The sequence below is a fragment of the Oncorhynchus masou genome, unplaced genomic scaffold (assembly GCF_036934945.1).
Source record: "Oncorhynchus masou masou isolate Uvic2021 unplaced genomic scaffold, UVic_Omas_1.1 unplaced_scaffold_843, whole genome shotgun sequence".
Taxonomy (NCBI): domain Eukaryota; kingdom Metazoa; phylum Chordata; class Actinopteri; order Salmoniformes; family Salmonidae; genus Oncorhynchus; species Oncorhynchus masou.
In genome coordinates this window covers 173,440-317,618 of record NW_027014896.1, presented here as the reverse complement: position 1 = coordinate 317,618, position 144,179 = coordinate 173,440, and the positions used below count along the sequence as shown (strand labels likewise).

General features: G+C 45.8%; 4 protein-coding genes, 4 non-coding genes and 1 pseudogene across 9 annotated transcripts; 1 reads left to right on the top strand and 8 right to left on the bottom strand.

Moving 5' to 3' along the window:
- Positions 1–23,354: 23,354 nt before the first annotated feature.
- LOC135537783 (somatomedin-B and thrombospondin type-1 domain-containing protein-like) lies at positions 23,355–31,952 on the bottom strand. Its single transcript, XM_064963796.1, has 6 exons — positions 31,685–31,952; positions 27,982–28,057; positions 27,688–27,806; positions 26,682–26,760; positions 25,448–25,624; positions 23,355–23,581 (listed from the first exon to the last, which is right to left on the bottom strand). The coding sequence occupies exons 1-6, from the start codon at positions 31,905–31,907 to the stop codon at positions 23,464–23,466; spliced, it is 792 nt and encodes a 263-aa protein (XP_064819868.1). The 5' UTR covers positions 31,908–31,952; the 3' UTR covers positions 23,355–23,463.
- An 18,738-nt stretch (positions 31,953–50,690) lies between these two features.
- Positions 50,691–76,656, bottom strand: LOC135537786 (uncharacterized). 2 transcript variants are annotated; one of them, XM_064963800.1, is made up of 7 exons: positions 75,774–76,656; positions 73,383–73,422; positions 67,159–67,316; positions 66,019–66,154; positions 64,077–64,181; positions 61,529–61,584; positions 50,691–51,134 (listed from the first exon to the last, which is right to left on the bottom strand). In XM_064963800.1, the coding sequence occupies exons 1-7, from the start codon at positions 75,970–75,972 to the stop codon at positions 50,992–50,994; spliced, it is 837 nt and encodes a 278-aa protein (XP_064819872.1). In that variant the 5' UTR covers positions 75,973–76,656; the 3' UTR covers positions 50,691–50,991. The 2 variants fall into 2 exon arrangements, with proteins under 2 accessions (XP_064819872.1, XP_064819873.1); XM_064963801.1 differs by lacking the exon at positions 61,529–61,584.
- Positions 76,657–76,808: 152 nt separating this feature from the next.
- Positions 76,809–82,942, bottom strand: LOC135537788 (large ribosomal subunit protein uL30). The gene is made up of 7 exons (XM_064963804.1): positions 82,863–82,942; positions 82,281–82,380; positions 81,375–81,541; positions 80,842–80,979; positions 80,247–80,356; positions 77,754–77,964; positions 76,809–76,857 (listed from the first exon to the last, which is right to left on the bottom strand). Exons 1-6 carry the CDS (start codon positions 82,874–82,876, stop codon positions 77,756–77,758), a joined length of 738 nt encoding a protein of 245 aa, XP_064819876.1. The 5' UTR covers positions 82,877–82,942; the 3' UTR covers positions 76,809–76,857; positions 77,754–77,755.
- Positions 77,057–77,149, bottom strand: LOC135537798 (small nucleolar SNORD12/SNORD106). The gene has a single exon (XR_010455279.1). It is a non-coding gene; the product is annotated as a small nucleolar SNORD12/SNORD106 (small nucleolar RNA).
- LOC135537796 (small nucleolar SNORD12/SNORD106) lies at positions 79,751–79,845 on the bottom strand (annotated as a pseudogene).
- Positions 80,482–80,571, bottom strand: LOC135537795 (small nucleolar SNORD12/SNORD106). Its single transcript, XR_010455277.1, has one exon. It is a non-coding gene; the product is annotated as a small nucleolar SNORD12/SNORD106 (small nucleolar RNA).
- LOC135537794 (small nucleolar SNORD12/SNORD106) lies at positions 81,080–81,172 on the bottom strand. The gene has a single exon (XR_010455276.1). It is a non-coding gene; the product is annotated as a small nucleolar SNORD12/SNORD106 (small nucleolar RNA).
- LOC135537791 (small nucleolar SNORD12/SNORD106) lies at positions 82,028–82,120 on the bottom strand. Its single transcript, XR_010455273.1, has one exon. It is a non-coding gene; the product is annotated as a small nucleolar SNORD12/SNORD106 (small nucleolar RNA).
- Positions 82,943–107,858: 24,916 nt separating the features above from the next.
- LOC135537784 (retinol dehydrogenase 10-A) lies at positions 107,859–134,028 on the top strand. Its single transcript, XM_064963798.1, has 6 exons — positions 107,859–108,624; positions 109,293–109,528; positions 126,238–126,336; positions 130,033–130,178; positions 132,803–132,934; positions 133,476–134,028. The coding sequence occupies exons 1-6, from the start codon at positions 108,324–108,326 to the stop codon at positions 133,597–133,599; spliced, it is 1,038 nt and encodes a 345-aa protein (XP_064819870.1). The 5' UTR covers positions 107,859–108,323; the 3' UTR covers positions 133,600–134,028.
- Positions 134,029–144,179: the final 10,151 nt, after the last annotated feature.

Genomic DNA, 144,179 nt, shown 5'->3' with positions numbered 1-144,179 from the left:
TGTCAAAATGATATCAAATTGACTGATGGACGGTGACTTGCAGGTGACTCTTGTCCATTAGCAATATGTTTAAGCGGTGAGGTACCATCACCAAAAGCGACATTCTGAAATCAACCATAACGAGCAATGGAGAGGTACCAGTATCACTGCCCAGCCATCCGGAGGTCATCGGGCCAGTCAATTTGGCATTCCTGCATGATTTTTATGGCATGACAAATTGGTGATGGTGAATGCCCAGTTAACCATATGGCAAATGCACAGTGACTTTGAAAGAGTGAGAAAACATTACCAAATGGACATTCTGAAATCAACCCTAATGAGCGATGGAGAGGTACCAGAATCACTGCCGAGCCATCCCGAGTTCATCGGGGCAGTCATTTTGGCATTCCTGCACGAATTTTCAGTGACTTTGCAAAAGTGAGAAAACATTTGCAATATGTTTTAACAGTGAGGTACCATCACCAAAAGCGACATTCTGAAATCAACCATAACGAGCAATGGAGAGGTACCAGTATCACTGCCCAGCCATCCGGAGGTCATCGGGCCAGTCAATTTGGCATTCCTGCATGATTTTTATGGCATGACAAATTGGTGATGGTGAATGCCCAGTTAACCATATGGCAAATGCACAGTGACTTTGAAAGAGTGAGAAAACATTACCAAATGGACATTCTGAAATCAACCCTAATGAGCGATGGAGAGGTACCAGAATCACTGCCGAGCCATCCCGAGTTCATCGGGGCAGTCATTTTGGCATTCCTGCACGAATTTTCAGTGACTTTGCAAAAGTGAGAAAACATTTGCAATATGTTTTAACAGTGAGGTACCATCACCAAAAGCGACATTCTGAAATCAACCCAAACGAGCGATGGAGAGGTACCAGAATCACTGCCCAGACATCCCGAGGTCATCGGGCCAGTCAATTTGGCATTCCTGCATGATTTTTATGGCATGACAAATTGGTGATGGTGAATGCCCAGTTAACCATATGGCAAATGCACAGTGACTTTGAAAGAGTGAGAAAACATTACCAAATGGACATTCTGAAATCAACACAATAAATGGCATCACCATAGTGTCCAGACTGTGCCGAGTCCAACGAGGCGCCCCGCTTGACCGTAGCTCGCTCGGTCTGAGCGCAGCGACCATGAGAAAAATAGGCCCAATATGAAGCCTGCACCAGTACGTCATTTGATTTTGGGTGACAACGGCGGAACCGTTAGGTTTAGAAGGACAATTCAAACACAGGACTGTTCCTAAGGTCATCCCGATCTGAGCAAGCCTATCCTTGACCGTGTGACATTAACCCTTCACAGTCAAAAGAAGGTGTTTACATAAAAACAGTGTGCATTGACTTCTCTCACCATAGGAATACATTGGCTGCTCCACTAAATACAACCTGGAGTCTATATGGGTTATGAATGCTGTATGAACCTGTCTTTGGTACCAGTCCATCAGGCCACTATAAGGTCTACCTGTGTCGATTCTAAGCTTCCTGGACCAACCGGAAGTGGTTCAAATCGCCTTAAAAGTGTATACCCATAACCTGCCTGCAGTTTGATAGACATAGTACATTCAACCCTGTGTAAATCAGTCAGTTTTCATGGTAAATACTTAAAACTCAGGATTCTCTAATGGAATACCCCAATGAGGATGTATGTTGAGTTACAGCTTTCTGTGCCAACCGGAAGTGCCATAATTGGTGTCTCATGGGCTGTTTGGAGGGGTTAAAAAAATCAGATCTTTCCAAAACTTCATATATATGATTAGGCAACCCCCATGAACTGTTAATCAGTCATTTTTCCCATAAAAATTCAAAGGAAAACTAAATCACACAGATACACAACTTGGATGGAGGGACGTATTATTGGGGTGCGTAGAGACTGACAGTGCCTCCAATAGTTAGCTTTGAATGATATCAAATTGACTGATGGACAGTGACTTGCAGGTGACTCTTGTCCATTTGCAATATGTTTAAGCGGTGAGGTACCATCACCAAAAGCGACATTCTGAAATCAACCATAACGAGCAATGGAGAGGTACCAGTATCACTGCCCAGCCATCCTGAGTTCATCGGGCCAGTCAATTTGGCATCCCTGCACGATTTTTATAGCATGACAAATTGGTGATGGTGACTGCCCAGTTAACCATATGGCAAATGCACAGTGACTTTGCAAGAGTGAGAAACATCACCAAATGGACATTCTGGAATCAACCCTAACGAGTGATTGAGAGGTACCAGAATCACTGCCCAGCCATCCCGAGTTCATCGGTTCAGTCAATTTGGCATTCCTGCATGATTTTTATAGCATGACAAATTGGTGATGGTGACTGCCCAGTTAACCATATGGCAAATGCACAGTGACTTTGCAAAAGTGAGACAACATTTGCAATATGTTTTAACAGTGAGGTACCATCACCAAAAGTGACATTCTGAAATCAACCCAAACGAGCGATGGAGAGGTACCAGAATCACTGCCCAGCCATCCCGAGGTCATTGGGCCAGTCAATTTGGCATCCCTGCACAATTTTTATAGCATGACAAATTGGTGATGGTGAATGCCCAGTTAACCATATGGCAAATGCACAGTGACTTTGAAAGAGTGAGAAAACATTACCAAATGGACATTCTGGAATCAACCCTAACGAGCGATGGAGATGTACCAGAATCACTGCCAAGCCATCCCGACTTCATCGGGCCAGTCAATTTGGCATTCCTGCACAAATTTTCAGTGACTTTGCAAAAGTGAGAAAACATTTGCAATATGTTTTAACAGTGAGGTACCATCACCAAAAGTGACATTCTGAAATCAACCCAAACGAGCGATGGAGAGGTACCAGAATCACTGCCCAGCCATCCCGAGTTCATCGGGCCAGTCAATTTGGCATTCCTGCATGATTTTTATAGCATGACAAATTGGTGATGGTGAATGCCCAGTTAACCATATGGCAAATGCACAGTGACTTTGCAAAAGTGAGACAACATTTGCAATATGTTTTAACAGTGAGGTACCATCACCAAAAGTGACATTCTGAAATCAACCCAAACGAGCGATGGAGAGGTACCAGAATCACTGCCCAGCCATCCCGAGTTCATCGGTTCAGTCAATTTGGCATTCCTGCATGATTTTTATAGCATGACAAATTGGTGATGGTGAATGCCCAGTTAACCATATGGCAAATGCACAGTGACTTTGCAAAAGTGAGACAACATTTGCAATATGTTTTAACAGTGAGGTACCATCACCAAAAGTGACATTCTGAAATCAACCCAAACGAGCGATGGGGAGGTACCAGAATCACTGCCCAGCCATCCCGAGTTCATCGGGCCCGTCAATTTGGCATTCCTGCACGATTTTTATAGCATGACAAATTGGTGATGGTGAATGCCCAGTTAACCATATTGCAAATGCACAGTGACTTTGCAAAAGTGAGAAAACATAAACAAATGAACATGATGAAATCAACACCACGAGTGATTGAAAGGAACAACAATCACTGCCCGGCCATCCCGAGTTCATCAGGCCAGTCAATTTTGCATTTCTGAAGGATTTTTGAGCATGTCAAATTTCTTATGACATTTGGCCCCCACAAAACATATGCCTTATGCACAAGTAAAAAAAAAAAAAAAAACATTATGATAATAAAATATGACTAAAGTATGTTGATACAGTTCTTATACGTGTGTAACTGACACAAAATTCGAAATTTTTTCGAAAAACGGTCCAGAAAGCACTTTTTTAGGGGTGTGTGATGTTTTTTATGAAATTTTGCAATTATTGACTTTTGACTTCTGACTTCCTATGAAATCATATTGCAGATGGACAAAACACATGCAATAATGCGCAAGTAAAAAAAATAAAAAAAATAATGATAATAAAATTGGACAAAAGTATATTCATACAGTTCTTACACATGTGTAATTGACAAAAAAAAGCGAAAGAATTTCGAAAACGGTCCAGAAAGCACTTTTTTAAGGGGTGATAAGTTTTTGACAAAAAATCAATTTTTTCAAAATTTGGCTTTTGGATGTTGACTTGGAGTCCAATATCAATATGAAACACCACGGTGGAGCGCACACGCCACCTGTTGGATTTTTGAAGTGTTACAACTGGCAATAGCCATATGGCATTTGAAGTAAACTTTGCATGAATCAACGCCGATTTGGATGGTATTGACCAATGTGTACATGGTTTGTACTATGCCAATAATTTGCCATTCATTTTTGTCCACTACGAAGGTGAATTCCCTTACAGTTGGCCTGGGCAGCTCTAGCTGGGCAGAAATGTGACCAACTGACTTGTTGGAACAGTGGCACACTGTCACGGTGCCACGTTGAAAGTCACTGAGCTCTTTATGCTCCCGTCAGCAACAACGGGTGTGGCCGAAATAGCCAAATCCACTCATTTGAAAGGGTGTCCACATACTTTTGGATATATAGTGTATCTGTCATCGTATTGAGTTTAACTGTAGCCAACTTTGATTCGCCAGAGCAGGAAAAATTAACACATTACAAGGTCATTATTTACAAGTATGGCGAGCTGCTAACTTACTGTTGTGAATGTGAAGAAATTAAAGCATTTGCATACATTTACATTTAAGTCATTTAGCAGACGCTCTTATCCAGAGCGACTTACAAATTGGTGAATTCACCTTCTGACATCCAGTGGAACAGCCACTTTACAATAGTGCATCTAAATCATTAAGGGGGGGTGGTGAGAAGGATTACTTATCCTATCCTAGGTATTCCTTGAAGAGGTGGGGTTTCAGGTGTCTCCGGAAGGTGGTGATTGACTCCGCTGTCCTGGCGTCGTGAGGGAGTTTGTTCCACCATTGGGGGGCCAGAGCAGCGAACAGTTTTGACTGGGCTGAGCGGGAACTGTACTTCCTCAATGGTAGGGAGGCGAGCAGGCCAGAGGTGGATGAACGCAGTGCCCTTGCTTGGGTGTAGGGCCTGATCAGAGCCTGGAGGTACTGCGGTGCCGTTCCCCTCACAGCTCCGTAGGCAAGCACCATGGTCTTGTAGCGGATGCGAGCTTCAACTGAGCGGAGAGCGGAGGAGCGGGGTGACGTGAGAGAACTTGGGAAGGTTGAACACCAGACGGGCTGCGGCGTTCTGGATGAGTTGTAGGGGTTTAATGGCACAGGCAGGGAGCCCAGCCAACAGCGAGTTGCAGTAATCCAGACGGGAGATGACAAGTGCCTGGATTAGGACCTGCGCCGCTTCCTGTGTGAGGCAGGGTCGTACTCTGCGGATGTTGTAGAGCATGAACCTACAGGAACGGGCCACCGCCATGATGTTGGTTGAGAACGACAGGGTGTTGTCCAGGATCACGCCAAGGTTCTTAGCGCTCTGGGAGGAGGACACAATGGAGTTGTCAACCGTGATGGCGAGATCATGGAACGGGCAGTCCTTCCCCGGGAGGAAGAGCAGCTCCGTCTTGCCGAGGTTCAGCTTGAGGTGGTGATCCGTCATCCACACTGATATGTCTGCCAGACATGCAGAGATGCGATTCGCCACCTGGTCATCAGAAGGGGAAAGGAGAAGATTAATTGTGTGTCGTCTGCATAGCAATGATAGGAGAGACCATGTGAGGTTATGACAGAGCCAAGTGACTTGGTGTATAGCGAGAATAGGAGAGGGCCTAGAACAGAGCCCTGGGGGACACCAGTGGTGAGAGCGCGTGGCGAGGAGACAGAGTCTCGCCACGCCACCTGGTAGGAGCGACCTGTCAGGTAGGACGCAATCCAAGCGTGGGCCGCGCCGGGAGATGCCCAACTCGGAGAGGGTGGAGAGGAGGATCTGATGGTTCACAGTATCGAAGGCAGCCGATAGGTCTAGAAGGATGAGAGCAGAGGAGAGAGAGTTAGCTTTAGCAGTGCGGAGCGCCTCCGTGATACAGAGAAGAGCAGTCTCAGTTGAATGACTAGTCTTGAAACCTGACTGATTTGGATCAAGAAGGTCATTCTGAGAGAGATAGCGGGAGAGCTGGCCAAGGACGGCACGTTCAAGAGTTTTGGAGAGAAAAGAAAGAAGGGATACTGGTCTGTAGTTGTTGACATCGGAGGGATCGAGTGTAGGTTTTTCAGAAGGGGTGCAACTCTCGCTCTCTTGAAGACGGAAGGGACGTAGCCAGCGGTCAGGGATGAGTTGATGAGCGAGGTGAGGTAAGGGAGAAGGTCCCCGGAAATGGTCTGGAGAAGAGAGGAGGGGATAGGGTCAAGCGGGCAGGTTGTTGGGCGGCCGGCCGTCACAAGAAGCGAGATTTCATCTGGAGAGAGAGGGGAGAAAGAGGTCAGAGCACAGGGTAGGGCAGTGTGAGCAGAACCAGCGGTGTCGTTTGACTTAGCAAACGAGGATCGGATGTCGTCGACCTTCTTTTCAAAATGGTTGACGAAGTCATCTGCAGAGAGGGAGGAGGGGGGGGAGGGGGAGGAGGATTCAGGAGGGAGGAGAAGGTGGCAAAGAGCTTCCTAGGGTTAGAGGCAGATGCTTGGAATTTAGAGTGGTAGAAAGTGGCTTTAGCAGCAGAGACAGAGGAGGAAAATGTAGAGAGGAGGGAGTGAAAGGATGCCAGGTCCGCAGGGAGGCGAGTTTTCCTCCATTTCCGCTCGGCTGCCCGGAGCTCTGTTCTGTGAGCTCGCAATGAGTCATCGAGCCACGGAGCGGGAGGGAGGACCGAGCCGGCCTGGAGGATAGGGGACATAGAGAGTCAAAGGATGCAGAAAGGGAAGAGAGGAGGGTTGAGGAGGCAGAATCAGGAGAAAGGTTGGAGAAGGTATGAGCAGAGGGAAGAGATGATAGGATGGAAGAGGAGAGAGTAGCGGGGGAGAGAGAGCGAAGGTTGGGACGGCGCGATACCATCCGAGTAGGGGCAGTGTGGGAAGTGTTGGATGAGAGCGAGAGGGAAAAGGATACAAGGTAGTGGTCGGAGACTTGGAGGGGAGTTGCAATGAGGTTAGTGGAAGAACAGCATCTAGTAAAGATGAGGTCGAGCGTATTGCCTGCCTTGTGAGTAGGGGGAAGGTGAGAGGGTGAGGTCAAAAGAGGAGAGGAGTGGAAAGAAGGAGGCAGAGAGGAATGAGTCAAAGGTAGACGTGGGGAGGTTAAAGTCGCCCAGGACTGTGAGAGGTGAGCCGTCCTCAGGAAAGGAGCTTATCAAGGCATCAAGCTCATTGATGAACTCTCCGAGGGAACCTGGAGGGCGATAAATGATAAGGATGTTAAGCTTGAAAGGGCTGGTAACTGTGACAGCATGGAATTCAAAGGAGGCGATAGATAGATGGGTAAGGGAGAGAGAGAGAATGACCACTTGGGAGAGATTAGGATCCCGGTGCCACCACCCCGCTGACCAGAAGCTCTCGGGGTGTGCGAGAACACGTGGGCGGACGAAGAGAGAGCAGTAGGAGTAGCAGTGTTATCTGTGGTGATCCATGTTTCCGTCAGTGCCAGGAAGTCGAGGGACTGGAGGGAGGCATAGGCTGAGATGAACTCTGCCTTGTTGGCCGCAGATCGGCAGTTCCAGAGGCTACCGGAGACCAGGAACTCCACGTGGGTCGTGCGCGCTGGGACCACCAGATTAGGGTGGCCGCGGCCACGCGGTGTGGAGCGTTTGTATGGTCTGTGCAGAGAGGAGAGAACAGGGATAGATAGACACATAGTTGACAGGGTACAGAAGAGGCTACGCTAATGCAAAGGAGATTGGAATGGCAAGTGGACTACACGTCTCGAATGTTCAGAAAGTTAAGCTTACGTAGCAAGAATCTTATTGACTAAAATGATTGAAATGATACAGTACTGCTGGAGTAGGCTAGCTGGTAGTGGCTGCGATGTTGACACTACACTAATCAAGTCGTTCCGTCGAGTGTAATAGTTTCTACAGTGCTGCTATTCGGGGCTAGCTGGCTAGCTAGCAGGTTGATTGCGTTACGTTACCTTAAAAGAACGACAATAGCTGGCTAGCTAACCTAGAAAATTGGTCTAGGCTACACAATTGTCTTAGATACAAAGACGGCTATGTAGCTAGCTAGCTACGATCAAACAAAACAAACCGTTGTACTGTAATAGTTACTACAGTGCTGCTATTCGGGGGCTAGCTGGCTAGCTACGTTAAAAGAACGACAATAGCTGGCCAGCTAACCTAGAAAATCGCTCTAGGCTACACAATTGTCTTAGATACAAAGACGGCTATGTAGCTAGCTAGCTACGATCAAACAAATCAAACCGTTGTACTGTAATGAAGTGAAATGAAAATGTGATACTACCTGTGGAGCGACGCGGAATGTTGACCGGGTAGTTGGAGTTCAATTCGGTAGAGGTTGGCTAGCTGTTGGCTAGCTAGCTAGCAGCATTTCCTACGTTAGGACGACAAATAGCTGGCTAGCTAACCTCGGTAAATTAAGATAATCACTCTAAGTCTACACACTCTAAACTGCACAATTATCTTGGATACGAAGACAGCGAAGACAACTATGTAGCTAGCTGACACTACGCTAATCGAGTCGTTCAGTTGAGTATAATAGTTTCTACAGTGCTAGTGGACAGTGGATGTTAGCTAGCTGCTTAGCTAGCTGCTGGGCAGATACGTTAGGACGACGAAATACGATAATTATGCAATTGTCGTTGATACAAAGACGGCTATGTAGCTAGCTAAGAAGAAATTGCTAAGATTAGATGCATAGATGCGGTAGATGCGGTAAAGACAAAGATTTGTATAGCTAACACAATATAGACCATTGCCTGGCGTTTCCAATGCGAGCAAATGAATTGTAGTGGGCAGAACCAGCAAGGAGGTGGGCAGAGCCAAGCACGAGCTACCAAGATCCTATTGGCCATGTTCTAGTATGTATTTGCATATATACATGAATCTCCCTTCTGGGGGTGTCAATACATCAAGCTGCCTACAGTAGGTGTCAATACATCAAGCTGCCTGCAGTAGGTGTCAATACATCAAGCTGAATCACACAACTGAAACAAATCAAATCAAATTGAAATGATCACATACACATGGTTAGCAGATGTTAATGCGAGTGTAACGAAATGCTTGTGCTTCTAGTTCCGACCGTGCAGTAATATCTAACAAGTAATCTCACCTAACAATTTCACAACAACTACCTTATGCACACAAGTGTAAAGGAATTAATAAGAATTTATACATAAAAATATATGAATGAGTGATGGCCGAACGGCATAGGCAAGATGCAGTAGATGGTATAGAGTAGAGTATATACATATGAGATGGGTAATGTAGGGTATGTAAACATTATATAAAGTGGCATTGTTTAAAGTGGCTAGTGATGCATTTATTACATCAATTTTCCATTATTAAAGTGGCTGGAGTTGAGTCAGTGTCAGTATGTTGGCAGCAGCCACTCATGTTAGTGATGGCTGTTTAAAACCTCTTGAAACTCTGGGGCGCTATATCATTTTTGGATAAAAAGACGTGCCCGTTTTAAGCGCAATATTTTGTCACAAAAAGATGCTCGACTATGCATATAATTGATAGCTTTGGAAAGAAAACACTCTGACGTTTCCAGAACTGCAAAGATATTCTCTGTGCGTGCCCTAGAACGTGAGCTACAGGCAAAACCAAGATGAAACGGCATCCAGGAAATCAGCAGGATTTTTGAGGCTCCGTTTTCCATTGTCTCCTTATATGGCTGTGAATGCGAGAGGAATGAGCCTGCCCTTTCTGTCGTTTCCCCAAGGTGTCTGCAGCATTGTGACGTATTTGTAGGCATATCATTGGAAGATTGACCATAAGAGACCACATTTACCAGGTGTCCGCCCGGTGTCCTGCGCCGAAATTGGTGCGCAAACCTCAGCTGCAAGTATTTTTCCATGGAATTCAGAGAAGAAAGCAGGCTTCCACGAACGATATATCAATGAAGAGATACGTGAAAAAACACCTTGAGGATTGATTCCAAACAACGTTTGCCATGTTTCGGTCGATATTATGGAGTTAATTCGGAAAAAGTTTGACGTTGTTGGTGACTGAATTTTCGGTTCGTTCCGGTAGCCAAATGTGATGTACAAAACGGAGCGATTTCTCCTACACAAAGCTCTTCAAAGGTAAATGATTTTATTTATTTGGTTATCTGGTTTTTGTGTAAATGTTGCGTGCTAAATGCTACTCAAAATGCTAAGCTAGTTTAGCATACTCTTACACAAATTAGTGAATTGCTATGGTTCAAAAGCATATTTTGAAAATCTGAGATGACAGTGTTGTTAAGAAAAGGCTAAGCTTGAGAGCAGGCGCATTATTTTCATTTTATTTGCGATTTTCAGAAATCGTTAACGTTGCGTTATGCTAATGAGCCTGAGGCTGTATTCACGATCCGGGATGGGGAGTATCAAGAGGACAGTCTGATGGCCTTGAGATAGAAGCTGTTTTTCAGTCTCTCGGCCCCAGCTTTGATGCACCTGTACTGACCTCGCCTTCTGGATGATAGCGGGGTGAACAGGCAGTGGCTCGGGTGGTTGTTGTCCTTGATGATCTTTATGGCCTTCCTGTAACATCGGGTGGTGTAGGTGTCTTGGAGGGCAGGTAGTTTGCCCCCGGTGATGCGTTGTGCAGACCTCACTACCCTCTGGAGAGCCTTACAAAGGTGGGCGGAGCAGTTGCCGTACCAGGCGGTGATACAGCCCGACAGGATGCTCTCGATTGTGCATCTGTAAAGGTTTGTGAGTGTTTTTGGTGACAAGCCGAATTTCTTCAGCCTCCTGAGGTTGAAGAGGCGCTGCTGCGCCTTCTTCACGATGCTGTCTGTGTGGGTGGACCAATTCAGTTTGTCTGTGATGTGTACACCGAGGAACTTAAAACTTACTACCCTCTCCACTACTGTCCCGTTGATGTGGATAGGGGGCTGCTCCCTCTGCTGTTTTCTGAAGTCCACGATCATCTCCTTAGTTTTGTTGACATTGAGTGAGAGGTTATTTTCCTGACACCACACTCCGAGGGCCCTCACCTCCTTCCTGTAGGCAGTCTCGTCGTTGTTGATAGCCTACCACTGTTGTGTCGTCTGCAAACTTGCTGATTGAGTTGGAGGCGTGCATGGCCATGTAGTCGGGGGTGAACAGGGAGTACAGGAGAGGACTGAGAACGCACCCTTGTGGGGCCCCAGTGTTGAGGATCAGCGGGGTGGAGATGTTGTTACCTACCCTCACCACCTGGGGGCGGCCCGTCAGGAAGTCCAGTACCCAAGTTGATGACGGAAGTGAGTGAGGAAGTCTAGGACCCAGTTGCACAGGGCGGGGTCGAGACCCAGGGTCCTATTGGGGCGGTAAGCAAATTGGAGTGGATCTAGGCTGTCAGGTAGGGTGGAGGTGAAAAGGTCCTTGACTAGTCTCTCAAAGCACTTCATGATGATGGAAGTGAGTGCTACAGGGCGGTAGTCATTTAGTTCAGTTACCTTAGCTTTCTTGGGAACAGGAACAATGGTGGCCCTCTTGAAGCATGTGGGAACAGCAGACTGGGATAAGGATTGATTGAATATGTCCGTAACACACCAGCCAGCTGGTCTGCGCATGCTCTGAGGACGCGGCTAGAGGTGCCGTCTGGGCCAGCATCCCTGCGAGGGTTAACACATTAAAATGTTTTACTCACGTCGGCCACGGAGAAGTTGTGTGATTCAGCTTGATGTATTGACACCTACTGCAGGCAGCTTACATTTACATTTACATTTAAGTCATTTAGCAGACGCTCTTATCCAGAGCGACTTACAAGTTAATTTTTACATTTAGTCATTAAGCCTGTACATTTAGTCATTAAGCCTGTACATGTAGTCATTAAGCCTGTCGTCATTAAGACTGTACATGTAGTCATTAAGCCTGTACATTTAGTCATTAAGCCTGTACATGTAGTCGTTAAGCCTGTTGTCATTAAGCCTGTACATGTAATTATTAAGCCTGTACATGTAGTCATTAAGCCTGTACATGTAGTCATTAAGCCTGTACATGTAGTCATTAAGCCTGGACATGCAGTCATTAAGACTGTACATGTAGTCATTAAGCCTGTACATTTAGTCATTAAGCCTGTACATGTAGTCATTAAGCCTGTCGTCATTAAGCCTGTACATGTAGTCATTAAGCCTGTACATGTAGTCATTAAGCCTGTACATGTAGTCGATAAGCTAGCTGCTAAGGGTAAGTCCAAAAGGCACCCTGTTCCCCATAGGGTTTTGTCAAAAGACCTGCGCTACTTAAAGAACATAGGTTGCTATCTGGGACGCAGCATTGTCTGATGATATATTGAGTTTCTCCTCAGACCCAAGAAGAAGCTGCTATCAACAAGGAATATTCAGTCCTGGAAACTAGAGTCTGAAAAGAAGCCTGTGCCCATGTTTTGGAGACAAAGGGATATGATGTACCACTCTGTCTCTCTTTCACTGCCAGTACGAACAAGATCTATTTAAGATCTTGGGGGATTTTAATTATCTTTGTTCCAATGAACACAGATCTCTATTGCTCTTGAGAAAGAACATAGTTGTGTTACCAAGAGGAAGAACTAGACGCAGGACACCATGACTCCTATCCAACACAACTCTGAACACCACTGACAGCCCCACAACCAGGAAGACCCACAGGGGTATATGGCACACTGACAGTTTCACTAATGGGAGTCCAACTTAGTCATTATCCAATGAAATGTTGACAAACAATGGAGTAAAACAAGTTTATATTTATGGTTCTGATGGCGTCAGATATTTTTATGTTGAATTCTTCAAGTATCAATGGCTACAGTTAATTTTTAAACAGATCAGCAATTCACAAGGCCGCAGGGCCAGACGGACTACCAGGACGTGTACTCCGAGCACGCGATGACCAACTGGCAAGTGTCTTCACTGCCATGTTCAACCTCTCCCTGTCTGAGTCTGTAATACCAACATGTTTCAAGCAGACCACCATGGTCCCTGTGTCCAAGAACACTAAGGTAACCTGCCTATATGACTCCCGACCCGAAGCACTCACGTCTGTAGCCATGAAATGCTTTGAAAGGCTGGTCGTGGCTCACATCAACACCATCATCCCAGAAACTCTAGACCCACTCCAATTTGCATACCACACCACAGATCCACAGATGATGCAATCTCTATTGCACCCCACATTGCCCTTTCCCACCTGGACAAAAGGAACACCTATGTGAGAATTTTGTTCATTGACTACAGCTCAGCGTTCAACACCATAGTGCCCTCAAAGCTCATCACTAAGTTAAGGACCCTAGGACTAAACACCTCCCTCTACAAATGGATCCTGGACTTACTGACGGGCCGCCCCCAGGTGGTAAGGGTAGGTAACAACAAATCCGCCATGCTGATCCTCAACACGGGGGACCCTCAGGGGTGCGTGCTCAGTCCCCTCATGTACTCCCTGTTCACTCGTGACTGCATGGCTAAGCACGACTCCAACACCATCATCTAATTTGCTGATTACCAACAATGATGAGACAGCCTATAGCCTACAGAGACCTGACCGTGTGGTGCCAGGACAACAACCTTTCCCTTAATGTGATCAAGACAAAGGAGATGATTGTGGACTAGAGTAAAAAGCGGACTGAGTACGCCCCCATTCTCATCGATGGGGCTGTAGTGGAGCAGGTTGAGAGCTTCAAGTTCCTGGTGTCCACATCTCCAACAAACTAACATGGTCCAAACACACCAAGACAGTCATGAAGACGTCACGACAACACTTCTTCCCCATCAGGAGGCTGAAAAGATATGGCACGGTACCTCAGATCCTCAAAACGTTATCCAGCTGCACCATCGAGAGCATCCTGACGGGTTGCATCACTGCCTGGTAAGGCAACTGCTCGGCCTCCGACAGCAAGCCACTACAGAGGGTAGAGCGAACGGCCCAGTACATCACTGGAGCCAAGCTTCCTGCAATCCAGGACCGGTACCCCCCTGTATATAGCCTCCACATTGACTCTGTACCGGTACCCCCTGTATATAGCCTCCACATTGACTAGGTACCGGTACCCCTGTATATAGTCTCCACATTGACTCTGTACCGGTACCCCCTGTATATAGCCTCCACATTGACTCTGTACCGGTACCCCCTGTATATAGCCTCCACATTGACTAGGTACCGATACCCCTGTATAGAGTCTCCACATTGACTCTGTACTGTAACACCCTGTATATAAGTCTCCACATTGACTCTGTACCGGTACCCCCTGTATATAGCCTCCACACTGACTCTGTACCGTAATACCCTGTATATAGCCTCCACACTGACTCTGTACCGTAATACCCTGTATATAGCCTCCACATTGACTCGGTACCGGTACCCCCTGTATATAGCCTCCACACTGACTCGGTACCGGTACCCCCTGTATATAGCCTCCACACTGACTCGGTACCGGTACCCCCTGTATATAGCCTCCACCTTGACTCTGTACCGGTACCCCCTGTATATAGCCTCCACATTGACTCTGTACCGGTGCCCCCTGTATATAGCCTCCACACTGACTCTGTACCGGTACCCCCTGTATATAGCCTCCACACTGACTCGGTACCTGTACCCCCTGTATATAGCCTCCACATTGACTTGGTACCGGTACCCCCTGTATATAGCCTCCACATTGACTTGGTACCGGTACCCCCTGTATATAGCCTCCACCTTGACTCTGTACCGGTACCCCCTGTATATAGCCTCCACATTGACTCTGTACCGGTGCCCCCTGTATATAGCCTCCACACTGACTCGGTACCGGTACCCCCTGTATATAGCCTCCACACTGACTCGGTACCTGTACCCCCTGTATATAGCCTCCACATTGACTTGGTACCGGTACCCCCTGTATATAGCCTCCACATTGACTTGGTACCGGTACCCCCTGTATATAGCCTCCACATTGACTCTGTACCGGTACCCCCTGTATATAGCCTCCACCTTGACTCTGTACCGGTACCCCCTGTATATAGCCTCCACATTGACTCTGTACCGGTGCCCCCTGTATATAGCCTCCACACTGACTCGGTACCGGTACCCCCTGTATATAGCCTCCACACTGACTCGGTACCTGTACCCCCTGTATATAGCCTCCACATTGACTTGGTACCGGTACCCCCTGTATATAGCCTCCACATTGACTTGGTACCGGTACCCCCTGTATATAGCCTCCACATTGACTCTGTACCGGTACCCCTGTATATAGCCTCCACATTGACTCTGTACCGGTACCCCCTGTATATAGCCTCCACATTGACTAGGTACCGGTACCCCCTGTATATAGCCTCCACATTGACTCTGTACCGGTACCCCCTGTATATAGCCTCCACATTGACTAGGTACCGGTACCCCCTGTATATAGCCTCCACATTGACTCTGTACCGGTACCCCCTGTATATAGTCTCCACATTGACTCTGTACTGTAACACCCTGTATATAAGTCTCCACATTGACTCGGTACCGGTACCCCCTGTATATAACCTCCACACTGACTCTGTACCGTAATACCCTGTATATAGCCTCCACATTGACTCTGTACCGTAATACCCTGTATATAGCCTCCACATTGACTCTGTACCGTAATACCCCGTATATAGCCTCCACACTGACTCGGTACCGGTGCCCCCTGTATATAGCCTCCACACTGACTCGGTACCGGTACCCCCTGTATATAGCCTCCACACTGACTCGGTACCTGTACCCCCTGTATATAGCCTCCACATTGACTTGGTACCGGTACCCCCTGTATATAGCCTCCACATTGACTTGGTACCGGTACCCCCTGTATATAGCCTCCACATTGACTCTGTACCGGTACCCCCTGTATATAGCCTCCACCTTGACTCTGTACCGGTACCCCTGTATATAGCCTCCACATTGACTCTGTACCGGTGCCCCCTGTATATAGCCTCCACACTGACTCGGTACCGGTACCCCTGTATATAGCCTCCACACTGACTCGGTACCTGTACCCCCTGTATATAGCCTCCACATTGACTTGGTACCGGTACCCCTGTATATAGCCTCCACATTGACTTGGTACCGGTACCCCCTGTATATAGCCTCCACATTGACTCTGTACCGGTACCCCCTGTATATAGCCTCCACATTGACTCTGTACCGGTACCCCCTGTATATAGCCTCCACATTGACTAGGTACCGGTACCCCCTGTATATAGCCTCCACATTGACTCTGTACCGGTACCCCCTGTATATAGCCTCCACATTGACTAGGTACCGTTACCCCCTGTATATAGTCTCCACATTGACTCGGTACCGGTACCCCCTGTATATAGCCTCCACATTGACTCTGTACTGTAACACCCTGTATATAAGTCTCCACATTGACTCTGTACCGGTACCCCCTGTATATAGCCTCCACATTGACTCTGTACCGGTACCCCCTGTATATAGCCTCCACATTGACTAGGTACCGTTACCCCCTGTATATAGTCTCCACATTGACTCGGTACCGGTACCCCCTGTATATAGCCTCCACATTGACTCTGTACTGTAACACCCTGTATATAAGTCTCCACATTGACTCGGTACCGGTACCCCCTGTATATAGCCTCCACATTGACTCTGTACCGGTACCCCCTGTATATAGCCTCCACATTGACTCTGTACTGTAACACCCTGTATATAAGTCTCCACATTGACTCTGTACCGGTACCCCCTGTATATAACCTCCACACTGACTCTGTACCGTAATACCCTGTATATAGCCTCCACATTGACTCTGTACCGTAATACCCTGTATATAGCCTCCACACTGACTCTGTACCGTAATACCCTGTATATAGCCTCCACATTGACTCTGTACCGTAATACCCTGTATATAGCCTCCACATTGACTCTGTACCGTAATACCCTGTATATAGCCTCCACATTGACTCTGTACCGTAATACCCTGTATATAGCCTCCACATTGACTCTGTACCGTAATACCCTGTATATAGCCTCCACATTGACTCTGTACCGTAATACCCTGTATATAGCCTCCACATTGACTCAGTACCGTAATACCCTGTATATAGCCTAGTTGTTTTTATTCTATTGTGTTACTTTTTTTTATTACTTTAATTTTTTTGTTAAATATTTTCTTAACAGCTCTTGAACTGCACTGTTGTTTAAAGGCTTGTAAGGAAGCATTTCACGGAAAGGTCTAAACTTGTTGTATTCGGAGCATGTGACGAATAAAGTTTGATTTGATTTGTACAAGGTACCATTTGGGACTCGGTCTTTTGGTCTGTTCTGGACTCAGGTGTTTACATAATCTACTGTTAGTGGTGTTGACTGGGTCTTTTGGTCTGTTCTGGACTCAGGTGTTTACATAACCTACTGTTAGTGGTGTTGACTGGGTCTTTTGGTCTGTTCTGGACTCAGGTGTTTACATAACCTACTGTTAGTGGTGTTGACTAGGTCTTTTGGTCTGTTCTGGACTCAGGTGTTTACATAATCTACTGTTAGTGGTGTTGACTGGGTCTTCTGGTCTGTTCTGGACTCAGGTGTTTACATAACCTACTGTTAGTGGTGTTGACTGGGTCTTTTGGTCTGTTCTGGACTCAGGTGTTTACATAACCTACTGTTAGTGGTGTTGACTGGGTCTTCTGGTCTGTTCTGGACTCAGGTGTTTACATAACCTACTGTTAGTGGTATTGTTCTATCCTCTGGATTCTTCTTCAAGGTAGACTCAGCGATATGACGTACATGCAGGAAGTAAACCGCATAGGGGGGTCAATTTCCGCAACAACTAAGAGCGTTGAAGCGCTAGGCTCAACTTCTCCGCTGTTTTGGTGTCCTGGCCTTCCACCCGTGAAGAGAACCCATGCACCTGTACAGATTTGTGGCTGTGTTAAGAGCGGACGGTTGCACATCGCTCATCTTAATATCTGCGGTGCTGCTCTTCACTGAGCTGAGTCTACCTTTAAAGCTCTGTTTAAGCCAGACCATTAGTCACTCACGGTTACAGAAGGAATTTTACTTTACGCTTCTGGGTCTTTGTATTTCCAGAGTTGCCACTTTGACAAAGGCTGGGTTTCAATCCGATTGAAAGTCATTTCCAATTTAGCTGACATATGCACAGTTTACCATGAATTCGATCTCCACAAACGCGAGAATCTTGCCTTTAAAAGCTGCATTGTCTACAACCAGCGATCGGATTGAATCCCGGGCTTTTGTTTAACATGCCGCTTCATTGCAAATGTGTTTTGTTGAGGAAATTGCTGTTGTGATTATGTTATTACTACCAGTAACCAGCAGAGGGAGCTGTTTATCCTGCTGTGGACAAGCACAGCTTGAAAACTTGTACAGTAGATTACCATTTTTGCAAAACCATTTATAACCTCTCGTTAACTAATCAATATCTTCTAACTGTCAATAACTAAAACATACAAAGCTTGAAACCATCAAACTAAATGTTTGATGAAAATGAGAAGAAAAAAAAAACATTGTTAAATGTCTTGCATCATTTTTTTCTTCTTATATAGTGTGTTTTATTTCTGCAATATTAAGAGTGACAATAGAAAAGCAGCATTGTGTATAGTAAATTAGTTCAATCTATCATTGTGAAATGTCATGCAGTTGTCTGTACATAGAAAAGTTACTCAAATGTTCTTACAACAATAGTTTTAACAAACTGATTTCCTTAAATAAAGATGCATAACTTTGATTGTGTGTTGTTTTTGGTGTGGATATATGACTTACTGTGTCCAAAATGCCACCCTATTCCCTACTGTTGACCAGTCACCCTATTCCCTACTGTTGACCAGAGACCTGTGGAGTACCAGTCACCCTATTCCCTACTATTGACCAGTCACCCTATTCCCTACTGTTGACCAGAGCCCTATGGAGTCCCAGTCACCCTATTCCCTACTGTTGACCAGTCACCCTATTCCCTACTGTTGACCAGTCACCCTATTCCCTACTATTGACCAGAGCCCTATGGAGTACCAGTCACCCTATTCCCTACTGTTGACCAGTCACCCTATTCCCTACTATTGACCAGAGCCCTATGGAGTACTAGTCACCCTATTCCCTACTGTTGACCAGTCACCCTATTCCCTACTGTTGACCAGTCACCCTATTCCCTACTGTTGACCAGTCACCCTATTCCCTACTGTTGACCAGTCACCCTATTCCCTACTGTTGACCAGTCACCCTATTCCCTACTGTTGACCAGTCACCCTATTCCCTACTGTTGACCAGTCACCCTATTCCCTACTGTTGACCAGAGCCCTATGGAGTACCAGTCACCCTATTCCCTACTGTTGACCAGAGCCCTATGGAGTACCAGTCACCCTATTCCCTACTGTTGACCAGAGCCCTATGGAGTACCAGTCACCCTATTCCCTACTGTTGACCAGGGCCCTATGGAGTACCAGTCACCCTATTCCCTACTGTTGACCAGTCACCCTATTCCTTACTGTTGACCAGTCACCCTATTCCCTACTGTTGACCAGTCACCCTATTCCCTACTGTTGACCAGTCACCCTATTCCCTACTGTTGACCAGTCACCCTATTCCCTACTGTTGACCAGTCACCCTATTCCCTACTGTTGACCAGTCACCCTATTCCTTACTGTTGACCAGGGCCCTGTGGAGTCCCAGTCACCCTATTCCCTACTGTTGACCAGTCACCCTATTCCCTACTGTTGACCAGAGCCCTATGGAGTACCAGTCACCCTATTCCCTACTGTTGACCAGTCACCCTATTCCCTACTGTTGACCAGAGCCCTATGGAGTACCAGTCACCCTATTCCCTACTGTTGACCAGCCACCCTATTCCCTACTGTTGACCAGTCACCCTACTGTTGACCAGAGCCCTATGGAGTACCAGTCACCCTATTCCCTACTGTTGACCAGGGCCCTATGGAGTACCAGTCACCCTATTCCCTACTGTTGACCAGGGCCCTATGGAGTACCAGTCACCCTATTCCCTACTGTTGACCAGTCACCCTATTCCCTACTGTTGACCAGAGCCCTATGGAGTACCAGTCACCCTATTCCCTACTGTTGACCAGAGCCCTATGGAGTACCAGTCACCCTATTCCCTACTGTTGACCAGTCACCCTATTCCCTACTGTTGACCAGGGCCCTATGGAGTACCAGTCACCCTATTCCCTACTGTTGACCAGTCACCCTATTCCCTACTGTTGACCAGAGCCCTATGGAGTCCCAGTCACCCTATTCCCTACTGTTGACCAGTCACCCTATTCCCTACTGTTGACCAGTCACCCTATTCCTTACTGTTGACCAGGGCCCTGTGGAGTCCCAGTCACCCTATTCCCTACTGTTGACCAGTCACCCTATTCCCTACTGTTGACCAGTCACCCTATTCCCTACTGTTGACCAGAGTCCTATGGAGTACCAGTCACCCTATTCCCTACTGTTGACCAGCCACCCTATTCCCTACTGTTGACCAGTCACCCTATTCCCTACTGTTGACCAGAGCCCTATGGAGTACCAGTCACCCTATTCCCTACTGTTGACCAGGGCCCTATGGAGTACCAGTCACCCTATTCCCTACTGTTGACCAGGGCCCTATGGAGTACCAGTCACCCTATTCCCTACTGTTGACCAGTCACCCTATTCCCTACTGTTGACCAGAGCCCTATGGAGTACTAGTCACCCTATTCCCTACTGTTGACCAGAGCCCTATGGAGTACCAGTCACCCTATTCCCTACTGTTGACCAGTCACCCTATTCCCTACTGTTGACCAGGGCCCTATGGAGTACCAGTCACCCTATTCCCTACTGTTGACCAGTCACCCTATTCCCTACTGTTGACCAGTCACCCTATTCCCTACTGTTGACCAGAGCCCTATGGAGTACCAGTCACCCTATTCCCTACTGTTGACCAGAGCCCTATGGAGTACCAGTCACCCTATTCCCTACTGTTGACCAGTCACCCTATTCCTTACTGTTGACCAGAGCCCTATGGAGTCCCAGTCACCCTATTCCCTACTGTTGACCAGTCACCCTATTCCCTACTGTTGACCAGAGCCCTATGGAGTCCCAGTCACCCTATTCCCTACTGTTGACCAGTCACCCTATTCCCTACTGTTGACCAGTCACCCTATTCCCTACTGTTGACCAGAGCCCTATGGAGTACCAGTCACCCTATTCCCTACTGTTGACCAGCCACCCTATTCCCTACTGTTGACCAGTCACCCTATTCCCTACTGTTGACCAGGGCCCTATTCCCTACTATTGACCAGAGCCCTATGGAGTACCAGTCACCCTATTCCCTACTGTTGACCAGCCACCCTATTCCCTACTATTGACCAGAGCCCTATGGAGTACCAGTCACCCTATTCCCTACTGTTGACCAGTCACCCTATTCCCTACTGTTGACCAGTCACCCTATTCCCTACTGTTGACCAGTCACCCTATTCCCTACTGTTGACCAGTCACCCTATTCCCTACTGTTGACCAGTCACCCTATTCCCTACTGTTGACCAGAGCCCTATGGAGTACCAGTCACCCTATTCCCTACTGTTGACCAGTCACCCTATTCCCTACTGTTGACCAGTCACCCTATTCCCTACTGTTGACCAGTCACCCTATTCCCTACTGTTGACCAGTCACCCTATTCCCTACTGTTGACCAGAGCCCTATGGAGTACCAGTCACCCTATTCCCTACTGTTGACCAGTCACCCTATTCCCTACTGTTGACCAGTCACCCTATTCCCTACTGTTGACCAGAGCCCTATGGAGTACCAGTCACCCTATTCCCTACTGTTGACCAGAGCCCTATGGAGTACCAGTCACCCTATTCCCTACTGTTGACCAGTCACCCTATTCCCTACTGTTGACCAGGGCCCTATGGAGTACCAGTCACCCTATTTCCTACTGTTGACCAGAGCCCTATGGAGTACCAGTCACCCTATTCCCTACTGTTGACCAGAGCCCTATGGAGTACCAGTCACCCTATTCCCTACTGTTGACCAGTCACCCTATTCCCTACTGTTGACCAGTCACCCTATTCCCTACTGTTGACCAGAGCCCTATGGAGTACCAGTCACCCTATTCCCTACTGTTGACCAGTCACCCTATTCCCTACTGTTGACCAGTCACCCTATTCCCTACTGTTGACCAGAGCCCTATGGAGTACCAGTCACCCTATTCCCTACTGTTGACCAGAGCCCTATGGAGTACCAGTCACCCTATTCCCTACTGTTGACCAGTCACCCTATTCCCTACTGTTGACCAGTCACCCTATTCCCTACTGTTGACCAGAGCCCTATGGAGTACCAGTCACCCTATTCCCTACTGTTGACCAGTCACCCTATTCCCTACTGTTGACCAGAGCACTGTGGAGTACCAGTCACCCTATTCCCTACTGTTGACCAGAGCCCTATTCCCTACTGTTGACCAGTCACCCTATTCCCTACTGTTGACCAGTCACCCTATTCCCTACTGTTGACCAGAGCCCTATGGAGTACCAGTCACCCTATTCCCTACTGTTGACCAGAGCCCTATGGAGTACCAGTCACCCTATTCCCTACTGTTGACCAGTCACCCTATTCCCTACTGTTGACCAGAGCCCTATGGAGTCCCAGTCACCCTATTCCCTACTGTTGACCAGGGCCCTATTCCCTACTGTTGACCAGTCACCCTATTCCCTACTGTTGACCAGTCACCCTATTCCCTACTGTTGACCAGAGCCCTATGGAGTACCAGTCACCCTATTCCCTACTGTTGACCAGAGCCCTATGGAGTACCAGTCACCCTATTCCCTACTGTTGACCAGAGCCCTATTCCCTACTGTTGACCAGAGCCCTATAATTATCATAAAAACCTAGCGTCAAAAATGGATCCAATCATTTTTTCCCCCCCCATGAATTTTTCCCCGTAGGGGATTTTAGAAGCCCGTAACAGAAGGGCTGTGTTTGGTGTTGGCCTTACCCTGGGGTGACGCCTTGTCAACCATGTACGTCTCTCTAGGACAAGGATACTGTTTGACTGGTCTAAAGTAGTGCACTATATAGGGAATAGGGTGCCATAGGGCTCTGGTCTAAAGTAGTGCACTATATAGGGAATAGAGTTCCATAGGGCTCTGGTCTAAAGTAGTGCACTATATAGGGAATAGGGTGCCATAGGGCTCTGGTCTAAAGTAGTGCACTATATAGGGAATAGGGTGCCATAGGGCTCTGGTCTAAAGTAGTGCACTATATAGGGAATAGGGTGCCATAGGGCTCTGGTCTAAAGTAGTACACTATATAGGTAATAGGGTGCCATAGGGCTCTGGTCTAAAGTAGTGCACTATATAGGGAATAGGGTGCCATAGGGCTCTGGTCTAAAGTAGTGCACTATATAGGGAATAGGGTGCCATAGGGCTCTGGTCTAAAGTAGTACACTATATAGGGAATAGTGTGCCATAGGGCTCTGGTCTAAAGTAGTGCACTATATAAGGAATAGGGTGCCATAGGGCTCTGGTCTAAAGTAGTGCACTATATAGGGAATCGGGTTGCAAGTAGGAACGCAAGTAAGACTTCCTGTGTGTTTATATGAAGAGGAAGCTGTGGACGTGAGGACAGGAGCAGTATGCTGTTCTCTGGACCTTCTTCCACGTTCCACGACAGCCAGAGTTCCCCACAGCCTGCCAATGGAGCAGCTCCTCACTGCAAAACACACAGGATGCAGGTTAGTATGGCTCACAGCCTGCCAATGGAGCAGCTCCTCACAGGTTAGTATGGCTCACAGCCAGCCAATGGAGCAGCTCCTCACAGGTTAGTATGGCCCACAGCCTGCCAATGGAGCAGCTCCTCACAGGTTAGTATGGCTCACAGCCAGCCAATGGAGCAGCTCCTCACAGGTTAGTATGGCTCACAGCCAGCCAATGGAGAAGCTCCTCACAGGTTAGTATGGCTCACAGCCAGCCAATGGAGCAGCTCCTCACAGGTTAGTATGGCTCACAGCCAGCCAATGGAGCAGCTCCTCACAGGTTAGTATGGCTCACAGCCAGCCAATGGAGCAGCTCCTCACAGGTTAGTATGGCTCACAGCCAGCCAATGGAGAAGCTCCTCACAGGTTAGTATGGCTCACAGCCAGCCAATGGAGCAGCTCCTCACAGGTTAGTATGGCTCACAGCCAGCCAATGGAGCAGCTCCTCACAGGTTAGTATGGCTCACAGCCTGCCAATGGAGCAGCTCCTCACAGGTTAGTATGGCTCACAGCCAGCCAATGGAGCAGCTCCTCACAGGTTAGTATGGCTCACAGCCAGCCAATGGAGCAGCTCCTCACAGGTTAGTATGGCTCACAGCCTGCCAATGGAGCAGCTCCTCACAGGTTAGTATGGCTCACAGCCAGCCAATGGAGCAGCTCCTCACAGGTTAGTATGGCTCACAGCCAGCCAATGGAGAAGCTCCTCACAGGTTAGTATGGCTCACAGCCAGCCAATGGAGAAGCTCCTCACAGGTTAGTATGGCTCACAGCCAGCCAATGGAGCAGCTCCTCACAGGTTAGTATGGCTCACAGCCAGCCAATGGAGCAGCTCCTCACAGGTTAGTATGGCTCACAGCCTGCCAATGGAGAAGCTCCTCACAGGTTAGTATGGCTCACAGCCAGCCAATGGAGAAGCTCCTCACAGGTTAGTATGGCTCACAGCCAGCCAATGGAGCAGCTCCTCACAGGTTAGTATGGCTCACAGCCAGCCAATGGAGAAGCTCCTCACAGGTTAGTATGGCTCACAGCCAGCCAATGGAGCAGCTCCTCACAGGTTAGTATGGCTCACAGCCAGCCAATGGAGCAGCTCCTCACAGGTTAGTATGGCTCACAGCCAGCCAATGGAGAAGCTCCTCACAGGTTAGTATGGCTCACAGCCAGCCAATGGAGAAGCTCCTCACAGGTTAGTATGGCTCACAGCCTGCCAATGGAGCAGCTCCTCACAGGTTAGTATGGCTCACAGCCTGCCAATGGAGAAGCTCCTCACAGGTTAGTATGGCTCACAGCCAGCCAATGGAGCAGCTCCTCACAGGTTAGTATGGCTCACAGCCTGCCAATGGAGCAGCTCCTCACAGGTTAGTATGGCTCACAGCCAGCCAATGGAGCAGCTCCTCACAGGTTAGTATGGCTCACAGCCTGCCAATGGAGCAGCTCCTCACAGGTTAGTATGGCTCACAGCCAGCCAATTGAGAAGCTCCTCACAGGACAATAGACACTTTTCCACGAAGAACAAAAATAAAATAAAAACTTAAATAAAAACATAAATGTATCCTATCCTGACTAGACTAGTCTTCATCTATGCAACTGTTTTGATAAACTCGTACACCAGTGAAATGTTACCACAAACTAAGAATACGGCACTATCTCATATAGTCTACACATTGACTAATGTAATAAAGTATGATCAATCAACTAGTGCCATTTCCAGGAGATTGGATATCAAAGCCTCACTACATCGCTGCACTGACTCGAACAAGGCTTACATTACTTTCTGTATAATACCAAACGTCTTTAAAAAAAATGATCCGTCCGTGACTCCGTACCCGTTGGATTCTTGGCCGTCTCCCTGGCAGCTGCCGCTATGGTTACGCATGGCGGGGGGTTGGCACGCCACACAAACCGTGTAGCCCTCACGTAGGTACTGCATCCAGTGGGTGTGTGGTCTGTTCTCCACCGTACAGTGGGTAGTCAGAGACTCCATCTTATACTCCATACAGAACCTGACGGAGGAGGGCTTTGAAATATCATACGTACCATTCCACACAGTGTACATCCTATCTGGCACCCTATTCCCTATGTAGTGCACTACTTTAGACCAGAGCCCTATGGCACCCTATTCCCTATATATAGTGCACTACTTTAGACCAGAGCCCTATTACTTTGGTTTCTTGTTGCAAACCGGATGCATGTTTGGGAATATTTTATTCTGTACAGGCTTCCTTCTTTTCACTCTGTCAATTATATTAGTATTGTGGAGTAACTACAATGTTGTTGATCCTTCCTCAGTGTTCTCCTATCACAGCCGATAAACTCCAACCTGTTTTACAGTCACCAGTGGCTTCTGGTTAAATCCTGAGCGGTTTCATTCCTCTCCGGCAACTGAGTTAGGAAGGACGCCTGTATCTTTGTAGTGACTGGGTGTATTGATACACCATCCAAAGTGCAATTAATAACTTCACTGTGCTCAAAGGGATATTTAAGGTCTGTTTTTAGTTTTTACCCTATCTACCAATAGGTGCCCTTCTTTGCGAGGCATTGGAAAACCTCCATGGTCTTTGTGGTTGAATTTCACTGCTCGATTGAGGGACCTTACAGATAATTATATGTGTGGGGTACAGATATGAGGGAGTCATTCAAAAATCATGTTAAACAGTTTTATTGCACACAGAGTGAGTTGTTACACCTGAACTTATTTAGGTTTGCCACAACAAAGGAGTTGAATACTTATCGAGTCTAAACATTTTAAGCTTTTCATTTTTAAATTAATTTGTAAAAATGTCAAATGTTATAGAGTATTGTGTGTAGGCCAGTGGACAACAAAAAATCTAAAATTTGATCAATTTTAAATTCAGGCTGTAACAACAAAATGTGGAAAAAGGTCAAGGGGTGTGAAACATTTCTGATGGCAGTGTGTACCACAGGATCCTTGAATCTGATTCGTCCCCTTCCCTATGTGAGTAGACGGGTGTAATAGAGCATTGAACAACTTGCTATAAGCCTTCATAACTGTTCATTTCTCCTTAAGAACAGTCATAAAACATGCATAACGCAGCATACCCAGGGTACAGAGGTGCTCCGTAGATGTAAGGCTTTGTTCTTCCTTCACCAAACTCCCTGGTGGTGATGAAAGCTGGACCTGGAGAGAGACCAACACAGTCCCCTGGTTATAACCAGGACCTGGAGAGAGACCAACACAGTCCCCTGGTTATAACCAGGACCTGGAGAGAGACCAACACAGTCCCCTGGTTATAACCAGGACCTGGAGAGAGACCAACACAGTCCCCAGGTTATAACCATGCAGCAGTGTGACTCAGTTGGTTTAGTTGAATGTGTGTGTACCAACCCAGTCCCCTGGTTAAAACCAGGACCTGGAGAGAGACCAACACAGTCCCCTGGTTATAACCAGGACCTGGAGAGAGACCAACACAGTCCCCTGGTTATAACCAGGACCTGGAGAGAGACCAACCCAGTCCCCTGGTTAAAACCAGGACCTGGAGAGAGACCAACCCAGTCCCCTGGTTATAACCAGGACCTGGAGAGAGACCAACACAGTCCCCAGGTTATAACCAGGACCTGGAGAGAGACCAACACAGTCCCCTGTTTAAAACCATGACCTGGAGAGAGACCAACACAGTCCCCTGGTTATAACCATGACCTGGAGAGAGACCAACCCAGTCCCCAGGTTATAACCAGGACCTGGAGAGAGACCAACCCAGTCCCCTGGTTATAACCATGACCTGGAGAGAGACCAACCCAGTCCCCAGGTTATAACCAGGACCTGGAGAGAGACCAACCCAGTCCCCTGGTTATAACCATGACCTGGAGAGAGACCAACCCAGTCCCCAGGTTATAACCAGGACCTGGAGAGAGACCAACACAGTCCCCAGGTTAAAACCAGGACCCGGAGAGAGACCAACCCAGTCCCCTGGTTAAAACCAGGACTTGGAGAGAGACCAACCCAGTCCCCTGGTTATAACCAGGACCTGGAGAGAGACCAACACAGTCACCAGGTTATAACCATGCAACAGTGTGACTCAGTTGGTTTAGTTGAATGTGTGTGTACCTGTGTTCTGAGTGCAGATCTCTCCATTGTTTGACTGGTAGTCCATGCAGCCAGCCTGCTCCTCCAGACTGGGACATGGATCTGCAATGTTTCTGGGCTCCTGCTCAATGTGGCGCTGCCTACAATCCATTGATGATTCATAGATTATTGGATTTTAAAGCATTTTAAAAGTACAAATAAATCAATCCCGGAAGATAACATGAGTGTTCGCCACCAATTGGTCTTTTGACGAATCAGATTTATTCCCACGAATTGGGCCGTCAACAGGACTAATAAATAACACACAGGGCTCACCGGACCATCCTGGACCGCTGGCAGGGCTGGGCACAACCGCTCCAGTGACTCCAGACAGTCACCACACATGACTGGGCTGGACGAGAGACAACCGTGTAATTATTAGCATTGAGTATCTTCATAAACACCTAAACATACAGTATCTTTAACGGTACATTCGTAGCAGTGAGTATCTTCATAAACAACTAAAAATAGAGTATCATTAACGCTTTATTGACGGTACATTCGTAGCATTTTTAATTTTATTTTTAATTTAACCTTTATTTTACTAGGCAAGTCAGTTAAGAACAAATTCTTATTTTCAATGACGGCCTAGGAACAGTGGGTTAACTGCCTGTTCAGGGGCAGAATGACAGATTTTGTACCTTGTCAGCTCGGGGATTCGAACTTGCAACCTTTCGGTTACTAATCCAACACTCTAACCACTAGGCTACCCTGCCGCCCCATTGCTACATAACACTGTCTTTGACACACATTCATCTTTTATAGAACATTCAGGAAATCGTTACCTAATATTCATACACTTGCCATGTCCTTCACACCTGATTGGTGGATGTACTTGCTTTTGTTCCAGCCTAGGATAAACGCACCAACCAAATCATCAAGGCTTTGATTAGCTGAATGAAATTAGTTAGCGCTGGGTTGGAACTAAAGCCTGCACGCCCTGTGAATCCTCCGTGCCAGGAGTGAAAACCCCTGAGGTGACGTTAGTTTGACGACTGAAGTTCTGTGACATTTCCCTGTAAGACTGAAGACGGAACAAGTCAAGGGTGTGTACAGTTGGCTCAGCTGACTGCTCAATATTCACCCTATTCCCTATAAAGTGCACTAATTTTGACCAGAGCCCTATGGCACCCTATTCCCTATATAGTGCACTTCTTTTGACCAGAGCCCTATGGCACCCTATTCCCAATATAGTGCACTTATTTTAACCAGAGCCCTACAAGAATAGGGTGCCATTTGGGAAACACACTTGGATTTGAAGGATGAGTGTTTCTGTACAGCGTTGAGCGATCTGAATGTAACTGTAAAGCTGAATGAATTGGATCCAGTCACTGACCCATGTAATCCTGTTGTTCTCTTTTCAATGCTCTCCACATGCTCTCTGAGTACCTGGTCTTTGATGTGTCAGGTATGAGGTACACACTGCTTGGCTAACTCCTACAGTAATTATCACAGAGATCCTATTCCATTCCGGATGTAGTACACTACATTGTAAATAAGGTGCTATCCGGGACACAGATAATGATTAATAGAAGTGCATTCCTGACATATTTGTCCATAATTCCATCCTGTCCACACATTCATACAAAGTAAATGAGTTACGATTGAAACTAGACAGCATAGTTTTGTATCAGATCAGTCAGAGTCCCCAGGGTAGCCTAGTGGTTAGAGCGTTGGGCTAGTAACCGGAAGGTTACGAGTTCAAACCCCCGAGCTGACAAGGTACAAATCTGTCGTTCTGCCCCAGTGGGCAGTTAACCCACTGTTCCCAGGCCGTCATTGAAAATAAGAATTTGTTCTTAACTGACTTGCCTGGTTAAATAAAGGTAAAATAAAAAAAACCATAGAGATCAGATTCAATTACTAGAGGGGCTATGATGTCATAAACCCTTAAAGTTCCAGAGAGGTTTGAAAACGGCAGCCATCTTGGTCAGGGAGAAGTCCAAACCAGTCTAATTGGAATGAATGGCAGAAGAGGCTCAATTCTGATTGTACTTATGCAGGAAATTCAAAATAAGAAATGTCAGAAATTGATGAATAGAAGTTTTGTCAACTTAAAATGTCATATAATTATAACTGCAGTTTATATGGGTTTTATACACATTTTCTGTATATATATATACACTTTAAAATATACAGCTGAATACGGAAGCTTACATACACTTAGGACAGTGTCATTAAAACCTGTTTTTCAACCACTCCACAAATGTCTTGTCTACAAACTATAGTTTTGGCAAGTTGGTTAGGACATCTACTTTCTGCATGACAAGTCATTTTTTCAAAAATTGTTTACAGACAGATTATGTCACTTATAATTCACTGTAACACAATTCCAGTGGGTCAGAAGTTTACATGCACTAAGTTGACTGTGCCTTTAAACAGCTTGGAAAAGTCCAGAAAATGATGTCATGGCTTTAGAGGCTTCTGATTGGCTAATCAACATCATTGGAGTCAATTGGAGGTGTACCTGTGGATGTATGTCAAAGCCTACCTTCAAACTCAGGGCCTCTTTGCTTGACATCATGGGAAAATCAAAAGACAACAGCCAAGGCCTCAAAAATAATATTGTAGACCTAAGTCTGGTTCATCCTCGGGAGCAATTTCCAAATGCCTGAAGGAACCACGTTCACCTGTACAAACAATAGTACGCAAGTATAAACACCATGGGACCACGAAACCGTCATACCGCTCAGGAAGGAGACGCGTTCTGTCTCCTAGAGATGAACGTACTTTGGTGCGAAAAGTGCAACTCAATCCCAGAACAGCAGCAAAGGACCTTGTGAAGATGCTGGAGGAAACAGGTACAAAAGTATCTATATCCACAGAAAAACGAGTCCTATATCGACATAACCTGAAAGGCCGCTCAGCAAGGAAGAAGCCACAGCTCCAAAATATGTAGATTTGCTGGAAATTTGCTTCAAAACTGCCACAACTTCCCCTTCCTGTGGGGACTGAAAGATACCGTTCTAGCTAATAGACTGTTAGAGTTTACACTTCCTCTTCCTGTGGGGACTGAAAGACACCGTTCTAGCTAATAGACTGTTAGAGTTTACACTTCCTCTTCCTGTGGGGACTGAAAGATACCGTTCTAGCTAATAGACTGTTAGAGTTTACACTTCCTCTTCCTGTGGGGACTGAAAGATACCGTTCTAGCTAATAGACTGTTAGAGTTTACACTTCCTCTTCCTGTGGGGACTGAAAGATACCGTTCTAGCTAATAGACTGTTAGAGTTTACACTTCCTCTTCCTGTGGGGACTGAAAGACACCGTTCTAGCTAATAGACTGTTAGAGTTTACACTTCCTCTTCCTGTGGGGACTGAAAGACACCGTTCTAGCTAATAGACTGTTAGAGTTTACACTTCCTCTTCCTGTGGGGACTGAAAGATACCGTTCTAGCTAATAGACTGTTAGAGTTTACACTTCCTCTTCCTGTGGGGTTAGAGGACAGAGGTAAAGCGTAAAAACGTTGAGTAGTAAAATTAGATAAGGGTTTAAATCCTACTGTTAAGAAAACACTATGCACCCATTGTTTCTCTGGCCAGATACTGTAGAATGCATCCATTGTTTCTCTGGCCAGATACTGTAGAATGCACCCATTGTTTCTCTGGTCAGATACTGTAGAATGCACCCATTGTTTCTCTGGTCAGATACTGTAGAATGCACCCATTGTTTCTCTGGTCAGATACTGTAGAATGCACCCATTGTTTCTCTGGCCAGATACTGTAGAATGCACCCATTGTTTCTCTGGCCAGATACTGTAGAATGCACCTAGTAGCCCCTGAACAAGGTAGTTAACCCACTGTTCTCTGGTAGGCCATCATTGTAAATAAATATTTGTTCTTAACTGACTTGCTAAACAAACGTCAAATATAGTGCTATAGACCCTGGTCAAAAGTAGTGCACTACATAAGGAATAGGGTAACATTTCGGGCAATTCATGACAGCCGTTACTGTAGAGACTCCACCCATCCTCCTTACCTGGGCACTCGGTGGGGTAGTCATAGCAACAGTCTTTGGTCCTGAGGCAGCCCTCGTCGCAGTAGCAGGTGCCGAACACACGGTCCATCCGCCAGTCTGCCGTTGCACAGGTGATGTCTGAACCCCGGCAGCACTTCCCAGCGCACCCGCCTTCCACCCCAACGTGGTACGGTCCCAGCACGGCAGCTACCAGCAGCAACACATAATCCACGACTAACGCCATCGTCAGGGACAAAAATACAAGGGAGGGGGGCCAAGTTGGGACGTCCAAGGATTCCACAAGAGGCTGAAATAGTCTCTCCAAAATTACAATGTGTGTGTGTGTCGTCTCCGCGTCTAGTCTCTCTGTGTGAGTGTGTGTGTTTGTCTTCTACTCAGTGTGTTTTCAAATCTCCCATACTGTCAGAGTAAGAAGGACAGGGACAATCTTCAATCAAGCTGGACACAGTAGACATACTCCCTACCCCAGCTCAGATTAACTACAACACTTCTCCAACCACTGCTCTGCTGCTGGAGCCCTCGTGACCTGAAATTCCTGCGTCCACACAGCCCTTCTGTTTACCAGCAGGTTGAGCTGAAGAAAAGCGTCATTCCACAAACACAGCTCAGCTCCACTGTTCACACACAGATCAGTCAGTGTGTCTAGTGTTTCCGCCCCGACTACTTGTAGACTAACCACACACCAAACCCGAGTTCCTCCCTCTCTCCCACCGAGTTCCTCTCTCCCTCTCTCCCTCTCCCCCCCCAATGGGCTTTATTGACATAACACTCACAGAAGTTCCAAAGGAATAAACACATTTCAAATGTAATATTACATCTATATACAGTGTTGTAATGATGTGCACATACAGTGCCCTGCGAAAGTATTCGGCCCCCTTGAACTTTGCGACCTTTTGCCACATTTCAGGCTTCAAACATAAAGATATAAAACTGTATTTTTGTGTGAAGAATCAACAACAAGTGGGACACAATCATGAAGTGGAACAAGATTTATTGGAGGCTGTTAGAATGGCGGCGGAGGAGGCTGTTAGAATGGCGGAGGAGGAGGCTGTTAGAATGGCGGCGGAGGAGGCTGTTAGAATGGCGGCGGAGGAGGCTGTTAGAATGGCGGAGGAGGAGGCTGTTAGAATGGCGGCGGAGGAGGAGGCTGTTAGAATGGCGGCGGAGGAGGAGGCTGTTAGAATGGCGGCGGAGGAGGCTGTTAGAATGGCGGAGGAGGAGGCTGTTAGAATGGCGGAGGAGGAGGCTGTTAGAATGGCGGCGGAGGAGGCTGTTAGAATGGCGGAGGAGGCTGTTAGAATGGCGGCGGAGGAGGCTGTTAGAATGGCGGAGGAGGAGGCTGTTAGAATGGCGGAGGAGGAGGATGTTAGAATGGCGGCGGAGGAGGCTGTTAGAATGGCGGCGGAGGAGGCTGTTAGAATGGCGGAGGAGGCTGTTAGAATGGCGGCGGAGGCTGTTAGAATGGCGGCGGAGGCGATATCTGTCATTTTACGGGCTCTTAACCAGCTTGTGTTTTTTTGTGTTTTGTGTTATTTGTAACTTATTTTGTACATAATGTTTCTGCCACCATCTCTTATGACTGAAAATAACTTCTGGACATCAGAACAGGGACTCACCTCGTACTGGACAAAGAGCTTCTGGATATCAGGACAGGGACTCACCTCGTACTGGACAAAGAGCTTCTGGATATCAGGACAGCGATTACTCACCTCGTACTGGACAAAGAGCTTCTGGATATCAGGACAGGGACTCACCTCGTACTGGACAAAGAGCTTCTGGACATCAGGACAGGGACTCACCTCGTACTGGACAAAGAGCTTCTAGATATCAGGACAGGGACTCACCTCGTACTGGACATAGAGCTTCTAGATATCAGGACAGGGACTCACCTCGTACTGGACAAAGAGCTTCTAGATATCAGGACAGGGACTCACCTTGTACTGGACAAAGAGCTTCTAGATATCAGAACAGCGATTATTCACCTCATACTGGACAATGAGCTTCTGGATATCAGAACAGCGATTATTCACCTCGTACTGGACAAAGAGATTCTGGATATCAGAACAGCGATTTCACCTCATACTGGACAATGAGCTTCTAGATATCAGGACAGGGACTCACCTCGTACTGGACAAAGAGCTTCTAGACATCAGAACAGCGATTTCACCTCATACTGGACAATGAGCTTCTAGATATCAGAACAGGGACTCACCTCGTACTGGACAAAGAGCTTCTGAATATCAGAACAGGGACTCACCTCGTACTGGACAAAGAGCTTCTAGATATCAGGACAGCGATTATTCACCTCGTACTGGACAAAGAGCTTCTGGATATCAGGACAGGGACTCACCTCGTACTGGACAAAGAGCTTCTGGATATCAGAACAGCGATTTCACCTCATACTGGACAATGAGCTTCTGGATATCAGAACAGCGATTATTCACCTCGTACTGGACAATGAGATTCTGGATATCAGAACAGCGATTATTCACCTCGTACTGGACAAAGAGCTTCTGGATATCAGAACAGCGATTACTCACCTCGTACTGGACAATGAGCTTCTGGATATCAGAACAGCGATTATTCACCTCATACTGGACAATGAGCTTCTGGATATCAGAACAGCGATTATTCACCTCGTACTGGACAAAGAGCTTCTGGATATCAGAACAGCGATTATTCACCTCATACTGGACAATGAGCTTCTGGATATCAGAACAGCGATTATTCACCTCGTACTGGACAAAGAGCTTCTGGATATGAGAACAGCGATTTCACCTCATACTGGACAATGAGCTTCTGGATATCAGAACAGCGATTACTCACCTCGTACTGGACAATGAGCTTCTGGATATCAGAACAGCGATTATTCACCTCGTACTGGACAAAGAGCTTCTGGATATCAGAACAGCGATTATTCACCTCGTACTGGACAAAGAGCTTCTGGATATCAGGACAGGGACTCACCTCGTACTGGACAAAGAGCTTCTGGACATCAGGACAGGGACTCACCTCGTACTGGACAAAGAGCTTCTAGATATCAGAACAGGGACTCACCTCGTACTGGACAAAGAGCTTCTGGACATCAGGACAGGGACTCACCTCGTACTGGACAAAGAGCTTCTGGATATCAGGACAGGGACTCACCTCGTACTGGACAAAGAGCTTCTAGATATCAGGACAGGGACTCACCTCGTACTGGACAAAGAGCTTCTAGATATCAGGACAGGGACTCACCTCGTACTGGACAAAGAGCTTCTAGATATCAGGACAGGGACTCACCTCGTACTGGACAAAGAGCTTCTAGATATCAGGACAGGGACTCACCTCGTACTGGACAAAGAGCTTCTAGATATCAGGACAGGGACTCACCTCGTACTGGACAAAGAGCTTCTGGATATCAGGACAGCGACTCACCTCGTACTGGACAAAGAGCTTCTGGATATCAGAACAGCGATGATTCACCTCATACTGGACAAAGAGCTTCTGGATATCAGCACAGCGATGATTCACCTCGTACTGGACAAAGAGCTTCTGGATATCAGAACAGCGATTATTCACCTCGTACTGGACAAAGAGCTTCTGGATATCAGAACAGCGATTATTCACCTCGTACTGGACAAAGAGCTTCTAGATATCAGGACAGGGACTCACCTCGTACTGGACAAAGAGCTTCTGGATATCAGGACAGCGACTCACCTCGTACTGGACAAAGAGCTTCTGGATATCAGAACAGCGATGATTCACCTCATACTGGACAAAGAGCTTCTGGATATCAGAACAGCGATGATTCACCTCGTACTGGACAAAGAGCTTCTGGATATCAGAACAGCGATTATTCACCTCGTACTGGACAAAGAGCTTCTGGATATCAGAACAGCGATTATTCACCTCGTACTGACAAAGAGCTTCTGGATATCAGGACAGGGATTATTCACCTCGTACTGGACAAAGAGCTTCTGGATATCAGGACAGGGACTCACCTCGTACTGGACAAAGAGCTTCTGGATATCAGGACAGGGACTCACCTCGTACTGGACAAAGAGCTTCTGGATATCAGGACAGGGACTCACCTCGTACTGGACAAAGAGCTTCTGGATATCAGAACAGTGATTACTCACCTCGTACTGGACAAAGAGCTTCTGGATATCAGGACAGGGACTCACCTCGTACTGGACAAAGAGCTTCTGGATATCAGGACAGGGACTCACCTCGTACTGGACAAAGAGCTTCTGGATATCAGGACAGGGACTCACCTCGTACTGGACAAAGAGCTTCTAGATATCAGGAGAGGGACTCACCTCGTACTGGACAAAGAGCTTCTAGATATCAGGACAGGGACTCACCTCGTACTGGACAAAGAGCTTCTAGATATCAGGACAGGGACTCACCTCGTACTGGACAAAGAGCTTCTAGATATCAGGACAGGGACTCACCTCGTACTGGACAAAGAGCTTCTAGATATCAGGACAGGGACTCACCTCGTACTGGACAAAGAGCTTCTAGATATCAGAACAGCGATTATTCACCTCATACTGGACAATGAGCTTCTGGATATCAGAACAGCGATTTTTCACCTCGTACTGGACAAAGAGCTTCTGGATATCAGAACAGCGATTTCACCTCATACTGGACAATGAGCTTCTAGATATCAGGACAGGGACTCACCTCGTACTGGACAAAGAGCTTCTAGATATCAGAACAGGGACTCACCTCGTACTGGACAAAGAGCTTCTGGATATCAGAACAGGGACTCACCTCGTACTGGACAAAGAGCTTCTAGATATCAGGACAGGGACTCACCTCGTACTGGACAAAGAGCTTCTGGATATCAGGACAGCGATTATTCACCTCGTACTGGACAAAGAGCTTCTGGATATCAGGACAGGGACTCACCTCGTACTGGACAAAGAGCTTCTGGATATCAGAACAGCGATTTCACCTCATACTGGACAATGAGCTTCTGGATATCAGAACAGCGATTATTCACCTCGTACTGGACAATGAGCTTCTGGATATCAGAACAGCGATTATTCACCTCGTACTGGACAAAGAGCTTCTGGATATCAGAACAGCGATTATTCACCTCGTACTGGACAAAGAGCTTCTGGATATCAGAACAGCGATTATTCACCTCATACTGGACAATGAGCTTCTGGATATCAGAACAGCGATTATTCACCTCGTACTGGACAAAGAGCTTCTGGATATGAGAACAGCGATTTCACCTCATACTGGACAATGAGCTTCTGGATATCAGAACAGCGATTACTCACCTCGTACTGGACAATGAGCTTCTGGATATCAGAACAGCGATTATTCACCTCGTACTGGACAAAGAGCTTCTGGATATCAGAACAGCGATTATTCACCTCGTACTGGACAAAGAGCTTCTGGATATCAGAACAGCGATTATTCACCTCATACTGGACAATGAGCTTCTGGATATCAGAACAGCGATTATTCACCTCGTACTGGACAAAGAGCTTCTGGATATGAGAACAGCGATTTCACCTCATACTGGACAATGAGCTTCTGGATATCAGAACAGCGATTACTCACCTCGTACTGGACAATGAGCTTCTGGATATCAGAACAGCGATTATTCACCTCGTACTGGACAAAGAGCTTCTGGATATCAGAACAGCGATTATTCACCTCGTACTGGACAAAGAGCTTCTGGATATCAGGACAGGGACTCACCTCGTACTGGACAAAGAGCTTCTGGACATCAGGACAGGGACTCACCTCGTACTGGACAAAGAGCTTCTAGATATCAGAACAGGGACTCACCTCGTACTGGACAAAGAGCTTCTGGACATCAGGACAGGGACTCACCTCGTACTGGACAAAGAGCTTCTGGATATCAGAACAGCGATTACTCACCTCGTACTGGACAATGAGCTTCTGGATATCAGAACAGCGATTATTCACCTCGTACTGGACAAAGAGCTTCTGGATATCAGAACAGCGATTATTCACCTCGTACTGGACAAAGAGCTTCTGGATATCAGGACAGGGACTCACCTCGTACTGGACAAAGAGCTTCTGGACATCAGGACAGGGACTCACCTCGTACTGGACAAAGAGCTTCTAGATATCAGGACAGGGACTCACCTCGTACTGGACAAAGAGCTTCTGGACATCAGGACAGGGACTCACCTCGTACTGGACAAAGAGCTTCTGGATATCAGGACAGGGACTCACCTCGTACTGGACAAAGAGCTTCTAGATATCAGGACAGGGACTCACCTCGTACTGGACAAAGAGCTTCTAGATATCAGGACAGGGACTCACCTCGTACTGGACAAAGAGCTTCTAGATATCAGGACAGGGACTCACCTCGTACTGGACAAAGAGCTTCTAGATATCAGGACAGGGACTCACCTCGTACTGGACAAAGAGCTTCTGGATATCAGGACAGCGACTCACCTCGTACTGGACAAAGAGCTTCTGGATATCAGAACAGCGATGATTCACCTCATACTGGACAAAGAGCTTCTGGATATCAGAACAGCGATGATTCACCTCGTACTGGACAAAGAGCTTCTGGATATCAGAACAGCGATTATTCACCTCGTACTGGACAAAGAGCTTCTGGATATCAGAACAGCGATTATTCACCTCGTACTGGACAAAGAGCTTCTAGATATCAGGACAGGGACTCACCTCGTACTGGACAAAGAGCTTCTGGATATCAGGACAGCGACTCACCTCGTACTGGACAAAGAGCTTCTGGATATCAGAACAGCGATGATTCACCTCATACTGGACAAAGAGCTTCTGGATATCAGAACAGCGATGATTCACCTCGTACTGGACAAAGAGCTTCTGGATATCAGAACAGCGATTATTCACCTCGTACTGGACAAAGAGCTTCTGGATATCAGAACAGCGATTATTCACCTCGTACTGACAAAGAGCTTCTGGATATCAGGACAGGGATTATTCACCTCGTACTGGACAAAGAGCTTCTGGATATCAGGACAGGGACTCACCTCGTACTGGACAAAGAGCTTCTGGATATCAGGACAGGGACTCACCTCGTACTGGACAAAGAGCTTCTGGATATCAGGACAGGGACTCACCTCGTACTGGACAAAGAGCTTCTGGATATCAGAACAGTGATTACTCACCTCGTACTGGACAAAGAGCTTCTGGATATCAGGACAGGGACTCACCTCGTACTGGACAAAGAGCTTCTAGATATCAGGACAGGGACTCACCTCGTACTGGACAAAGAGCTTCTGGATATCAGGACAGGGACTCACCTCGTACTGGACAAAGAGCTTCTGGATATCAGGACAGGGACTCACCTCGTACTGGACAAAGAGCTTCTGGATATCAGAACAGCGATTACTCACCTCGTACTGGACAAAGAGCTTCTGGATATCAGAACAGCGATTACTCACCTCGTACTGGACAAAGAGCTTCTGGATATCAGAACAGCGATTACTCACCTCGTACTGGACAAAGATTATTTTTCTTTAGGACACAAAGGATTTACTTCAGAACCCGACAACGCCCAAAATCCCTTAATTCGCAAGAATTAAAAAGAGACATTAGATATCGGGGACATACACTACCATTCAAAGGTTTGTCCATTAAAATAACATCTAATTGATCAAAAAATACAGTGTAGACATTGTTAATGTTGTAAATTACTATTGTAGCTGGAAACGGCTGTTTTTTTATGGAATATCTACATAGGCGTACAGAGGCCCATTATCAGCAACCATCACTCCTGTGTTCCAATGGCACGCTATGTTAGCTAATCTGTCACGGCTGTTGAAAGGACAGGACCAAGGCGCAGGGTGGTGAGTGTACATTTTCTTTTATTAATCAAAATGATGCCGAACAAAACAAATTACACTACAAAAACAAACTGTGAAGCTTTATGTGCCCTAAACAAAGTCAACTTCCCACAAAGACAGGTGGAAAAAGGGCTACCTATTGCGGGCCCCGGACTGGGCACCCTCGTTGCGGGCCCCAGACTGGGCACCCTCGTTGCGGGCCCCAGACTGGGCACCCTCGTTGGGGGCCCCAGACTGGGCACCCTCGTTGCGGGCCCCAGACTGGGCACCCTCGTTGCGGGCCCCAGACTGGGCACCCTCGTTGCGGGCCCCAGACTGGGCACCCTCGTTGCGGGCCCCAGACTGGGCACCCTCGTTGCGGGCCCCAGACTGGGCACCCTCGTTGCGGGCCCCAGACTGGGCACCCTCGTTGCGGGCCCCAGACTGGGCACCCTCGTTGCGGGCCCCAGACTGGGCACCCTGTTGCGGGCCCCAGACTGGGCACCCTCGTTGCGGGCCCCAGACTGGGCACCCTCGTTGCGGGCCCCAGACTGGGCACCCTCGTTGCGGGCCCCAGACTGGGCACCCTCGTGCGGGCCCCAGACTGGGCACCCTCGTTATGCGGGCCCCAGACTGGGCACCCTCGTTGCGGGCCCCAGACTGGGCACCCTCGTTGCGGGCCCCAGACTGGGCACCCTCGTTGCGGGCGCCAGACTGGGCACCCTCGTCGTTGCAGGCCCCGAACAGGAGACCGTCTCTCGAAGCTCCGGACTGGAGACTGTCGCTGGAGGGCAACCAGTGGCTCCATCTCCTCTATACCACCCACCTGGTAGTTTGGTGGATGGGACTACCAGCTCTCTGTAACCTACTAGAGGACAAGCAGTGGGTCCGTCTCCTCTATACCACCCACCTGGTAGTTTGGTGGATGGGACTACCAGCTCTCTGTAACCTACTAGAGGACAACCAGTGGGTCCGTCTCCTCTATACCATGTTTCTTGTAGGATGATAATGTCTGTATTTCTGATTTCTTTGATGAAGTCTTGGTTCCTGCTCTTTAGGCCAAAGGCAGATGGCCTCAGACCTTGTATATTCCAGGATGAGATAGTAAAAGCTTTGTGTTCCATGGTGTCGAGTGTTGTTTTTGTGTGGTTTACGCCCGGACCTCTCTCTCTCCTTGTCTTACTTTCCCTGTCTTTGTTTCTCTAGTTTCTCTCAGAGAGAGCGAGAGAGCGAGAGAGCTCAAGGTAGAGAGCTGTTGTGTGTGTTTCCCCCTTCTCTCTCTCTCTTCCCCTCTCCCTCCCTGTCTGTCTGTCTTTGTTTCTCTAGTTTCTTTCAGAGAGAGAGAGAGCTCAAGGTGGAGAGCTGTTGTGTGTGCTTCCCCTTTGTCTCTCTCTCGCTTTCTCTTTCTCTCTCCCTTTCCCTTTATATTTCTCACTGTCTCTCTCTCTCTCTCTCCACCTCTCTCTCTCCCTTTCCCTTTATATTTCTCACTGTCTCTCTCTCTCTCCACCTCTCTTTCTCTCTCCCTTTCCCTTTATATTTCCCTCCGCCTCTCTCTCTCCACCTCTCTTTCTCTCTCCGCCTCTCTTTCTCTCTCCACCTCTCTTTCTCTCTCCACCTCTCTCTCTCCACCTCTCTCTCTCTCTCTACCTCTCTTTCTCTCTCCACCTCTCGTTCTCTCTCCACCTCTCGTTCTCTCTCCACCTCTCTTTCTCTCTCCACCTCTCTTTCTCTCTCCACCTCTCTTTCTCTCTCCACCTCTCTTTCTCTCTCCACCTCTCTTTCTCTCTCCACCTCTCTTTCTCTCTCCACCTCTCTTTCTCTCTCCACCTCTCTTTCTCTCTCCACCTCTCTTTCTCTCTCCACCTCTCTTTCTCTCTCCACCTCTCTTTCTCTCTCCACCTCTCTTTCTCTCTCCACCTCTCTTTCTCTCTCCACCTCTGTTTTTCTTCCCCGTGCCATCCCAGTGTCTCAGCCAGCGTAATACCAGTCATGTCCAGCCGGTCTCAGCTCCGTATCCAGGGGCAGAAGCAGGAATGTGAATGATTGGCTGGAGTCCAGGCCTAAATGCCTAGGGGGCTAGAGTACAGGGTCTGCGTCTGAAGTGGCACCCTGTGTGGTTTTACCTGTTAACGTTAAGTTAACTATCTATACAATCACAGTTTGACATCCACATGTCCACAGTTGACATGTCGTCTTGACATGTAAATTCAAAATTGTATTTGTCACATGCACCGAATACAAATAGGTGTAAAATTTACAGTGAAATGCTTAATTTACAAGCCCTTAACCAACAATGACGTTTTAAGAAAAAACAAGTGTCAATAAAGTATTTACTAAAATCAACTTAAGTAACAAAAAATGCAAATAGCCACTTGATTAGCTGTTCAGGAGTCTTATGGCTTGGGTGTAGAAAATGTTAAGTATTTGAGAGAATAGTCTATGACTGGGGGTGGCTGGAGTCTTGGGTAATTTTTAGGGCCTCCCTCTGTACGGATGTATTCAATATAACTATGTGTTCAGCACTTTCGAAATGAACAGCGACAGAATTCAGAACACGGGCTGCTCTTACAGCATTCTCCCTGTACACCAAGTCAGAACCGTAGGATAAATAAAGGGGGCATATAAGCAGACAATGAAAGCTCGTACAATATTCGATGATGACATTTCTCAAAAACAGGCTATAGGCTACATGTGCACCACTGAGTCAGAACAGTAATTTTAGGCGGAATTAAGAGGTGAAAATAGACAAAATTATTTGGGTGAGGCACATGGGCTACTAACAGCTTACTTCACAACATACACTTGGTATTACTTTCTTAGCTACAGTATAAATATCTCTCTGGAATATTACATCATGTATGCAGCAGCGTATAAGACATGTTTGAACTCACCTTGTTGCAATCTGCTCACTTGAACAGGAAGGTGGCGTGGCGATCCTTCGTGGTCAAGTTTTGTCATCAAAGAAAGACAGAGGCCCGGATTTACAACTCCGAGTTGGATGACCGTTCAAAACGTATTTTTTCCAGTCGGAGTTCATTTATTCACAACTTCCCAGTTGCAATGCTTGCAGTTAGCCACCGGCACCGATTCCGTCCAAACCACTCATTGTTGAATTTGTGATTTCCAACTTATAATGTCCAATGGTCGATGAGCACTGATACGTTTTATCTATAATTTCTCTTCATTGCTTCTCTTAATATTACAAGGATTGAAAAGGATTTGCCAGTAGATTGTCGACTTGATTCATGATGATGACTGCTAGCTAAGATTTTTGAAAGTTAGATGTTGACATGATCAGTCCAATCAAAGCTACTGTAGATATAACGTGATTTGACGTAATTTTATCTGTGGCCAATGACCTTGAGCCTTCTTGGAAGGGCACTACTAATGTAAATCTATGACCCAAAGGGCTTGAATTGTCAAAGTCTACCCTTACTAAGGAATGGTGACATAGTGTCCCCATGAGTGACAGAACTCTGAGCCAATCACGGCGCAACACTCCTATCTGCTGGCTTGCCCCACCACCACAGAAAGCACTGAGCTCGGCTGAAACATCTGGATTTTGGAGCTGCCTTCCTCAAGAAAACATAAAAAAGACCATGTTTGTATGCAGCTTTAATAACTCAATGATATATGTATTTTTTTTTTTACATTGTTTGCAAACTGATTTGTGACTCGTATTCCTGCCAAAATAACATGCAAAACAGGCAAGCTCCACCTGCTCTGAATGACGGGTCGCCACTGATCCTCACAAACACAGTCTGCTCCTCTCTCTCCTCCTCTTCTCCCACTTTCCTCTTTGCGCCCTCTCCCCCTCTCCTCCCCTCCCTCTCGCTATCCTCCCCCCTTTCTTTCCCTCTCTTCCCTCTCTCCTCCCCCCTCCCTATCCTCACCCCTCTCTCCTCCCTATCCTCCCCCCTCTCCCTCCCTATCCTCCCCCCTCTCCCCTCCCTATCCTCCCCCCTTTCTTTCCCTCTCTTCCTCTCTCCTCCCCCTCCCTATCCTCACCCCTCTCTCCTCCCCTCCCTATACCCCCCCTCCCTATCATCCCCCCTCTTTCCCTCTCTCCTCCCCCTCCCTATCCTCCCCCTCTTCCCTCTCTCCTCCCTATCCTCCCCCCCCTTTCTTTCCCTCTCTTCCCTCTCTCCTCCCCCTCCCTATCCTCACCCCTCTCTCCTCCCCCTCCCTATACCCCCTCCCTATCATCCCCCCTCTTTCCCTCTCTCTCTCCCCCTCCCTATCCTCCCCCCTCTTCCCTCTCTCCTCCCCCTCACTATCCCTCCCCCTCCCTATCCTCCCCCTCTCTTCCCTCTCTCTCCTCCCCCTCCCTGTCCTCCCCCTCTCTCCTCCCCCTCTCCTCCCCCTCCCTCCCTATCCCCTCCCCCTCTTCCCTCTCTCCTCCCCCCTCACTATCCTCCCCCTCTCTTCCCTCTCTCCCCCCCCCTCTCCTCCCCCCTCCCTATCCTCCCCCTCCCTATCCTCCCCCTCTTCCCTCTCTCCTCCCCCTCACTATCCTCCCCCCTCTCTTCCCTCTCTCCTCCCCCCTCCCTGTCCTCCCCCCTCTCTTCCCTCTCTCCTCCCCCCCTCTCCTCCCCTCCCTATCCCTCCCCCTCCCTATCCTCCCCCTCTCCCCTCCCTATCCTCACCCCTCTCCCTCCCTATCCTCACCCCTCTTCCCTCTCTCCTCCCCTCTCTTCCCTCTCTCCTCTCTCCCTCTCTTCCCTCTCTCCTCCCCCTCTCTTTCCCTCTCTTCCCTCTCTCCTCCCCCCTCTCTTCCCTCTCTCCTCACCCCCTCTCTTCCCTCTCTCCTCCCCCCTCTCTTCCCTCTCTCCTACCCCCTCTCTTCCCTCTCTCCTCCCCCCCTCTCTTCCCTCTCTCCTACCCCCTCTCTTCCCTCTCTCCTCCCCCTCTCTTCCCCTCTCTTCCCCCCTCTCTTCCCTCTAGTTTATAGTTTACATGAAAGCCAAATAACCTCAGTGACTGTGTACAGTATCAGCCTGCCCATCTAACTCCAAGCCAGTCATGGGGCTCCATCCTGGCTCGGTTTCCCCATGCCTAAGCAGTAATAACAGGCATCGAGTAAAACAGAGTGGCTGACTCCATTTTGGCTCGGTTTCCCCATGCCTAAGCAGTGATGACAGGCAGTGAGTAAAACAGAGTGGCTGACTCCATTTTGGCTCGGTTTCCCCATGCCTAAGCAGTGATGACAGGCAGTGAGTAAAACAGAGTGGTTGACTCCATTTTGGCTCGGTTTCACAAATGCCTAAACGGTAATAACAGGCCTAGAGTAAAACTGAGAGTGGCTGACTCCATTTTGGCTCGGTGTCACAAATGCCTAAGCGGTAATAACAGGCATTGAGTGAAACTAAGTGACTTTATTTGAAGACTTGATGCCCATGAGAGGTCAGTGGGGCATCACCCTGAACATGGAACAGTAATCCTTTGCTGGGTCTACCTTCTCTCTCCGGAGACTCACTGATCTCAATCCAAGGGCAACGTGAAGGACTTAGAAGTCTTGAAAACATTGAACTAGCCGCAGGGCAGAACCATAGGAAGATGGAGATATGACTGTATTTGTTGGGGCTGTAACTACGGGCTCTCTCTTGCCCTGGTATTGGAACAATCTTCTCTCGTCACACCACGCTGTCATTGGACGCTAATTCAGCGATTCGGACTTCAGATTCTACTTCACACTAGGACAATAGTCCCAAATCAAATCAAATTTTATTTGTCACATACACATGGTTAGCAGATGTTAATGCGAGTGTAGCGAAATGCTTGTGCTTCTAGTTCCGACAATGCAGTAATAACCAACAAGTAATCTAACTAACAATTCCTAAACTACTGTCTTATACACAGTGTAAGGGGATAAAGAATATGTACATAAGGATATATGAATGAGTGATGGTACAGAGCAGCATAGGCAAGATACAGTAGATGGTATCGAGTACAGTATATACATATGAGATGAGTATGTAAACAAAGTGGCATAGTTAAAGTGGCTAGTGATACATGTATTACATAAGGATGCAGTCGATGATATAGAGTACAGTATATACGTATGCATATGAGATGAATAATGTAGGGTAAGTAACATTATATAAGGTAGCATTGTTTAAAGTGGCTAGTGATATATTTACATCATTTCCCATCAATTCCCATTATTAAAGTGGCTGGAGTTGAGTCAGTGTGTTGGCAGCAGCCACTCAATGTTAGTGGTGGCTGTTTAACAGTCTGATGGCCTTGAGATAGAAGCTGTTTTTCAGTCTCTCGGTCCCAGCTTTGATGCACCTGTACTGACCTCGCTTTCTGGATGATAGCGGGGTGAACAGGCAGTGGCTCGGGTGGTTGATGTCCTTGATGATCTTTATGGCCTTCCTGTAACATCGGGAGATGTAGGTGTCCTGGAGGGCAGGTAGTTTGCCCCCGGTGATGCGTTGTGCAGACCTCACTACCCTCTGGAGAGCCTTACGGTTGAGGGCGGAGCAGTTGCCGTACCAGGCGGTGATACAGCCCGCCAGGATGCTCTCGATTGTGCATCTGTAGAAGTTTGTGAGTGCTTTTGGTGACAAGCCGAATTTCTTCAGCCTCCTGAGGTTGAAGAGGCGCTGCTGCGCCTTCTTCACGATGCTGTCTGTGTGAGTGGACCAATTCAGTTTGTCTGTGATGTGTATGCCGAGGAACTTAAAACTTGCTACCCTCTCCACTACTGTTCCATCGATGTGGATAGGGGGGTGTTCCCTCTGCTGTTTCCTGAAGTCCACAATCATCTCCTTAGTTTTGTTGACGTTGAGTGTGAGGTTATTTTCCTGACACCACACTCCGAGGGCCCTCACCTCCTCCCTGTAGGCCGTCTCGTCGTTGTTGGTAATCAAGCCTACCACTGTTGTGTCGTCCGCAAACTTGATGATTGAGTTGGAGGCGTGCGTGGCCACGCAGTCGTGGGTGAACAGGGAGTACAGGAGATGGCACCCTATTCCCTACATTGCACACTACTTTTGACCAGAAGTGCTATGGATCCTGGTTAAAGGAAGTGCACTATGCAGGGAATACGGTTCCATTTGGGAGGGATTCAACAAGAAGAGGATGATGTCAATGGATTCACTTACTGCAACGAAGATCAATTCATATTTTCATTACATTGTCATGAATCTGATGTTTTCAATTACATTATCATGAATCTGATATTTTCATTACATTGTCATGAATCTGATCTTTTCATTAGTGAATCACCTCTGACCCCAGAGATCACCGTTTTCTAACAGACTCCTTCCCTATTGGTTCTGTCCTGATGTCTGTTTACACCTAAGATCTGATCACAGTCAGATCCCAACACGTCTTAATAATAATGAGGACAAGATCAGGACAAACGTCTTGTCAGTGTGTTGTCAGTAAGTTGTCAACGCGTTGTCAGCATGTTATCAGTGTGTTGTCAGTAAGTTGTCAGTAAGTTGTCAGTAAGTTGTCTCTGTGTTGTCAGCGTGTTGTCAGCGTGTTGTCAGTAAGTTGTCTCTGTGTTATCAGCGTGTTGTCAGCGTGTTGTCAGTAAGTTGTCTCTGTGTTGTCAGCGTGTTGTCAGCGTGTTGTCAGTAAGTTGTCTCTGTGTTGTCAGCGTGTTGTCAGTAAGTTGTCTCTGTGTTATCAGTGTGTTGTCAGTAAGTTGTCTCTGTGTTGTCAGCGTGTTGTCAGCGTGTTGTCAGTGTGTTGTCAGCATGTTATCAGTGTGTTGTCAGTAAGTTGTCCCTGTGCTCTCAGTGTGTTAGTGTGTTGTCCCTGTGTTGTCTCTGTGTTGTCAGTGTGTTGTCCCTGTGCTCTCAGTGTGTTAGTGTGTTGTCCCTGTGTTGTCCCTGTGTTGTCCCTGTGTTGTCAGTGTGTTGTCCGTGTGTTGTCAGTGTGTTGTCCCTGTGTTGTCAGTGTGTTAGTGTGTTGTCCCTGTGTTGTCAGTGTGTTGTCAGTGTGTTGACCCTGTGTTGTCAGTGTGTTGTCAGTGTGTTGTCAGTGTGTTGTCCCTGTGTTGTCAGTGTGTTGTCAGTGTGTTGTCCCTGTGTTGTCAGTGTGTTGTCAGTGTGTTGTCCCTGTGTTGTCAGTGTGTTGACCCTGTGTTGTCAGTGTGTTGTCCCTGTGTTGTCCCTGTGTTGTCAGTGTGTTGTCAGTGTGTTGACCCTGTGTTGTCAGTGTGTTGTCCCTGTGTTGTCAGTGTGTTGTCAGTGTGTTGTCCCTGTGTTGTCAGTGTGTTGTCAGTGTGTTGTCCCTGTGTTGTCAGTGTGTTGACCCTGTGTTGTCAGTGTGTTGTCCCTGTGTTGTCCCTGTGTTGTCAGTGTGTTGTCAGTGTGTTGACCCTGTGTTGTCAGTGTGTTGTCCCTGTGTTGTCAGTGTGTTGTCAGTGTGTTGTCCCTGTGTTGTCAGTGTGTTGTCAGTGTGTTGTCCCTGTGTTGTCAGTGTGTTGTCCCTGTGTTGTCCCTGTGTTGTCAGTGTGTTGTCAGTGTGTTGACCCTGTGTTGTCAGTGTGTTGTCAGTGTGTTGTCCCTGTGTTGTCAGTGTGTTGTCAGTGTGTTGTCCCTGTGTTGTCCCTGTGTTGTCCCTGTGTTGTCAGTGTGTTGTCCCTGTGTTGTCCCTGTGTTGTCCCTGTGTTGTCAGTGTGTTGTCAGTGTGTTGTCCCTGTGTTGTCCCTGTGTTGTCCCTGTGTTGTCAGTGTGTTGTCAGTGTGTTGACCCTGTGTTGTCAGTGTGTTGTCCCTGTGTTGTCAGTGTGTTGTCCCTGTGTTGTCCCTGTGTTGTCCCTGTGTTGTCAGTGTGTTGTCAGTGTGTTGACCCTGTGTTGTCCCTGTGTTGTCCCTGTGTTGTCAGTGTGTTGTCAGTGTGTTGACCCTGTGTTGTCCCTGTGTTGTCCCTGTGTTGTCAGTGTGTTGTCAGTGTGTTGACCCTGTGTTGTCCCTGTGTTGTCTCTGTGTTGTCAGTGTGTTGTCAGTAAGTTGTCCCTGTGTTGTCAGTGTGTTGTCCCTGTGCTCTCAGTGTGTTAGTGTGTTGTCAGTGTGTTGTCCCTGTGCTCTCAGTGTGTTAGTGTGTTGTCCCTGTGTTGTCCCTGTGTTGTCAATGTGTTGTCCCTATGCTCTCAGTGTGTCAGTGTGTTGTCCCTGTGTTGTCCCTGTGTTGTCAGTGTGTTGTCAGTGTGTTGTCAGACATTGGCTTCTCTCCTCCAGTCTCTGTGTCATCAGTCGTTAGCACAATGTTTGTGATCAAATGGAGTTTTACTGTACACACTCTCTCTGCAGCGAGTCAATTCACTGGGGTAATGGAGGGGTAGCGGTTCCTGCTATCTGTTTTGTACATGTGCACATTTACTAATTAATGCCTTCTTGGGGCCGTTTCAGCCCTGTCACGTCCCTCCCTGGTCAATGCAACTGCTCATTGAATCTCCCTCCACGCAACCGATTCTCTCCTCATCTCACCCTGACACGAAACAATATACAATAGGACGTGTGTGAGGGGCCTCATTATTGAACACAATGCAGTCTATTCACCGGTATAGTTGTGTCTGTACAGTACGGCAGCGCCACAATGCAGTCTACTTTAGTGAGGAAAGGCCACATTGCCAGTCCTGGGGGAAAGACATGGTCTCTATATCGGTGGTATGGAATGCACTCTGTCTATGTCCCAATTTGCACACTTTTCACTATATAATGTCCCTATGGGCATTGGTCAACAAGTAGTGTACTATATAGGGAATAGGGCCCTGGTCAAAAAGCAGTGCACTATATATAGGGAATAGGGCCCTGGTCTAAAAGTAGTGCACTATATAGGGAATAGGGCCCTGGTCAACAGTAGTGCACTATATAGGGATTATGGCCCTGGTCATAAAGTAGTGCACTATATAGGGAATAGGGCCCTGGTCTAAAGTAGTGGACTATATAGGGAATAGGGCTCTGGTCTAAAGTAGTGGACTATATAGGGAATAGGGCCCTGGTCTAAAGTAGTGGACTATATAGGGAATAGGGCCCTGGACTAAAGTAGTGCACTATATAGGGAATAGGGCATTGGTCTAAAGTAGTGGACTATATAAGTCGCTCTGGATAAGAGCGTCTGCCAAATGACTAAAATGTAAATGTATATAGGGAATAGGGCCCTGGTCAACAGTAGTGCACTATATAGGGAATAGGGCCCTGGTCAAAAAGCAGTGCACTATATATAGGGAATAGGGCCTTGGTCTAAAAGTAGTGCACTATATAAGGAATAGGGCTCTAGTAAAAATTTGTGCCCTATATAGGGAATAGGGCTCTGGTCTAAGGTAGTGCACTATATAGGGAATAGGGCCCTGGTCTAAAGTTGTGCACTATATAGGGAATAGGGCCCTGGTCTATAGTAGCGCACTATATAGGGAATAGGGCCCTGGTCTATAGTAGCACATTATATAGGGAATAGGGCCCTGGTCTATAGTAGCACATTATATAGGGAATAGGGCTCTGGTCTATAGTAGCACATTATATAGGGAATAGGGCCCTGGTCTATAGTAGCACATTATATAGGGAATAGGGCCCTGGTTTATAGTAGCACATTATATAGGGAATAGCGCCCTGGTCTATAGTAGCACATTATATAGGGAATAGGGCCCTGGTCTATAGTAGCACATTATATAGGGAATAGGGCCCTGGTCTATAGTAGCACATTATATAGGGAATAGGGCCCTGGTCTATAGTAGCACATTATATAGGGAATAGGGCCCTGGTCTATAGTAGCACATTATATAGGGAATAGGGCCCTGGTCTATAGTAGCACATTATATAGGGAATAGGGCCCTGGTCTATAGTAGCACATTATATAGGGAATAGGGCCCTGGTCTATAGTAGCACATTATATAGGGAATAGGGCCCTGGTCTATAGTAGCACATTATATAGGGAATAGGGCCCTGGTCTATAGTAGCACATTATATAGGGAATAGGGCCCTGGTCTATAGTAGCACATTATATAGGGAATAGGGCCCTGGTCTATAGTAGCACATTATATAGGGAATAGGGCCCTGGTCTATAGTAGCACATCATATAGGGAATAGGGCCCTGGTCTATAGTAGCACATATAGAGGGAATAGGGCCCTGGTCTATAGTAGTGCTCTATATATATGAAAGGATCCATTAGGGTTCTGTAGATATTCCATTAAAAATCAGCCGTTTGCAGCTACAATAGTCATTTACAACATTAACAAAGTCTAAACCGTATTTCTGATCAACGTCATGTTATTTTAATGGACAAAAAAAATAAAAAATAATTTCAAAAACAAGGACAAGTCGCAACAAGTGACCCCATATTTTGAACGGTAGTATAAGTCAAAATATTGAATTGCACTTTGTTATTACATAGCACCAACAAGCTTTTACAAAGTTAGATTATTTTTTAAGCAAGAAAAAGGTTTATATTTCCCTAAATGTTTTATTTGTTAGGGCGGCATTGGCACTGCGTATGGGGTCACAGCCTTTAACTGTGACCTCTGCTCTCTGATTGGCTGATAGACAGGTTGTGTCAGGAGTCCCATCTCTTGTTCTTCTTAATCTTCTTGATCTTTTCCTGCCTGACCGTCTCTCCCTCCAGGCACGCGATCTCAGACAGCCTCTGGATGATCGAGGCTGACGGGGCTCCGCTTACCGGGTCTGGGTACGACTGGGCTGGAGGAGGAGCAGAGAGGAGAGTAGTATGTACACTCCAAAGACTCCTTCGTGGATGAGAGGGCTAAAATATTGAGCAGGTCATGTGTGATATGGGGAACACTGGACTAGAAACAAAACAGTGTCTGATCAAGCATCAGAATCCGACTGTCCTGGAGGAGGAACAGAGAGGACAGTCTAACAGTCTAAAGGGGGAGGAACAGAGAGGACAGTCTAAAGGAGGAGGAGGAACAGAGAGGACAGTCTAAAGGGGGAGGAGGAACAGAGAGGACAGTCTAAAGCAGGAGGAGGAACAGAGAGGACAGTCTAAAGGGGGAGGAACAGAGAGGACAGTCTAAATGAGGAGGAACAGAGGGGACAGTCTAAAGGAGGAGGAACAGAGAGGACAGTCTAAAGCAGGAGGAGGAACAGAGAGGACAGTCTAAAGGAGGAGGAGGAACAGAGAGGACAGTCTAAAGGAGGAGGAGGAACAGAGAGGACAGTCTAAAGGAGGAGGAGGAACAGAGAGGACAGTCTAGAGGAGGAGGAACAGAGAGGACAGTCTAAAGGAGGAGGAGGAACAGAGAGGACAGTCTAAAGGAGGAGGAGGAACAGAGAGGACAGTCTAAAGGAGGAGGAGGAACAGAGAGGACAGTCTAAAGGAGGAGGAGGAACAGAGAGGACAGTCTAAAGGAGGAGGAGGAACAGAGAGGACAGTCTCAGGGAGGAGGAGGAACAGAGAGGACAGTCTAAAGGAGGAGGAACAGAGAGGACAGTCTAAAGGGGAGGAACAGAGAGGACAGTCTAAAGGGGGAGGAGGAACAGAGAGGACAGTCTAAAGGGGGAGGAGGAACAGAGAGGACAGTCTAAAGGAGGAGGAACAGAGAGGACAGTCTAAAGGAGGAGGAGGAACAGAGAGGACAGTCTAAAGGGGGAGGAACAGAGGACAGTCTAAAGGGGGAGGAACAGAGAGGACAGCCTAAAGCAGGAGGAGGAACAGAGAGGACAGTCTAAAGCAGGAGGAGGAACAGAGAGGACAGTCTAAAGGAGGAGGAACATAGAGGACAGTCTAAAGCAGGAGGAGGAACAGAGAGGACAGTCTAAAGGAGGAGGAGGAACAGAGAGGACAGTCTAAAGGGGGAGGAACAGAGGACAGTCTAAAGGAGGAGGAGGAACAGAGAGGACAGTCTAAAGGAGGAGGAACAGAGAGGACAGTCTAAAGGAGGAGGAACAGAGAGGACAGTCTAAAGGAGGAGGAGGAACAGAGAGGACAGTCTAAAGGAGGAGGAACAGAGAGGACAGTCTAAAGAAGGAGGAACAGAGAGGACAGTCTAAAGCAGGAGGAGGAACAGAGAGGACAGTCTAAAGGAGGAGGAACAGAGAGGGCAGTCTAAAGGAGGAGGAACAGAGAGGGCAGTCTAAAGGAGGAGGAACAGAGAGGGCAGTCTAAAGCAGGAGGAGGAACAGAGAGGACAGTCTAAAGGAGGAGGAGAAACAGAGAGGACAGTCTAAAGGAGGAGGAACAGAGAGGACAGTCTAAAGGGGGAGGAACAGAGAGGACAGTCTAAAGGAGGAGGAGGAACAGATAGGACAGTCTAAAGCAGGAGGAGGAACAGAGAGGACAGTCTAAAGGAGGAGGAACAGAGAGGACAGTCTAAAGGAGGAGGAGGAACAGAGAGGACAGTCTAAAGGAGGAGGAGGAACAGAGAGGACAGTCTAAAGCAGGAGGAGGAACAGAGAGGACAGTCTAAAGCAGGAGGAGGAACAGAGAGGACAGTCTAAAGCAGGAGGAGGAACAGAGAGGACAGTCTAAAGGAGGAGGAACAGAGAGGACAGTCTAAAGGAGGAGGAACAGAGAGGGCAGTCTAAAGGAGGAGGAACAGAGAGGGCAGTCTAAAGGAGGAGGAACAGAGAGGGCAGTCTAAAGCAGGAGGAGGAACAGAGAGGGCAGTCTAAAGGAGGAGGAGAAACAGAGAGGACAGTCTAAAGGAGGAGGAGAAACAGAGAGGACAGTCTAAAGGAGGAGGAACAGAGAGGACAGTCTAAAGGAGGAGGAACAGAGAGGACAGTCTAAAGGGGGAGGAACAGAGAGGACAGTCTAAAGGAGGAGGAGGAACAGATAGGACAGTCTAAAGGAGGAGGAGGAACAGATAGGACAGTCTAAAGCAGGAGGAGGAACAGAGAGGACAGTCTAAAGGAGGAGGAGGAACAGAGAGGACAGTCTAAAGGAGGAGGAGGAACAGAGAGGACAGTCTAAAGGAGGAGGAGGAACAGAGAGGACAGTCTAAAGCGGGAGGAGGAACAGAGAGGACAGTCTAAAGGGGGAGGAACAGAGGACAGTCTAAAGGGGGAGGAACAGAGGACAGTCTAAAGGAGGAGGAGGAACAGAGAGGACAGTCTAAAGGAGGAGGAACAGAGAGGACAGTCTAAAGGAGGAGGAGGAACAGAGAGGACAGTCTAAAGGAGGAGGAGGAACAGAGAGGACAGTCTAAAGGGGGAGGAGGAACAGAGAGGACAGTCTAAAGGGGGAGGAGGAACAGAGAGGACAGTCTAAAGCAGGAGGAGGAACAGAGAGGACAGTCTAAAGGGGGAGGAACAGAGGGGACAGTCTAAAGGGGAGGAGGAACAGAGAGGACAGTCTAAAGGAGGAGGAGGAGGAACAGAGAGGACAGTCTAAAGGGGGAGGAGGAACAGAGAGGACAGTCTAAAGGGGGAGGAGGAACAGAGAGGACAGTCTAAAGGGGGAGGAGGAACAGAGAGGACAGTCTCAGGAGGAGGAACAGAGAGGACAGTCTAAAGGAGGAGGAACAGAGAGGACAGTCTCAGGAGGAGGAACAGAGAGGACAGTCTAAAGGAGGAGGAACAGAGAGGACAGTAAGGATACCAAACTAAATCAAAACTAGTGAGAAAGTGTTAGGAAGCCACACACACTGACAGCTTCAGGGAAGCTAGAAAACAAATCACAAGTAAGAGCGCAAAACTCCAAAAGCATGCACAATAAAAAAGACGGGGAATAACTGACTGCTACAGACAGACATGCCAGATATGACCAATTGATAGGAAGGGCACTTGACCCCCCACCTACAGACACTCCACAAGCCCCCCCCCCGCTTTTCTCAGTGGGAGAGCTAATCCAGAGGGGTGGACTGAGCCGAGCCCTGACAACAAAGACAACGAGCCAGACCTCCGGTGCGTCGTGTTTGACGAGGGGTTCCGCCGTGATTGTTAGGTGGCTTTACGTCACCGTCAAAGCACCTGAGGCCAGGTTGAACTGTGACGGACGAAACAGCCGTGAGACCCGGGGGTCTGGAATGACAGGCTGAGCTCTCATAAAATACACATAGGAGGAAGTACAGTACACTTAATCTAGGAAAGGCCACATTAGTCCCAAATGGAACCCTGTTACCTATTTAGGGTACTACTTTGGACCACGGCCAGGTCAAAAGTAATGCCTTATATGTGAAATAGGGTTCGGTTTGGGACGGATTACGAGGGCACTGGGTTCATGACAGGATACAGGTCTATGGGTGTTCCTTTACACACAGTCTTTTCATAGAGGCCTCTTACTAAAAAAGTTTCAGTATTTTAAAAAGAGAGCGGTGTGTGGAAACGATAGCCACACAAGGTGTACATCTAGACTTGGTTTAAGGGTTTAACGGTGGACGAGTCTGTATCGTTTTCCACGCAGGCATTTAAAACAAGTCCAATACAGCTGGTAAAAGATATCAGAAATGAACCCTGAGGACGATAGCCCTCACAATAGTATAGGCATTGATTGAAGCGCAATGTTAAATTCAAATTGCCCTATAATACTATGTAACTATGTACAGTAGAAGTCAGAAGTTTACATACATCTTAGCCAAATACATTTAAAAACTCAGTTTTTCACAATTCCTGACATTTAATCCTAGTGAAAATTCCCTGTCTTAGGTCAGTTAGGATCACCACTTTATTTTAAGAACGTGAAATGTCAGATAATAGTAGAGAGAGTTATTTATTTCAGCTTTAATTTATTTCATCTTATTCCCAGTGGGTGAGAAGTTAACATTCACTCAAATAGCATTTGGTAGCATTGCCTTTAAATTGTTCAACGTGGGTCTAACGTTTCGGGTAGCCTTCCACAAGCTTCCCACAATAAGTTGGGTGAATTTTGGTGCATTCCTCATGACAGAGCTGGTGTAACTCAGTCAGGTTTGCAGGCTTCCTTGCTCGCACACGCATTTTTAGTTCTGCCCACAACTTTTCTATAGGATTGAGGTCAGGGCTTTGTGATGGCCACTCCAATACCTCGACTTTGCCGTCCTTAACCTCTCTAGGGTACGTGGGACGCTAACGCCTAACCAACATTCAGTGAAAGAGCAGAAATCTCATAATTACAATTCCTCAAACATACAAGTATTATACCCCATTTTAAAAGATAGACTTCTTGTTAATCCCACCACAGTGTCCGATTTCAAAAAGGCTTTACGACAAAAGCATACCATGTGATTATGTTAGGTCAGTACATAGTCACAAAAACACAGCTATTTTTCAAGCCAAAGAGAGGAGTCACAAAAAGCAGAAACAGAGATCAAATGAATCACTAACTTTTGATGATCTTCATCAGATGGCACTCATAGGACTTTATGTTACACAATACATGTATGTTTTGTTCGATAAAGTTCATATTTATATCCAAAAATCTCTGTTTACATTGGCGCGTTATGTTTTGCCTCCAAAACATCCGGTGAAAGTGCAGAGAGCCACGTCAATTTACAGAAATACTCATAAATGTTGATAAATACAACTTATGCATGGAATTAAAGATATACTTCTCCTTAATGCAACCGCTGTGTTCTGCAACCGCAGATTTCAAAAAAGCACACCATGGAATAATCTTAGTACAGCGCTCAGAGACCAAAACAAGCCATACAGATACCCGCCATGTCATGGAGTCAACAAAAGTCAGAAATAGCATTATAAATATTCACTTACCTTTGATGATCTTCATCGGAATGCACTCCCAAGAATCCCTGTTCCACAATAACTGTTAGTTTTGTTCGATAAAGTCCATAATTTATGTCCAAATACCTCCTTTTTGTTCACGCATTTAGTATAGTAATCCAAATTTGCAGGCACTAGGTCCAGACAAAATCAAAAAAGTTATATTACAGTTCATAGAAACATGTCAAACGATCTTTACGATGTTTTTATCATAAATCTTAAATAATGTTTCATCAGGAGAATTCCTTTGTCTTTAGAAATGTAAGGGAATTCACCCCCGTAGTGGACGAAAATGAATGGCAAATTATTGGCATAGGACAAACCATGTACACATTGGCCAATACCACCCAAAGCGGCGTTGATTCATGCAAAGTTTACTTCAATTGCCATATGGCTGTATGAAAGGGAACGGAGCTAACTCTCACGGGCGCACGCCTGACTGAGCGCATGGCCTTCTGGCAGACCCATGATTCAATCGGCTCTCATTCTCTCCTTCTTCACAGTAGAAGCCTGAAAAAAGGTTCTAAAGACTGTTGACATCACAGTGTCTCCTGACCCCTCCTGTCTCAGCCTCCAGTATTTATGCTGCAGTAGTTTATGTGTCGGGGGGCTGGGGTCAGTTTGTTATATCTGGAGTACTTCTCCTGTCCAATTCGGTGTCCTGTGTGAATCTAAGTGTGCGTTCTCTAATTCTCTCCTTCTCTCTCTCGGAGGACCTGAGCCCTAGGACCATGCCCCAGGACTACCTGACATGATGACTCCTTGCTGTCCCCAGTCCACCTGGCCGTGCTGCTGCTCCAGTTTCAACTGACCTGAGCCCTAGGACCATGCCCCAGGACTACTTGACATGATGACTCCTTGCTGTCCCCAGTCCACCTGGCCGTGCTGCTGCTCCAGTTTCAACTGTTCTGCCTTATTATTATTCGACCATGCTGGTCATTTATGAACATTTGAACATCTTGGCCATGTTCTGTTATAATCTCTACCCGGCACAGCCAGAAGAGGACTGGCCACCCCACATAGCCTGGTTCCTCTCTAGGTTTCTTCCTAGGTTTTGGCTTTTCTAGGGAGTTTTTCCTAGCCACCGTGCTTCTACACCTGCATTGCTTGCTGTTTGGGGTTTTAGGCTGGGTTTCTGTACAGCACTTTGAGATATCAGCTGATGTACGAAGGGCTATATAAATAAATTTGATTTGATCTTGTGGAAGCCTTAGGAAGTATAATATGACCCCACAGACACTGTACATTGGATAGGCTAAGACTTGAAAACCTACAAACCTTTCCCACTTCCTGGTTGGAATTTTTTCTCAAGTTTTTGCCTGCCATATGAGTTCTGTTATACTCACAGACATCATTCAAACAATTTTATAAACTTCGGTGTTTTCTATCCACATCAACTAATAATATGCATATCCTAGCATCTGGGCCTGTGTAGCAGGCAGTTTACTCTGGGCACGCGTTTCATTCGGACGTGAAAATACTGCCCCCTACCCCAAAGAAGTTAAGCCATTTTGTCACAACTTTGGAAGTATGCTTGGGGTCATTGTCCATTTGGAAGACCCATTTGCGACCAAGCTTTAACTTCCTGACTGATGTCTTGAGATGTTGCTTCAAGATATACACATAATTTTCCTCTCTCTTGATGCCATCTATTTTGTGAAGTGCAGCAGTCCCTCCTGCAGCAAAGCACCCCCACAACATGATGCTGCCACCCCCATGCTTCATGGTTGGGATGGTGTTCCTCGGCTTGCAAACCTCCCCCTCTTTCCTTCAAACATAACGATGGTCATTATGACCAAACAGTTCTATTTTTGTTTCATCAGACCAGAGGACATTTCTCCAAAAAGTACGATCTTTATCGTTATGTGCAGTTGCAAACCGTAGTCTGGCTTTTTTATGGTGGTTTTGGAGCAGTGCCTTCTTCCTTGCTGAGCGGCCTTTCAGGTTATGTCGATATAGGACTCGTTTTACTGTGGATATAGATACTTGTGTACCTGTTTCCTCCAGCACCTTCACAGGATTCTTTGCTGTTGTTCTGGGATTGACTTGCACTTTTCGCACCAAAGTACGTTCATCTCTAGGAGACAGAACGCGTCTCCTTCCTGAGTGGTATGCCGGCTGAGTGGTCCCATGGTGTTTATACTTGCATGCTATTGTTTGTACAGATGAACGTGGTTCCTTCAGGCATTTGGTAATTGCTCCCAAGGATAAACCAGACTTGTGGGGGCCTACAATATTTTTTCTGAGGTCCCCATGATGTCAAGCAAAGAGGCACTGTGTGTGAAGTTTGACCTTGACATACATCCATAGGTACACCTCCAATTGACTCAAATGATGTCAATTAGCCTATCAGAAGCTTCTAAAGCCATGACAACATTTTCTGGCATTTTCCAAGCTGTTTAAAGGCACAGTCAACTTAGTATATGTAAACTTCTGACCCACTGGAATTGTGATACAGTAAATTATAAGTGACATAATCTGTCTGTAAACAATTGTTGGAAAAATTACTTGTGTCATGCACAAAGTAGATGTCCTAACCGACATGCCAAAACTATAGTTAGTTATCAATAAATTGGGGGGGGGGGTAGTTGAAAAACGAGTTAAATTAATCCAACATAAGTGTATGTAACTACGTTAAATTCAAATCGCCCATTTAAAAAAATAAATACAAATACACGCAACTTTAAGCTACACATTCATTTGACAAAAGGTAATAAACTGGCCACGGAATACAGTAAATGATAAAACAGGATCATGTTTGCAAAACAAGTGTTTCTGAGCGTGATCCAGGTCATCAGGAACGCACACAGGCTCTATAGACCTTCAGAAAACATCCCTCCACCTTATTCCACATTTTGCTGTGTTACAGCCTGAATTCCAAATGCATTCAATAGATGTTTTTCCCTCACCCCATCTACACACAATACCACACAATGACAAAGTGAAAACCTTTATTTATTTTACATTTTTTGCAAATGTTTGGAAAATGTAATACAGAAATCTCATTTACATACAGTAAGTATTCACACCACTATGACAGTGCAAATTACCCTTTGATCATCCCTGAGATGTCATTACGACTTGATTGGGTTCCACCTGTGGCCAATTCAGTTGATTGGACATGATTTGGAAAGAAACACCTGTTTATATAAAGGTGCCACAGTCGACATGTCAGAACAGGAACTAAACCATAGTTTTATTCACCTCATCACAATTCTATTTCTAGAGTGTTGAATATTTCCAAGAGCACAGCCATAATTAGGAGAAATTGAAAAAATTAAACTACACAGACTACTTAGAGCTGGATGTCCGACCAAACTGAGCAACCGGGCCAGAAGGATCTTGGTCTTGTATTTATTATGGATTCCCATTAGCTTCTGCCAAATCAGCAGCTACTCTTCCAATGACCACTCTGACAGAACTACAGAGTTCCCTTGGCTGAGATGGGAGAAACTGCCAGATGGACAACATTCTCTACGGTGCTTCACCAATCTGGGCTTGATGAGAGAGTGGCCAGACGGAAGCCACTCATGAGAAACAGACATGACAGCACGCCTAGAGTTTGTAAAAAGCCACATCATAAGGGCAAAAGATTCTGTGGTACAATGGGACAAAAATGTAACTCTTTGGCATGAATGCAAAGCGCTATGTCTGGAGAAAACCAGGCACAGCTCATCACCCATCTAACACCCTCCCTACCGTGAAGCATGGCGGTGGCAGCATGTGGGGATGCTTTACAGCGGCAGGGACTGGGAAACTGGTAAGGATAGAGTAAAAAATGAATGAGAACCTGCTTCAAAGTGCAAACGACCTTAGACTGGGGGCGAAGATTTATGTTCCAACAGGACAATGACCCAAAGTATACAGCCAAAGTAAGACTGGATTGGTTTCAGAAGGAGAATCTGAAAGTCCTCGAGTGGCCCAGCCAAAGCCCAGACTTGAATCCCATTGAAAATCTGTGGAAAGACTTGAAGATTGTTGTTCACCACCACTCATCCATCTAACTTAAGAGAACTTGAAAAAAATCTGCAGGGAAGAATGGGAGAAAATCCCCAAATCAAGATGACTCGACGCTGATAGAGACATATCCAAGATGACTCGACGCTGATAGAGACATATCCAAGATGACTCGACGCTGATAGAGACATATCCAAGATGACTCGACGCTGATAGAGACATATCCAAGATGACTCGACGCTGATAGAGACATATCCAAGATGACTCGACGCTGATAGAGACATATCCAAGATGACTCGACGCTGATAGAGACATATCCAAGATGACTCGACGCTGATAGAGACATATCCAAGATGACTCGACGCTGATAGAGACATATCCAAGATGACTCGACGCTGATAGAGACATACCAAGATGACTCAAAGCTGATAGAGACATATCCAAGATGACTCAAAGCTGATAAAGACATATCCAAGATGACTCAAAGCTGATAGAGACATATCCAAGATGACTCAAAGCTGATAGAGACATATCCAAGATGACTCAAAGCTGATAGAGACATATCCAAGATGACTCGAAGCTGATAGACATATCCAAAACGACTCAAAGTTGTAATCATCACCAAAAGGTGCTTCTAACACAGTATTGACTCAGGGGAGTGAATACTTGTTTAAAATTAGGTCTTTCTGTATTTTCAATACATTTGCTAAAAATAAAAATAAATAAAACATGTTTTCAATTGGTCCTTATGGAGTAATGTGTATACGGGTGAGAGAAAAAAATATATTTCATCCATTTTTTTTTAAATAACAACAAAATGCTCTAACAAGAAAATGCGCTAACAAGAAAATGCTCTAACAACAAAATGTGGAAAGGTCAAGAGGTATACATACCTCCTGTATATGAGTGACTGTGTACTACAAAAATCAGGTTTTATGTTGGGCACCTACTGACCCCCCAAAAATATTTTATGATATATACTGTATTTTTCTTTCTTCCTTGATGACATGCTAAATATAAAGGTTTAAGGAAATACAGACAGGCACCACATAACTACAAGACAAAAACAGTTCGCTCAATCAAGCATGGTGATCTTGTAAGTTTAAAAGCAAAAACTTGTTTTCATATAATACAAAAAAAAACGCTTGAAAACAGTGGAATGGGATTAGTGTGGTGAGTGAAGAATCCAATACTTTAACTTTTATGCAGTACTAATCACATTATTGTGGATGAACCTCTTAAGAGTATGAATTAGGCTGTTTGAGAAGGTTGTAATCCTAAGAAACCTGCATACACATTGAAGTACAATAGACAAACAAACTGCTGTAGGACAAAGCCGTGTGCTGGAAAACGTTGGTATAGCATGGGGTGAAATAAGCATTGTGGTGCTCATGTGAATTCACTTTCTTTGTCCGCTTCAGACCAATGCCTACCTCTCACTTAATACTTAGTTTTTAGATTTGAATTATACTTACATTTCTGATTAGCTCCTATTGTGAAAAGACTGCAGCTTCTGTTATTTACTCTTGGTCTGAGAACAGAATGAGCAACAAGACAAGTTACCACCAAAACTTGTGATGTCATGCTACATATGGTACTAGCATACTCTATATAGTGTAGTGTGCATCCCAAATGGCAACCTATTCCCTACATGTCAGGGTAATTCAACTCTTTCCCTACGAAGACCAGAACCAGGCGGTTTTCTGTTCTAACTGATAATTACACCCACCTGGTGTCCCAGGTCTAAATCAGTCCCTGATTAGAGGGGAATCACCCACCTGGTGTCCCAGGTCTAAATCAGTCCCTGATTAGAGGGAAATCACCCACCTGGTGTCCCAGGTCTAAATCAGTCCCTGATTAGAGGGAAATCACCCACCTGGTGTCCCAGGTCTAAACCAGTCCCTGATTAGAGGGGAATCACCCACCTGGTGTCCCAGGTCTAAATCAGTCCCTGATTAGAGGGGAATCACCCACCTGGTGTCCCAGGTCTAAATCAGTCCCTGATTAGAGGGAAATCACCCACCTGGTGTCCCAGGTCTAAATCAGTCCCTGATTAATGGGGAATCACCCACCTAGTGTTTTTTGTATAAATCAGTCCCTGATTAGAGGGGGAACAGTGGAACTGGCTTCGAGGTCCAGATTTGAGTAGGGGGGCCCTATATCGTGCAGCACATTTGACCAATACCCTATGGAGTGCCGTTTGGCCCTATAACAAGTTTTCATACCCTGACTTATTCCACGGCTAGTTGTATTACAGCCTGAATTCAAAATGGATTACATAAAAAAAAAATGTAATAAAAATGAAATGTCATCCATTTACACACAATACCCCATAATGACAGTGAATTTTTTTTTAGAAATGTTTGCAAATGTATTGAAAATTAAACACCAAAATATCTAATTCAACTGAAGGGGACTTTTTAAAACAGTTAAATTGGCCTCGGAGACTGAATAACAGCTTCTATCTCAAGGCCATCAAACTGTTAAATAGCCATCACTAGCACATTAGATGCTGCTACCCTATATATAAATAGACTTGAAATCACTGGCAACTTTAATAATGTCACTAACAATGTTTACATATTTTGCATTACTCATCTATGTATATACTGTATTCTATACTATTCTACTGTATCTATGCAGCTCTGACATCGCTCGTCCAAATATATATTCTTAATTCCATTCCTTTACTTTAGATGGGGAGTGTTTTTTGAGTGACTCCTTGCTGTCCCCAGTCCACCTGGCCGTGCTGCTGCTCCAGTTTCAACTGTTCTGCCTTATTATTATTGGACCATGCTGGTCATTTATGAACATTTGAACATCTTGGCCATGTTCTGTTATAATCTCCACCCGGTACAGCCAGAAGAGGACTGGTCACCCCACATAGCCTGGTTCCTCTCTATCCTCTTTTTTTTTTACCTTTATTTAACCAGGCAAGTCAGTTAAGAACAAATTCTTATTTTCAATGACGGCCTGGGAACAGTGGGTTAACTGCCTGTTCAGGGGCAGAACGACAGATTTGTACCTTGCCAGCTCGGGGGTTTGAACTCACAACCTTCTGGTTACTAGTCCAACGCTCTAACTACTAGGCTACACTGCCGCCCCTGAACAGGTTTCTAGGTTTCTTCCTAGGTTTTGGCCTTTCTAGGGAGTTGTTCCTAGCCACCGTGCTTCTACACCTGCATTGCTTGCTGTTTGGGGTTTTAGGCTGGGTTTCTGTACAGCACTTTGAGATATCAGCTGATGTACGAAGGGCTATATAAATAAATTTGATTTGTTAGATATTACTGCACTGTTGGAACTAAAAACACAAGCATTTCATAACATCTGCTAAACACGTATATGTGGCCACTTTTATTGCCCCCCCCCGCCCAGCACAAGGTGCACCTGTGTAATGATCATGCTGTTGAATCAGATTGTTGATATGCCACACCTGTCATGTGGATGGATTATCCTGGCAAGGGAGAAATGCTCACTAACAGGGATGTCAACAAATTTGTGCACAACATTTGTAGAGAAAAAAGCATTTTGTAATGGGACATTTCTGGGATCTTTTATTTCAGCACATGGGACCAACACTTTACATGTTGAGTTTATATTTTTGTTAAGTATTTTTTTTAAATTATTTCTCAAAATGTAATTCCACTGTCATTTTTATTAATGAAAAAAAATATTTTATTATTTAACTAGGAAAGTCAGTGAAGAACAAATTCTTATTCTCAATGACAACCTACCAGGGAACAGTGGGTTAACTGCCTTGTTCAGGGTCAGAACGACCTTGTCAGCTCAGGGGATTCGATCTTGCAACCTTTCGGTTACAAGTCCAACGCTCTAACCACTAGGCTACCCTGCCGCCCCCACATTATGGGCTATTGTGTGTAGGCCAGTGACACAAAATCTTAATTTAATCCATTTTAAGTTCAGGCTGTATAAAGCTACGGGGTGAATACTTGGTCATAGGGATGGGATATAGACATACTGTATATTTAATACTGTAATAGTACTTTAATACTACTCTGGTACCTGTTCTTGTAGCCTTCTGTAGAGAAGGGGTTTCTTCCATTGAGCGAGGCTGCAGCTGGCAGCAGGATGGCAGGAAATGATGTCAGGTCATACGCCTCATAAGAGCTGGAGGGCGGAGCATCAACACCCGAACACACCGTCAACCCCAACACACACTAATAAAGTTTTTTTTTTTTATGTTTAAACTCCAATGACTGTCAGATTAGAGTCAACAGACTATGACTTTGAATCAGAAGGGTTTGGCCGGCTCCTCTCTACTGTCTGACACATTGTAACCGACCAGCTCATCTCCCTCAGGGGTGGAAAAAGCACCCAATTGTCATACTGTAATAAAAGTACAGATACCTAAAGAGGAAGTTACTCAAGTAAAAGTCAGACAGTAAAATACTACTTGAGTAAAAGTATTTGGTTTTGAAATATACTTAAGTATTAAAAGCACATGTAATTGTTAAAATATACATAAGTATCAAAAGTAAAATTAAAAATATATAAAATCACTTAAAATTCTTTCTATTATGCAAAGCAGATGGCACCATTTTTTTGTTGTTGTTAACATTTACAGATTGCCAGGGGAACACTCCAACACTCAGAGATTATTTACAGATAGCCAGGGGAACACTCCAACACTCAGAGATTATTTACAGATAGCCAGGGGAACGCTCCAACACTCAGAGATTATTTACAGATAGCCAGGGGAACACTCCAACACTCAGAGATTATTTACAGATAGCCAGGGGAACACTCCAACACTCAGACATCATTTACAGATAGCCAGGGGAACACTCCAACACTCAGAGATTATTTACAGATAGCCAGGGGAACACTCCAACACTCAGAGATTATTTACAGATAGCCAGGGGAACGCTCCAACACTCAGAGATTATTTACAGATAGCCAGGGGAACACTCCAACACTCAGAGATTATTTACAGATAGCCAGGGGAACACTCCAACACTCAGAGATTATTTACAGATAGCCAGGGGAACGCTCCAACACTCAGAGATTATTTACAGATAGCCAGGGAACACTCCAACACTCAGAGATTATTTACAGATAGCCAGGGGAACACTCCAACACTCAGACATCATTTACAGATAGCCAGGGGAACACTCCAACACTCAGAGATTATTTACAGATAGCCAGGGAACACTCCAACACTCAGAGATTATTTACAGATAGCCAGGGGAACGCTCCAACATTCAGAGATTATTTACAGATAGCCAGGGGAACACTCCAACACTCAGAGATTATTTACAGATAGCCAGGGGAACACTCCAACACTCAGAGATTATTTACAGATAGCCAGGGGAACGCTCCAACACTCAGAGATTATTTACAGATAGCCAGGGGAACACTCCAACACTCAGAGATTATTTACAGATAGCCAGGGGAACACTCCAACACTCAGAGATTATTTACAAAAGATGCGTTTGTGCTTAGTGAGTCCGCCAAGCCAGAGGCAGCAGGGATGAGCACGCATTCTCTTGAGAAGTGGGTCAATTTGGCTATTATCCTGACCTGTTAAGCATTCAAAATATAACGAGATATTTTTACTTAAGTACTTTACACAACTGGTGTAATAGCGGGGGCAGACTGTGATTTCAGGGGGGGGCCATTTCAAAATGCTATTGAGAGGCCCCTTACACACACAAGGGATATTTTCCTCCATACATTAAGTATTATGATAATGAATAACCTGATGTTAAAAAGACCTTCAATTCTAAGGTTTAATTTCAGCTCAATTCATGTTCGTTTTTCCATTTGTGTCAAAAACTGTCTCTGGGGGGGCCCCCGCTCCGGGGCAGCTGGGGCCTGTTTCATTTGAAACATGGCTGAGTCAGACTGGCATTTACAGACAGTAGAGACACAGAGCACAGTGATGAATTAATGTATTCCGGATGGGCTGCTTAGTTACCCCGAAGGCCAAGCGGGGTCTGCTTACCCAAAGGCGCAGGGGCGAGCAGGGGCATGGGAAAGCTCCTTGTGGAGGGTATAGTGGTGGAGGTGGCCCGACCGGTGGATCTGGTAGTCTCTGGGCAGGGGAGGGATGGAGCCGCTCGGCTTCATGGGACGCTCATCTGAGTGGGGAAAATTCAATCTAAAATAAGCTTGACCGAGAGAATGTCAACAAGACAGAGTGGGAAACGGGGAAAAACAACATTGGTTCAAATAGAAGGTGAAGCCACAGTTTGACGTGGATGTCGCTGGTCCAAAACAAGTGCCGAGAAGGGTTCACACACACACACACTGCTGCAACCAAGCCTGACAATGTCAATAGCTTGGACCATTGGAAAATATAAATGCTGAGGTCGCCATCTACTGGTGAGTCTGGAGTCGCACGCGTCCAACATCAATCAGATTAAGCCTTTTTTTTTTTTTTTTTTTATCCGTTATTTTACCAGGTGAGTTGACTGAGAAACACATTCTCATTTACAGCAACGACCTGGGGAATAGTTACAGGAGAGAGGAGGATTAGACAACGACCTGGGGAATAGTTACAGGGGAGAGGAGGAGGGGGATGAATGAGCCAATTGTAAACTGGGGATTATTAGAGGTGACCGTGATGGTTTGAGGGCCAGATTGGGAATTTAGCCTGGACACCAGGGTTAACACCCCTACTCTCACGATAAGGACAAGGGGGGGGGGGGGGGGGTCATAATCAAAAGTAACAGTCGGTATCTGGTGTGGTCACCAGCTGCATTAAGTACTGCCTTCACTCCTGCATACCACATCTGTTTATTTTCCCTTTATTTAACCAGGCAAGTCAGTTAAGAGCAAATTCTTATTTACAATGACGGCCTAGGAACAGTGGGTTAACTGGTCTAGGAACAGTGGGTTAACTGGTCTAGGAACAGTGGGTTAACTGGTCTAGGAACAGTGGGTTAACTGGTCTAGGAACAGTGGGTTAACTGCCTTGTTCAGGGGGCAGAACAGATTTGTACCTCGTCATCTCTGGGATTCGATGTAGCAAACCTTCTGGTTACTGGCCCAACACTAACCTACCTGCCGCCCCTGGATGTGGGGGAAAAGGCCATGGATCGTACAGTAATAATCACAAGGGGGGGAAAAATAAAACGAATACCTCGGAAATCATACTTGGGATACATCCTGCTGTCGTTCTTCCATGTCTTATCAAACCGAAAGTGTCTCTCGGAGATGTCTTTCTCTGGGTGGTTATTATCCGAGGTGCCCGGCAGGGACAACGGAGACGCCTCTCTGCCCAGGAAGGAGGAAGTAGACCTGAACACCAAAATAACATTTCGATAGGAGGACAAAAATTAAAAATCCATCCAACTGAATGTAGTAGTGTCTAATAATAATTATAATATATTCATAATATAGCGAACCTGACTCAGCATCTCAAATGGCACCCTACACCCCATGTAGTACACTCACCCCTCTACAAATCTACCTCCATCCCTATACATGTATACCTCCATCACTACAGTATCCCTGTCCCCTTAACCCTATACATATCTACCTCCATCCATATACATATATACCTCCATCACTACAGTATCCCTGTCCCCTTAACCCTATACATATCTACCTCCATCACCACAGTATCCCTCTACATTGTTAATTTGACCCTGTATAGTCACCTTACCCCTGTACATATATACCTCCATCACTACAGTATCCCTGTCTCCTTCCCCCTGTACATATCTACCTCCATCACTCCAGTATCCCTGTCCCCTTCCCCTATACATATCTACCTCCATCACTCCAGTATCCCTGTCCCCTTCCCCCTCTACATATCTACCTCCATCACTCCAGTATCCCTGTCTCCTTACCCCTATACATATCTACCTCCATCACTCCAGTATCCCTGTCCCCTTCCCCCTATACATATCTACCTCCATCACTATACATATCTACCTCCATCACTCCAGTATCCCTGTCCCCTTCCCCCTATACATATCTACCTCCATCACTCCAGTATCCCTGTCCCCTTCCCCCTATACATATCTACCTCCATCACTCCAGTATCCCTGTCCCCTTCCCCCTATACATATCTACCTCCATCACTATAGTATCCCTGTCTCCTTCCCCCTATACATATCTACCTCCATCACTCCAGTATCCCTGTCCCCTTCCCCCTATACATATCTACCTCCATCACTATACATATCTACCTCCATCACTCCAGTATCCCTGTCCCCTTCCCCCTATACATATCTACCTCCATCACTATAGTATCCCTGTCTCCTTCCCCCTATACATATCTACCTCCATCACTCCAGTATCCCTGTCCCCTTCCCCCTATACATATCTACCTCCATCACTATACATATCTACCTCCATCACTACAGTATCCCTGTCCCTTCCCCTATACATATCTACCTCCATCACTCCAGTATCCCTGTCCCCTTCCCCCTATACATATCTACCTCCATCACTCCAGTATCCCTGTCCCCTTCCCCTATACATATCTACCTCCATCACTATAGTATCCCTGTCTCCTTCCCCCTATACATATCTACCTCCATCACTCCAGTATCCCTGTCCCCTTCCCCTATACATATCTACCTCCATCACTATACATATCTACCTCCATCACTCCAGTATCCCTGTCCCCTTACCCCTATACATATCTACCTCCATCACTCCAGTATCCCTGTCCCCTTCCCCTATACATATCTACCTCCATCACTCCAGTATCCCTGTCCCCTTCCCCCTATACATATCTACCTCCATCACTATAGTATCCCTGTCCCCTTCCCCCTATACATATCTACCTCCATCACTATAGTATCCCTGTCCCCTTCCCCCTATACATATCTACCTCCATCACTATAGTATCCCTGTCTCCTTCCCCCTATACATATCTACCTCCATCACTCCAGTATCCCTGTCCCCTTCCCCCTATACATATCTACCTCCATCACTATACATATCTACCTCCATCACTCCAGTATCCCTGTCCCCTTACCCCTATACATATCTACCTCCATCACTCCAGTATCCCTGTCCCCTTCCCCCTATACATATCTACCTCCATCACTCCAGTATCTCTGTCCCCTTCCCCCTATACATATCTACCTCCATCACTATAGTATCCCTGTCCCCTTCCCCCTATACATATCTACCTCCATCACTCCAGTATCCCTGTCCCCTTCCCCCTATACATATCTACCTCCATCACTCCAGTATCTCTGTCCCCTTCCCCCTATACATATCTACCTCCATCACTATAGTATCCCTGTCCCCTTACCCCTATACATATCTACCTCCATCACTCCAGTATCCCTGTCCCCTTCCCCCTATACATATCTACCTCCATCACTCCAGTATCTCTGTCCCCTTCCCCCTATACATATCTACCTCCATCACTATACATATCTACCTCCATCACTATAGTATCCCTGTCCCCTTCCCCCTATACATATCTACCTCCATCACTCCAGTATCCCTGTCCCCTTCCCCCTATACATATCTACCTCCATCACTATACATATCTACCTCCATCACTATACATATCTACCTCCATCACTATACATATCTACCTCCATCACTATACATATCTACCTCCATCACTATACATATCTACCTCCATCACTATACATATCTACCTCCATCACTCCAGTATCCCTGTCTCCTTACCCCTACACATATCTACCTCCATCACTACAGTATCCCTGTCCCCTTCCCCCTATACATATCTACCTCCATCACTATACATATCTACCTCCATCACTCAGGTATCCCTGTCTCCTTACCCCTACACATATCTACCTCCATCACTACAGTATCCCTGTCCCCTTCCCCCTATACATATCTACCTCCATCACTCCAGTATCTCTGTCCCCTTCCCCCTATACATATCTACCTCCATCACTATACATATCTACCTCCATCACTATACATATCTACCTCCATCACTCCAGTATCCCTGTCCCCTTCCCCCTATACATATTTACCTCCATCACTCCAGTATCCCTGTCTCCTTACCCCTACACATATCTACCTCCATCACTACAGTATCCCTGTCCCCTTCCCCCTATACATATCTACCTCCATCACTATACATATCTACCTCCATCACTCCAGTATCCCTGTCCCCTTCCCCCTATACATATCTACCTCCATCACTATACATATCTACCTCCATCACTATACATATCTACCTCCATCACTATACATATCTACCTCCATCACTCCAGTATCCCTGTCCCCTTCCCCCTATACATATTTACCTCCATCACTCCAGTATCCCTGTCTCCTTACCCCTACACATATCTACCTCCATCACTACAGTATCCCTGTCCCCTTCCCCCTATACATATCTACCTCCATCACTATACATATCTACCTCCATCACTCCAGTATCCCTGTCTCCTTACCCCTACACATATCTACCTCCATCACTACAGTATCCCTGTCCCCTTCCCCCTATACATATCTACCTCCATCACTCCAGTATCTCTGTCCCCTTCCCCCTATACATATCTACCTCCATCACTATACATATCTACCTCCATCACTCCAGTATCCCTGTCCCCTTCCCCCTATACATATTTACCTCCATCACTCCAGTATCCCTGTCTCCTTACCCCTACACATATCTACCTCCATCACTACAGTATCCCTGTCCCCTTCCCCCTATACATATCTACCTCCATCACTATACATATCTACCTCCATCACTCCAGTATCCCTGTCTCCTTACCCCTACACATATCTACCTCCATCACTACAGTATCCCTGTCCCCTTCCCCCTATACATATCTACCTCCATCACTCCAGTATCTCTGTCCCCTTCCCCCTATACATATCTACCTCCATCACTATACATATCTACCTCCATCACTCCAGTATCCCTGTCCCCTTCCCCCTATACATATTTACCTCCATCACTCCAGTATCCCTGTCTCCTTACCCCTACACATATCTACCTCCATCACTACAGTATCCCTGTCCCCTTACCCCTATACATATCTACCTCCATCACTACAGTATCCCTGTCCCCTTCCCCCTATACATATCTACCTCCATCACTATACATATCTACCTCCATCACTCCAGTATCCCTGTCACCTTACCCCTATACATATCTACCTCAATCACTACAGTATCCCTGTACATTGTTAATATGCTATTGGAACTGACTTTAAATATTTCCTGTATATGGTATGCTTACTGAAATGTGAATTTAAAGAAGCGTCCTCTCACTGTCAACTACGTTTATTTTCAGCAAACTGAACGTGTAAATATTTGAATGAACATAAAAAGATTCAACAACTGAGACATAAACTGAACAAGTTCCACAGACGTGACTAACAGAAATGGAAAAATGTGTCCCTGAACAAGGGGGGGGGGGTTAAAATCAAAAGTAACAGTCAGTATCTGCTGTGGCCACCAGCTGCGTTAAGTACTGCAGTGCATCTCCTCCTCATGGACGGCAGCAGATTTGCCAGTTCTTGCTGTGAGAGGTTATCCCACAGTTCCCAGACACTCCGATCCAACAGGTCCCAGACACTCCGACCCAACTGGTCCCAGACACTCCGATCCAACAGGTCCCAGACACTCCGACCCAACTGGTCCCAGACACTCCGATCCAACAGGTCCCAGACACTCCGATCCAACAGGTCCCAGACACTCCGATCCAACAGGTCCCAGACACTCCGACCCAACAGGTCCCAGACACTCCAACAGGTCCCAGACACTCCGACCCAACAGGTCCCAGACACTCCAACAGGTCCCAGACACTCCGACCCAACAGGTCCCAGACACTCCGACCCAACAGGTCCCAGACACTCCGACCCAACTGGTCCCAGACACTCCGACCCAACTGGTCCCAGACACTCCGATCCAACAGGTCCCAGACACTCCGATCCAACTGGTCCCAGACACTCCGATCCAACAGGTCCCAGACACTCCGATCCAACAGTTCCCAGACACTCCGATCCAACAGGTCCCAGACACTCCGATCCAACAGGTCCCAGACACTCCGATCCAACAGGTCCCAGACGTGCTCAATGGGAGCACGTTGAGATCCGGGCTCTTCGCTGGCCGTGGCAGAACACTTGATATTCCTGTCTTGCAGGACAGAACGACTAGTATGGCTGTTGGCATTGTCATGCTGGAGGGTCATGTCAGGATGAGCCTGCAGGAAGGGTACCACATGAGGGAGGAGGATGTCTTCCCTGTAACGCACAGCGTTGAGATTGCCTGCAATGACAAGCTCAGTCCGATGATGCTGTGACACACCGCCCCAGACCATGACGATAAACACGAATCCGACCATCACCCCTGGTGAGACAAAACCGCGACTGGTCAGTGAAGAGCACTTTTTGCCAGTCCTGTCTGGTCCAGCGACGGCGGGTTTGTGCCCATAGGCGACATTACATCCGGTGATGTCTGGATGACCTGCCTTACAAGAGGCCTACAAGCCCTCAGTCCAGCCTATTGCGGACAGTCTGAGCACTGATTGTGTGATCCAGGTATAACTCGGGAAGTTGTTGTTGCCATCCTGTACCTGTCCCACAGGTGTGATGATGGGATGTACCGATCCTGTGCAGGTGTTGTTACACGTGGTCTGCCACTGCGAGGACGATCAGCAGTCCGTCCTGTCTCCCTGTAGAGCCGTCTTCGGCGTCTCACAGTACGGACATTGCAATTTATTGCCCTGACCACATCTGCAGTCCTCAAGCCTCCTTGCAGCATGCCTAAGGCACGTTCACGCAGGAGAGCAGAGGCCCTGTGTATCTTTCTTTTGGTATTTTTCAGTCAGTAGAAAGGCCTCTTTAGTGTGCTAAGTTTTCATAACTGTGACCTTTATTGCCTACCGTCTGTAAGCTGTTAGTGTCTTAACGACCGTTCCACAGGTGCATGTTCATTAATTGTTTACGGTTCATTGAACAAGCATGGGAAACAGTGTTTAAATCCTTTACAATTAAGATCTGTGAAGTTGTTTTGATTTTTACAAATGATCTTTGAAAGACAGGGTCCTGTAAAAGGGAGGTTTCTTTTTTTGCTGAGTTCACATTGCATTGACTATTGCATTGTTGGTTGAGTTTGCAAGAAAGGCATTTCACTGTAGTTGTGCATGTGAAACTAACACCTTAAACGTTCGACCAAGGCCCATCAAAAGTACTGCACTATATAGGGAATAGGGTACCATGGGGCTCTGGTCTAAAGTACTGCACTATATAGGGAATAGGGTGCCTTGGGGCTCTGGTCTAAAGTACTGCACTATATAGGGAATAGGGTGCCTTGGGGCTCTGGTCTAAAGTACTGCACTATATAGGGGATAGGGTGCCATTTGGGACATAGATATTCTCTTGTATACTTAACGTTACTTACCCCTCTACATTCCAGGTGGAATCCTTTCGGTCCCTGGAGTCTAGAATTTCAAAATAAAATAAAAAGCAGAGCAAGGGGAACTACTACTTCAAGGTCTCAGAGCAAGTGACATCACCGATTGAAACGCTAATTAGCGCGCACCGCTAACTAAGCTAGCCGTTTCACATCCGTTACACACATCATCTGCTCATCTATCACTCCAGTGTTAGTCTGCTAAATTGTAATTACATCGCTACTATGGCCTACTTATTGCCTTACCTCCTCAAGCCATTTGTACACACTGTATATAGACTTTATTTTTTCTAGTGTGTTATTGACTGTATGCTTGTTTATTCCATGTGTAACTCTGTTGTTTGTGTCGCACTGCTTTGCTTTATCTTGGCCATGTCGCAGTTATGAGAACTTGTTCTCAACTAGCCTACCTGGTTAAATAAAGGTGAAATAAAAAATAACATTTTTTTAAAGTTTAACTTCCATCCCTCTCCTCGCCCCTACCTGGGCTTGAACCAGGGACCCTCTGCACACACAGACAACAGCCAACCTCAAAGCATCGGGGGAACAACTACCTCAAGGTGTGAGCACTAGGCTACCCTGCCACCCCTCCACTCTAACCACTAGGCTACCCAGCCGCCCCTCCACACTAACCACTAGGCTACCCTGCCGCTGTGATATGTCTTTCTATTTGTTTTTTAAGGCTAAACTTGCTTTTTGTCTGGTGGCTGAGCATTCCAAGACGCACGGCTCCGTTAACTGAGGCCAAGCATTAAAGTGCCGTGTACCCAGTCTCATCGTGAAACATTAGCTGTGTGTAATAGGTAGGCTGGCTATCTGGCTGCTGGCTAATGAAATGAGGTCAGCGCTCTACAGGAGACTCCAAGGGGCAACAAGATCCTGTTCATGAGTGATTCGTGCACAATACAGGGAAACCTATCATCAGAAGCCTATTTATTTTATTTATCCGTTATTTTACCAGGTAAATTGACTGAGAAGACATTCTCAATTACAGCAACGACCTGGGGAATAGTTACAGGGGAGAGGAGGGGGATGAAACAATTGTAAAATGGGGATTATTAGGTGATTGATGGTTTGAAGGCCAGATTGTGAATTTAGCCAGGACACCGGGGTTATCACCCCTACTCTTATGATAAGTGCCATGGGATCTTGAATGACCTCAGAGAGTCAGGACACCCATTTAACGTCCCATCCGAAAGACCGCACCATACACAGGGCAGTGTCCCCAATCACTGCCCTGGGGCATTGGGATATTTTTTTTTAGACCAGAGGAAAGAGTGCCCCCAACTGGCCCTCCAACACCACTTCCAGCAGCATCTGGTCTCCCATCCAGGGACTGACCAGGACCAACCCTGCTTAGCTTCAGAAGCAAGCCAGCAGTGGTATGAAGGCTGGTATGCTCTCTATTGGCACCACACTGGGAAAGGGGGACATTTGGGACAAAGTGATGTAACCTGGCTCTGGACATATGTATAATGGACAGTCAGAAAGTACACCGGTTAGAGGGCTCAAAACAAAATCAGCATGCCTTGCCCTTAAAGGGATGCGCCACCCTATAGTTGAAATGTGACCCGAAACTTGATCATGATAAGGTTCTCCTCGTTGGACAATACGGATAACACATGCCATAAATGCTTTTAAAACAATTACCTGCACTCCAGATTGCTAAATGAGTCAATAAAACGGTATATGCATAGTTGTCTTGAACATACACATCTGTCTATATCCTCACGACAAACTTTTATTCTTTCAAATAAAAAAATATAAATCCTCAAAGTGCGCCGTCAGATTAATATCCTTATTTTGACTACAACACCCACCGCGCAAAGCGGCTTTCCGAGTCTCCCTGCACGCAGGCCAACGAGGCCACTGCGCATTGCCTTAGCAACCCGACTCCTGTAGTTTTGCACTAGAAACGCGATTTCTACCCGGATCAATATGTTGAGAATGCAACGTTTACATGGATAGCTAGTTGTAAAATAATCCTCGAAACAAACTGCATTAAAACTACTTCTCATTCGGATATCGACTATTGTAACTTTTTCTAGCGATCGCATTGCATTGTGGGTTTTGTAGTCGACTTGAACTCGGCAGATTATCATAAATTGCTTCCTGACATGCGTTACAAAAAGGAATTTGGATGATTATTAATTTAAACTGCACATGGATCATGAACAGCATGCATGACAATGTCAGGATTGAGAAGAAATGGACTACTTGTAGTCTTTAATTAAGAAACATTTGCTATAAACGCCTAACCATGTGTACTCGTACTTGCATCCACTTGAGACATACAAATCAGACGCCAGTTTCTTCACGGTACCCAAACCAGAAACAGATTTAATGCGTTCTGTAAAAAAAACAAGCATTCCTACTTACCGCTCAGAGGGCATTTTCTCCTTAATGTATGGACATGAATCGGCTTGACGTCGACCAGCCTTCCTCCTGGTATTTGTAACCCCGGACAATGACGACCGGACAGCGGTCCATAGCGGCCTTGGCCCAACTGCGTCAAGTCCCCGGCGGTGCCGAGAGAAGCCGCTAGTGTTATCACCTTCGGACTGGCTGTGGGGTGCATCACGCTAAGACGACGCACCGATACTCCAAACTCATGAACTAACTAAATAATTAGCCATGTTATTAACGACAAAAAAGAGACGAATTAAAAACGAAGCACAGCGGAGAGCTTGAGAAAGCCCACTAGAGGCTACGTGGCGTATTGAATCATGTGGTTTCCATGGCTACGGGCTGTGGCTGGCCAAGCAGCAGACCTGACATTTAATTTAACCTTTATTTTACCCGGCAAGACAGTTAACAAATCCGTATTTTCAATGATGGCCTAGGAACAGTGAGTTAACTGCCTTGTTCAAGGGGACAAGAACGACAGATTCTTTTCCTTGTCAGCTCAGGGAGTTGAAGTTGCAACCTTGTGGTTACTGGCCCAATGCTGTTGCCCCAATCACCATGCCCCAGTCCAAATTATTTACATAGTAATATACACCTGATATACAACTTGCCTAACCAAACAAGTTAATGTAACATAAAGTGATATGTGCCCAAGTTTGTGACAGCATTGCATTGCTCAGTTAATGAAGTACTTGTATAGAAGTTACATTTATTTATTGTTAAAAAAAAAAAGCCTCAAAGATGTGACTCAAGTCACTACTGATGTGACAAAATTAGTGTGGACCAGAAGCAAAGCTCTCCAAAGCTTGTTCCTAGCGCCCTACAGGTTTAGGTTAGGTACAAATGGGAATGGAGTAAACCACAGGACCGTAGCTCTCCAGCAACAAGCTTGGACAGCACTGCTGTAGAGTCCAGTGGTTTTTTAAATGTAGGAAAACACTTGGGAAGGTTCAACATAAGACACAAAACAGATTATAGACACCAGAGTTATGACACAACACCAAGAAGTTCCTTTCGATGTTTATTGTATAGACAACAGCATCCTTTGGGAAAAAACCTGAAAGACAAGAAATTTGAATATCAGAAAACACGTTTCTTACTCACAGCTAACACATTTCCAATGTTTAGTTTGAGATCCATTGTCACCAATGTTAATGCTTTCCAGCACTGAGCAAACTTGAATTGAGCATCTAAAAAAAAAAAAGTATTTATTTCAGTAACTGGATGGGAAAACATCCTCGAAGTGCCAGTAGTTTAATGTGGTTTCAGACAAATTGGCTTAATTTTTCAGACTGGTTTCACCAGAGTCGATAAGATGGGGAAAAAAGTTGAGCATCATTAACCACATTGTGTAAAAACAGAAACTGGACACGTCGGGACTTGAAAAAGATAAACAATATTCAGGTGGTTTTGTTCTCGATCACAACACCGGCATAAAGCCGATAAGGCAGCACAAGGCCCGATTCACCTCGCCAAGATCTGGGGCTGAAAAGTGAATAACTCCATCTAACCCACAGCCTCCAATCCAATGCTTATATATTTGCGGAGAAAAAAAATTGATTGAATACCAGGTCATCATGTAGAAGTGACAACCGATCCTAGATCAGCACACCTACTCTGACACACACAACCCCAGAAGTATAAAGTCCCAAATGGCACCCCAATTCCCTATATAGTGAACTATTTATGGGTTGAACTAGTATACTATAAGGAATAGGGTATGACTTGGGAAACCTGTAGGTTTGTATCCCATCTCACCTTAACTCCCCGCCGTTTCCCCCAAACTCAGTCCTTGGGACTCCCAACGCGTGAACATTTTGGTGTTAGCCCCGACAACACAGAGCTTGTTGATTATTTGAATCAGCTGTGTAGCGCTATGGGGCTGGGTTCCCCCCTAGGACCGAGTGTTGGAAACACTTGTCTTAAAAAAATAAAATAAAAATCACGAGTCACCTCTAGTTCATCCTCCTGACTAGTCTGTTGATCTGGTCCTCCCGGTTCCCAGCGTCGCCTCCCTCCACAAAGTGAGTCGTCTTCTTGTTCATGCCGCCGCGGGGTGTGGACAGTTTGAAGGGCCACAGGAAATTGTTGGCAGGCTTGAAGTTCTTTCCGACCGTGTAGATCTCGTGGATCAGGTCCTCCACACAGATGATGCTGTATTTACCTGAGGGACAAGGACAGAGTGAGGACGTGTGTTTAAAAGGACAATCTGTAATTCAGAGAGCTGAGGGATGACTACAAAAAAAAAAAAGCACACAAAAAACTCAAATTGATAAAGACATATGGAAAGACCAACCTTTCCCTTTCGAGTGAGGAGATTATCCACTAAATCACATTTTTAAGTCACATTCAGGGCCCCCAGAAAGTATTTAAACCCCTCGACTTAGCCCACATTGTGTTACATTACAGCCTTATTCTAAAATGGATTAAAAACATTAAATCGTCAGCAATCTACATACACACACAATGCTCCATAATGACAAAGCGAAAACAGGTTAAGCTAACTCGCAATTTTAATACAAAATAAAACAAATCGCTTATTTTCACAAGTATTCAGAACCTTTGCTATGAGCTCAAGTGCATCCTGTTTCCATTGATCGCCCTGAAGACATTTTCTCTAACTTCATCCCAGTCCACCGGTGGTAAAAGTTATTCATTGGACATGATTTGGAAAGGCCACACCCGTCTATAACAAGGTCCCACAGCCGACAGTGCATGTCAGACCATCTGTCTGTAGGTCTCCGAGAAGTAGTAGTTGTTGTTCATCACAACTCTTTCTAGAGTGTTGAATGTTTTAAGAGTACAGGCATAACTGGGAAATGGGAGAAAAAAATAAAATACTATTGAACCAGACTAACGAGGGCTGGCCGTCCGACCAAACGGACCAATCGGGGGAGAATGGCCTTGGTCTAAGAGAAGAGCAAGAACCTGACATAGCTGCTCTGTAGGGATGGGAGAACCTTCCAGAAGGAAAACCACCTCACTCCAGGAATCAGGCCAGACGGAAGCCACTCCTCAGTCTACTTGCAGTTTCCCCAAAGTCACCTGAAGGACTCAGACCAGGAGAAACAAGACTCTGGTCTGATGAAACCAAGATTGAACTCGTCGGCCTGAATGCCAAGCATCATGTTTAGAGGTAACATGGCACCATCCCTGGTAAAAATCTACCGACATTAGTGGTGGTACAATTCTTATTATGGGATGTTTTTCAGCGGTGGGACTGGGGAGACTAGTCAGGATGGAGAGAAAGATGAACGGAGCTAAGTACAGAGAGATCCTTGATGAAAACCTTCTCCAGAGCACTCAGGACCTCAGACTGGGGCGAAGGTTCACCTTCCAACAGGACAACGACCCTAAGCACACAACCAAGATAACACAGGAGTGGCTTTGGGACATGCCTTCGAATGTCTTTGAGAGCCCCAGCCAAAACCCAGATTTGAACAGGCTAACATCTATGGAGAGACCTGAAAATAGCTGTGCAGCAACGCTCCCCATCCAACCTGACAGAGCCTGAGAGGATCTGCAGAGAAGAATGGGAGAAACTCCCCAAATACAGATGTGCCAAGCTAGTTGCGTCATACCCAAGGAGACTCGAGGTTGTAATCTAGGCCAAAGGTGCTTCAACAAAGTACTGAGTAAAGGGTCTGAATACTTATGTAAAATACAATTTCAATTATTATTTTATTTTTTTACTTTGTCATTGTGGTGTAGTGTGTGTAGATTGCTGAAAAAAAAGAAGAAGATTTAATCAATTTTAGAATAAGGCTGTAATGTAACAAAATAAGGAAATGTCAAGGTCTGAATTCTTCCCAAACTCAGTGTATTTGGCAGATGTTATTGTCGAGAAAAGCTTCCGGCTAACGGTTTGTGTACGGTAATGGGAAATCCATGTCCCAAATCACTAAAATGCGGTCGCCCATTCTGCCATTTCAGATCGCAGTCATTTTCTCAACGTGGTTTCAGACAAAATTGGCTTATTTTTTTCAGACTGGATTCACCAGAGTCGATAAGACGGGGAAAAAAGTTGAGCATCATTAACCACGTTGTGACGTTTGAACGACAGGACAATCATTACAGTGCAGATTTGTCCCATATAAAAAGGGGATCGCCTTTAACTATCAGGGGGGGGGTGCATGAGATCAGATAATAGCTGCTCATGCTTTTGCCAAAAAGCATGCTTAAAATCTGACATGTTGGCTGGATTGTTGTAGATTTAATTGAGTATCTTACATGTGTGATTTAATGAAAGTTTGAGTTTTATCGCATATTATTTGAATTTGGCGCTATGCATTACCCCAGGCTATCGGCCACTTGAGACGCTAGCGTCTCACTATCCCTAAGAGGTTTTAACTATCTAGTCTATGTTAAGAGCACATGTGGGAAAAGGCTGACTTCCAACATTATGGACGCGTGAAGCGATCCAGTCCCATATAAGTAAATGCGTACCCAGGGCCTTCTCGACCAGGGCGTTGTCCGTGAGGGCGATGCGCTGTTTGGTCATCCTGCCATGGCCACGCTTGTAGATCAGCTCGCGAACAGACTTCAGGTTGGGGTACCTGGGAAACAAGAGCAGGAAAATACCATCTATGGAACAGCATTGCAGAAACAGTGAGAACTACTGCACTCAAACCAAAACAATGCATTTGGTTCATTTCATACTGGGCACGTCTTTAGTAATACCAATGTGGTTTCAGACAAATTGGCTTAATTTTCAGACTGGTTTCACCAGAGTCGATAAGAGGGGAAAAAGTTGAGCATCATTAACCACATTGTGTAAAAATACCAGACAAGCACTGCAGCAGAATTCAGGTTGTACCGCTACCTTAAATCAATGCCAAGTAAAGTAACACAAAATCATAACTGTCCAATTCAACAGGGCTGTCCACATCAAAGCAGGGGTGCATTCATTAGTGCAAACCTGTTTGCAACATGAAAAGTTCTACTACGAAAACGAGCATTTCTTGTTGGCCAATTCAGGTTAGTCTCTTGCCTACATCGGATCGTTGGCTTCCTAGTGAAATCGCTACCACGGTGTTCTTACCCCCAAGCGATGTAGGGCTCAGCGATCCTCAGCATGTTGATGGAAGCCTTGTTCAGTTTGACGAAGACTCCGTTGAAGATCTGACGCAGACGCAGGAGCTGGAGGACCTTGCGCACCTTGGGGCTGACTCCGTTGATACTGGGGGGGGGGGGCAGAAAGAGTCGAGGGGTACGGTGTTAGTTATGTTCAGCACAACATCACTTGTCTTAATTTTCCAGTTGGCTTTTAGTTTACATTCTATGTGGTTTCAGACAAATTGGCTTAATTTTTCAGACTGGTTTCACCAGAGTCGATAAGATGGGGAAAAATGTTGAGCATCATTAACCACATTGTGTAGAAGTTTGAATGACAGGAAGAAGACATTGTCACCAGCTGTACCAAGTAACAAATAAAAATCAATGTCCAGGTAACGACTTAAATACATCCATGTTTTACCCAGCGCCTGAGTAACGGTGTACGAGACAGACATGGAAATCGGACAATAAAAACAGGGATAAAATACCCATTTAGCAGCCTAATCCACGAAAACGTACCCCCTGATCCGGATGACGAAGGCCAACTTGGGCTCCGCTGGGACGTAGAAGTTCCCGACCTTGCGGGCCGTTCGCCCCATTCGGATCTCACGCCGATACATCTCCCTGTACTCCTTGTGGTACTTCTCAGCCCTCTTGTAGATCAGTTTCCTGGTCACCTTACGAGTCTAGGGATGTAAAGCATCAATTATGATTCAGAGCAGAACATCACAGAACATCTAGTTAACTTCACAGTATTTTATTTATTTTTACCTTTATTTAACCAGGCAAGTCAGTTAAGAACAAATTCTTATTTTCAATGACGGCCTAGGAACAGTGGGTTAACTGCCTGTTCAGGGGCAGAACGACAGATTTTGTACCTTGTCAGCTCAGGGGTTTGAACTTGCAACCTTCCGGTTACTAGTCCAACGCTCTAACCACTAGGCTACCCTGCCGCCCCAAGAACGAAAACATTTTATTTTTTGCGGGTTATATGGCATTCACCCACCACTGTACATAAGGATGCAATGTTTAAAACTGATCAAATACTTTTTTTTTGTCACATGCATCAAATACAACAGGAGGAGACCTTAGTGGCATTTTTATTTACAAGCTGTTAACCAACAATGCAGTTTCAATGTTATAGCCGGCAATGATTATTTAGGACATTTCTCAACGTGGTTTCAGACAAATTGGCTTATTTTTTCAGACTGGTTTCACCAGAGTCGATAAGATGGGGAAAAAAGTTGAGCATCATTAACCACGTTGTAGTTACACGGTTTGAATGACAATGGGTAGCAATTACACAACCCCCCAGACAGTTCTAAGCAGTACATCAACTGCATTTAAGGGGGAGATTATATGCATTGTAAAATTAAATATGGAAGCCGGCTAGTTAGGTTAGAACTTTGGTTAGTTCAAACTTACTTTTTTTTCGGCAAGCATCTTCTTGATGCGCATGGTCTTCATGGTGGCGAAGGCCTTCCGCCTTTTCAAAAGGCTCTCAGGGACCGCCGGAACCTTCTTTCTGCAACAGATGCGACACTTTGTTTAGAGTAAGGAGAAAATAGTTTAAGATGGATGGAAGTGACTGACTGAGGAATAGTAACTTAACGGACCAAACATTGTAGCGAAACTGGCCTGTTAGTTTCGCCCGGAGAAGACAGACGCAAAGTCTACTTTGTGATATTGTGGAGCTCAAACTGCGAAATACTCAGAAAATATACTATGTATCTCATTGGCAATATACAAGTAATAGTACGAGACACGCATCGCATAGAAGTAAAAACATGTGCAAATCGATTCGCAAGACGGGCATGTTTCTGACCGCATCCAGTCCCGAGTCAACAAAATCAACAAAAATATCGTAAAGTAAAAAACGCCACTCCACACTACCGACACGACAAATATGTTCTATAGTTAACGAAATCAAACGAAATGTCAAATAACGTTGGATATTTGTGAAATTAGTAGATGGACATAGATTCTTGCAGAGCAGAAATCACTTACTCTGCGTCCGCCATTGTGTCCACCGAGAAAGAGACTTTCTTTCATGCGCATGCGTGAGTTAAAAGCTTGTAGGACCCCAGTCGCGGTCTATTAAACTGCCTGAGAAGAATTTGCTTTTGCAGCCAGTCTCACAGTGTCTACCATAAAGTGGCGATTTTAGCACGTAAATCTTGGTGGGGCAAACTCAACATGAGAAACGGTGCACACGAACTGTTAGGGCCTTCATATTTTAATATGTATTTTTTATTTAACCTTTATTTAACTTGACAAGTTAGTTAAGAACAAATTCTTATTTACAATGACGGTCTACCGAAATGCAAAAGGCCTCCTGTGGGGGCTAGGATTAAAAATACAAATCAATAAAATAAAAATATAGGACAAAACACACATCATGACAAGAGAGACAACACGACACTACATAATGAGAGACCTAAAGACGACAACATAGCATGGCAGCAACACATGACAACACAGCATGGTAGCAGCACAACATGACAACAACATGGTAGCAACACAACATGGTAGAAATCAGGGTATAAACATTAATGGGCACAGACAACAACACAAAGGTCAAGAAGGTGGAGACAACAATACATCACGCAAAGCAGACACAACTGTCAGTAAGAGTGATCGAGTCTTTGAATGAAGAGATTGAGATAAAAACTTTTCAGTTTGAGTGTTTGTTGCAGCTGGTTCCAGTCACTAGCTGCAGCGAACTGAATAGAAGAACGACCCAGGGATGTTTGTGCTTTGGGGACCTTTAACAGAATGTGACTGGCAGAAGGGGTGTTGTATGTGGACGATGAGGGCTGCAGTAGGTATCTCAGATAGGGGGGAGTGAACAGGTGTTGTATGTGGAGGATGAGGGCTGCAGTAGGTATCTCAGATAGGGAGGAGTGAACAGGTGTTGTATGTGGAGGATGAGGGCTGCAGTAGGTACCTCAGATAGGGGGGAGTGAACAGGTGTTGTATGTGGAGGATGAGGGCTGCAGTAGATATCTCAGATAGGGAGGAGTGAACAGGTGTTGTATGTGGAGGATGAGGGCTGCAGTAGGTATCTCAGATAGGGAGGAGTGAACAGGTGTTGTATGTGGAGGATGAGGGCTGCAGTAGGTATCTCAGATAGGGGGGAGTGAAGGGGTGTTGTATGTGGAGGATGAGGGCTGCAGTAGGTATCTCAGATAGGGGGAGTGAGGCCTAAGAGGGTTTCATAAATAAGCATCAACCAGGGGGTCTTGTGACGTGTATACAGAGATGACCAATTTACAGAGGAGTATAGAGTGCAGTGATATGTCCTATAAGGAGCCTTGGTGGCAAATCTGATGACTGAATGTTAAAGAATATCTAGCTGCTCGAGAGAACCCTTACCTGCCGATCTATAAATTATGTCTCCATAATCTAGCATAGTAGGATGGTCATCTGAATCAGGGTTAGTTTGGCAGCTGAGGTGAAAGAGGAGCGATTACGATGGAGGAAACCAAGTCTAGATTTAACTTAGCCTGCAGATTCGATATGTGCTGAGAGAAGGACAGTGTACCATCTAGCCATACTCCCAAGTACTTGTATGAGGTGACTACCTCAAGCTCTAAACCCTCAGAGGTAGTAATCACACCGGTGGGGAGAGGGGCATTCTTCTTACCAAACCACATGACCTTTGTTCTGGAGGTGTTCAGAACAAGGTTAAGGGCAGAGAAAGCTTTGATGTAGAGCTTTCAACACAAATCCGGGGACATAAAGCTGCCCCAAACGTAACTGCTATTCATGTGTAATTACATGATTCTGACATTCAAAAACTTGGTATATTTGGAAAGAATTAATCTCTGAGATGATGAGGAAATTATCAGAAGATAGATAGGAGTTGCATAGATGCATACAACAAAGCTTTCTTAGTCTCCAACATGCTTTCTCTGCCCTTAACACCAACTCATTCAAGGGTTTTTCTTTATTTTTTACTATTTTCTACATTGTAGAATAATATTTAATTAAAACAGTAAAACTATGAAATAACACATATGGAATCCAGTCGTAAGCTTAAAAGTGTTAAACAAATCAAAAAATATTTTATATTTGAGATTCTTTGAAGTAGCCACCCTTTGTATTGATGACATCTTTGCACACTCTTTGCATTCTCTCAACCAGCTTCATGAGGTAATCAACTGAAATGGTTTTCCAACAGTCTTGAAGGAGTTCCCACATACGCTGAGCACTTGTTGGCTGCTTTTCCTTCACTCTGCAGTCCAACTCATCCCAAACCATCTCAATTGGGTTGAGGTCGGATGATTGTGGAGGCCAGGTCATCTGATGCAGCACTCCATCACTCTCATTGGAAAAATAGCCCTTACACAGCCTGGAGGTGTATACTATATTTTTTATTTTTTTATATTTTTTATATCACCTTTATTTAACCAGGTGGGCAAGTTGAGAACAAGTTCTCATTTACAATTGCGACCTGGCCAAGATAAAGCAAAGCAGTTCGACACATACAACGACACAGAGCTACACATGGAGTAAAACAAACATACAGTCGATAATACAGTATCAACAAGTCTATATACGATGTGAGCAAATGAGGTGAGATAAGGGAGGTAAAGGCAAAAAAAAGGCCATGGTGGCAAAGTAAATACAATATAGCAAGTAAAACACTAGAATGGTAGATTTGCAGTGGAAGAATGTGCAAAGTAGAAATAAAAATAATGGGGTGCAAAGGAGCAAAATAAATAAAATAAATAAATACAGTAGGGAAAGAGGTAGTTGTTTGGGCTAAATTATAGATGGGCTATGTACAGGTGCAGTAATCTGTGAGCTGCTCTGACAGCTGGTGCTTAAAGCTAGTGAGGGAGATAAGTGTTTCCAGTTTCAGAGATTTTTGTAGTTCGTTCCAGTCATTGGCAGCAGAGAACTGGAAGGGGAGGCGGCCAAAGAAATAATTGGTTTTGGGGGTGACCAGAGAGATATACCTGCTGGAGCGCATGCTACAGGTGGGTGATGCTATGGTGACCAGCGAGCTGAGATAAGGGGGGACTTTACCTAGCAGGGTCTTGTAGATGACATGGAGCCAGTGGGTTTGGTGACGAGTATGAAGCGAGGGCCAGCCAACGAGAGCGTACAGGTCGCAATGGTGGGTAGTATATGGGGCTTTGGTGACAAAACGGGTGGCACTGTGACAGACTGCATCCAATTTGTTGAGCAGGGTATTGGAGGCTATTGTGTAAATGACATCGCCGAAGTCGAGGATTAGTAGGATGGTCAGTTTTACAAGGGTATGTTTGGCAGCATGAGTGAAGGATGCTTTGTTGCGAAAAAGGAAGCCAATTCTAGATTTAACTTTGGATTGGAGATGTTTGATATGGGTCTGGAAGGAGAGTTTACAGTCTAACCAGACACCTAAGTATTTGTAGTTGTCCAGGAATTCTAAGTCAGAGCCGTCCAGAGAAGTGATGTTGGACAGGCGGGCAGGTGCAGGTAGCGATCGGTTGAAGAGCATGCATTCAGTTTTACTTGTATTTAAGAGCAATTGGAGGCCACAGAAAGAGAGTTGTATGGCATTGAAGCTTGCCTGGAGGGTTGTTAACACAGTGTCCAAAGAAGGGCCAGAAGTATACAGAATGGTGTCGTCTGCGTAGTGGTGGATCAGAGACTCACCAGCAGCAAGAGCGACATCATTGATGTATACAAAGAAGAGAGTCGGTCCAAGAATTGAACCCTGTGGCACCCCCATGGAGACTGCCAGAGGTCCGGACAACAGGCCCTCTGATTTGATAGTCCCACTAAGCCCAAACCAGATGGGTTGGAGCATCACTGCAGAATGCTGTGGTAGCCATGCTGGTTAAGTTTGCCTTGAATTCTAAATAAATCACAGACAGTGTCACTAGCAAAGCACCATTACACCTCCTCCTCCATGCTTCACGGTGGGACCCACACATGCAGAGATCATCTGTTCACCTACACCTGCATCTCACAAAGACACAGCGGTTGGAACCAAACATTTCAAATTTGGACTCATCAGACCAAAGGACAGATTTCCACCGGTCTAATGTCCATTGCTTGTGTTTCTTGGCCCTAACAAGTCTCTTCTTATTATATGTGTCCTTTAGTAGTATCTTCCTTGCAGTAATTTGACCATGAAGGTCTGATTCACACAGTCTCCTCTGAACAGTTGATGTTGAGATGTGTCTGTTACTTGAACTCTGTGAAGCATTTATTTGGGCTGCAATCTGATGTGCAGTTAACTCTGATGAACTCAGAGGTAACTCTGTCATTTCTCTTTCCTTGTTTGAGCTGTTCTTGCCATAATATGGCCATGGTCTTTTACCAAATAGGTCTCTCTTCTGTATACCACCCCTACGTTGTTGCAACACAACTGATTGGCTCAAATACAAAGAAATAAATTCCACAAATAAACTTAAAACAAAGGCACACCTGTTAATTGAAATGCATTCCAGGTGACTACCTCATGAAGCTGGCTGAGAGAAGCCTAGTGTGTGCAAAGCTGTCATCAAGCCAAAGGGTGGCTACTTGGAAGAATCTCAAATATAAAATATATTTTGATTCGTTTAACACTTTTTTAGTTCCATATGAGTTATTTCATAGTTTTGATGTCTTCACTACAATTTTACAAGGTAGAAATTTGTAAAAATTATAGAAAAATCCTTGAATGAGTCGGTGTCCAAACTATTGACTGGTACTGTATGTAAAAAAATAAAAAAATAAAAATGTCTGGTAAACTTTGTTTGAGATGTATGCAACTAGTACATCACTAATTGTGTGTCATTAACCTTGTAAAGCATAACATGCCCATATTATCCAAATATACAACCATGGGGAAAACGGTTTACTTTACTTTGATCCTTTATATAACGAGGCAAGACGGTTAAGAACAAATGCTTATTTACAATGACGGCCTAACCCGGCCAAACCGTGTACCGGACAACGCTGGGCCAATTGTGTGCTACCCTATGGGACTCCCAATCACGGCCGGATGTGATACAGCCTGGAATCAAACCATGGTCTGTAGTGATGCCTCTAGCACTGAGATGCAGTGCCCTTAGACCTCTGTGATACAGCCTGGAATCAAACCATGGTCTGTAGTGACGCCTCTAGCACTGAGATGCAGTGCCCTAGACCGCTGTGATACAGCCTGGAATCAAACCATGGTCTGTAGTGACGCCTCTAGCACTGAGATGCAGTGCCTTAGACCGCTGTGATACAGCCTGGAAACAAACCATGGTCTGTAGTGACCGCTCTAGCACTGAGATGCAGTGCCTTAGACCGCTGTGATACAGCCTGGAATCAAACCATGGTCTGTAGTGACGACTCTAGCACTGAGATGCAGTGCCTTAGACAGCTGTGATACAGCCTGGAACTGTCCCTGTATATAACTACTGACCCTCTATATAGCTACTGACCCTGTATATAACTACTGACCCTGTATATAGCTACTGACCCTGTATATAGCTACTGACCCTGTATATAGCTACTGACCCTGTATATAACTACTGACCCTGTATATAACTACTGACCCTGTATATAGCTACTGACCCTGGAACTGACCCTGTATATAGCTACTGACCCTGTATATAACTACTGACCCTGTATATAGCTACTGACCCTGGAACTGACCCTGTATATAGCTACTGACCCTGGAACTGACCCTCTATATAGCTACTGACCCTGGAACTGACCCTGTATATAACTACTGACCCTGTATATAGCTACTGACCCTGTATATAACTACTGACCCTGTATATAACTACTGACCCTGGAACTGTCCCTGTATATAACTACTGACCCTGTATATAGCTACTGACCCTGTATATAGCTACTGACCCTGTATATAACTACTGACCCTGTATATAACTACTGACCCTGGAACTGACCCTGTATATAACTACTGGCACTGGAACTGACCCTGTATATAACTACTGACCTTGTATATAACTACTGACCCTGTATATAGCTACTGACCTTGTATATAACTACTGACCCTGTATATAACTACTGACCCTGTATATAGCTACTGAGCCTGTATATAACTACTGACCCTGTATATAACTACTGACCCTGTATATAACTACTGACCCTGTATATAACTACTGACCCTGTATATAGCTACTGACCCTGTATATAACTACTGACCCTGTATATAACTACTGAGCCTGTATATAACTACTGACCCTGTATATAACTACTGACCCTGGAACTGTCCCTGTATATAACTACTGACCCTGTATATAACTACTGACCCTGTATATAACTACTGAGCCTGTATATAACTACTGACCCTGTATATAACTACTGACCCTGGACCTGACCCTGTATATAACTACTGACCCTGGAACTGACCCTGTATATAACTACTGGCCCTGTATATAACTACTGACCCTGGAACTGACCCTGTATATAACTACTGACCCTGTATATAACTACTGACCCTGTATATAACTACTGACCCTGTATATAACTACTGTCCCTGTATATAGCTACTGACCCTGTATATAGCTACTGACCCTGTATATAACTACTGACCCTGTATATAACTACTGACCCTGTATATAACTACTGACCCTGTATATAGCTACTGACCCTGTATATAACTACTGACCCTGGACCTGACCCTGTATATAACTACTGACCCTGTATATAACTACTGACCCTGTATATAGCTACTGACCCTGTATATAACTACTGACCCTGTATATAGCTACTGACCCTGTATATAACTACTGACCCTGTAAATAACTACTGACCCTGTATATAACTACTGACCCTGTATATAACTACTGACCTGTATATAGCTACTGACCCTGGAACTGTCCCTGTATGTAGCTACTGACCCTGTATATAACTACTAACCCTGTATATAGCTACTGACCCTGTATATAACTACTGACCCTGTATATAACTACTGTCCCTGGAACTGTCCCTGTATTTAACTACTGACCCTTTATATAACTACTGACCCTGTATATAGCTACTGAGCCTGGACCTGACACTGTATATAACTATTGACCCTGTATATAATTACTGACCCTGTATATAACTACTGACCCTGTATATAACTATTGACCCTGTATATAACTACTGACCCTGGAACTGTCCCTGTATATAACTACTGACCCTGTATATAGCTACTGATCCTGTATATTGTTACTGACCCTGTATATAACTACTGACCCTGTATATAGCTACTGACCCTGTATATAACTACTGACCCTGGAACTGTCCCTGTATGTAGCTACTGATCCTGTATATAGCTACTGACCCTGTATATAGCTACTGACCCTGTATATAACTATTGACCCTGTATATAACTACTGACCCTGGAACTGTCCCTGTATATAACTACTGACCCTGTATATAGCTACTGACCCTGTATATAACTACTGACCCCGTATATAGCTACTGACCCTGTATATAGCTACTGACCCTGTATATAACTACTGACCCTGTATATAACTACTGACCCTGGAACTGTCCCTGTATATAGCTACTGACCCTGGAACTGACCATGTATATAACTACTGACCCTGTATATAACTACTGACCCTGTATATAACTACTGACCCTGTATATAGCTACTGACCCTGTATATAACTACTGACCCTGTATATAGCTACTGAGCCTGTATATAACTACTGACCCTGTATATAACTACTGACCCTGTATATAACTACTGACCCTGTATATAACTACTGAGCCTGTATATAACTACTGACCCTGTATATAACTACTGACCCTGGAACTGTCCCTGTATATAACTACTGACCCTGTATATAACTACTGACCCTGTATATAACTACTGAGCCTGTATATAACTACTGACCCTGTATATAACTACTGACCCTGGACCTGACCCTGTATATAACTACTGACCCTGGAACTGACCCTGTATATAACTACTGGCCCTGTATATAACTACTGACCCTGGAACTGACCCTGTATATAACTACTGACCCTGTATATAACTACTGACCCTGTATATAACTACTGACCCTGTATATAATTACTGTCCCTGTATATAGCTACTGACCCTGTATATAGCTACTGACCCTGTATATAACTACTGACCCTGTATATAACTACTGACCCTGTATATAACTACTGACCCTGTATATAGCTACTGACCCTGTATATAACTACTGACCCTGGACCTGACCCTGTATATAACTACTGACCCTGTATATAACTACTGACCCTGTATATAGCTACTGACCCTGTATATAACTACTGACCCTGTATATAGCTACTGACCCTGTATATAACTACTGACCCTGTAAATAACTACTGACCCTGTATATAACTACTGACCCTGTATATAACTACTGACCTGTATATAGCTACTGACCCTGGAACTGTCCCTGTATGTAGCTACTGACCCTGTATATAACTACTAACCCTGTATATAGCTACTGACCCTGTATATAACTACTGACCCTGTATATAACTACTGTCCCTGGAACTGTCCCTGTATTTAACTACTGACCCTTTATATAACTACTGACCCTGTATATAGCTACTGAGCCTGGACCTGACACTGTATATAACTATTGACCCTGTATATAATTACTGACCCTGTATATAACTACTGACCCTGTATATAACTATTGACCCTGTATATAACTACTGACCCTGGAACTGTCCCTGTATATAACTACTGACCCTGTATATAGCTACTGATCCTGTATATTGTTACTGACCCTGTATATAACTACTGACCCTGTATATAGCTACTGACCCTGTATATAACTACTGACCCTGGAACTGTCCCTGTATGTAGCTACTGATCCTGTATATAGCTACTGACCCTGTATATAGCTACTGACCCTGTATATAACTATTGACCCTGTATATAACTACTGACCCTGGAACTGTCCCTGTATATAACTACTGACCCTGTATATAGCTACTGACCCTGTATATAACTACTGACCCCGTATATAGCTACTGACCCTGTATATAGCTACTGACCCTGTATATAACTACTGACCCTGTATATAACTACTGACCCTGGAACTGTCCCTGTATATAGCTACTGACCCTGGAACTGACCATGTATATAACTACTGACCCTGTATATAACTACTGACCCTGTATATAACTACTGACCCTGTATATAGCTACTGACCCTGTATATAACTACTGACCCTGTATATAGCTACTGAGCCTGTATATAACTACTGACCCTGTATATAACTACTGACACTGTATATAGCTACTGACCTTGTATATAACTACTGACCCTGTATATAACTACTGATCCTGTATATAACTACTGACCCTGTATATAACTACTGACCCTGTATATAGCTACTGAGCCTGTATATAACTACTGACCTTGTATATAACTACTGACCCTGTATATAACTACTAACCCTGTATATAGCTACTGACCTTGTATATAACTACTAACCCTGTATATAACTACTGTCCCTGGAACTGTCCCTGTATTTAACTACTGACCCTGTATATAACTACTGACCCTGTCTATAACTACTGACCCTGTATATAACTACTGACCCTGTATATAGCTACTGAGCCTGGACCTGACCCTGTATATAACTACTGACCCTGTATATAATTACTGACCCTGTATATAACTACTGACCCTGTATATAACTACTGACCCTGTATATAACTACTGACCCTGTATATAACTACTGACCCTGGAACTGACCCTGTATATAACTATTGACCCTGTATATAACTACTGACCCTGGAACTGTCCCTGTATATAACTACTGACCCTGTATATAACTACTGACCCTGGACCTGCCCCTGTATATAACTATTGACCCTGTATATAACTACTGACCCTGGAACTGTCCCTGTATATAACTACTGACCCTGTATATAACTACTGACCCTGGAACTGACCCTGTATATAACTACTGACCCTGTATATAGCTACTGACCCTGTATATAACTACTGACCCTGGAACTGTCCCTGTATGTAGCTACTGAGCCTGTATATAACTACTGAGCCTGTATATAACTACTGACCCTGTATATAACTATTGACCCTGTATATAACTACTGACCCTGGAACTGTCCCTGTATATAACTACTGACCCTGTATATAACTACTGACCCTGGACCTGACCCTGTATATAACTATTGACCCTGTAAATAACTACTGACCCTGGAACTGTCCCTGTATATAACTACTGACCCTGTATATAACTACTGACCCTGGAACTGACCCTGTATATAACTACTGACCCTATATATAGCTACTGACCCTGTATATAACTACTGACCCTGGAACTGTCCCTGTATGTAGCTACTGAGCCTGTATATAACTACTGAGCCTGTATATAACTACTGACCCTGTATATAACTACTGACCCTGTATATAACTACTGACCCTGTATATAACTACTGTCCCTGTATATAGCTACTGACCCTGTATATAGCTACTGACCCTGTATATAGCTACTGACCCTGTATATAACTACTGACCCTGTATATAACTACTGACCCTGTATATAACTACTGACCCTGTATATAGCTACTGACCCTGTATATAGCTACTGACCCTGTATATAACTACTGACCCTGGACCTGACCCTGTATATAACTACTGACCCTGTATATAACTACTGACCCTGTATATAGCTACTGACCCTGTATATAACTACTGACCTTGTATATAACTACTGACCTGTATATAGCTACTGACCCTGGAACTGTCCCTGTATGTAGCTACTGACCCTGTATATAACTACTAACCCTGTATATAGCTACTGACCCTGTATATAACTACTGACACTGTATATAACTACTGTCCCTGGAACTGTCCCTGTATTTAACTACTGACCCTGTATATAACTACTGACCCTGTATATAGCTACTGAGCCTGGACCTGACCCTGTATATAACTATTGACCCTGTATATAATTACTGACCCTGTATATAACTACTGACCCTGTATATAACTATTGACCCTGTATATAACTACTGACCCTGGACCTGACCCTGTATATAACTATTGACCCTGTATATAACTACTGACCCTGGAACTGTCCCTGTATATAACTACTGACCCTGTATATAGCTACTGATCCTGTATATTGTTACTGACCCTGTATATAACTACTGATCCTGTATATAGCTACTGACCCTGTATATAACTACTGACCCTGGAACTGTCCCTGTATGTAGCTACTGATCCTGTATATAACCACTGTCCCTGTATATAGCTACTGACCCTGTATATAACTATTGACCCTGTATATAACTACTGACCCTGGAACTGTCCCTGTATATAACTACTGACCCTGTATATAGCTACTGACCCTGTATATAACTACTGACCCGGTATATAGCTACTGACCCTGTATATAACTACTGACCCTGGAACTGTCCCTGTATATAACTACTGACCCTGTATATAACTACTGACCCTGTATATAGCTACTGAGCCTGTATATAACTACTGACCTTGTATATAACTACTGACCCTGGACCTGACCCTGTATATAACTACTGACCCTGGAACTGACCCTGTATATAACTACTGGCCCTGTATATAACTACTGACCCTGTATATAACTACTGACCCTGTATATAGCTACTGAGCCTGTATATAACTACTGACCCTGTATATAACTACTGACCCTGTATATAACTACTGACCCTGTATATAACTACTGACCCTGTATATAGCTACTGACCCTGTATATAACTACTGACCCTGTATATAACTACTGAGCCTGTATATAACTACCGACCCTGTATATAACTACTGACCCTGGAACTGTCCCTGTATATAACTACTGACCCTGTATATAACTACTGACCCTGTATATAGCTACTGAGCCTGTATATAACTACTGACCTTGTATATAACTACTGACCCTGGACCTGACCCTGTATATAACTACTGACCCTGGAACTGACCCTGTATATAACTACTGGCCCTGTATATAACTACTGACCCTGGAACTGACCCTGTATATAACTACTGACCCTGTATATAACTACTGACCCTGTATATAACTACTGTCCCTGTATATAGCTACTGACCCTGTATATAGCTACTGACCCTGTATATAGCTACTGACCCTGTATATAACTACTGACCCTGTATATAACTACTGACCCTGTATATAACTACTGACCCTGTATATAGCTACTGACCCTGTACATAACAACTGACCCTGGACCTGACCCTGTATATAACTACTGACCCTGTATATAACTACTGACCCTGTATATAGCTACTGACCCTGTATATAACTACTGACCTTGTATATAACTACTGACCTGTATATAGCTACTGACCCTGGAACTGTCCCTGTATGTAGCTACTGACCCTGTATTTAACTACTAACCCTGTATATAGCTACTGACCCTGTATATAACTACTGACCCTGTATATAACTACTGTCCCTGGAACTGTCCCTGTATTTAACTACTGACCCTGTATATAACTACTGACCCTGTATATAGCTACTGAGCCTGGACCTGACCCTGTATATAACTATTGACCCTGTATATAATTACTGACCCTGTATATAACTACTGACCCTGTATATAACTATTGACCCTGTATATAACTACTGACCCTGGAACTGTCCCTGTATATAACTACTGACCCTGTATATAGCTACTGATCCTGTATATTGTTACTGACCCTGTATATAACTACTGACCCTGTATATAGCTACTGACCCTGTATATAACTACTGACCCTGGAACTGTCCCTGTATGTAGCTACTGATCCTGTATATAGCTACTGACCCTGTATATAGCTACTGACCCTGTATATAACTATTGACCCTGTATATAACTACTGACCCTGGAACTGTCCCTGTATATAACTACTGACCCTGTATATAGCTACTGACCCTGTATATAACTACTGACCCCGTATATAGCTACTGACCCTGTATATAGCTACTGACCCTGTATATAACTACTGACCCTGTATATAACTACTGACCCTGGAACTGTCCCTGTATATAGCTACTGACCCTGGAACTGACCATGTATATAACTACTGACCCTGTATATAACTACTGACCCTGTATATAACTACTGACCCTGTATATAGCTACTGACCCTGTATATAACTACTGACCCTGTATATAGCTACTGAGCCTGTATATAACTACTGACCCTGTATATAACTACTGACCCTGTATATAGCTACTGAGCCTGTATATAACTACTGACCTTGTATATAACTACTAACCCTGTATATAACTACTGTCCCTGGAACTGTCCCTGTATTTAACTACTGACCCTGTATATAACTACTGACCCTGTATATAACTACTGACCCTGTATATAACTACTGACCCTGTATATAGCTACTGAGCCTGGACCTGACCCTGTATATAACTATTGACCCTGTATATAATTACTGACCCTGTATATAGCTACTGATCCTGTATATTGTTACTGACCCTGTATATAGCTACTGACCCTGTATATAGCTACTGACCCTGTATATAACTACTGACCCTGGAACTGTCCCTGTATGTAGCTACTGAGCCTGTATATAACTACTGACCCTGTATATAACTACTGACCCTGTATATAACTACTGACCCTGTATATAACTACTGACCCTGTATATAACTACTGACCCTGTATATAACTACTGACCCTGTATATAACTACTGTCCCTGTATATAGCTACTGACCCTGTATATAGCTACTGACCCTGTATATAGCTACTGACCCTGTATATAACTACTGACCCTGTATATAACTACTGACCCTGTATATAGCTACTGACCCTGTATATAGCTACTGACCCTGTATATAACTACTGACCCTGGACCTGACCCTGTATATAACTACTGACCCTGTATATAACTACTGACCCTGTATATAGCTACTGACCCTGTATATAACTACTGACCTTGTATATAACTACTGACCTGTATATAGCTACTGACCCTGGAACTGTCCCTGTATGTAGCTACTGACCCTGTATATAACTACTAACCCTGTATATAGCTACTTACCCTGTATATAACTACTGACCCTGTATATAACTACTGTCCCTGGAACTGTCCCTGTATTTAACTACTGACCCTGTATATAACTACTGACCCTGTATATAGCTACTGAGCCTGGACCTGACCCTGTATATAACTATTGACCCTGTATATAATTACTGACCCTGTATATAACTACTGACCCTGTATATAACTACTGACCCTGTATATAACTACTGACCCTGGACCTGACCCTGTATATAACAATTGACCCTGTATATAACTACTGACCCTGGAACTGTCCCTGTATATAACTACTGACCCTGTATATAGCTACTGACCCTGTATATAGCTACTGACCCTGTATATAGCTACTGATCCTGTATATAGCTACTGATCCTGTATATAACTACTGACCCTGGAACTGTCCCTGTATGTAGCTACTGATCCTGTATATAGCTACTGACCCTGTATATAGCTACTGACCCTGTATATAGCTACTGATCCTGTATATAGCTACTGATCCTGTATATAACTACTGACCCTGGAACTGACCCTGTATATAGCTACTGATCCTGTATATAGCTACTGACCCTGTATATTGTTACTGACCCTGTATATAACTACTGACCCTGTATATAGCTACTGACCCTGTATATAGCTACTGACCCTGTATATAACTACTGATCCTGTATATAGCTACTGACCCTGGACCTGACCCTGTATATAACAATTGACCCTGTATATAACTACTGACCCTGGAACTGTCCCTGTATATAACTACTGACCCTGTATATAGCTACTGACCCTGTATATAGCTACTGACCCTGTATATAGCTACTGACCCTGTATATAGCTACTGACCCTGTATATAGCTACTGACCCTGTATATAGCTACTGACCCTGTATATAGCTACTGACCCTGTATATAGCTACTGACCCTGTATATAGCTACTGACCCTGTATATAGCTACTGATCCTGTATATAGCTACTGATCCTGTATATAACTACTGACCCTGGAACTGACCCTGTATATAGCTACTGATCCTGTATATAGCTACTGACCCTGTATATTGTTACTGACCCTGTATATAACTACTGATCCTGTATATAGCTACTGACCCTGTATATAACTACTGACCCTGGAACTGTCCCTGTATGTAGCTACTGATCCTGTATATAACCACTGTCCCTGTATATAGCTACTGACCCTGTATATAGCTACTGACCCTGTATATAACTATTGACCCTGTATATAACTACTGACCCTGGAACTGTCCCTGTATATAACTACTGACCCTGTATATAGCTACTGACCCTGTATATAACTACTGACCCTGTATATAGCTACTGACCCTGTATATAGCTACTGACCCTGTATATAACTACTGACCCTGTATATAACTACTGACCCTGGAACTGTCCCTGTATATAGCTACTGACCCTGGAACTGACCCTGTATATAACTACTGACCCTGTATATAACTACTGACCCTGTATATAGCTACTGACCCTGTATATAACTACTGACCCTGTATATAGCTACTGACCATGTATATAGCTACTGACCCTGTATATAACTACTGACCCTGTATATAACTACTGGCACTGGAACTGACCCTGTATATAACTACTGACCCTGTATATAACTACTGACCCTGTATATAGCTACTGACCTTGTATATAACTACTGACCCTGTATATAACTACTGACCCTGTATATAGCTACTGAGCCTGTATATAACTACTGACCCTGTATATAACTACTGACCCTGTATATAGCTACTGAGCCTGTATATAACTACTGACCCTGTATATAACTACTGACCCTGTATATAACTACTGACCCTGTATATAACTACTGACCCTGTATATAGCTACTGAGCCTGTATATAACTACTGACCTTGTATATAACTACTGACCCTGTATATAACTACTGACCCTGTATATAGCTACTGACCTTGTATATAACTACTAACCCTGTATATAACTACTGTCCCTGGAACTGTCCCTGTATTTAACTACTGACCCTGTATATAACTACTGACCCTGTATATAACTACTGACCCTGTATATAGCTACTGAGCCTGGACCTGACCCTGTATATAACTATTGACCCTGTATATAATTACTGACCCTGTATATAGCTACTGATCCTGTATATTGTTACTGACCCTGTATATAGCTACTGACCCTGTAAATAGCTACTGACCCTGTATATAACTACTGACCCTGGAACTGTCCCTGTATGTAGCTACTGAGCCTGTATATAACTACTGACCCTGTATATAACTACTGACCCTGTATATAACTACTGACCCTGTATATAACTACTGACCCTGTATATAACTACTGTCCCTGTATATAGCTACTGACCCTGTATATAGCTACTGACCCTGTATATAGCTACTGACCCTGTATATAACTACTGACCCTGTATATAACTACTGACCCTGTATATAGCTACTGACCCTGTATATAGCTACTGACCCTGTATATAACTACTGACCCTGGACCTGACCCTGTATATAACTACTGACCCTGTATATAACTACTGACCCGGTATATAGCTACTGACCCTGTATATAACTACTGACCTTGTATATAACTACTGACCTGTATATAGCTACTGACCCTGGAACTGTCCCTGTATGTAGCTACTGACCCTGTATATAACTACTAACCCTGTATATAGCTACTGACCCTGTATATAACTACTGACCCTGTATATAACTACTGTCCCTGGAACTGTCCCTGTATTTAACTACTGACCCTGTATATAACTACTGACCCTGTATATAGCTACTGAGCCTGGACCTGACCCTGTATATAACTATTGACCCTGTATATAATTACTGACCCTGTATATAACTACTGACCCTGTATATAACTACTAACCCTGTATATAACTACTGACCCTGGACCTGACCCTGTATATAACTATTGACCCTGTATATAACTACTGACCCTGGAACTGTCCCTGTATATAACTACTGACCCTGTATATAGCTACTGACCCTGTATATAGCTACTGACCCTGTATATAGCTACTGATCCTGTATATTGTTACTGACCCTATATATAACTACTGACCCTGTATATAGCTACTGACCCTGTATATAACTACTGACCCTGGAACTGTCCCTGTATGTAGCTACTGATCCTGTATATAACCACTGTCCCTGTATATAGCTACTGACCCTGTATATAGCTACTGACCCTGTATATAACTATTGACCCTGTATATAACTACTGACCCTGGAACTGTCCCTGTATATAACTACTGACCCTGTATATAGCTACTGACCCTGTATATAACTACTGACCCTGTATATAGCTACTGACCCTGTATATAGCTACTGACCCTGTATATAACTACTGACCCTGTATATAACTACTGACCCTGGAACTGTCCCTGTATGTAGCTACTGACCCTGGAACTGACCCTGTATATAACTACTGACCCTGTATATAACTACTGACCCTGTATATAGCTACTGACCCTGTATACCCTGTATATAACTACTGACCCTGTATATAGCTACTGACCATGTATATAGCTACTGACCCTGTATATAACTACTGACCCTGTATATAACTACTGGCACTGGAACTGACCCTGTATATAACTACTGACCCTGTATATAACTACTGACCCTGTATATAGCTACTGACCTTGTATATAACTACTGACCCTGTATATAACTACTGACCCTGTATATAGCTACTGAGCCTGTATATAACTACTGACCCTGTATATAACTACTGACCCTGTATATAGCTACTGAGCCTGTATATAACTACTGACCCTGTATATAACTACTGACCCTGGAACTGTCCCTGTATGTAGCTACTGAGCCTGTATATAACTACTGACCCCGGAACTGTCCCTGTATATAACTACTGACCCTGTATATAGCTACTGACCCTGTATATAGATACTGACCCTGTATATAACTACTGACCCTGTATATAACTACTGACCCTGGAACTGTCCCTGTATATAGCTACTGAGCCTGTATATAACTACTGACCCTGTATATAGCTACTGACCCTGTATATAACTACTAACCCTGTATATAACTACTGACCCTGGAACTGTCCCTGTATATAACTACTGACCCTGTATATAACTACTGACCCTGGAACTGTCCCTGTATATAGCTACTGACCCTGTATATAACTACTGACCCTGTATATAACTACTGACCCTGGAACTGTCCCTGTATATAACTACTGACCCTGTATATAACTACTGACCCTGTATATAACTACTGACCCTGGAACTGTCCCTGTATATAACTACTGACCTTATATATAACTACTGACCCTGTATATAACTACTGACCTTGTATATAGCTACTGAACCTGTATATAACTACTGACCCTGTATATAGCTACTGACCCTGTATATAACTACTGACCCTGTATATAGCTACTGACCCTGTATATAACTACTGACCTTGTATATAACTACTGACCTGTATATAGCTACTGACCCTGGAACTGTCCCTGTATGTAGCTACTGACCCTGTATATAACTACTAACCCTGTATATAGCTACTGACCCTGTATATAACTACTGACCCTGTATATAACTACTGTCCCTGGAACTGTCCCTGTATTTAACTACTGACCCTGTATATAACTACTGACCCTGTATATAGCTACTGAGCCTGGACCTGACCCTGTATATAACTATTGACCCTGTATATAATTACTGACCCTGTATATAACTACTGACCCTGTATATAACTACTGACCCTGTATATAACTACTGACCCTGGACCTGACCCTGTATATAACTATTGACCCTGTATATAACTACTGACCCTGGAACTGTCCCTGTATATAACTACTGACCCTGTATATAGCTACTGACCCTGTATATAGCTACTGACCCTGTATATAGCTACTGATCCTGTATATTGTTACTGACCCTGTATATAACTACTGACCCTGTATATAGCTACTGACCCTGGAACTGTCCCTGTATGTAGCTACTGATCCTGTATATAACCACTGTCCCTGTATATAGCTACTGACCCTGTATATAGCTACTGACCCTGTATATAACTATTGACCCTGTATATAACTACTGACCCTGGAACTGTCCCTGTATATAACTACTGACCCTGTATATAGCTACTGACCCTGTATATAACTACTGACCCTGTATATAGCTACTGACCCTGTATATAGCTACTGACCCTGTATATAACTACTGACCCTGTATATAACTACTGACCCTGGAACTGTCCCTGTATATAGCTACTGACCCTGGAACTGACCCTGTATATAACTACTGACCCTGTATATAACTACTGACCCTGTAAATAACTACTGACCCTGTATATAGCTACTGACCCTGTATATAACTACTGACCCTGTATATAGCTACTGACCATGTATATAGCTACTGACCCTGTATATAACTACTGACCCTGTATATAACTACTGGCACTGGAACTGACCCTGTATATAACTACTGACCCTGTATATAACTACTGACCCTGTATATAGCTACTGACCTTGTATATAACTACTGACCCTGTATATAACTACTGACCCTGTATATAGCTACTGAGCCTGTATATAACTACTGACCCTGTATATAACTACTGACCCTGTATATAGCTACTGAGCCTGTATATAACTACTGACCCTGTATATAACTACTGACCCTGGAACTGTCCCTGTATGTAGCTACTGAGCCTGTATATAACTACTGACCCCGGAACTGTCCCTGTATATAACTACTGACCCTGTATATAACGACTGACCCTGTATATAGCTACTGACCTTGTATATAACTACTGACCCTGTATATAACTACTGACCCTGTATATAGCTACTGAGCCTGTATATAACTACTGACCCTGTATATAACTACTGATTCTGTATATAGCTACTGACCCTGTATATAACTACTAACCCTGTATATAACTACTGACCCTGGAACTGTCCCTGTATATAACTACTGACCCTGTATATAACTACTGACCCCGTATATAGCTACTGTCCCTGTATATAGCTACTGACCCTGTATATAACTACTGACCCTGTATATAACTACTGACCCTGGAACTGTCCCTGTATATAGCTACTGACCCTGGAACTGACCATGTATATAACTACTGACCCTGTATATAACTACTGACCCTGTATATAACTACCCACCCTGTATATAGCTACTGACCCTGTATATAACTACTGACCCTGTATATAGCTACTGAGCCTGTATATAACTACTGACCCTGTATATAACTACTCACCCTGTATATAGCTACTGACCTTGTATATAACTACTGACCCTGTATATAACTACTGACCCTGTATATAACTACTGACCCTGTATATAACTACTGACCCTGTATATAGCTACTGAGCCTGTATATAACTACTGACCTTGTATATAACTACTGACCCTGTATATAACTACTGACCCTGTATATAGCTACTGACCTTGTATATAACTACTAACCCTGTATATAACTACTGTCCCTGGAACTGTCCCTGTATTTAACTACTGACCCTGTATATAAATACTGACCCTGTATATAACTACTGACCCTGTATATAACTACTGACCCTGTATATAGCTACTGAGCCTGGACCTGACCCTGTATATAACTATTGACCCTGTATATAATTACTGACCCTGTATATAGCTACTGATCCTGTATATTGTTACTGACCCTGTATATAGCTACTGACCCTGTATATAGCTACTGACCCTGTAAATAGCTACTGACACTGTATATAACTACTGACCCTGTATATAACTACTGACCCTGTATATAACTACTGACCCTGTATATAACTACTGACCCTGTATATAACTACTGTCCCTGTATATAGCTACTGACCCTGTATATAGCTACTGACCCTGTATATAGCTACTGACCCTGTATATAACTACTGACCCTGTATATAACTACTGACCCTGTATATAGCTACTGACCCTGTATATAGCTACTGACCCTGTATATAACTACTGACCCTGGACCTGACCCTGTATATAACTACTGACCCTGTATATAACTACTGACCCTGTATATAGCTACTGACCCTGTATATAACTACTGACCTTGTATATAACTACTGACCTGTATATAGCTACTGACCCTGGAACTGTCCCTGTATGTAGCTACTGACCCTGTATATAACTACTAACCCTGTATATAGCTACTGACCCTGTATATAACTACTGACCCTGTATATAACTACTGTCCCTGGAACTGTCCCTGTATTTAACTACTGACCCTTTATATAACTACTGACCCTGTATATAGCTACTGAGCCTGGACCTGACCCTGTATATAACTATTGACCCTGTATATAATTACTGACCCTGTATATAACTACTGACCCTGTATATAACTACTGACCCTGTATATAACTACTGACCCTGGACCTGACCCTGTATATAACTATTGACCCTGTATATAACTACTGACCCTGGAACTGTCCCTGTATATAACTACTGACCCTGTATATAGCTACTGACCCTGTATATAGCTACTGATCCTGTATATTGTTACTGACCCTGTATATAACTACTGACCCTGTATATAGCTACTGACCCTGTATATAACTACTGACCCTGGAACTGTCCCTGTATGTAGCTACTGATCCTGTATATAACCACTGTCCCTGTATATAGCTACTGACCCTGTATATAGCTACTGACCCTGTATATAACTACTGACCCTGTATATAACTACTGACCCTGGAACTGTCCCTGTATATAGCTACTGACCCTGGAACTGACCCTGTATATAACTACTGACCCTGTATATAACTACTGACCATGTATATAACTACTGACCCTGTATATAGCTACTGACCCTGTATATAACTACTGACCCTGTATATAGCTACTGACCATGTATATAGCTACTGACCCTGTATATAACTACTGACCCTGTATATAGCTACTGACCATGTATATAGCTACTGACCATGTATATAGCTACTGACCCTGTATATAACTACTGACCCTGTATATAACTACTGGCACTGGAACTGACCCTGTATATAACTACTGACCCTGTATATAACTACTGACCCTGTATATAGCTACTGACCTTGTATATAACTACTGACCCTGTATATAACTACTGACCCTGTATATAGCTACTGAGCCTGTATATAACTACTGACCCTGTATATAACTACTGATTCTGTATATAGCTACTGAGCCTGTATATAACTACTGACCCTGTATATAACTACTGACCCTGGAACTGTCCCTGTATGTAGCTACTGAGCCTGTATATAACTACTGACCCCGGAACTGTCCCTGTATATAACTACTGACCCTGTATATAGCTACTGACCCTGTATATAGCTACTGACCCTGTATATAACTACTGACCCTGTATATAACTACTGACCCTGGAACTGTCCCTGTATATAGCTACTGAGCCTGTATATAACTACTGACCCTGTATATAGCTACTGACCCTGTATATAACTACTAACCCTGTATATAACTACTGACCCTGGAACTGTCCCTGTATATAACTACTGACCCTGTATATAACTACTGACCCTGGAACTGTCCCTGTATATAGCTACTGAGCCTGTATATAACTACTGACCCTGTATATAACTACTGACCCTGGAACTGTCCCTGTATATAGCTACTGACCCTGTATATAACTACTGACCCTGTATATAACTACTGACCCTGGAACTGTCCCTGTATATAGCTACTGAGCCTGTATATAACTACTGACCCTGTATATAGCTACTGACCCTGTATATAACTACTAACCCTGTATATAACTACTGACCCTGGAACTGTCCCTGTATATAACTACTGACCCTGTATATAACTACTGACCCTGGAACTGTCCCTGTATATAGCTACTGACCCTGTATATAACTACTGACCCTGTATATAACTACTGACCCTGGAACTGTCCCTGTATATAACTACTGACCCTGTATATAACTACTGACCCTGTATATAACTACTGACCCTGGAACTGTCCCTGTATATAACTACTGACCTTATATATAACTACTGACCCTGTATATAACTACTGACCTTGTATATAGCTACTGACCCTGTCTATAACTACTGACCCTGTATATAGCTACTGACCCTGTATATAACTACTGACCCTGGAACTGTCCCTGTATATAGCTACTGAGCCTGTATATAACTACTGACCCTGGAACTGTCCCTGTATATAACTACTGACCCTGTATATAGCTACTGACCCTGTATATAGCTACTGACCCTGTATATAACTACTGACCCTGTATATAACTACTGACCCTGGAACTGTCCCTGTATTTAACTACTGACCCTGTATATAACTACTGACCCTGTATATAGCTACTGAGCCTGTATATAACTACTGACCCTGTATATAACAACTGACCCTGTATATACCTACCTACCCTGTATATAACTACTGACCCTGGAACTGTCCCTGTATATAACTACTGACCCTGTATATAGCTACTGACCCTGTATATAACTACTGACCCTGTATATAGCTACTGATCCTGTATATTGTTACTGACCCTGTATATAACTACTGACCCTGTATATAGCTACTGACCCTGTATATAACTACTGACCCTGTATATAACTACTGACCCTGTATATAACTACTGACCCTGTATATAGCTACTGACCCTGTATATAACTACTGACCCTGGAACTGTCCCTGTATATAACTACTGACCATGTATATAGCTACTGACCCTGTATATAGCTACTGACCCTGTATATAACTACTGACCCTGGAACTGTCCCTGTATTTAACTACTGACCCTGTATATAGCTACTGACCCTGTATATAACTACTGACCCTGGAACTGTCCCTGTATATAACTACTGACCCTGTATATAGCTACTGACCCTGTATATAGCTACTGACCCTGTATATAACTACTGACCCTGGAACTGTCCAGGTATGTAGCTACTGAGCCTGTATATAACTACTGACCCTGGAACTGTCCCTGTATATAACTACTGACCCTGTATATAGCTACTGACCCTGTATATAGCTACTGACCCTGTATATAACTACTGACCCTGTATATAGCTACTGACCCTGGAACTGTCCCTGTATATAGCTACTGAGCCTGTATATAACTACTGACCCTGGAAATGTCCCTGTATATAACTACTGACCCTGTATATAGCTACTGACCCTGTATATAGCTACTGACCCTGTATATAACTACTGACCATGTATATAACTACTGACCCTGGAACTGTCCCTGTATTTAACTACTGACCCTGTATATAGCTACTGAGCCTGTATATAACTACTGACCCTGGAACTGTCCCTGTATATAATTACTGACCCTGTATATAGCTACTGACCCTGTATATAACTACTGACCCTGTATATAACTACTGACCCTGTATATAGCTACTGACCCTGTATATAACTACTCACCCTGTATATAACTACTGACCCTGGAACTGTCCCTGTATTTAACTACTGACCCTGTATATAACTACTGACCCTGTATATAACTACTGACCCTGTATATAACTACTTACTTTCTTTCTCATTATCAATAAAAACATTTTTTTTAAATATATAGGCTATGGTTATTGAATATAATTACAATTGATATGTACATGTTGACTGGATTTACAAGACATTGGATGAAATTTTAATTTAATTTATACAGTTTCATAACTTTAAATCTACTCATGTAATAAACAAAAAAACGGTAAATGGTCATCAGGGATAACCTCTTTTGTAAAGGTGTGACGTTTACAGTTCGGTTATCTTTCCAAAGTCGGAATGTTGTTTTATTTAATTGCAAAAAAAAAAAAGGAAGACAATTTCGTCATACATTTTCCCTCTGTTTTCATTCATCTGACAACACTTCCAATAGTCCTACAGGTGGCACAAGAGAGCTCATCCATTCAGTCTCCGGTTTCCACTACGCGCCTTTCATTTTACTAAAGATAAGCCACTCTTCTATTTCTGTCAGGCGCAGCCGCCCTCGTCCTATTGGGGTCCATTGATAGGCAGTGGTTAAAAAGCGCACGAGCCGCTGTTCTGTTATGAGAGCACTGCAGGACTGTCACTGCAACGGACGGAAGGGCGCAACACAGTGGCAGTGTCTACACGCAACTCCGTGCTTACTTATTTTTGTGCGCACTTGCGACAACTGGGACTGTTTGCGAGAATCGGGAAGCAACTTGACAAAATCAGCAACAAGTTAAAAAAAAATAATTTGTTGAGCCTAGCATTCATTGATTCAGTCAATTTCTGCATTCTTTTGCTGTCTTGGAGTAGAGTATTTTTTATTTTTTTTAAAGAAGGAAATCAGTCCAGTAGACCTCTATTCTATTCAGACCGTTTGTTTCATAAACAACACGAACAATATTAGTTTACTTATTTATCACAACTTTGGCTGCAATAACTCATTTGAACCACAGTAAAGCAAAACGGTGTGCGCTTTCTATACAATATTATCTCGGTTCTCTCATTATCTTGCTCATTGCCATCGCGTTCAAGATGATGAACACTATGGTCATTTTTGCGGAATTTTTCGTGGTCATCTTGAAAGTGCTCTGGGCTTTTGTTACCGCCGGGGCGAAATGGGTGGTGCGGCCGAAGGAGAAGAGTGTAGCGGGACAGGTGTGTGTGATCACCGGGGCTGGAAGCGGTCTGGGTCGGCTGTTCGCCAAGGAGTTCGCGAGAAGACGGGCTGTACTGGTGCTATGGGACATCAACAGCAAAAGCAACGAGGAGACCGCGGAGTTGGTGAGGGAAATCTACCGGGAGCTGGACAGTGAATCTCCGGTGGCCAAAGAAGGTGAGTTGCCTGAAAATATCTCTCATCCGATTTTTTTTGCAACGCGATTCTTTTGGCTCATTATACTTGATCAAATATTGTCTGGTCAGCCCGGTCAACATAGGCGTTATTCTATTGATCGCAAAATCGTCATAACAAGCTTGTTTAAACATGAGGGTGTTTTTTTTTAAAGCCAACTTGCCTATTTACTGTCGACTCCGTTTATTAGAATATAAGAGCACATTTGCTGCAGCCTCGATGAGCAGCTGGGCTACATCATTCTGAGGAGAACTTCAGTCGGTAAACTCGGCGTGGGTACGGTGCGCTCGCCTCGGGGCAGCTCCCTGTTAAAGTCCTCTCTCGGTCCCTTCGCGGGTTGTCTGTGCTCGTAGCCTACCCATTCATTGCCTATAGGGGCGATAGTGTACAGGCTCATGTTTGACCCGCCACCACAACACACGAAGTGCTCACGAGCTATACAATAATGTTTCAGAACTGTTGCGTGACAGTTAAAGGGTTTGACTTGTCCATAAACTTGAAAAGAAAAGTTATTTATTCCATGGCTTGATATTTAAACGTGTTATTACCTTATTCTGATTTGGACTGTCTATTTCTGATTTGACTGTCTTGGCTTCCAGTGATGTACTGTGGTTTATTCTCACTCCCTGTCTCTTCCTCCCTCTATCCAGGAGCAATAGGAGGGCTAGAGGAGGTGCTTCCGTTCAAGCCTCAGGTGCACACGTACGTGTGTGACGTGGGCAAGCGGGAGAGTGTGTACTCCACCGCGGAGAAGGTGCGTCGGGAGGTGGGCAACGTGGACATGTTGATAAACAACGCTGGCGTGGTCTCTGGTCACCATCTCCTGGAGTGTCCTGACGAGCTGATCGAACGCACCATGGTGGTCAACTGCCACGCACACTTCTGGGTGAGTCCCCCACACCTACTGTCATCCCAGTCCCCTGTCCCCCATGCCTACTGTAGTGTCATCCCTGTCCCCCACGCCTACTGTACTGTCATCCCTGTCATCCCTGTCATCCCTGTCCCCCATGCCTACTGTAGTGTCATCCCTGTCCCCCACTCCTAATGTACTGTCATCCCTGTCCCCCATGCCTACTGTAGTGTCATCCCTGTCCCCCACTCCTAATGTACTGTCATCCCTGTCCCCCATGCCTACTGTAGTGTCATCCCTGTCATCCCTGTCCCCCATGCCTACTGTACTGTCATCCCTGTCCCCCACGCCTACTGTACTGTCATCCCTGTCCCCCACACCTACTGTACTAGTATCCATGTCCCCTATCCCCCACACCTACTGTACTGTCATCCCTGTCCCCCACGCCTACTGTCATCCCTGTCCCCCACACCTACTGTACTGTCATCCCAGTCCCCTGTCCCCCACGCCTACTGCACTGTGATCCCTGTCCCCTGTCCCCCATGCCTACTGTCATCCCTGTCCCCCATGCCTACCCCATGCCTACCTATCCCCCGTCCCTGTCATCCCTGTCCCCTGTCCACCACGCCTACTGTACTATCATCCCTGTCCCCTGTCCCCCACACCTACTATACTGTCATCCCGGTCCCCTGTCCCCACGCCTACTGCACTGTGATCCCTGTCCCCTGTCCCCCATGCCTACTGTCATCCCTGTCCCCCACGCCTACTATCATCCCTGTCCCTGTCCCCCACACCTACTATACTGTCATCCCGGTCCCCTGTCCCCCACGCCTACTGCACTGTGATCCCTGTCCCCTGTCCCCCATGCCTACTGTCATCCCTGTCCCCCACGCCTACTATCATCCCTGTCCCCTGTCCACCACGCCTACTGTACTATCATCCCTGTCCCCTGTCCCCCACACCTACTATACTGTCATCCCGGTCCCCTGTCCCCCACGCCTACTGCACTGTGATCCCTGTCCCCTGTCCCCCATGCCTACTGTCATCCCTGTCCCCCACGCCTACTATCATCCCTGTCCCCTGTCCACCACGCCTACTGTACTATCATCCCTGTCCCCTGTCCCCCATGCCTACTGTACTGTCATCCCTGTCCCCCATGCCTACTGTACTGTCATCCCTGTCCCCCACGCCTACTGTACTGTCATCCCTGTCCCCCATGCCTACTGTACTGTCATCCCTGTCCCCCACGCCTACTGTACTGTCATCCCTGTCCCCCACGCCTACTGTACTGTCATCCCTGTCCCCCACGCCTACTGTACTGTCATCCCTGTCCCCCATGCCTACTGTACTGTCATCCCTGTCCCCCACGCCTACTGTACTGTCATCCCTGTCCCCCACGCCTACTGTACTGTCATCCCTGTCCCCCACGCCTACTGTACTGTCTTCACTGTCTCCCATACCTACTATCATCTAAATCACCTTTATTCCCCTGTCCCCTATCCCCTGTCCCCTATCCCCTGTCCCCTATCCCTGTCCCCTATCCGTGTCCCTGTTCCCTGTTCCCTGTCCCTGTCCCCTATCACTGTCCACTGTCCCCTGTCCCCTATCCCTGTCCCTGTCCCCTATCCACTGTCCCCTATCCCTGTCCCCTATCCCTGTCCCCTATCCCTGTCCCCTATCCCCTATCCCTGTAAACCTACTGTTCTCACAGCCTTGACCTCAGGTTGACCCTTTGGGGCACCGACAAAAAATAGACTGGATCAAAGATGTTGATATTTTATAGGGGTATTTAATGCCCCCCCCCCCCCGGCCAGTTTATTGGGTGGTAAACCGGGGTTATTCCCATGATTACTGTATGACTCATTCAAATGATTGCTAGCCTTGAAGATGAATTAATTCAGGGTTGGAAAGATCTCTCTGAGTACGGCCATGTTTGTTCGAGCATAAAGGAGCCACATAGTTTAAACATCCCTTAACAGTATTTACTACTGAATCTAGTCCGATCTGTGTGGATTATATTGTAACAACAAAGTGACAGCATCCATTCTGTCGAACCTCTCACCTAAACTTGTCACCATCTCCGAGCTTCCATGATCAATGATGATCATTTTTATTGTTTTATTTAATTTCACCTTTATTTAACCTGGTAGGCCAGTTGAGAACAAGTTCTCATTTATAACTGCGACCTGGCCAAGAATAAAGCAAAGCAGTTCGACACAAACAACAACACATGTTAAACGAGTTACACATGGAGTAAAACAAACACACAGTCAATAATACAGTAGAAGAAAATCTATATACAGTAAATGTGGAAAGATAAGGGAGGTTTGGCCATAAATAGGCCATGGTGGAGAAGTAAATACTATATAGCAATTAGACACTGGAGTGGTAGATGTGCAGAAGATGAATGTGCAAGTAGAGATGCTGGGGTGCAAAGGAGCAAGATAAATAAATAAATACAGTATGGGGATGAGGTAGTTGGATGGGCTGTTTACAGATGGGCTATGTACATCACCTCCTGATACTGGTCTGGTGTCTCCTCTCCTCTCTCCTCTCCTCTCCTCCAGTCACCATACATTCCTCTCCTCTCCTCCAGTCACCATACATTCCTCTCCTCTCCTCTCCTCTCCTCTCCTCTCCTCTCCTCTCCTCTCCTCTCCCTCTCCTCTCCTCTCCTCTCCTCTCCTCTCCTCTCCTCTCCCTCCTCTCCTCTCCTCTCCTCCCTCTCCCTCTCCTCTCCTCTCCTCTCCTCTCCTCTCCTCTCCTCTCCTCTCCTACCAGCCTCAGAAAGAGAGAGGGGTGTGCTGGGTTGAATGTTGTAACAACTGAAGCCAGCTGTTTGGCAGGCAGGCAGGCAAAGATAAGCTGCCTCCCAAATGGCACCCTATTCCCTGTGGGTATGGGTCAAAAGTAGTGCACTGCATAGGGAACAGAGTGCTATTTGGGAGGCAGACATACACTGATGATCCCATTGGTATGTCAATCCCCTCTGCACTGCCCTGAGCCCACTAACATATCCCCACTTCCGCCATCACACACAGCGAGAGAGTGATGGGCGTGAAGCCCAGCGAGACAGAGAGACACGGAGACAGAGACAGACACAGAGACAGAGAGACATGGAGAGACACAGAGAGAGATAGAGAGAGAGCCTGACTGGGTTTGCATCCCAAATGGCTCTCTATTCCCTACATTGTGCACTATAGGCTCTGGTCAACAGTAGTGCTCTATATAGGGTGCTATAGGGCCCTGGTCAACAGTACTGCACTATATAGGGAATAGGGTGCCATAGGGCCCTGGTCAACAGTAGTGCACTATATAGGGAATAGGGTGCCATAGGGCCCTGGTCAACAGTAGTGCACTATATAGGAAATAACGTATAATTTGGGACAGGTTTTCTCTATTTGTTTTACCTCTTGCTTGCAGGCAGACAGGCAGACAGGCAGGCAGGCAGACAGGCAGGCAGACAGGCAGACAGGCAGACAGGCAGGCAGACAGGCAGGCAGACAGGCAGGCAGACAGGCAGGCAGACAGGCAGGCAGACAGGCAGGCAGACAGGCAGGCAGACAGACAGACAGGCAGGCAGACAGGCAGACAGACAGGCAGGCAGACAGACAGACAGGCAGGCAGACAGGCAGACAGGCAGGCAGACAGACAGACAGACAGGCAGGCAGACAGACAGACAGGCAGACAGACAGACAGGCAGACAGGCAGACAGGCAGACAGGCAGACAGACAAACAGACAGACAGACTCAATCTGAATGGCCAGAGTAGTTAATTAATAGCCCATTGAAAGTGCACATCCTGTCTGGGTGTGTGTGTTCGTAAACGAGTCCATTCTGAGGGCTGCTTAGAGCATTGTTCAGGAGATTTACCCCCCCCCCCTGTGGTGAGGCAGTTGTGACAGGGGGGGGGGGGACGACTTTGTTTAGAAACCTGCAGTGAGAGCCGACTAGCTCTGAAGAACCAGGGGGATTTTCATAACACAGGTTGCTTTACAATCGGACATATTTCTTAGTGTTTGTTTACATGTGGTGGTGATGAATGACGCGTTGATTGATCAGAGTGGGTGTTTGTTTGCTGTTCTCTGATGCCGCAGGGATTTGAGTGGAGAGGCTTTCTGTTTCATTCTCAGGGATTTGAGTGGAGAGGCTTTCTGTTTCATTCTCAGGGATTTGAGTGGAGAGGCTGTGAATTGATTCTTGAAAATGAGCTTGCGCAATCTCTTGTCAGTTCAATGGGCCGTGTAGGAGACAGGTTATATATGACTGATCTATTAACCTAGCGAAGATTCCCTCGACCTAGCGAAGATTCCCTCGACCTAGCGAAGATTCCCTCGACCTAGCGAAGATTCCCTCGACTTAGCGATGAATCCCTCGACTTAGCGATGAATCCCTCGACTTAGCGATGAATCCCTCGACTTAGCGATGAATCCCTCGACCGTGTAGGATTTATTAATTGCACCTTATTTCCTATCTGTAATAGATTTTTAACGGTCCCCAGTTCCCTTAGGAGTAGTTTAAAATAGTGCGCTATATTTTGCAATAGGGAGCCATTTGGAACGCCGCCGTAGTCAGTGATACAGCAGTAGTCTGGATTCTCATTAGTGCTGCTCCTGATTTTTTTTCTGTCTTGTTCTTTGCGAAGGGACGGACGGAGGGAGGCAGGGAGGGGACGGAGAGAGGGAGGGACGGAGAGAGGGAGGCAGGGAGGGGACGGAGAGAGGGATAGGGGACGGAGAGAGGGATAGGGGACGGAGTGAGGGAGGGGACGGAGAGAGGGAGGGGACGGAGAGAGGGAGGGACGGAGAGAGGGAGGCAGGGGGGGACGGAGAGAGGGAGGGGACGGAGAGAGGGAGGGAGGCAGGGAGGGGACGGAGAGAGGGAGGAGGCAGGGAGGGACGGAGAGAGGGAGGGGACGGGAGAGAGGGAGGGGACGGGAGAGAGGGAGGGGACGGAGAGCGGGAGGGGACGGAGAGCGGGAGGGGACGGAGAGCGGGGAGGGACGGAGAGAGGGAGGGGACGGAGAGAGGAGGGGACGGAGAGAGGGAGGGGACGGAGAGAGGGAGGGACGGAGAGAGAGGGAGGGGACGGAGGGACGGAGAGAGGGAGGGGACGGAGAGAGGGAGGGGACGGAGAGAGGGAGGGCAGTGTGGGTAGATGAAAGCAGGTTCTAATGAATGGGGACAGACCAGCATGTCAGAATGGAGCATTGTGGTCCATTAAAGACACCAGAGGGAAGTCGCTGCGGCTTTGGGATTTTCAGGAATCCAGTTTATTTGGGTTGGTTTGTTGTTGCCTTAGTTAATAATATGGTAATGTAGCCCACGTAGGGCTCTGGTCTAAAGTAGTGCACTATGTAGGGAATAGGGTGCCATAGGGCTCTGGTCTAAAGTAGTGCACTATGTAGGGAATAGGGTGCCATAGGGCTCTGGTCTAAAGTAGTGCACTATGTAGGGAATAGGGTGCCATAGGGCTCTGGTCTAAAGTAGTGCACTATGTAGGGAATAGGGTGCCATAGGGCTCTGGTCTAAAGTAGTGCACTATGTAGGGAATAGGGTTCCATAGGGCTCTGGTCTAAAGTAGTGCACTATGTAGGGAATAGGGTGCCATACGGCTCTGGTCTAAAGTAGTGCACTATGTAGGGAATAGGGTGCCACTTGGGACTTAGTCGTCCTCTTTGCTCTTACACAAACACATGCACGCCGGTGTCGTAGGTCAATGCAGATGGTCCTATCACACAGAGCTGTTATATGTGTTGTGCCGGTAGGCCATAGCAGGTTGTACACAACTACAGTTCCATATTATGGCTCAACAACTAACCACAAATGGGATTTAATGCTCGTCTTATATATATATTTATAATTGATTAGGACATTCAAACAAGTTTAGGCAATATGGTGCTTTTTTTTAAGCTTTAAAACAGCTTTTGTTGGTATTACTAAACAGGGCATTTTCATTTCAGTGTTTGCCAAAAGAAGGGATTAAAATCAGGGGGAGAGAGTGGTCCTGTTCTTCTGTTTTAGTTTATACAGGAAGGGAGGGAGGTGGTTCCTTCCCAGCTCTGCTGCTTTCTCAAGCCTGTCATCTCTCTGTTTGGACATAAACAGCCTAAAGCCTATTTCTCCTCCATGTCTGTTCAAGGTTCATTTTTAATGAGGGAAAAGTAAGAATATATATAATATTTTTTAATCCTCCATAAACCTTAATTCGGTTTTCTATGTTTACAGATTATTATTCCAACGACTATCCCGTAACCAACGACTATCCCGTAACCAACGACTATCCCGTAACCAACGACTATCCCGTAACCAACGACTATCCCGTAACCAACGACTATCCCGTAACCAACGACTATCCCGTAACCAACGACTATCCCGTAACCAACGACTATCCCGTAACCAACGACTATCCTGCAGGCTGGCAGCAGCTCGGCTGTTACCCAGGGTAACAGTTACAGATAATTATCATAAACTCCCTCCTCCTTTCCTCCTCTAAAATGTCTATCAGAGTCCACAACGTGTACCCGTACGTGCAGCAGGGTTGCAGATTCTTGGGACCGTTGATTTTCATACTTTTTCTAATTCTCAGCACGGCTCAACTAATTTCTCCAACTGTCAACACATTCAAATGAGTAGAGGATGCATACGCGGAGCAGGGGGGTGGTTGGGAGTTTTGGGGAGGTGCACGTTCGGGCTGAGCCCCCCCCCCCCCCCCACGGACGGTGATCTCAGAGCCACATACCATTGGGAGGCCAGACTATCACGTCTACGAATCTAGACCTGTTACAGTGAAGCTTGAAGTGTTCCCCTTCCCTCTCTGGCCTCTCCAGCACCACCAGCCGTTTCCTCCCCTCCCTTCTCTTCTTCTCCTCCTCTCTTCCTCCCCTCCCTTCTCTTCTTCTCCTCCTCTCTCCTCCCCTCCCTTCTCTTCTTCTCCTCCTCTCTTCCTCCCCTCCCTTCTCTTCTTCTCCTCCTCTCTTCCTCCCCTCCCTTCTCTTCTTCTCCTCCTCTCTTCCTCCCCTCCCTTCTCTTCTTCTCCTCCTCTCTCCCTCCCCTCCCTTCTCTTCTTCTTCTCCTCTCTCCCTCCCCTCCCTTCTCTTCTTCTCCTCCTCTCTCCTCCCCTCCCTTCTCTTCTTCTCCTCCTCTCTCCTCCCCTCCCTTCTCTTCTTCTCCTCCTCTCTTCCTCCCCTCCCTTCTCTTCTTCTCTTCATCTCTTCCTCCCCTCCCTTCTCTTCTCTTCCTCCCCTCCCTTCTCTTCTTCTCTTCCTCCCCTCCCTTCTCTTCATCTCTTCCTCCCCTCCCTTCTCTTCATCTCTTCCTCCCTCCCTTCTCTTCTTCTCTTCCTCCCTCCCTTCTCTTCTTCTCTTCCTCCCTCCCTTCTCTTCTTCTCCTCCCCTCTCTTCCTCCCCTCCCTCTCTCTTCTTCTCCTCCTCTCTCCCTCCCCTCCCTTCTCTTCTTCTCCTCCTCTCTCCCTCCTCCTTCTCTTCTTCTCCTCTTCTCTTCCCCTCCTCCTCTCTGCTCCAACGTGACCTGGCAGTGGGTTCACTGCACTGACTCCATCTGAAATGGTCCAACGAGTGTGGAAACACGAGGAAGGGAGAGACTGAGCTTGGGAAGGGCAGAGTGCAGATGGGAGGAGGAGAGAGGGGGGCTGAGAGAGATGGAGAGTGTGTGTGTGTGTGTGTGTGTGTGTGTGCACGTGTTTTTGGATAGCACGGTTTGAATGGAGCCACGATGGAGACAGGAAGTAGGTGGTTATCTAAGCATGATTCTGCCAGGCAACACACACATACATACATACACACACACACACACACACATACATACATACATACATGCATACATACAGTGCCCTCCCCAGTCTCCAGCATGGGTCCCTGATTGGTCCCTGATGGTCCCAAGGCCTGATTCAGAGGTCCCGGCCCGGCCCAGCATGGGTCCCTGATTGGTCCCTGATGGTCCCAAGGCTGTATGGGAACCACCCTGCCCAGCATGGAAGCCTGATTGGTCCCTGATGGTCCCAAGGCTGTATGGGAACCACCCTGCCCAGCATGGATCCCTGATTGGTCCCTAATTGTCCCAAGGCCTGATTCAGAGGTCCCGGCCCGGCCCAGCATGGATCCCTGATTGGTCCCTGATGGTCCCAAGGCTGTATGGGAACCACCCTGCCCAGCATGGAAGCCTGATTGGTCCCAAGGCTGTATGGGAACCACCCTGCCCAGCATGGGTCCCTGATTGGTCCCTGATGGTCCCAAGGCTGTATGGGAACCACCCTGCCCAGCATGGAAGCCTGATTGGTCCCTGATGGTCCCAAGGCTGTATGGGAACCACCCTGCCCAGCATGGAACCCTGATTGGTCCCTAATGGTCCCAAGGCTGTATGGGAACCACCCTGCCCAGCATGGAACCCTGATTGGTCCCTAATGGTCCCAAGGCTGTATGGGAACCACCCTGCCCAGCATGGAACCCTGATTGGTCCCTGATGGTCCCAAGGCTGTATGGGAACCACCCTGCCCAGCATGGAACCCTGATTGGTCCCTAATGGTCCCAAGGCTGTATGGGAACCACCCTGCCCAGCATGGGTCCCTGATTGGTCCCTGATGGTCCCAAGGCTGTATGGGAACCACCCTGCCCAGCATGGAACCCTGATTGGTCCCTGATGGTCCCAAGGCTGTATGGGAACCACCCTGCCCAGCATGGAACCCTGATTGGTCCCTGATGGTCCCAAGGCTGTATGGGAACCACCCTGCCCAGCATGGAACCCTGATTGGTCCCTAATGGTCCCAAGGCTGTATGGGAACCACCCTGCCCAGCATGGGTCCCTGATTGGTCCCTGATGGTCCCAAGGCTGTATGGGAACCACCCTGCCCAGCATGGATCCCTGATTGGTCCCTGATGGTCCCAAGGCTGTATGGGAACCACCCTGCCCAGCATGGGTCCCTGATTGGTCCCTAATGGTCCCAAGGCTGTATGGGAACCGCCCTGCCCAGCATGGGCCCCTGATTGGTCCCTGATGGTCCCAAGGCTGTATGGGAACCACCCTGCCCAGCTCTGACCAGCCGGTCCCGCGCCACGGATCAGACGTCACTTCCCTTTACTCTTTGAGGAAGAGGAGGGGCTATGTACGGACACGCCTGGTGCCCGAATGGACGACGTGTGTCGCACAGCCGAGAGTCGAATGTGGAAACTAATAGATTCGGTTTCAGTCAGCTGTCCTGATGAGCCCGGTCTGGTGACTGAAGGAGAGGAGAGGAGAGGGGAGGGGAGGAGATGAGAGGGGGGGAGGGAGGAGATGAGAGGGGAGGGGGAGGGGAGAGGGGAGGGGAGGGAGATGAGGGGGAGGGGAGGGGGGAGGAGAAGGGAGGGGGAGGAGAAGGGGAGGGGAGGGAAGAGGAGGGGAGGGGAGAGGAGAGTCCCGGTATTGGCCTGGTTGTGTCGAGAGCATCAGGTTAATGGACATGGAAAGTTCTGTCTGGTGTACAGAGAGGAGATTCAGCCGTGACTCATTCACAGTTTACAATTTAATGGAATTTAACAGATGCTCTTATCCAGAGGCATTTACAGAGTCCCTCTTCTGAATTGTGGTATTAAGTAGTGGAGATAACCATGGATAAAGTCACAGTATATTGATCAGGGTATTCAACAGGAGAGAGATGTCCCTCGATCTCACAGTGCTCATGTAGTGCACGTTCATCTGCAGGGTGGGAAGAAAAGAGAGAGAGAGAGACAGACAGAGAGAGAGAGAGACAGAGAGAGAGAGAGACAGAGAGAGAGACAGACAGAGAGAGAGACAGACAGAGAGAGAGACAGACAGAGAGAGAGAGAGACAGAGAGAGCGAGAGACAGAGAGACAGAGAGAGAGAGAGAAGGAAGGCCGCCACTTCCTGTCCCGCCACTTCCTGTCCCGCCACTTCCTGTCCCGCCACTTCCTGTCCCGTCACTTCCTGTCCCGTCACTTCCTGTCACGTCACTTCCTGTCCCGCCACTTCCTGTCCCGTCACTTCCTGTTCCGTCACTCCCTACAGGCTAGATTAGACGAAAGGGTCGTGGTGAGTTGCTGTCTGACCCACTTATGTGACAATTGGTTTCTTGTCTGCGGGTCTTGGGCTTGACGTGATGCCAAGCGACAGGAGATAAGTTCCCCTCTCTGCATTCCTGCCCGGCCTGGAGAAAGGAGGCAGCCAGGCAGAAGGGTCGTACTTGACTGGTTTTATATGAGCCCCCAATGGACTAAGTGCACCTGTAGGCTGGCTGGACTGGGCTAGTCTGGACTGGGCTAGTCTGGACTGGGCTGGGCTGGGCTAGTCTGGACTGGGCTGGTCTGGGCTGGTCTGGGCTATGCTAGTCTGGGCTGGGCTAGTCTGGGCTGAGTTGGGCTGGTCTGGGCCGGGCTAGTCTGGACTGGGCTGGTCTGGGCTCTGCTAGTCTGGGCTGGCTAGGCTGGGCTGGCTAGGCTGGACTGGGCTGAGTTGGGCTGGATGTGGTTGGAGGGAGTTAGCGATTTAGGGTGTTGTGTGTGTGTGTGTGAGAGTCTGCGTGTGACAGAGTAGAGGGTGTCTGTGTGACAGAGTAGAGGGTGTCTGTGTGACAGAGTAGAGGGTGTCTGTGTGACAGAGTAGAGGGTGTCTGTGTGACAGAGTAGAGGGAGTCTGTGTGACAGAGTAGAGTGTGTCTGTGTGACAGAGTAGAGTGTGTCTGTGTGACAGAGTAGAGGGTGTCTGTGTGACAGAGTAGAGGGTGTCTGTGTGACAGAGTAGAGTGTGTCTGTGTGACAGAGTAGAGGGTGTCTGTGTGACAGAGTAGAGGGTGTCTGTGTGACAGAGTAGAGGGTGTCTGTGTGACAGAGTAGAGGGAGTCTGTGTGACAGAGTAGAGGGTGTCTGTGTGACAGAGTAGATGGTGTCTGTGTGACAGAGTAGAGGGAGTCTGTGTGACAGAGTAGAGGGAGTCTGTGTGACAGAGTAGAGGGTGTCTGTGTGACAGAGTAGAGGGAGTCTGTGTGACAGAGTAGAGGGTGTCTGTGTGACAGAGTAGAGGGAGTCTGTGTGACAGAGTAGAGGGTGTCTGTGTGACAGAGTAGAGGGAGTCTGTGTGACAGAGTAGAGGGAGTCTGTGTGACAGAGTAGAGGTGTCTGTGTGACAGAGTAGAGGGTGTCTGTGTGAGCACTACTGCTGCTACTCACAACCAAGTCTCTCTCTTTAATGAGTCTGGGAAATGTCTGACCACTGTTGCCCTTGATGGCCGTGTGTGTGTGTGTGTGTGTGTGTGTGTGTGTGTGTGTGTGTGTGTGTGTGTGTGTGTGTGTGTGTGTGTGTGTGTGTGTGTGTGTGTGTGTGTGTGTGTGTGTGTGTGTGTGTGTGTGTGTGTGTGTGTGTGTGTGTGTGTTGTGTGTTGTGTGTGTGTGTGTGTGTGTGTGTGTGTGTGTGTGTGTGTGTGTGTGTGTGTGTGTGTCAGAAGGAAGGTAGTCTTGAGGTTTCAGGGGAAAGAGACTTCAGAATAGTATGGATGTTTGAGTTCAGTACTAGAATGTTTTCTATGCATCAAGTCTTTTTGCTTTGTTAACCTTTCAATCATTTACAATCACTGTCGCTATGACGCACACCTGACTGAGTCTCTCTCCACCACAACAATTCCCTTCTGTCGCTATGACGACACACACCTGACTGAGTCTCTCTCCACCACAACAATTCCCTTCTGTCGCTATGACGACACAAACCCTCCACTTACTCTAGCCTCAATCAATACAGCAATCAAAACAGAAATGTTGTTGTGGATCTCTCTCTGCTCTCTCTCTCTCTCTCTCTCTCTCTCTCTCTCTCGCTCTCCGGCCTCCGGTCAGTGTCAGCTCTCTCTCTCTCTGGCCTCCGGTCAGTGTTGGGTTTGTTCTAATTAAATGACCATCTGGTCCTTCTGTGTCTCCAGTATTTGTTAATATGGTCATACTGTTATATTATATATTATTATACTGTTCCTGTTGGTCAGACACAGGCAGTAATATGCTCTGACACCCCAGCTGTGAGCAGCTTTCTGTGGTCCAGATTCTCTTGCAGCAATTAGAGGCAAGCAGCGGGCAGGACATCCCGGCGGGGGGCCCGGGGGGCAGGGCGGCTTTCGTTGGGGGGGTGTAATTCAGCGGAACTGGGATCCTTGAGGCCCAATTACGGACCGTTCTGATGTAAGACAGGAACCCCTGGTCGATTTTCACAGGTTTCGTGTCTGAGAGGTCGCCAGAGGTTACCGGCCGACACGCCAGAGATGCCATGAGAAGCAGGGAATCATGGGAGGCCTGGGGGTTTGGGCAGAGAGCGGAGTGGTCCCTGTTTGCTTGCTATATGTAGGCGGAGGTTACTAGAGACAGAAACAAGTCCTGCAAGTGTAACTCTGTCTTCCCTCAATCTCTGACCTCACAGTTCTGCCCTGAAAGCAAAAGCTTTTCAATAGCAGTTTACCAGAAATGTTTTGTTTTCCTGCCCTGGTGGCAGGCAGGCCCAGTCATTGTGCTGCTGGATCAAATCAAAACCAAGCCTCCCTCCCTCCCTCCTTTCCCCCTGTACATAATGAGGCAGTGTGGGAGTGGGTTCTGGGTTGAGTGAGTTGGCTGGACCAGGTGCGGGCATATCTCTGTTAATGCTCCGTTTGCACACATAACCCCACACACCCACCTCCATTTTGGCACGGAGAAACCTGTCTCTGCTCTTTTCCCAGTCCTGATATTCCTTCTGGCACGTCCTCCCCTCCCCTCCTCTCACCCAACGCCCCATCCCTCAATAAATTGAATATTGCAGCAATTTCAGATTTTAATGTCCTGGAAAAGTGATGCTTGGTTCTGAGTCAGATCTTATTGCAGTAATCTACCTAGCTTACTGTTGCAGAACAGAGCACACCACCTTACATTACCATGATCTGCCTGCCAGTTCTTTAAATCCCTCTATCCCCCCTCCGTAGATCATAAAGGAAGATTGGCTGGAAGTGATTAATGCTCCTTCTAGCTTCACACATAACAGACAGAGAGAGAAGAGATATCTACACCAGTCTGGTTATCAGATAGACACAGAGAGATATCTACACCAGTCTGGTTATCAGATAGACACAGAGAGATATCTACACCAGTCTGGTTATCAGATAGACACAGAGAGATATCTACACCAGTCTGGTTATCAGATAGACACAGAGAGATATCTACACCAGTCTGGTTATCAGATAGACACAGAGAGATATCTACACCAGTCTGGTTATCAGATAGACACAGAGAGATATCTACACCAGTCTGGTTATCAGATAGACACAGAGAGATATCTACACCAGTCTGGTTATCAGATAGACACAGAGAGATATCTACACCAGTCTGGTTATCAGATAGACACAGAGAGATATCATAATACACAGAGTGTATCACGGTACCATAAAAGTATGTCTGTTTCCCAAATGGCACCCTATTCCCTATATAGTGCACTACTTTAGGCCAGAGCCCTATGGCACCCTATTCCCTATATAGTGCACTACTTTAGGCCAGAGCCCTATGCCATCCTATTCCCTATATAGTGCACTACTTTAGACCAGAGCCCTATGGCACCCTATTCCCTATATAGTGCACTACTTTAGGCCAGAGCCCTATGCCATCCTATTCCCTATATAGTGCACTACATTTGTCCAGAGGGTAGTGCTCTATATAGGCCATAGGGTGCCATCTCTCTCTTTTCTCTGTCTCTCTCTTTTCTCTGTCTTTCTCTGTCTCTCTCTTTTCTCTGTCTCTCTCTGTCTCTCTCTCTCTGTCTCTCTCTCTCTGTCTCTCTATTTTCTCTGTCTCTCTATTTTCTCTGTCTCTCTCTTTTCTCTGTCTTTCTGTCTCTCTCTGTCTCTCTCTTTTCTCTGTCTCTCTCTTTTCTCTGTCTCTCTCTTTTCTCTGTCTTTCTCTGTCTCTCTTTTTCTCTCTCTTTTCTCTGTCTCTCTCTGTCTCTCTCTCTGTCTCTCTCTCTCTGTCTCTCTCTTTTCTCTGTCTCTCTCTTTTCTCTGTCTCTCTCTTTTCTCTGTCTTTCTGTCTCTCTCTGTCTCTCTCTTTTCTCTGTCTCTCTCTGTTTTTCTCTGTCTTTCTCTGTCTCTCTCTGTCTCTCTCTTTTCTCTGTCTCTCTCTTTTTCTCTTTTTCTCTGTCTCTCTCTTTTCTCTTTTTCTCTGTCTCACTCTTTTCTCTGTCTCTCTCTTTTCTCTGTCTTTCTCTCTCTCTCTCTCTCTTTTCTCTCTTTCTCTGTCTCTTTTCTCTGTCTCTCTCTTTTCTCTCTTTCTCTGTCTCACTCTTTTCTCTGTCTCTCTCTTTTCTCTGTCTTTCTCTGTCTCTCTCTCTCTCTTTTCTCTCTTTCTCTGTCTCTTTTCTGTCTCTCTCTTCTCTGTCTCTCTCTTTTCTCTGTCTCTCTCTTTTCTCTGTCTCTCTCTTTTCTCTGTCTCTCTCTTTTCTCTGTCTCTCTTTTCTCTGTCTCTCTCTTTTCTCTGTCTCTCTGTCTCTCTCTTTTCTCTGGCTCTCTCTGGCGCTCTCTTTTCTCTGGCTCTCTCTGGCGCTCTCTTTTCTCTGGCTCTCTCTGGCTCTTCCTGGCTCTCTCTGGCTCTGTGAACTGAACTCCTTCAGGGTATGTTTAGAACTCAGTGATATAATCTAGAACTCTGTCTGTGTGTTTCTCTTGGCTTCTCTGTTTCATCAAGTTCTACAGTATGGACAATCCTCAACCAACAAAGTACTACTCTGGTTGACTCTGTAATACAACACCTAATGTGATAATAAAACATTGTTTTATATATATATATATATATATATATGGGGCAGGTGCAATTTAACACCATAACACATTCTTTTTTATTTGTATTTTTTATTATGTTTATTTCACCTTTATTTAACCAGGTAGGCTAGTTGAGAACAAGTTCTCATTTACAACTGTGACCTGGCCAAGATAAAGCAAAGCAGTTCGACACAAACAACAACAGAGTTACACATGGAGTAACACAAACACACAGTCAATAATACAGTAGAAAAGTCTATATGTGTGCAAATGTAGTAGATTTGGGAGGAAAGGCAATAAATAGGCCATAGTGGTGAAATAATTAATTACGATTTAGCAATTAGACACTGGAGTGGTAGATATGCAGAAGATGAATGTGCAAGTAGAGATACTGGGGTGCAAAGGAGCAAGATAAATAAATACATCACAATATGGGGATGAGGTAGTTGGATGGGCTATTTACAGATGGGTTCTAGTATATTATCTTTTCAGTGATTGAGTTCTATGTCCATTTTCTAGCACCAGTACTCCCAGAGATGGTAATGAGGATGGGGGGGGGGGGGGCAGAAAGTTGTTCTGTTGTTGTTATTCCTCCTCGACACCAACACCTCAGGTCTAAGTGAAGTTAGCACTGTTAGGCCCTCCCTAGTCTTCAATCTCCCTCAGTGTTGGTCTTCAATCTCCCTCAGTGTTGGTCTTCAATCTCCCCCAGTGTTGGTCTTCAATCTCCCCCAGTGTTGGTCTTCAATCTCCCCCAGTGTTGGTCTTCAATCTCCCCCAGTGTTGGTCTTCAATCTCCCCCAGTGTTGGTCTTCAATCTCCCCCAGTGTTGGTCTTCAATCTCCCTCAGTGTTGGTCTTCAATCTCCCCCAGTGTTAGTCTTCAATCTCCCTCAGTGTTAGTCTTCAATCTCCCTCAGTGTTGGTCTTCAATCTCTCCCAGTGTTGGTCTTCAATCTCCCCAGTGTTGGTCTTCAATCTCCCCCAGTGTTGGTCTTCAATCTCCCCCAGTGTTGGTCTTCAATCTCCCTCAGTGTTGGTCTTCAATCTCCCTCAGTGTTGGTCTTCAATCTCCCCCAGTGTTAGTCTTCAATCTCCCCCAGTGTTAGTCTTCAATCTCCCCCAGTGTTGGTCTTCAATCTCCCCCAGTGTTCTCCCTCAGTGTTATGTTTCACACCAATCCCAGTAGATAGAAGTTTCAGTAAGGCACAGATCTAGGATCAGCTTAATCCTTCTTAAATTTTAATGTTAGCCATTAGAGGGAAGGCCAAAGGGCTCTTGTCAAAAGTAGGGCACTATGTAGGAAATAATGAGCAATTTGGGATACACAACCTCTCACTCTTTCTCTCTCCTATCACTTTCTCTCTATCCTATCACTCTCTCCTATCACTTTCTCTCTATCCTATCACTCTCTCCTATCACTTTCTCTCTATCCTATCACTCTCTCCTATCACTTTCTCTCTATCCTATCACTCTCTCCTATCACTTTCTCTCTCTCCTATCACTCTCTCCTATCACTTTCTCTCTATCCTATCACTCTCTCCTATCACTGTCTCTCTATCCTATCACTCTCTCCTATCACTTTGAGTATTGTTCCGCTTGGGCAGCACAGAGGGCAGTCGGTGGACAGCGGTTGAATTGCATTGTGGTCCATGGTGAGTGAACGGGGACCTGTGATTGGTTCTGTCAGCGGGTCTTTAGAGCCGGGCACTGGATATGTGTGGGAAAAGAACAGACTCGTACAGTAAACCATCTCTCTTCTCTGTGGTGGCTCTCTCTCCCTCGTTCTCTCCTGTTTTCCCTCTGTCTGTCAAAAAGTCTCCCTCTCTTCTCCATGGTGATGCAGAGAAAGAGAGGGAGAGAGCGGGAGGGAGAGAGAGAAACAGAAAGAGGATCAAAGGGTTTTGGCAGAGACAAACTGCACCAGTAAACTAACCTTCCTCTCTTTTTTCCCTCCTTCCCCCTCTTCTCTCTTTCCTATAGACCACCAAGGCCTTCCTTCCCAAGATGTTGGAGCTGAACCACGGCCACATTGTGACGGTTGCCAGCTCTCTGGGGCTATTCAGCACAGCTGGTGTGGAGGTGAGTTACTTCACATGAATGAGACACTCTCTCTCTCTGCGGTTGGTTAGTTAGTAGTACTATGTGGTAGACACAGAGACAGCGACACAGAGACAGCGACACAGAGACAGCGACACAGAGACAGCGACACAGAGACAGCGACACAGAGACGGCGACACAGAGACGGCGACACAGAGACGGCGACACAGAGACGGCGACACAGAGACGGCGACACAGAGACGGCGACACAGAGACGGCGACACAGAGACGGCGACACGGAGACGGCGACACGGAGACGGCGACACGGAGACGGCGACACGGAGACGGCGACACGGAGACGGCGACACGGAGACGGCGACACGGAGACGGCGACACGGAGACGGCGACACGGACACAGAGACAGCGACACAGAGACGGAGACAGCGACACAGAGACGGAGACAGCGACACAGAGACGGAGACAGCGACACAGAGACGGAGACAGCGACACAGAGACGGAGACAGCGACACAGAGACGGAGACAGCGACACAGAGACGGAGACAGCGACACAGAGACGGAGACAGCGACACAGAGACAGCGACACAGAGACAGCGACACAGAGACCCCAGACCCCCCCCACAGATATTCGCCTTCCCCTGTCTATTGTGGGCCTGTTACGGGGGCCTCTGTCTATTGTGGGGGGAGGTCTGGGGGCCTGTTACGGGGGCCTCTGTCTATTGTGGGGGGGAGGTCTGGGGGCCTGTTACGGGGCCCTCTGTCTATAGTAGGGAGGGGTCTGGGGGCCTGTTACGGGGCCCTCTGTCTATAGTAGGGGGTCTGGGGGCCTGTTACGGGGCCCTCTGTCTATAGTAGGGGTCTGGGGGCCTGTTACGGGGCCCTCTGTCTATAGTAGGGGGTCTGTTACGGGGCCCTCTGTCTATAGTAGGGGGGTCTGGGGGCCTGTTACGGGGCCCTCTGTCTATAGTAGGGGGGTCTGGGGGTCTGTTACGGGGCCCTCTGTCTATAGTAGGGGTCTGGGGGCCTGTTACGGGGCCCTCTGTCTATAGTAGGGGGTGGGTCTGGGGGCCTGTTACGGGGCCCTCTGTCTATAGTAGGGGGGTCTGGGGGCCTGTTACGGGGCCCTCTGTCTATAGTAGGGAGGGGTCTGGGGGCCTGTTACGGGGCCCTCTGTCTATAGTAGGGGGGTCTGGGGGCCTGTTACGGGGCCCTCTGTCTATAGTAGGGGTCTGGGGGCCTGTTACGGGGCCCTCTGTCTATAGTAGGGGGGGGTCTGGGGGTCTGTTACGGGGCCCTCTGTCTATAGTAGGGGTCTGGGGGCCTGTTACGGGGCCCTCTGTCTATAGTAGGGAGGGGTCTGGGGGCCTGTTACGGGGCCCTCTGTCTATAGTAGGGGGGGGTCTGGGGGCCTGTTACGGGGCCCTCTGTCTATAGTAGGGGTCTGGGGGCCTGTTACGGGGCCCTCTGTCTATAGTAGGGGGGTGGGTCTGGGGGCCTGTTACGGGGCCCTCTGTCTGTAGTAGGGGGGGCCTGTTATGGGGCCCTCTGTTTGCAACTGGGGGGGTCTGGGGCTGGGCCCATAGGGCCCTTGGCTCTGAGTGAAGAACAGGCTGACATGTCTCCGTGGGAGGGAGACATCTTCATCAGGTTCTTTGTGAAACCATCGCAGCTCTCTCAGTATTCACATCACAGCCAATTCACTCTAAATGGAGGGGACTTTGTTTTCACTTTTTTTTTGTGTGTGTGTGTGTGTGGGGGGGGGGGGGGTCATCTTTCGTCCAGGCCCCTCACTGTTTCTTTTTGTGTGTTATCTGAGTCAGTGTTAAAAGGATTTGATGTGGTCATTTGTCCTGGGGACAATAAGAAGAGTGGCTGTAGCTGTCACTCTCGCACTCTCTGTGTTCCAGAGAAGCCTTCTAGAATGCTTCTTTAATATTCTAGAACACATGGACTCCCTCTCACTCCCTCTCTCCCTTCCAGAGTGGTGTCATTTTCATTCTGTCTCCAGGCACCGCTACCCCATTGCCTTTTGTTTTCCTAGCTGTTGTTGCACAGGCGGGAACTCATCCATAACCATTAAGTCTCTCTTCAAAGGGACTGGAGCACAGTCAAGGTTTTAACCTATAATACTTCATAGAAATTGAATGTGATTTTAAGGCAGGAGGGACTATTCATTTAGGAACCATAGTTTGGCAGGCATGTCACGTGGGCACCATCTCATCTCCTTTATCCTCTCTGGGTTTGCTGCTTTTGAAGATTAGGCCCCCGGCGAACCATCAAACCCTCCCCGACCTATGAATCAATCCAACCCCAACCCAACCCAATCCCAGCCCATAACCCAACCCAATCCCAGCCCATAACCCAATCCATCCCCAACCCATCCCAGCCCATAACCCAACCCAATCCCAGCCCATAACCCAACCCATCCCCAACCCATCCCAGCCCATAACCCAACCCAATCCCAGCCCATAACCCAATCCCAGCCCATAACCCAACCCAACCCAACCCATCCCAGCCCATAACCCAACCCATCCCAGCCCATAACCCAATCCAATCCCAGCTCATAACCCAATCCAATCCCAGCTCATAACCCAATCCCAGCCCATTACCCAATCCCAGCCCATAATCCAATCCCAGCCCATAATCCAATCCCAGCCCATAACCCAATCCCAGCCCATAACCCAATCCAATCCCAGCTCATAACCCAATCCCAGCCCATAACCCAATCCAATCCCAGCCCATAACCTAATCCAATCCCAGCCCACAATCCAATCCCAGCCCACAATCCAATCCCAGCCCACAATCCAATCCCAGCCCATAACCCAATCCAATCCCACAACCCAATCCCAGCCCATAACCCAATCCCAGCCCATAACCCAATCCCAGCCCATAACCCAATCCCAGCCCATAACCCAATCCCAGCCCATAACCCAATCCCAGCCCACAATCCAATCCCAGCCCACAATCCAATCCCAGCCCACAATCCAATCCCAGCCCATAACCCAATCCCAGCCCATAACCCAATCCCAGCCCATAACCCAATCCCAGCCCATAACCCAGTCCCAGCCCATAACCTAATCCAATCCCAGCCCACAATCCAATCCCAGCCCACAATCCAATCCCAGCCCATAACCCAATCCAATCCCAGCCCATAACCCAATCCCAGCCCATAACCCAATCCAATCCCAGCCCATAACCTAATCCAATCCCAGCCCACAATCCAATCCCAGCCCACAATCCAATCCCAGCCCATAACCTAATCCAATCCCAGCCCACAATCCAATCCCAGCCCATAATCCAATCCCAGCCCATTACCCAATCCAATCCCAGCCCATAATCCAATCCCAGCCCATAACCCAATCCAATCCCAGCCCATAACCCAATCCAATCCCAGCCCATAACCCAATCCAATCCCAGCCCACAACCCAATCCCAGCCCATAACCCAATCCCAGCCCATAACCCAATCCAATCCCAGCCCATAACCCAATCCGATCCCAGCCCATAACCCAATCCCAGCCCATAATCCGATCCCAGCCCATAACCCAATCCAATCCCAGCCCATAACCCAACCCAATCCCAGCCCATAACCCAATCCCAGCCCACAACCCAATCCAATCCCGATGCCCATTCTATTCCAGTGTAATTCTACGACTGTGTCTTGACTCCAGTGTGATAGCTACACAGGATTTAACACCTTTTCCTCTCATGACCCCCTATAGGATTACTGCGCTAGCAAGTTCGGGGCCATCGGCTTCCACGAGTCGCTGAGCCACGAGATCAAGGCTTCGGATAAGGATGGCATTAAGATGACGCTGGTGTGTCCCTACCTGGTGGACACGGGCATGTTCAAAGGCTGCAGGATAAGGTGAGACATCCATCATCAATCAATCAATCATCAATCAATTCATTCATCCATTCATCCATCCATCCATCAATCAATCATCAATCAATCATAAATCAATCAATCCATTAATCCATCCATCAATCAATCATCATCAATCAATCATCAATCAATTCATTCATCCCTCCATCAGTCAATCATCAATCAATCCATGCATCCATTCATCAATCAATCATCAATCAATCATCAATCCATTAATCCATCCATCAATCAATCATCAATCAATCAATCATCAATCAATCATCAATCAATTCATCCATTCATCCATTCATCAATCATCACTCAATCCATTCATCCTTGCATCCATCAATCAATTAATAATCAATCAATCCATTCATCCATCCATCAGTCAGTCAATCAATCAATCAATCAATCCATTAATCCATCCATCAATCAATCATCAATCAATTAATAATCAATCCATTCATCCATTCATCCATCAATCAATCATCAATCAATCAATCAATCCATTAATCCATCCATCAATCAATCATCAATCAATTAATAATCAATCCATTCATCCATCCATCCATCAATCAATCAATTAACCAATCAATCCATCCATCCATACATATATCAATCAATTAATCAATCAATCAGTCATTCCTCTCAAATCAATTAATCATAACATGATTCATAACATTTTCGTAGTGCTTTATCACTTAGCATTTTAAATGGCTATTTAAATAGACGTTGGAGGTTAATAATTAAATTAAACTAAAATTAAATTATGTAAATTATTACATTAAACGAAACCAGGGAGCCTACTGCTAACAGCAATGTTCCTTAAAAACAAATTCAGTCACGGAGCAAATTTCCCGTCTACTGAGAGCGCACGCAAACTTCAACGTTGTGAAAATTCTACTTATGACGTGAACACTGAGGCTGTACCCACTTTGAGTTACAGTTTTAACATTGGACCAGTAGGTCACTGTGGCTATTTGATCATAATATGGGCCTACCGGAGTGTCCTACCATCGAAAACTATGGAGAAAATGCATCCCATAATAATATCCTACCATCAAAAACTATGGAGAAAATGCATCCCATAATATTTTAACATGGAAATAGCTGTTCTATCATTCGGACTACAGAGGCAGACAATGTGTGGTGTTCAATGTAGACCTACAGACTGTTGAAGAAAAACACACGCAAGGCTTGACCTTTAACCTGTTTATCCACGTGTCCTTCAGACAAGGAGGTGACTGACAAAATAAAATGCATAATTATTCCCAAACCATTATTACAGGAGAATCAGACAAATTATGCTACCCCTCTGCCTATTGGCTACTTATCTTATACAAACCTCTCTCAAAATACAACACTGCCCCTTTAAGACCGAACAAAAGCTCTCCGTTACCTGACTGGCTTTTCATTCATCCATTAGTCAATCATCATCAATCAATCATCAATCAATTCATTCATCCATCCATCAGTCAATCATCAATCAATTAATAATCAATCAATCCATTCATCCATCCATCAGTCAATCATCAATCAATCATCAATCAATCCATCCATCCATCCATCCATCCATCCATCCGAAACATACACGTTTATGTGCTCTTGTAGGAAGCAATCACTTCCCCCATTTGCTGACTAAATAAATTAAATCAATTAGCTATAACTTGGCTAATAACTCCCTAACTAGAAAGATTATGTACAAATATACACACATGGCTACATGCAATGGGCTAGTGATGTACTGCAATGCACTGTACTGTACTATACACGGAGTGTACAAAACATTAAGAACACCTGCTCTTTCCATGACATAGACTGACCAGGTCAATCCAGGTATGATCCCTCATTGATGTCACCTGTTAAATCCACTTCAATCAGTGTAGATGAAGGGGAGGAGACAGGTGGTTAAAGAAGGAATTTTAAGCCTTGAGACAATTGAGACATGGATTGCGTATGTGTGCCATTCAGAGGGTGAATGGGCAAGACAAAATATGTAAGTGCCTTTGAACGGGGTTTGGTAGCAGGTGCCAGGCACTGGTTGGTGTCAAGAACTGCAACGCTGCTGGGTTTTTCAAGCTCAACAGTCCCCTGATTGTGTCAGGAATGGTCCACCACCCAAAGGTCATCCTTTGGACACAACTGTGGGATGCGTTGGAGTCAATATGGGCGACACCTTGTAGAGTCCGTGCCCCGGCGAATTGAGGCTGTTCCGGGGGGTGGGGTGGGGGGGGCAAAAAGGAGCGCAACTCAATATTAGGAAAGTGGTCTTAATGTTTTGTACACTCAGTGTACTGCACTGTTCTACGGAGTTGACTAGTGCCTTAACCTGTATGTCGATGCCAGTGTACCAAACCAAGGGACACCCTCTCTACCCCCCCTAGCAGGTGTACCGTGAATACTGTTCCCCTCTTTAGTTACAATGGTCCCCCCCCCCTGAACTGGCCTATTCTAGGTGTTGATATAAATAGGTATGGTTTCGATAAGATCAGACTTGGTTGTGTGTTGTGTACAGACTCTGCACTACGTTGCTGAATAGCACCCTGGGCACTTTCCCCTTGTGTTTATGTGTGTGTTCTGCCCTCGTTCTGGCTGTCTCTAACTTATGCCACTTCCTGTCTGTACAGGAAAGAAATCGAGCCATTCCTGCCTCCCCTGAAGCCAGAGTTCTGTGTAACACAGTCTATGAGGGCCATTCTCACCGATCAGGCTATGATCTGCACCCCACGCATAGTATACATGGTTAACTTCATGAAAAGGTCAGTCCAGTCTTTCTCCCTCTGTCTTTCTCTCTCTCAATTCAATTAATAAATACATGCTTTATTGGCATGAATGGGTGGTTGCCATCTCTACTCTACTCTCCTCTCTTTCCACCTCCCTCTCTTCTCTTTCCACATCCATCTCTTCTCTTTCCACCTCCCTCTCTTCTCTTTCCACCTCCCTCTCTTCTCTCTCCACCTCCCTCTCTTCTCTCTCCACCTCCCTCTCTTCTCTCTCCACCTCCCTCTCTTCTCTCTCCACCTCCCTCTCTTCTCTCCTTTCTACAGTGTCTGAATGAACTCAGTCCCTCTCCTGTCTACAGTGTCTGAATGAACTCAGTCCCTCTCCTTTCTACAGTGTGTTGTGAATGAACTCAGTCCCTCTGCTTTCTACAGTGTCTGAATGAACTCAGTCCCTCTCCTTTCTACAGTGTGTTGTGAATGAACTCAGTCCCTCTGCTTTCTACAGTGTCTGAATGTATTCATGTCTCTAAATGAAGGGCTTTGTGTATCTGACCTCTGTTTTCTCTCCTCTCTACAGCTTCCTGCCCTTCGAGGCCATCGTTTGTATGTACAGGTTCCTCGGTGCTGATAAGTGTATGTACCCCTTCCTTGCCCAGAGGAAGGAGCTGATGAACAACAACGAGGCTAAGGGGGACATCTAGGGGGCGCTGTTGCCGTGGGGTGGGGCCCATAACCCTAGAGGCACAAGGATAAGACCACTGAGGGTGCATGGAGGAGGAGGAGGAGAAGGAGGAAGAGGATTTTTAAAGACTGAATCTAGACTGGTGAACTTGCATTGAGCAGATACAAAGGTCCTCTGAAACGATGCCAGCTGTGTACTACACAAAGGATTTTATTTCTCTTCGTTTTTTTCATATTGTCTTTTTATTTGTTATGTTTTTTTTTTTCTTCTAAGGTTTGTTTAAAGAAACCAACCATCTATATACTGTGTCAATAGTTATTTTTATTTTTTTTTAATCATATGAAAAAAAGGTATTAACTATTTACGTAATGTAGTCACCAACTTTTTATTTAGTATCTTTGTGAACATATACAGTATGTTACTGTACAGTAAAATCTTGTCACTTTCAGTTTCTCTTTTATTCGTAGACATGCACTGTAATACTGCCTTTCTCTACACGGCCAAGTCTCTGTAGAAACGGTTCAAAATGGCATTTCATCGCCCAGACCGACATGCAAAATACATTTACACGTACATGTTAGTCAATCAAACTCACGTTTCTCAGCGAGCGTCTGGGTAGCCAGGTGCTGAAATTAGAACTGCAAGTCCCGCCTATCCCATCTCATTGTTTTGTTTTTAGGAGCATATACCCACATGGGTGATTGAAAGATGAACTGAGGTTCACACTCCAGTCCAGTTGGTGGTGGTAATACACCTTAAAGCTGGTTGCAAACACCCGTGTAAACTCCACAGAAGAAGAAGCCTGAAGGAGGAGAGATTACTAGAAACAAACTCGGTTTACCCTTTTAACTGTGGATTAATTGTAGGAGTAGAAGGACCTTGTTTGCATTTCAGGTAAAATAACAACCCAATGTTTATATCCCTGGACAAATTAGCTAGCAACAGAAAGCGAGCTAGCTAAATTGACATAAATGTTTAATGCTTTTGACCTGTCCACAAATTTAATATAGTTGGTTCAGAGTTTGTTTTGATATATTCACTGGTCAGGTGTGGGTGGACAAAACCAGCATGCGCGGCATAAGCAGTCTGGTCTACATGTTAGGGTTGCATATTTCTGGTAATTTTCAGAAATTTCTGGTTAAAAGAATCAGAATCAAGATGAGGGGGGGGAGGGGAGGCAGGAAAACCTGAATCCTCCAACCAGAATTTCTGGACAATCTGGGGATTTTGGGGAAACACTACCCAGCAACCCCTGCGGCTCAGTCTAACCAATCATGCTGTAGCGATCAGAGCTTGCTTTGATGTATTTCAATTCCTTCAGATCATATGAAGATCTTCCGATTTATTTTGTCTATTTCAAACAGTTCAAATTAGTTGTACCTACCGGCCATCTATCAGCCAAATGTCTTGTGAGTTTCAGCAGTCGACTTACGGTCTTTATCACACTTCTGACTTTTTGATGGCCCTATCAATCACCACATCGTGAGGCGTACACTACCGTTCAAAAGTTTGGGGTCACTTAGAAATGTCCTTGTTTTCCATAAAAACATACATGAAATGAGTTGCAAAATGAAATAGGAAAAATAGTCAAAACGTTAACAAGGTTATAAATAATGATTTTTTTCCATTGTAATAATAATTGTGTCCTCTTTGACAAACTTTGCTTTTGTTAGAAGAATTCTACGTTTGCAGCAATTATAACCTTGCAGACTTTTTGGTGTTCCAGTTGTAAATATTTTGAGGTAATCTGAAGAGATTTCACCCCATGCTTCCTGAAGCTCCTCCCACCCGTTGGATTGGCTTGATGGGCACTTCTTACGTACCATACGGTCAAGCTGCTCCCACAACCGCTCAATAGGGTTGAGATCCGGTGACTGTGCTGGCCACTCCATTATAGACAGAATACCAGCTGACTGCTTCTTCCCTAAATAGTTATTACATAGTTTGGCACTGTGCTTTGGGTCATTGTCCTGTTGTAGAAGGAAATTGGCTCCAATTAAACGCCGTCCACATGGTCGTTGCAAAATGGAGTGATAGCCTTCCTTCTTCAAGATCCCGTTTACCCTGTACAAATCTCCCACTTTACCGCCACCAAAGCACCCCGAGACCATCACATTGCCTCCACCATGCTTGACAGATGGCGTCAAGGACTCCTCCAGCATCTTTTAATTTTTTCTCCATCTCATAAATGTTCTTCTTTATGATCCGAACACCTCAAACTTAGACTCGTCTGTCCATAACATAACTTAGACTTTTCTCCCCAATCATTCTCTGTCCAGTGTCTGTCCCTTTGCCCATCTTAATATTTTATTTTTATTGGCCAGTCTGAGATATAGCTTTTTCTTTGCAACTCCAGCATCCCGGAGTTGCCTCTTCACTGTTGCAGTGCAGTGTTTTGTGGGTACTATTTAATGAAGCTGCCAGTTGAGGACTTGTGAGGCGGCTGTTTCTCAAACTAGACAATCTAATGTACTTGTCCTCTTGCTCAGTTGTGCACCGGGGCCTCCCACTCCTCTTTCTATTCTGGTTAGAGCCAGTTCTGTAAAGGGAGTAGTACACAGTGTTGTACGAGGTCTTCAGTTTCTTGGCAATTTCTCAGAACAAGAATAGACCAAAAAATTTCAGAAGAAAGTTCTTTGTTTCTGGCCATTTTGACCCTGTAATCGAACCCACAAATGCTGATGCTCCAGATACTCAACTAGTCTAAAGAAGACCAGTTTTATTGCTTCTTTAATCAGAACAACAGTTTTCAGCTGTGCTAACATAATTGCAAAAGGTATTTCTAATGACCAATTAGACTTTTAAAATGCTAAACTTGTATTAGCTAACACACCGCGCCATTGGAACACAGAAGTTATGGTTGATGATAATGGGCCTCTGTACGCCTATGTAGATATTCAATTAAAAATCAGCAGTTTAGCTACAATAGTCATTTACAACATTAACAATGTCTACACTGTATTTCTGATCAATTTGATGTTATTTTAATGGACAAAAAAAAGTGTTTTTCTTTCAAAAACAAGGACATTTCTCAGTGACCTCAAACCTTTGAACGGAAGTATAATTCCCATTAAACTAATGAACAGCCCTTTTATCTATCAGTGTGTGACGTGTGTGAGGGGGAACTATGTCTGGTCTGTTTTCACATCTTAGTTCCGTACGTTCAGTAGTCTCTCTCTGTCTCTCCAATGTCCTCCACCATTTGCATAAAGTGACAGTGAAAATGAAAACATTGGTTGATGTGTTTTGCGAATAGAGTACCACGTTGCCCTTCGTGGAAAACGTTGGTTGATGTGTTTTGCGAATAGAGTACCACGTTGCCCTTCGTGGAAAACGTTGGTTGATGTGTTTTGCGAATAGAGTACCACGTTGCCCTTCGTGGAAAAAATTGGTTGATCTGTTTTGCGAATAGAGTACCACGTTGCCCTTCGTGGAAAACATTGGTAGATGTGTTTTGCGAATAGAGTACCATGTTGCCCTTCGTGGAAAACATTGGTTGATCTGTTTTGCGAATAGAGTACCACGTTGCCCTTCGTGGAAAACATTGGTTGATCTGTTTTGCGAATAGAGTACCACGTTGCCCTTCGTGGAAAACGTTGACTGCCGCTAGGTTTACAAATTTCTGGTAACTTTCCCTAAAATCCCAAGATTTTCAAGAAATTTTGGTTTTTAAAAGAATTTCGGATTTAAAAAGACGGTGAACCAGAATCGTCCAACATGGTGGAAAGTTAATGGTTTCCATAGTTTTTTTTGCTGCTTATATATTTGATAAACTTTAGGCGGGAGGAACAGGACTGCAGAGTTTTATGAATCGTTGAAATACATTCCAATAGGCGTCATTCCTCCAGTGATGAGCCTAAATGCTCTACCTCTTCATTCATTGACAGTATGACACAAGCCTCATTTTGTAATTCTTTATTAAAAACTGTTCTTTTTTTTTGAAGCAGATTGTGGTTCTGATGTTTTTTGTTTTGTTTGTCTTTAACTAACTTAAAAAATGAATAAAGTGATTTTAGATCATTTGATTATTACGTGGCTGTCTCCTCTTTAAGCCAGTATTCAAAAAGAGACTCAAGAGTGCTTATCTCGGATCAGTTGTGTCTGTCAGATCATAACACAAAATATAACATGGGATGGTGGGGACTGATAAGTACTTTGAGACTGAAACAGGCCCTGTCCTGATTTCTTAGCTGGGACAGTGAACACAATGGATTCTACACACACAAGATACTATTGATAGTAATAGATTGCACTATATATGGTGTTTTTTTTTTTACAAGGTCTGAAACCACGTTACATTGAAAATGTAGAAATTCCCCTCACATGACATTACCTTGTACTGTAAGCACTGTCTGCTTCCACAATGATTGATAGAGCAGGTCAAAAAGGAGATGTGAATCACTGATGAAGCCCAGAAGGATGTGATTGAACATAATGTGTGTGTGGTGTGTGTGTGTGTGTGCTGTCAATACGTTGCAGGATGGATGTGTGTATTGTCAGATCTCATGGGTCTCACCCTGTTTCCATTACATCACTCAGAATGTTACCACGAGCTGTTAACAACCCACCAATAGAATATCATCTACCCACCAATAGAATATCATCTACCCACCAATAGAATATCACCATCTACCCACCAATAGAATATCATCTACCCACCAATAGAATATCACCATCTACCCACCAATAGAATATCACCATCTACCCACCAATAGAATATCATCATCTACCCACCAATAGAATATCACCATCTACCCGCCAATAGAATATCACCATCTACCCACCAATAGAATATCATCTACCCGCCAATAGAATATCACCATCTACCCACCAATAGAATATCACCATCTACCCACCAATAGAATATCACAATCTACCCACCAATAGAATATCACCATCTACCCACCAATAGAATATCACCATCTACCCACAATAGAATATCACCATCTACCCACCAATAGAATATCACCATCTACCCACCAATAGAATATCACCATCTACCCACCAATAGAATATCACCATCTACCCACCAATAGAATATCACCATCTACCCACCAATAGAATATCACCATCTACCCACCAATAGAATATCACCATCTACCCACCAATAGAATATCACCATCTACCCACCAATAGAATATCACCATCTACCCACCAATAGAATATCACCATCTACCCACCAATAGAATATCACCATCTACCCACCAATAGAATATCACCATCTACCCACCAATAGAATATCACCATCTACCCACCAATAGAATATCACCATCTACCCACCAATAGAATATCACCATCTACCCACCAATAGAATATCACCATCTACCCACCAATAGAATATCACCATCTACCCACCAATAGAATATCACCATCTACCCACCAATAGAATATCACCATCTACCCACCAATAGAATATCACCATCTACCCACCAATAGAATATCACCATCTAGAATATCACCATCTACCCACCAATAGAATATCACCATCTACCCACCAATAGAATATCACCATCTACCCACCAATAGAATATCACCATCTACCCACCAATAGAATATCACCATCTACCCACCAATAGAATATCACCATCTACCCACCAATAGAATATCACCATCTACCCACCAATAGAATATCACCATCTACCCACCAATAGAATATCACCATCTACCCACCAATAGAATATCACCATCTACCCACCAATAGAATATCACCATCTACCCACCAATAGAGAATATCACCATCTACCCACCAATAGAATATCACCATCTACCCACCAATAGAATATCACCATCTACCCACCAATAGAATATCACCATCTACCCACCAATAGAATATCACCATCTACCAGCAATAGAATATCACCATCTCTGATCCCCACCAATAGAATATCACCATCTACCCACCAATAGAATATCACCATCTAGAACCATCACCCCAATAGAATATCACCATCTACTGACCCCACCAATAGAATATCACCATCTACCCACCAATAGAATATCACCATCTACCCACCAATAGAATATCACCATCTACTGACCCCACAATAGAATATCACCATCTACCCACCAATAGAATATCACCATCTACCCACCAATAGAATATCACCATCTACTGACCCCACCAATAGAATATCACCATCTACCCACCAATAGAATATCACCATCTACCCACCAATAGAATATCACCATCTACTGACCCCACCAATAGAATATCACCATCTACCCACCAATAGAATATCACCATCTACCCACCAATAGAATATCACCACATGTCAGAACACAACAGCAGGTTAACTGCTCTGAAAAAATAAGTGCAGATGATGGTAGTGTCTCAATTTGTGCTCTATTCAATATAATGTGCACTACCTGGTCAACGGAGGTGCACTATTAGGGAAAAGTGTGTCAGTTGGGATGCAAACAGTGTGTAGTAACACCTACATTTATAATCAAAACATCTGTATCAGATGTTACATGCATTGGGGAGCTCCGCCTAAACAAATTGTAGCTTCTAAAAACTGAGGGGGGGAAGTTTCCCTTTCAAACTGTCTCTCACTTCTTCTGTTCTTACTATGTACCACCCTCGTCTTCCTCCCCTCTTCCTACCTCCCCTCCTCCCCTCTTCCTACCTCCCCTCCTCCTTCCTCCCCTTCTCCTACCTCCCCTCCTCCCCTCTTCCTACCTCCCCTCCTCCCTCCCCTTCTCCTACCTACCCTCCTCCTACCTCCCCTCCTCCTTCCTCCCCTTCTCCTACCTCCCCTCCTCCCCTCTTCCTACCTCCCCTCCTCCCACCCCCTTCTCCCCCCTCCTCCTCCTACCTCCCCTCCTCCTTCCTCCTTCTCCCTACCCTCCCCTCCTCCCTCTTCCTACCTCCCCCTCCTCCTTCCTCCCCTCTTCCTACCTCCCCTCCTCCTTCCTCCCCTCTTCCTATCTCCCCCTCCTCTTCCTCCCCCTTCTCCTATCTCCCCCTCCCTATTCTTCCTCCCCTCTTCCTACCTCCCTCCTCCTTCCTCCCTTCTCCTACCTCCCCCTCCTCCTTCCTCCCTTCTCCTACCTCCCCTCCTCCTTTCCTTCTCCTATCTCCCTCCTATTCTTCCTCCTCCTTCCCTACCCCCCCTCCTCCTTCCTCCCCTTCTCTATCTCCCCCTCCTATTCTTCCTCCCCTCTTCCTATCTCCCCTCCTCCTTCCTCCCCTTCTCCTATCTCCCCTCCTATTCTTCCTCCCCTCCCTATCACTCCCCTGGTCCTTCTTCGTATCCATCCCCTCTTCCTTCCATAAGACCGTTGTTTTCATGGATGTCATTGTCCTCTCATGTTGTTGCCACATCACGTGACTCATACACATAGATATGGGTGTTGGCTACAGGAGCCGCAATCCGCTGTTGTGCCTTTGTGTCCTAATACAGTAACCTCCCATCCCCATGCAGTATATGTGTCGGCACAAAACAACCAAGTCCTACTCCTTGGTGAGTCAGAGTGACTGCTGACTGATCTGATCCAGCCCCTGGCATTATTGATTCAAAGTATCCCTTTCAAACTGTTGATGTACTTACTCACACACTCCTTCCATTCTTACTAGCACACTCCTATTCATCTCCTCTTCTGTCCTCCCGTCCTATTCATCCCCTCTTCTGTCCTCCCGTCCTATTCATCTCCTCTTCTGTCCTCCCGTCCTATTCATCCCTCTTCTGTCCTCCGTCCTATTCATCCCTCTTCTGTCCTCCCCGTCCTATTCATCTGCTCTTCTGTCCTCCCGTCCTATTCATCTCCTCTTCTGTCCTCCCGTCCTATTCATCTGCTCTTCTGTCCTCCCCTCCTATTCATCCCCTCTTCTGTCCTCCCGTCCTATTCATCTCCTCTTCTGTCCTCCCGTCCTATTCATCTCCTCTTCTGTCCTCCCTCCTATTCATCTGCTCTTCTGTCCTCCGTCCTATTCATCTGCTCTTCTGTCCTCCGTCCTATTCATCTCCTCTTCTGTCCTCCCGTCCTATTCATCTCCTCTTCTGTCTCCCGTCCTATTCATCTCCTCTTCTGTCCTCCCCGTCCTATTCATCTCCTCTTCTGTCCTCCGTCCTATTCATCTGCTCTTCTGTCCTCCCCGTCCTATTCATCTCCTCTTCTGTCCTCCCGTCCTATTCATCTCCTCTTCTGTCCTCCCGTCCTATTCATCTGCTCTTCTGTCCTCCCGTCCTATTCATCTGCTCTTCTGTCCTCCCGTCCTATTCATCTCCTCTTCTGTCCTCCCCTCCTATTCATCTGCTCTTCTGTCCTCCCGTCCTATTCATCTCCTCTTCTGTCCTCCCGTCCTATTCATCTGCTCTTCTGTCCTCCCGTCCTATTCATCTGCTCTTCTGTCCTCCCGTCCTATTCATCTCTCCTCTTCTGTCCTCCCGTCCTATTCATCTCCTCTTCTGTCCTCTCGTCCTATTCATCTCCTCTTCTGTCCTCCCGTCCTATTCATCTCCTCTTCTGTCCTCCCGTCCTATTCATCTCCTCTTCTGTCCTCCCCTCCTATTCATCTGCTCTTCTGTCCTCCCCTCCTATTCATCTGCTCTTCTGTCCTCCCCTATTCATCTCCTCTTCTGTCCTCCGTCCTATTCATCCGCTCTTCTGTCCTCCCGTCTATTCTTCGTCCTATTCATCCCTCTTCTGTCCTCCCGTCCTATTCTTCCCTCTTCTGTCCTCCCGTCCTATTCATCTCCTCTTCTGTCCTCCCGTCCTATTCATCTGCTCTTCTGTCCTCCGTCTATTCATCTCCTCTTCTGTCCTCCCCGTCCTATTCATCTCCTCTTCTGTCCTCCCGTCCTATTCATCTCCTCTTCTGTCCTCCCGTCCTATTCATCCCCTCTTCTGTCCTCCCGTCCTATTCTTCCCCTGTCACGCCCTGACCTTAGAGAGCCTTTTAATGTCTCTATTTGGTTTGATCAGGGTGTGAAGTGGGAGTGGGCATTCTATGTTTTGTTTTTCTATGATTTTGTATTTCTATGTTTTTGGCGGGTATGGTTCTCAATCAGGGGCAGCTGTCTGTCGTTGTCTCTGATTGGGAACCATACTTAGGTAGCTTTTTCCCTCCTCTCTGTGTGGAAAGTTAACTTTGTTTTAATGCACATAGCCCTTAAGCGTCACGGTTGTGGTGTATCGGTTATTGTTTTGTTGCCGTCATTATCCTAAAAAAAGGAATATGCGTTCACCACGCTGAGCTTTGGTCCAGTTCTTTCAACGGCCGTGACATCCCCTCCCTCAGAGCTGTACTGTAGCGGTTAGTAGCTAGCTGTATTTGACTAATAAAATTAGATTTGTAGTCAATACGGTAATCTATGGAGCTGTAGCTGTTAGTAACTGTTAGCTGTAGTCAATAATCTAACCTCTGCTGCTGTAGCTTTGGTAGTTGTAGTCAATACTGAAGTCTCTACAGCTGTAGCTGTTGGTAGCTAGCTGTAGTCAATACTGTGAATCTCTACAGCTGTAGCTGTTGGTAGCTAGCTGTAGTCAATACTGTAGTCTCTACAGTTGTAGCTGTTGGTAATAGCTGTAGTCAATACTGTAGTCTCTACAGCTGTGGCTGTTGGTAGCTAGCTGTAGTTAATACTGTAGTCTCTACAGCTGTAGCTGTTGGTAGCTAGCTGTAGTCATACTGTAGTCTCTACAGCTGTAGCTGTTGGTAGCTAGCTGTAGTCAATACTGTAGTCTCTACAGCTGTAGCTGTTGGTAGCTAGCTGTAGTCAATACTGTAGTCTCTAAAGCTGTAGCTGTTGGTAGCTGTAGTCAATACTGTAGTCTCTAAAGCTGTAGCTGTTGGGAGCTGTAGTCAATACTGTAGTCTCTACAGCTGTAGCTGTTGGTAGCTGTAGTCAATACTGTAGTCTCTACAGCTGTAGCTGTTGGTAGCTAGCTGTAGTCAATACTGTAGCCTCTACAGCTGTAGCTACTACAGCACCACCACCTAGCTAGCTACTGCAGCACCACCACCTAGCTAGCTACTGCAGCACCACCACCACCTAGCTACTACAGCACCACCACCATCTAGCTAACTACTGCAGCACCACCACCTAGCTAGCTACTGCAGCATCACCACCTAGCTAGCTACTGCAGAACCACCATCTAGCTAGCTACTGCAGCACCACCACCTAGATAGCTACCGCAGAACCACCATCTAGCTAGCTACAGCACCACCTCCACCTGGCTAACTACTGCCAGCACCACCACCTAGCTGGCTACTGCTGGCCACCACCTAGCTAGCTGCTGCGGCGCCACCGCCAGGCAGCTACCCGCATGGCACCTCCTATAGCTACTGCAGCACCACCCCACCATCTGTTAGCTGCTGCCCGGCGCCACCACCTAGCTAGCTACTACAGCACCACCACTATCTAGCTACTGCGGCGCACACCACTGGCAAACTGCTGCAGAGCCACCATCTAGCTAGCTACTACAGCACCACCACCATCTAGATACTACAGCACCACCCCCATCTAGCTAACTACTGCAGCAGCACCATCTAGCTAGCTACTGAAGCACTACCACCTAGCTAGCTACTGAAAGACAATCATCTAGCTAGCTACTGAAGCACCACCATCTAGCTATCTACTGCAGCACCACCATCTA

Bases quoted from the DNA above. Each gene is read 5' to 3' on its own strand.
- LOC135537788 (XM_064963804.1), bottom strand. The intron at 81,542-82,280 runs GTAAGTTTGAAC...TTACATCCCTAG, and splicing joins AGATGCTTGCCGAAAAAAAA to ACTCGTAAGGTGACCAGGAA. The intron at 77,965-80,246 runs GTACGCATTTAC...CTTGTCCCTCAG, and splicing joins CCTGGTCGAGAAGGCCCTGG to GTAAATACAGCATCATCTGT.
- LOC135537784 (XM_064963798.1), top strand. From the start codon at position 108,324: ATGATGAACACTATGGTCATTTTTGCGGAATTTTTCGTGGTCATCTTG. The intron at 109,529-126,237 runs GTGAGTCCCCCA...TCTTTCCTATAG, and splicing joins ACTGCCACGCACACTTCTGG to ACCACCAAGGCCTTCCTTCC. The intron at 132,935-133,475 runs GTCAGTCCAGTC...TCCTCTCTACAG, and splicing joins ATGGTTAACTTCATGAAAAG to CTTCCTGCCCTTCGAGGCCA.
- LOC135537783 (XM_064963796.1), bottom strand. From the start codon at position 31,907: ATGGCGTTAGTCGTGGATTATGTGTTGCTGCTGGTAGCTGCCGTGCTG. The intron at 26,761-27,687 runs GTACACACACAT...GTCTCTCTCCAG, and splicing joins GATCTGCACTCAGAACACAG to GTCCAGCTTTCATCACCACC. The intron at 23,582-25,447 runs GTACGGAGTCAC...TGTGTTTTGCAG, and splicing joins GACGGCCAAGAATCCAACGG to TGAGGAGCTGCTCCATTGGC.
- LOC135537786 (XM_064963800.1), bottom strand. From the start codon at position 75,972: ATGCACCCCACAGCCAGTCCGAAGGTGATAACACTAGCGGCTTCTCTC. The intron at 66,155-67,158 runs GTATTCGTTTTA...TTCCCCACTCAG, and splicing joins TCCCAAGTATGATTTCCGAG to ATGAGCGTCCCATGAAGCCG. The intron at 64,182-66,018 runs GTAAGCAGACCC...TCCGCCCTCCAG, and splicing joins GCTCGCCCCTGCGCCTTTGG to CTCTTATGAGGCGTATGACC.